We start from the raw sequence: 144179 nt of genomic DNA on the forward strand, positions 1-144179 counted from the left end.
GCTTCATTTAGCGTTGGGGGTAAGGCCGCGTCTTCCACAGCAGCGACGTACATTTTCAGGAGTTCCGGGACAAGGATGTCAGAGTTAGCCTTGCAGAATTCGTCCGGGAGCCCGTCCGGTCCCGGGGATTTGCCGTTGGACAAGTTAAATATAGCTTTTCGGATTTCGTCTGGGTCAAGCGTGGCTCCCAATTCGGTCTGCTGGGCAGGTGTGAGTTTTGGCATCGGCAGGGGGGAAAGGTAGCCACTAATGTCAGAGCAGGGGGTTGATAGTCGGGAGCGGTATAGTGCTTTATAGTGGGTGGTGAACGCATCGTGAATGTGTCGCTGAGTGTACAGTAAGCCCTTTCCTTCCACATGTATAGCTGTTACAGGGGTCGAGCGATTTTCCTGTGATATCAGCAAGGCCAGGAGTTTGCCGGGCCTGTCATTCAGGTGGTGTGTCCTTGCCGAGTGTGCTGCGTAATTAATGTTGCGCAGTCGTTCCAGTAGTCGCGCATGTTCCGCTTGCGCCTCCCGCAGCGAGTCAGCATTCCCCCCAACGGCCTCCTCCTCCCTGTCAAGCAAGTCAGATTCCAGTCTAGTTAGATCGCCTTCCAGTTGGTGCCCTATGTGTCCCTGTGTTCTCAAGCAGTGGCCTCGGATCACTACCTTGAAAGCGTCCCATTCTACCTGGCGGGAGGACGCTGTGTCTGCGTTTTCCTCCAAGTATTGGGCAGTACGTGTGAGGAGGGAATCGCGAAAAGTCGCATCAAACAGCAGCGCGGGTTGTAGTCGCCAGGTGGGTACAGGGGGGCGCGGGCGTTCCCAGGATAGAGATAGAAAGTGTGGGTTATGGTCCGAGTGTGTGCGGCCCATGTATCGCGCATCTGTTACTAGGGGTAGGAGTGTGGTGGATGCCATGAACTTGTCAAGGCGGACATGTAGATCGTGGGCGCCAGAGTAATAGGAGTAGACCCGCGCTCCGGGGTTGCGCGATCTCCAGACATCATGGAGGTCCCACTGCGCAGCCCACCCAAGCAATGCTTTTGTGGCGGCCCGTGTGGGCGCATTAAGTGTGGGTGGGGAGGAGCGGTCCAGTGTCGTGTCAAGAGTACAATTGTAGTCCCCGCCCAGTATCCATGGAATCGCGTGCCAGGTCGCCATTGCAGTGGAGAGGCGCGTCAGGAAAATTCCCTGATCTATATTAGGGGAGTATAGGGATACCAGAACCACCTGTTGCCCATCCAGTCTGACCTGCACAGCAACGAATCTACCCTCCTGGTCTATGGTGGTATCGGTGGCTGTCCAGGGGGTTCCAGGTCGAACCCATATAAGTGTGCCACGAGCATATGAGGAGTAGTCCGTGGCATAAAGTTGGCCACGCCATCTGCGGCGTAGTGGGTGTACCTCTGTCTTATTCAGGTGCGATTCTTGGAGCAGTGCTATGTTTATCTTGTGTCTTTTCAGGTATGAATAGATCTGGTAGCGCCTGGCCGGTGTGTGCATTCCCCTGACGTTCCAAGTGCATATTCGTATTTCAGCCATATCTACCAGTTGTGTGGTATCTCCCATCCCCCCGCATTTCAACGCTCCGCGTGCAGTTCCCCACCAAATCCAGTGTCCCAGCCTTAAACACATTGTGGAACAATCTCCAGTGGAAAAAGTTTAAGGAGGACCCCTCTTGGTAATCTCCAGTGGTACAGAGGGGTAAGGAAGGGAGGGAAAACATATGGCCTCAACATGGCAACAAAATCGAAAATACCCACAACATGTCGCCGTCCAAACGCTCTAATGAGCTCGTAAACTATACAGTTCTAGGGGGTATCATGTGACTTATTCGTGTGAGAGTAGTAGTTACAGTGTGGTTCGTGGGGAGTGTAGCATCCCTCCCGAGTGGGTAAAGAGGCCGTTGCTGTCTGGCGGGTGCCCAGGCCTCGCCGCTCGGCATAGTGTCAGTGGCTTGCCCCAAGTGTCAGTGGTGGGGGGTAGGGCCCCCGGGGGAGATCCCCTTTCTCCATTAGCTAGGGCAGTAGCGGCAAGTATATGCGTCACTGCAGTCTTGTCTCTGGTTCTTGCCAGTGAGTGGTCGGGTCGGGTGTAAAAAAGCAAAAGATTACTCACAGTGTCTGGTGCATTCCCGGTCCCTCAGGCTGGGGAGTCTGCGTCCATAGATAGGCGCACAGGTTACCTGTGAAGGGGTGGGCAGCTATACAGCTGCCCAGCTGCTTCCACGCTGCATTCCGGAGGCGTAGCGGTTGTTTGGCCCCCCTGGTTAGCCGAAAAGGTCTGCTGTCTGAGGCGTGACTTCTGGAAGCTCCTCGGAGCGCTGGGTGTCCGGTAGGCCGTACACCGCCTCGTCGTCCGTCAGGGATGCGGTCGGGCTGGCATTCGGGTGTGGCGAATGGGATGGTGAGCTGCTGATTTCCACCACTTTGCGTAGGGCGTCTCGTTGGCCCTGTAGAATTTGGTCCATGGGTGGGGAGTGTGTAGCTGCTTCTCGATTCCGTGGGGATGAGGGTGTCCTGCGACGGCGCCGTCTTTTCGGTCCTCGAGTCCGTTCCGTGTTGGTGGTTCCTTGTGCCTTCCTAGGTGCGTCCGGTTGTCCTTCATCTAGCCAGGCCTCCGCTTCCTCCGGGCGTGTGAAGAAGTGTGTCTTATCCTGTGCGACAACTCTAAGTTTGGCCGGGAAGAGCAGTGAGTACTTGAGATCCGCTTGGCGTAGGCCTCTCTTCACTGCCAGGAATGAGTGTCTCTGTCTTTGTACTTGCGCAGTGTAGTCGGGAAAGAACATCACTGTAGCATTGTCTATTTTGACTTCCCCCAGCTTCCTGGACTCGCGTAGTATCGCATCGCGGTCCCTGTAGTTGAGTACCCAGAGGAGGAATGGCCTGGGGTTCGAGCCAGGTGGTAGCGGTCTCGTGGGAACACGTTGGGCCCGTTCCACCACGAAATGGGGTGAGAGCGCGTCTTCCGGTAGCAGGTCACGTAGCCAGTCCTCTACGCGGCAAGCAGGATCTGTCCCTTCCCATTTCTCCGGAATGCCCACCAGGCGGATGTTGTTCCTTCGCGCCCGTTCTTCCGCAACCTCAGCGCGGTCTTCCAGAAACTCCACTCTGTTTAGGAGATCTTGTATGTGTTTATCTGCCTGGGTTATCTTCGGTTCGATGGTTGTCACCACACTCTCCAGCGTCGTGGTGCGGTCTTGGAGTTTTTTGTGGTCGGCTCTAAGGTGGGTCAGGTCAATGGCCACTCCATCGATCCTGGTCTCCAGGGAAGTGCGCATCTGTTGGAGGGATTCTTCCATCCTTTCCATCGCTGCCAGTACAGTGTCTAGTTTCGATGCCACTTGCTCTGCGTCCATCTTGGGTGCCGATTTCGTCTGCTTCCCCTTTGTCGATGCAGTCCCTAATCCAGAGCGTGATCTCACCCCTCCAGACATGGGCCAAGCAGGGCGTGCAAGCGATCCCCGCTATCAGGAGGAGGAGAGGCGGCAGCGTGGAGCGTGTAGTCGTTGAGGGAGGATAATCTATGCAGGCTCCAGGCTACCCCTGCGTGGAGGGGTGTAGTCTGTGCAGCCACGCAAGGGTCTTAGTCGCGGGCCTCCAGGTGGTGTGTAGTGGGCACCTTCCGTTGCGGCGGCAGCTGCCCCAGGTCTCAGGGGGTGAGTATCTTGCAGGTGGGTCGTGGGGCCTGCCCGCAGCTCGGCCCGCGCCCGCTAGGTAGGCGAGGCCTGGGGCGTCCAGGCGCGTAGGTCCAGCTCAGCAGCGGGCAGCAGGAGCGCGTCGGCGGCCTGCCTCAGGATAGGCGAGAGGGCTCTTCAGTCCGTCCCCTGCGTCTCATGAAGTCCATAGACTTTAAGTTTTCTGTTTTTTGGCGCCAGCGTGGGGGGGAGCGCGTGGGCGCCCCCAGCAACTACAGCGTCTCTCCAGTGTCCCCGCCCGTGTCCGGGCGTCGCCTGTAGCAGTCTGTGGCTCCTCAGTGGGTACTGCGTGCAGGGGGGGGGGCTCCCAGGTCCAGGGGGGGTGCGGGGGGGGTTGTGTGTCCAGCCCCAGGTGCCTCGCGGCTGTTGTGTCTCCCAGGTCCAGGGGGGTGCGGGGGGTTGCGTGTCCGGCCCCAGGTGCCTTGCGGCTAGTGTGTCTTCCAGCGCGGGTCCCTGCTCCTGGGTGTGTGCGGTGAGGACAGCCAAGGGCGTCGTCTTCTCCTCGGCGCTGCACCTCCGGTGTCAGTCCCCCGCTCACCCCCGCCCCCGTGGAGCTCCTCAGGTCTGCCGCCGGGCAGGGCCACCGCCTTCCACCGCTCTCCGTCGCCTCCTTCCGCTCCCTCAGGGGTCACAGGTGCCGCTGCCACGGGCGCGTTAAGGCGTAGGGTCAAGTCCAGCACCGACGGGGATCGCCCAGTCGTCCCTGCAGATCCGCGCCAGCTCCGGTGCAGGCCGCACTCCAGGGCCTAGCAGCCCGCCAAAAGCCTCAGCCTTGCCCAGCGAGGCCTCCCAGCCGGGTCGCGGGCAGGATGGCGTCAACGCTGTTGGCGTCCTCAGAGCGGAGTCCCGTCACCGATTCTCACCAAATTCAGGCTGCAGGCGGGGAATGAGTGCGGGTGGGTCCGCCAGCAGTTTCGGGCAAAAGGATAATTGTGAACAGAGAAAGGACCCGGGGTAGGGGAGCTTAAGCTGGAACTCTACCCGGGTGCGTCCATCTCCATTGCGTGCTAAGCCACGCCCCATGTTAATCTCATAGTTGATGTTATTTTATCTTTTTACTTGTGTCATCTTTGTTTCATTTCAAAAATTACTTATTCTAAACATCTGTATAAGTCTTCCGTATTATTGAGACCCTGCCGTTGTTTGGAGTCTAGTAGTAGGATGTATCTTGTTTCTAATTTGCGCAGTCTACTTTCTCTGTCCCCTCCCCGTCTATTTGGGGGTACAGAGTTGATCAGATAATAGGATAAACCTTTGTTGTTAGCTCCGTGGACCTCCTTAAAATGCCTGGCCACTGGATAGGTATTATCCATATTTGTTATCGCGCGCAAATGTTGCAGTATTCTTAAGTTGGCTTGTAATTGTGTGCTTCCAACATACATTCTACCACACGGGCACATTAAAATGTAAACCACATATTCAGATTTACAAGTCAGCATTTTGGTGATTTTGTAAGGTTTAACTCTAAAAGGACTTATATATGTAGTTGTATTAATGCCATGTGTACAGGCTTTGCATGTTATACATCTCTTAAAGCCTTTTAGGTTTTTATACCAAATAGGATTGGCTAGAATTTCTGGACTTGATATTACCAAATTGTCTCGCATGGAGGGAGCCCTGATGTAGGTAATGGACACCCTCTGCGGAAGCAGGGGTCCTAATACCTGGTCACTTAAAATAATTGGCCAGCTTTCTTGAATGATATTTCTTAGTTCTTTATGTTGTTTGCTGTAGCCTATGATTAAGCGAAAAGTAGTCATGTTGTCTTTAGATAAACTTTCTTCGCCAATTGTGACAAAAGTTTTATTACTGCTTTTGGACAGTAGGTCCTCCCTAACTAATGTCCCTGTTTTAGCCATAGCCTGGTTTATCACCTGTTCTGAATAGCCTCTTGCTAAAAATCTTATCTTACTTTCATGTTGAGCCTTTTCTAATTCATTTGCCGTGCTGCAAACCCTCTTGATTCTAAGCATCTCACCATAGGGAATGCTATTTATTAAATGGCGTGGGTGTGAACTTGTAGCATGTAGAACTGAATTCCCAGACGTCCTCTTTCTAAATAAGGTAGTTTCAAGTTTGTTATTCTGTATATATACCTTGGTGTCCAGGAAATTTACATTGTTTGCACTGATCTCTGCTGTAAATCTCAGATTTAGTTTGTTAACATTGATGTGTGCTACAAACTCCAGCGCTTCTGTTCTAGTGCCATGCCATATAATAAAAAGGTCATCTATAAACCAAAACCACACCTTAATCTTGGTAATCATAATTTCGGCAAATTCCCTCATGAGGACTCCCACATGCCCATAGGAAGGCAAGCGTAGCTCGGGTAGAAGCTAGCCCCCATTGCTACCCCTCGTACCTGGCAATATAACAAGTGGTTAAACATGAAGTAATTGTTATATAAGCAAAATTCTATCATAGATGTTACCATTTCGCTGTGTTGTTTATAAATAGGGTCCCTAGTGGATAGGTAATATTTGATCGCATTGATTCCATCCTCATGGGAGATACTGGTGTATAATGAGGACACATCTAAAGCCAATAATAAGTATTCCTCATGCCATGTAAAGTTCTTGATTTTGTTTATAAAGTCACTTGTGTCCCTGATGTACGAGGGTAAAGACTTGACATAGTCCTGTAAAAAGTAATCAACGTATACAGAAGTTTTTTCTAAAATGCTGTTTATTGCGCTTATGATCGGATGCCCCGGTGGCTTTTTTTCATCCTTGTGGATTTTTGGGATGAAGTACATCGTAGGTACAACTGGATTTTTATTGGTTAAATATTTCTGTTCATCCTCACTAATTAATTTCTTACTTCGCCATCCTGAGAGTTTTTTGTATTATATTTGATACATTTCCTTTAGTGATTTTGTGTCCGAGCGCTTGTAGCATTCTGTCATTCAGTTGACTCATGGCTTCAATTTTATATTCCTCCTGTCCCCAAAGTACAATATTTCCTCCCTTGTCACTATTCCTTATGATGACATCTCTGTGGTTTTTTAGTTTTTTCATTAGTTGGAAAAATTTGTGATCTTGGTTTCGATACTTTTGTGTGGTCAATCCAATTTTTTTATTTAATTTTTTAATTTTGGTAGTGATGATTTCATGGTAGGTATCAATGGCATCGTGAGTTTTGATAGGACAAAAAGTTGATTTCTGTTTAAATTTAGTCAGTCCTGCTCCTTTGGTGCCACATTCCATTATCTGTGTGTTAGACTCAATTTGTTCCTGGTTCCACATCTCATATAATTCCATTTCAGTGTTTGATCCTGGAGGTGTGGATTCAAGTTGTAGGTCCCCCTGTGCGCTGTCTTCAATTCGTTTATTTTTTATTGCAAAGATTTTTTTCAACTTGTGTTTTCTTATTCCTTTGTATATGTCTGTCCGGACTCTTGGATAGTCAAAATTTTGAGGCGGGCAGTATGATAATCCCAGACTCAATGTTGTTTCTTCATCCCTTGTCAATGATATTTTAGACAAGTTTACCACAGTTTTCTTTGTATCACTTATTTGTTTCTCCAGTATGCTTTTTTCTTTTTTTGCACATTTTGATTTCCGGTTTGCTGCTTTGCGCCTTTGTTTGCGCTTGTTGTTTGCACATTTGCGTTTGTCTGCGGCGGATTTCTGGATCTTAGTGATGCCAATCTTTGTGCTGCTAAAATATTCATCTCTTCCCCCGGCGATGGTTTTGTTCCATTGGTTTCCCCTGGGGGGTTTCTTAATTCAGATTCTTCCTCGCTGTTGGACGATATTTGTTCATTTGAACTACTGGTGGCTATTTCTTCCCCCACCTTCCTTTGGCGAGCATTAGTCCTCTTGGCTACCGATCCTTGTCTTTGTTGCGATTGTCTTGCCGCATCATACTTTTTGGCAAACAGAAATATCTGCCCTACCTCATAATCCATTTTATCTCGTTGGAACTTTTGCGATTTCTTTCTTTAATCTTTTCTTCTTCTTTTTTTATTCGTATTTCCATCTCCTTGCGTAATTTTTTGATCTCCTCTTCTTGCCCCATTTTTCCAAGTTCTTCATTTAGGGCATCTATCTCATTTAATAGCCTAGCTCGGTCTATATCGGCATATTTAATCAGTAACAATGTACGTCTTCTAGAGGAGTCTAAATTACATTCCGCCCACTCACGCATGAGTTCCAAGTTTGGCTCTTCATATGTGGGGGCAGTAAGGATTCTCAGACCACGGGGGATTCTTCCTACTTCGATATAGCTTTGGAGTGATCTTGATTCCCACCATTTACTCATTTCCATCCTCATCTTTTTTTCCAACTGTTTCATTTTAAATTGTATGGAATCCGGGTTTGCATTTTTGGCCGTATCATTAAGTCGTACATTCCGACTTACTTCGGGGGTATCTTTGAACATGCCAGTGGCAGCTGCCTCCCTTTCCTGGACAGTGTCGTTCGACATCTTGGGCAATTTGTGAATTGTTTAGTAGTTGTATTGCAGGAAAAACGCGGATTGTTTAAAATTTCGCCGATTCTTTTCCCCGCTCAAACTTAGTTACTCCTCCTCCCCACAATGTCAGTGTCTATGTTTCCGGTACCTGATAGTCAGATCGCCGAGGTCATTCAACTCCGTGGGCTCGCTCGTCCACTCGGTCGTTCGCCTCGTGTCGCTGCCGGTACGTTATTTTCAACCTTCCTTGCTGTGGGGGGGCTTGGCCGTTTTTCCGTCTTGGAATTGCGTATAATCCTCTTCGGTTGCCCTGGAGGAGGTTCCGTTTGTTGCCTTGCCCAAGTTGGAGGAGGGGTCCGTGGATGACCGGTCGGAACACCAGTCACTATATTACGAAATCCTGAGAAACTTAGCGCACACGCCTCAATTGCGCATGTAGCCAGAAGACAGGACACGGACCCAAATTCCTTTTTACGTTATTTTATTTGCCCAAAGTCAAAGACGCGTTTCGCGGCTCCCGCCGCTTGTTCACTCGACAATGCAATGGCCAATGGAAGGCATTTTTAAAGTGAAAGTGCACATTTCGAATCCCTCACGTGACATCAATCCCAATGGAGATAAAAAACATACTTCTTTATAACATATCGCTGTTGTTTACATTTCATTCTCAAAATTTACATATTAGTGCAAATACGTAAATGTGCAAATGTACAGTTGAGTTTAAAAAATGTCATAAAAAATATCGGTAAAATACCCATTTAGACATTTAAAATCAACGCGATATGAAATCAATTCCTTATGCATAAAATAGCATATGCTAGTACAACGAGGGAAGAAATTCATTAATTACTAAGTAAAAAACTTTTTGTATCCCTGACACCTCATGTACTACAGATTTCATATCCTAACTGTGCAAATATAAGCATAGACAAAGAAAGGTAAAATACCATTTGTCAAACTGAAAACTCGACTGTATGTGCAAATTCGCAAAAGAAGGGGGCGATTGTGGTAAAATACCATTTTAGTATGTTCTTAATTCTCCTGAGATAGTTAACAAAAATATATATATGTGTGATAAAATTAAATGCAGAAAAAATGATAAAAATAACCCCTAAAGTGCCAGTGTCCGAATCGTAAGATTCCTTTTGTGATAAAAAATGATAAAACACATTTGGTATATATACAGCACATTATTTCATCATAATTCTGTATGTTGCTGTATATTATATACGGTGATTAAAGGCTTCCTAGCCATATTTTGGATTCCATATATTCTATACTTGTCACACATTTTATACGTCTACCAGTCACTTAAATCCAACTTTTGTCACAGATTAATTATATACACAAAATTCATAATGAGATTCAATATGTCAATTAACATCAATATAATAAATAAATAATATATACAAGTTAATACCATGCTAGAATCATAAAACATTCTCCTTGTTGTATCTCTGCTGCCCAAATGTGGAATTATCCCAAAACTAAATGAATGCTTTATATGACTCAAAAAATAATACCATGGTATCTCTAACATGCACAGTGGCACAGATTTTCTCTCTCTCTCTCTCTCTCTCTCTCTCTCTCTCTCTCTCTCTCTCTCTCTCTCTCTCTCTCTCTCTCTCTCTCTCTCTCTCTCTATATATATATATATATATATATATATATATATATATATATATATATATATATATATATATATATATATGTATATATATATATATATATATATGTATATACATATATATATATATATATATATATATATATATATATATATATATATATATATATATATATATATATATATACATATTCCAAACACGAGTTGCCCACAAACGATGAAGCCACAACCCAGCGTGTTAATTCATTTAATCCAAGGAGTTCATCAGCCTGGTTTCAACACACCAATATTGCCAAACGCGTTTCGGGCGTCACAGCGCACTTGATCACTGGCATAGGAGACCCCACAGCTCGAGCAGGCCACCTGAGCACAAGAATGTCCCGCCCATGTGGGCGTGTGCCGTGAAGGTTTCTGGTAGATGTGGTCTGTTCTTCAATACAACCCCAGTGGGCGATGTGGGTCCCCTAAAAAAATAAACAAAAACAGTCTTACCACAGTGGGTATGTGTTGAGGCAAGGCTTGATATTATTTACATCTCCTCAGAATGAACACACTGTTCCGTATAGTCCCTCTTAGTATCCTGCACTACGGACCTGCATGTACGCAGTGGGGCCTCATCACGGCCGGGCTAGCCGTTGTAGATTCCAAACACGAGTTGCCCACAAAAGATGAAGCCACAACCCAGCGTGTTAATTCATTTAATCCAAGGAGTTCATCAGCCTGGTTTCAACACACCAATATTGCCAAACGCGTTTCGGGCGTCACAGCGCCCTTGATCACTGGCATAGGAGACCCCAAAGCTCGAGCAAGCCACCTGAGCACAAGAATGTCCCGCCCATGTGGGCGTGTGCTGTGAAGGTTTCAGGTAGATTTGGTCTGTTCTTCAATACCACCCCAGTGGGCGATGTGGGTCCCCTAAAAAAATAAACAAAAACAGTCTTACCACAGTGGGTATGTGTTGAGGCAAGGCTTGATATTATTTACATCTTCTCAGAACGAACACACTGTTCCATATAGTGCCTCTTAGTATCCTGCACTACGGACCTGCATGTACGCAGTGGGGCCTCATCACGGCCGGGCTAGCCGTTGTAGATCCCAAACACGAGTTGCCCACAAACGATGAAGCCACAACCCAGAGTGTTAATTCATTTAATCCAAGGAGTTCATCAGCCTGGTTTCAACACAGCAATATTGCCAAACGCGTTTCGGGCGTCACAGCGCCCTTGATCACTGGCATAGGAGACCCCACAGCTCGAGCAGGCCACCTGAGCACAAGAATGTCCCGCCCATGTGGGCGTGTGCCGTGAAGGTTTCTGGTAGATGTGGTCTGTTCTTCAATACAACCCCAGTGGGCGATGTGGGTCCCCTAAAAAAATAAACAAAAACAGTCTTACCACAGTGGGTATGTGTTGAGGCAAGGCTTGATATTATTTACATCTCCTCAGAACGAACACACTGTTCCATATAGTGCCTCTTAGTATCCTGCACTACGGACCTGCATGTACGCAGTGGGGCCTCATCACGGCCGGGCTAGCCGTTGTAGATTCCAAACACGAGTTGCCCACAAACGATGAAGCCACAACCCAGCGTGTTAATTCATTTAATCCAAGGAGTTCATCGGCCTGGTTTCAACACACCAATATTGCCAAACGCGTTTCGGGCGTCACAGCGCCCTTGATCACTGGCATAGGAGACCCCACAGCTCGAGCAGGCCACCTGAGCACAAGAATGTCCCGCCCATGTGGGCGTGTGCCGTGAAGGTTTCTGGTAGATGTGGTCTGTTCTTCAATACCACCCCAGTGGGCGATGTGGGTCCCCTAAAAAAATAAACAAAAACAGTCTTACCACAGTGGGTATGTGTTGAGGCAAGGCTTGATATTATTTACATCTTCTCAGAACGAACACACTGTTCCATATAGTGCCTCTTAGTATCCTGCACTACGGACCTGCATGTACGCAGTGGGGCCTCATCACGGCCGGGCTAGCCGTTGTAGATTCCAAACACGAGTTGCCCAGAAACGATGAAGCCACAACCCAGAGTGTTAATTCATTTAATCCAAGGAGTTCATCAGCCTGGTTTCAACACACCAATATTGCCAAACGCGTTTCGGGCGTCACAGCGCCCTTGATCACTGGCATAGGAGACCCCATAGCTCGAGCAGGCCACCTGAGCACAAGAATGTCCCGCCCATGTGGGCGTGTGCCGTGAAGGTTTCTGGTAGATGTGGTCTGTTCTTCAATTCAACCCCAGTGGGCGATGTGGGTCCCCTAAAAAAATAAACAAAAACAGTCTTACCACAGTGGGTTTGTGTTGAGGCAAGGCTTGATATTATTTACATCACCTCAGAACGAACACACTGTTCCATATAGGTCCTCTTAGTATCCTGCACTACGGACCTGCATGTACGCAGTGGGGCCTCATCACGGCCGGGCTAGCCGTTGTAGATTCCAAACACGAGTTGCCCACAAACGATGAAGCCACAACCCAGCGTGTTAATTCATTTAATCCAAGGAGTTCATCAGCCTGGTTTCAACACACCAATATTGCCAAACACGTTTCGGGCGTCACAGCGCCCTTGATCACTGGCATAGGAGACCCCACAGCTCGAGCAGGCCACCTGAGCACAAGAATGTCCCACCCATGTGGGCGTGTGCCGTGAAGGTTTCTGGTAGATGTGGTCTGTTCTTCAATACAACCCCAGTGGGCGATGTGGGTCCCCTAAAATAATAAACAGAAACAGTCTTACCACAGTGGGTATGTGTTGAGGCAAGGCTTGATATTATTTACATCTCCTCAGAACGAACACACTGTTCCATATAGTGCCTCTTAGTATCCTGCACTACGGACCTGCATGTACGCAGTGGGGCCTCATCACGGCCGGGCTAGCCGTTGTAGATTCCAAACACGAGTTGCCCACAAACGATGAAGCCACAACCCAGCGTGTTAATTCATTTAATCCAAGGAGTTCATCAGCCTGGTTTCAACACACCAATATTGCCAAACGCGTTTCGGGCGTCACAGCGCCCTTGATCACTGGCATAGGAGACCCCACAGCTCGAGCAGGCCACCTGAGCACAAGAATGTCCCGCCCATGTGGGCGTGTGCCGTGAAGGTTTCTGGTAGATGTGGTCTGTTCTTCAATACAACCCCAGTGGGCGATGTGGGTCCCCTAAAAAAATAAACAAAAACAGTCTTACCACAGTGGGTATGTGTTGAGGCAAGGCTTGATATTATTTACATCTCCTCAGAACGAACACACTGTTCCATATAGTGCCTCTTAGTATCCTGCACTATGGACCTGCATGTACGCAGTGGGGCCTCATCACGGCCGGGCTAGCCGTTGTAGATTCCAAACACGAGTTGCCCAAAAACGATGAAGCCACAACCCAGCGTGTTAATTCATTTAATCCAAGGAGTTCATCAGCCTGGTTTCAACACACCAATATTGCCAAACGCGTTTCGGGCGTCACAGCGCCCTTGATCACTGGCATAGGAGACCCCACAGCTCGAGCAGGCCACCTGAGCACAAGAATGTCCCGCCCATGTGGGCGTGTGCTGTGAAGGTTTCTGGTAGATGTGATCTGTTCTTCAGTACAACCCCAGTGGGCGATGTGGGTCCCCTAAAAAAATAAACAAAAACAGTCTTACCACAGTGGGTATGTGTTGAGGCAAGGCTTGATATTATTTACATCTCCTCAGAACGAACACACTGTTCCATATAGTGCCTCTTAGTATCCTGCACTACGGACCTGCATGTACGCAGTGGGGCCTCATCACGGCCGGGCTAGCCGTTGTAGATTCCAAACACGAGTTGCCCACAAACGATGAAGCCACAACCCAGCGTGTTAATTCATTTAATCCAAGGAGTTCATCAGCCTGGTTTCAACACACCAATATTGCCAAACGCGTTTCGGGCGTCACAGCGCCCTTGATCACTGGCATAGGAGACCCCACAGCTCGAGCAGACCACCTGAGCACAAGAATGTCCCGCCCATGTGGGCGTGTGCCGTGAAGGTTTCTGGTAGATATGGTCTGTTCTTCAATACAACCCCAGTGGGCGATGTGGGTCCCCTAAAAAAATAAACAAAAACAGTCTTACCACAGTGGGTATGTGTTGAGGCAAGGCTTGATAATATTTACATCTCCACAGAACGAACACACTGTTCCATATAGTGCCTCTTAGTATCCTGCACTACGGACCTGCATGTACGCATGTCAAGCCTTGCCTCAACACATACCCACTGTGGTAAGACTGTTTTTGTTTATTTTTTTAAGGGACCCACATCGCCCACTGGGGTTGTATTGAAGAACAGACCACATCTACCAGAAACCTTCACGGCACACGCCCACATGGGCGGGACATTCTTGTGCTCAGGTGGCCTGCTCGAGCTGTGGGGTCTCCTATGACAGTGATCAAGGGCGCTGTGACGCCCGAAACGCGTTTGGCAATATTGGTGTGTTGAAACCAGGCTTATGAACTCCTTGGATTAAATGAATTAACACGCTGGGTTGTGGCTTCATCGTTTGTGGGCAACTCGTGTTTGGAATCTACAACGGCTAGCCCGGCCGTGATGAGTCCCCACTGTGTACATGCAGGTCCGTAGTGCAGGATACTAAGAGGCACTATATGGAACAGTGTTTTCGTTCTGAGGAGATGTAAATAATATCAAGCCTTGCCTCAAAACATACCCACTGTGGTAAGACTGTTTTTGTTTATTTTTTTAGGGGACCCACATCGCCCACTGGGGTTGTATTGAAGAACAGACCACATCTACCAGAAACCTTCACGGCACACGCCAACATGGGCGGGACATTCTTGTGCTCAGGTGGCCTGCTCGAGCTGTGGGGTCTCCTATGCCAGTGATCAAGGGCGCTGTGACGCCCGAAACGCGTTTGGCAATATTGGTGTGTTGAAACCAGGCTGATGAACTCCTTGGATTAAATGAATTAACACGCTGGGTTGTGGCTTCATCTTTTGTGGGCAACTTGTGTTTGGAATCTACAATGGCTAGCCCGGCCGTGATGAGGCCCCACTGCTAAGCATGGGCGGAAAATCCGTTACGCTCGCGGATTTTGCGGATTTTCGGTAAATTCGCAATCCGCGAGATTCGGGAATTTCCCGCAAAATCCGCAAATCCGCGAGCAGCGGATTTTATGGCTTGCTCGCACTGTTCGCGTGAGTTCGCGGCTTCCCAGTTCAACTTCGCGCCCCGCGAATAAGCGCTAAATTGCAGAAATACGATCTTAGCAAAACTGAAACTACTTACCAAGTTCAAAAATTCAAGCTCATCATTAGTAGCCATTTCCTGTAGTGCTTCCTGAGGGGCCCCTCCAGAGTTCAGTTGCCTACTTGCAACTATTATGTGACCCTGCTCTGACCCTCAGAATAGTTACACAAAGGTCCTGAATTACAGCTAAGGCAGACAAGCAGGAGCCAGGCTGGAAGTTCAAATCCAGTGACACATTAATCAGCCCCTAATTCATTATTGTCAGTTGGGGCAGGGCAGGTGTTGTAACTAATTTTGCAACAATGAAAGCACTTAGCAAGTGCAAAAGATCACTAATCAGAAAGCACTAAGGAAGCAGGTGCCAGCTGAAAAAAAATATTCTGTGACACATTAATCAGCCCCAAATTAATTCAGGTCACTTGAGGCAGGGAAGGTGTGCTTTGCTTTGCCACAATAATGTACACTGGACAACCAGAGGGTGCTGTGATGAAACAGAGGGTGGCATGGGTGGGCCAGAGGGTGGCATGAGTAGTCAGAGAGTGGCAGTGGTGACAGAGAGTGGCAGTGATGAAGAAGAGTGTCCCAAACAGGCTGGACACGTAGAAACAACAAGTTCGCAAAACTTGTGACCCGACAGGTAAGTTCGCGTTTGCGAAATTGTACAAAACCCTCGCGAACTGGCAGAAACCCACGCGAACACAAAAAAAAAAAATCCGCAAATTTGCGAGAATTCGCGGATTTTGCGGATTGCGAGTTCGCAAATCCGCAAAATTCGCGAACGCGAGATTCGCAAAATTCGCCCATGCTTACCCACTGCGTACATGCAGGTCCGTAGTGCAGGATACTAAGAGGCACTATATGGAACAGTGTGTTCGTTCTGAGGAAATGTAAATAATATCAAGCCTTGCCTCAACACATACCCACTGTGGTAAGACTGTTTTTGTTTATTTTTTTAGGGGACCCACATCGCCCACTGGGGTTGTATTGAAGAACAGACCATATCTACCAGAAACCTTCACGGCACACGCCCACATGGGCGGGACATTCTTGTGCTCAGGTGGCCTGCTCGAGCTGTGGGGTCTCCTATGCCAGTGATCAAGGGCACTGTGACGCCCGAAACGCGTTTGGCAATATTGGTGTGTTGAAACCAGGCTGATGACCTCCTTGGATTAAATGAATTAACACGCTGGGTTGTGGCTTCATCGTCTGTGGGCAACTTGTGTTTGGAATCTACAACGGCTAGCCCGGCCGTGATGAGGCCCCACTGCGTACATGCAGGTCCGTAGTGCAGGATACTAAGAGGCACTATATGGAACAGTGTGTTCGTTCTGAGGAGATGTAAATAATATCAAGCCTTGCCTCAACAGATACCCACTGTGGTAAGACTGTTTTTTTTTTTTTTTTTAGGGGACCCACATCGCCCACTGGGGTTGTATTGAAGAACAGACCACATCTACCAGAAACCTTCACGGCACACACCCACATGGGCGGGACATTCTTGTGCTCAGGTGGCCTGCTCGAGCTGTGGGGTCTCCTATGCCAGTGATCAAGGGCGCTGTGACGCCCGAAACGCGTTTGGCAATATTGGTGTGTTGAAACCAGGCTGATGAACTCCTTGGATTAAATGAATTAACACGCTGGGTTGTGGCTTCATCGTTTGTGGGCAACTCGTGTTTGGAATCTACAACGGCTAGCCCGGCCGTGATGAGGCCCCACTGCGTACATGCAGGTCCGTAGTGCAGGATACTAAGAGGCACTATATGGAACAGTGTGTTCATTCTGAGGAGATGTAAATAATATCAAGCCTTGCCTCAACACATACCCACTGTGGTAAGACTGTTTTTGTTTATTTTTTTAGGGGACCCACATCGCCCACTGGGGTTGTATTGAAGAACAGACCACATCTACCAGAAACCTTCACGGCACACGCCCACATGGGCCCACATGGGCGGGACATTCTTGTGCTCAGGTGGCCTGCTCGAGCTGTGGGGTCTCCTATGCCAGTGATCAAGGGCGCTGTGACGCCCGAAACGCGTTTGGCAATATTGGTGTGTTGAAACCAGGCTGATGAACTCCTTGGATTAAATGAATTAACACGCTGGTTTGTGGCTTCATCGTTTGTGGGCAACTCGTGTTTGGAATATATATACATATATATATATTCACTGAAAAAAACATAGGTTTCACACCAGTTATAGTTAGGTGGAAATTTTACTCGCTTAAAACCATTGAAATTCCCACGTTATAGTTAGTTGGACTCACTATAACTTGCGCGTGCAATGCACTTCTGATGACGTCACATATTACATCACTCATGACATGGTCAGTGACATCACTCATGACATTACTGATGACATCTCAAATGACATCACTGATGACAACATCCTTGTGACAAAGTGGCAGACCTCCTATCAGCATAAAATAACCTTTGACACACACATTCAAAAATAGAAACTAACATTTTCTTAAAAAAGGAGAAACCAATACTAATTACAACAACTTATTAGGTAATTCCAACATCTACATACACATCCACTCATTCACCAACAGTTCTATATAGTCACTCATACTCCTATACATCCTGTTACACACTAATACTCATCCATATAGTTACTCACACACAAATTCTACAGAAACGGAAACATATTTACTCTCTTAAACAATCAATTATAAAAACACATACTCACTAACCCACACATACACACAATCATCCACCCATACAGTCTTGCACACATGCTGTCTTCAAAATACATACAAATAGTGAGTCAATCATTCATGCATCTGTGCTCTAAGTAATATCCCCCATCAAACCATACAGACACTGATACTGATACTCAAAAAAACAACTAATAACCCATATACACACTCATGTAGCTACTCACCAACCCATGCAGCCACTTAGTGGCACAAAGTGAGACACAGATACAGATATTTAAATATTTAAACATTACTCGCTAATATATGTATTCACTAAGATACATTTAATAAGTCAGTTAACCAATCAATTTTACACAAAAAAACATCCATTTAGACATTTATTTACCCATTTATTCTTCCATCAACCTTTAGATATACATATATAAAAAATATTTATTTTTCAGAAAGATACACATTCACTGGATGATGTCATCAGTGATGTCATTTGAGATGTCATCAGTGATGTCATGAGTGATGTCACTGACCATGTCATGAGTGATGTAATATGTGACGTCATCAGCAGTGCATTGAACGCGCAAGTTATAGTGAGTCCAACTAACTATAACGTGGAATTTCAATCGCGCGCCCCGGTGAGCGCCCCGGAAAGCGTAGTATTTTGAAGCGCCCGGTGCGCGACCTGGGAAGCGTCCCATTAGCGCCATTGTCGCGAACGAAAACATGATCGTGACGTATCGCGTAGCCGCGTCCGCGTGATACGCACGGCGTAAACATACCCGGAAGCATTCGACGCGCTTACCCGACGCGCCCCTGGGCGCGCCCCGGGACGCGCCCCAGGGCACGTAGCGTAAGCGCGTCGGGTCATGTGACCTGAAAATAACACTTTTCATTGGTTCATAGCAGTTTTGGTTTCATAATGATGAAACCCCATGTCATGTGACCTGAAAATAACACTTTTCATTGGTTCAGGATCTTTTTTTTTCTCCAAATGATGAAAGCCCCCACCTTTTTTCCTTATTCCACCTTTGTGCTTTGAGAGAGGTAGACCTGCACTTATATCAGTCAAAAATGGCTACATTAGCTGCAGCTGCTGGATCTTCTGGACCACCACCACCACAAGGACCTCCACAACTTCACAGTGGTGGAGATCAAGAACAGGAGGAGGATGAGGAGGAGGAGGAGGAGAGTAGATTCGTCCGAGAGGACAATATTACCTACAAACCTAAAGAGCACATCATCTGGCAATTTTTTTCAATCCCCAACGACAAAAAAAAGTAAATGCACCTAAGGCAACCTGCTTAATCTGTCATCAGGATCTGTCAAGGGGGAATCCCAACAAAAAATTCTCCTTCGGCAACCACACAATGATCAGACATATGCTTCGAAAGCATCCAAATAACTATGCTAGGGCAGAGGTCAGGGAACTGGCCAGAAACCCCGTCCAATCTTCTGCCAGCACCTCCCAAACTAATGTTTCCACCCCATCAGGACCAGAAGTTAGGGAGATATGCTCCACCATACAAACCACATTTTCCAATTTTAAAATGGTTTGTATTTTTTGTGGACAAACAATATGCTATGGAGAGCAATGCATCACACTTATTAATTGTGCTTGGGATAACCACAAGTGCCCAAGGAAACATTAATTTGTTCCGCATTTTTTTTTGCTCCTGTTGAGCCCTTTAGAATTCCCTGTTTTTTGTTTCTCTCCTTAAAAAATACAAAAAAAACAAAAAATGTTCTGAAAAGCCAAAAAAAGAAAAAAATGTTAAAAAACCAATAAGAAAATATAAAACAACAAAAAGAATAAAAAAAACAATTCTTTTTAGAACTACCTCCAATTTAAAAAAAAATGCTAAATTTTTTTAAAACTCTGTCATTCTTTTTTCCCCATGGTACGCTCCCCAGTGCGCTCGCCGGTGCGCGTACCGCGTTCCCCCGCGCAAATCGAAAAAAAAAATGTTTTTGCCCCGCGGGGCCCTTTTATGGCCCTCATATCAAACCTAGGGGGTCAGAGGGGGTCTACTCTGCCCCCTTATGGTCATTTGCCCCTTTATTTTTGCCACCTCTTGTGTCTCGATTTTACTGAGACACAAGATGGCGGCGGCTCCGGACTGTTTCGAATGTTTACAGACACCCGAGAGCCAATCAGCTTTCCGTGCGCAAGTCGCGTGGCGCGCCCGGTGCGCTCCCCGGAGCGTGTACCGGGGCGCTGCCATAGATATATATATTTGTTAGAACCTAAATTACTCAAAAACCACTGGAGCACATATCTTGAGACATAGCAAAGGCACATCGGGCTACCAGTCCCTACAATTTTGTCAAGTTTGGTGCAAATCCATTCAGCCGTACGGGCTAAAAGTGAGTTTGACCGCCCTATGGAAATTAACATGGGGAAAACACGTTTTGGGACCCCCCTTTTATCTCGACCCCCGCTTATCGAATCTCCCCGAAACTTTCAGGGAAGGACCGGAGCTCCGCGAGGCAAATTTGAGGAAATTTTCAGACAGATTCGTCAACCGATGCCAAAGGTATTCACAATAGAATTTTGAGATTTTGCATTGAAAAAAATCCTAACTATAACTACCTACTGGCGTCCGCCAGTAGGTAATATATATATATATGTATATATATATATATATATATATATATATATATATATATATATATATATATATATATATATATATATATATATATATATATATATATATATATATATATATATATGTGTGTGTGTGTGTGTGTGTGTGTGTGCGTGGGTGACATGCTGTTTGAGTGGCAGTATTGGTGAGTAAGTGGGTGTGTCAGTGGCCGTATTTGTGAGTGAGTGGGATGGTCGGACTGGCCTTAGCGGGCACTGGGTGTTTTCCTGGTGGGTCGGAAGGGTGAGTGCTGTTTTGTGAGTGATGGGGATGTTTTTCTTTACTGGGGACCACTTTTGCTGCAGTGCTGCAATATCGGCCCCCTGTAACAAAAGCAAGAGCAGTGCTTCTTACTAGCACCCTGCCCCCTGCATCCATCTGAATTGCCATTGCTGGTTTGTGTTCTCAGTCCGGCCCTGGTGAGTGGCGGTGTGTGTGGCTCAATGGGTGAGAATGTGGCAGTGTGTAGTGACTGTAAAGGTGAGTGAGTGGGTGTCGGAATAATTGTATGAATGAGTGACTCAGTGTGTAAGTGGCTTTGCGGGTGAGTGAGTGGCTGTTTGAGTGGGTGTTTGGTTAAGTAAGTTTGTGTGTGAGTGGCTGTATTGGAGAGTGTGTGTAAATGGTTGTATGGGTGAATGAGTGGATGTGTGAATACTTGTATGGATGTGTGAATGGGTAGGTAAGTGGTTTTGTGATTATGTGAGTGTTTAGGTGAGTGGTTGTGCTGAGAGGCTATATGGGTGAGTGAGTGGGAGTGTGAATAACTAGGTGAATAAGTGGGTATGTCAGTAGCTGTATGGGTGAGTGTGTAACTATGTGAGTGGCTGTAGGGATGAGTAACTGGTTATATGAGTGACTGTATGTGTGAGTGAATGGTTGTATTATTGGCTGCATAAGTGAGTGATTGGGTGTGTGGCTGCCTCTAAGGAGGAGTGAGTGGATATATGAGTAATGGAATGGTCTGTGGATGGGTATGTGAGTGATTGTGTGGGTGTACAAGAGGTTCTATGGATGTGTGTGTGTGGTTCTGTAGATGAGGTCATCAGTGATATAATTTGAGATGTCACCAGTGATGTAATATGTGAGGTCATAAGTAGTTCATTGTAGGGGCATATGTTATAGTTAGCTCAGGTAACTATAAATGCTTAATCCTAACTGGTTTTTATAAGTGAAATATCAGGGTAACTATAATGTCCCTGTTTTTTAGTGAACTTCTGAGGGTTTTTACATTCTATTTCCTAACTATAACGTTGCTGTAACCTTTGGCTGGTTCAGTGAATTTCTAAGGTTTTTAAATCCTATTTCCTGACTATAACGTCCCTGTAGCCTGTGGTTTTTTAAGTGAATATCTATGATTTTTTTACCAGTTTGCAGAGTGGTGGAGAAAGGGTCGATACCACCAAATAGCTCTCAGGGATCCCGCTGTAAGGGACTTACTGATGGTAACAGGAGGGCTTCCTGGCCCCTAAGGTCAAGGAGACTTCATCCTCCAAGCAGTAGTGTACCAGGAGGCATGTTTGCAGAGTGGTGGAGAAAGGGGGAATGGCCTCTGAAGTCCTTACAGCAATTGTGCTTTGTAGGACCTACTTGAGGTAACAGGATGGGCAGTTGGCCCCAAGTACCCTATGGAACTAAGGAGACTTCATCCCCCAACCAAAAGTGGGTAGGAGGCACATTTGCAGAGTGGTGGAGAAAGGGGGCGGGGCCTCGATAACCACTCAGCAATTCTGCTTTGTGGGACCTACTGGCAGTAACAGGATGAGTGGTTGGCCCCCAAGGACCCTCTTGAGCTGAGAGGACTTCATCCTCCAACCAGCAGTGTGCCAGTGTGTTGGCAAAGTGATGGAGAAAGGGGGTGTGGCCTCCGAAGTCCTCTCAGCAAGCAGTCTGGGTGGGACTTACTGGAAGTAACAGGAGGATTTGTTGGCCCCCAAGGTGCCTCAGTATCCAAGGTAACTTCATCCCCCAACTAGCAGTATGCCAGGAATGACCCTGGGCAGAGTACGCGGAGTTGCACTAAGAAGAACTCCGATAAGTGCAAAAAAAACTGAGCCGCACTACGCGGAGCTCCGCAAGCGGTGGAGTACAATAGAAAAATGCTGTCTGCGTTGATTGCACAGTGCTGGATGCTTGTCCACACTGTGCAATCATTGCGAATGGCACCATGCACAGCGCAAGCGGCTCCTGCTTTCTAATTCTGCAGCTCAAGTAGATTTTTACTCGAGCAGCAGCTTTCTCAATGCGATTGGGCAGTTTCTCAACGTGAGCTGTTGCGAGCATATGCAAACACTCGCAATGAGAAACCGACCCCCTCGCATTGAGAAATCTCGCCGGGATGTTGGGTTTTTCTTGCTCGCGTTCGCCAACTTGACGTTGATGAATGCAAGCGAGGAAAAAAATTCTGCGAGCTCTGTGTATCGCTGAGTGCGGAAAACTCTGCAAACTCGCCCAAGGTTAGCCAGGAGGCACATTTTCAGAGTGATGGAGAAAGGGAGCATGGTCTCCGAAGACCTCTGTGTGGGACTTACTGGAGGCAACAGGAGGGCTTGTTAGCCCCAGGAACACCCTGGACCCAAGGGTACTTCATCTCCCAACCAGAAGAATGCCAGGAGGTGTTTTTTTAGAGTGGTGAAGAAAGGGGGCAGGTGCTCTGGCATCTTGCCAGTCTTTTTATTTATTTTTTCCTTTATTCCCTTGGCCTTTTTTTCCGGGGGATCCCATCCACCTACCCTGGCCAATTTGAGCTTTGCTTTTACACATAGGGAGCTGATGACATACATACAAGCAAGCAAGAATAAAATGGCAAAACTAAGCATAGTTTGCTATAGCCTGGTCGGAGCAGTTTTGCTTACACCAAGCCATAGCAAACAGCTCAGTCCCAGGGATTGGCAGCCCAGCACATAGTAGGAGCCAGCCCTGGGGGTGGCTGTCCCCAGGTCCATATATGGCTCGAGGAATGGGGCCATGCACCCCCTTCCTTGATTAAGGGGCTGCCCCAGGGAGGTGATGTCACAGGGGCAGACTCTGGCCCAGGAGGTGGGTCATATGGCCCCATGCCCATTTCTTAAAAAAAAAAAACTTTGGCCATGGGGAAGTGGTGGTCCCCAGGGCCCAGAGGTCTGTAAGGCCCAAATATCAAAAATTAAAAGCCCCAGTGAGGTAATGGTCCCAGGGCAAGTGGGATCTGCGAGGCCCCCCATTACATTAGCCCTAGGGTGGTGGGGCTGCGGAGAGGCCATACGTCTCCCCTGCACAATGTAGTAAATAGCCATAGGGAGGAGGCAGTTCCTGGGGCTGTGGGGAGGTGTAGGCCCCCACATGTTTATAATTGTTTGCCCTAGGGAGATGGCTGTCCCCAGGGTACTGGGTGCTCCATGAGCACTTCCTACATATTTTGCCAGGAATTGGGCCCACACTGGGGCTTATTTTAAAAGAAGTGCAGAAGCCTCTATGTTTTTAAAAAAAACATTTATGGCAGATCCGCAGGTCCCCCCACAAATTTGCTGCAAAATAAAAAAAAAAAAAGCTTTTAACCCCCGGTGAGGTCCCTGTGGGACCCTCCCACCATATCTGGAGGGGTCAGGGTATTCCTACCCTGACCCTTTTTCTTTATTTTTTACTTTCTTTGTGGGGCTCAGCTTGAAGCCGAGTCCTAAGATGACTTGCTGGATGAAGTTTTGGCAGCCAATCAAATTTCAGTATGATTCATGGGTCCACTGCAAGGACTCGCGTCCCCAGATATCTACATTTGTTAAACTCTCTGAAACTACTGAATGGGTTTACAGCAAATCACAAAAAGCATGCTTTCTGGATCAACAGCTAGCTTTCAGTCAAATTTTGTGTAATTCCGTTCAGCGATCTGGGGTGTAGTCACGTCCAAAAAATGAAATATCCCTATAGACATAACATGGCCCCCTTTTTTCTCAGCCATTGTTTGATGAATCACCCCAAAGCTTTCAGCACAAGCTGAAGCATGGCCTCTGACTACCTCTCAGCAATCCCACTGTTTGGGGCTTACTGGAGGAAACAGGAGGTCCAGTTGGTCCCTAAGGACCCCCAGCAGCCAAGGAGACTTCTTCCCCAAATTAGGAACGCGCCAGGAGGCGCCTTTGCAGAGTAGTGGAGAAAGGGGGAATAGCCTTTGGCAAGTTGCCGCCTTTTTTAAATAATAAAATTTTTTTAGGAAGGTGGCCAGAGGCCCTTTTTTCCTGGAACATTTTGGGCCCCGGGGAGCCTGGGGCCTGTCCCATTTTTAACAAAAATAAAATAAAATGGGTGCCGGCCGCTTCTCTCCCGGGCCGATTTTGGCCCCGGAAACCCCACCCCTTGTGCCCCACCTTTACTAATTATTTTTAATAATCAAAGGGAGGGGGCTGAGAGGCCTCCCTCTGGGGCCATTTTCTGCCCTAGGGACCCCATCTCCTGGGGCCAGGCTGTAATATATATTTTTTTTAAATGGGGAAGGGGGCTCACGCAGCCCTCTTTCCTTGGCCAACTTCAGCCCTGGGTACCCTATCCCCTGGGACATGGATACCTCGTTGGGGACCACGGGGAGAGCCTGAAAGCCTCTGTGGTCCCGGCAGGCTCTCCACCTCCTGCAGTAGCTTGCATTGCTTTTTACACTCAGGGAGCTGTTGACATGCAGGTCTCTGTGCATCAAAAGCAAGTGTGCGCGACTTTGATCAGGCAAGAAAAAAATGCTCTCCCTGTCTCAAAGCAGAGCACACTGTTTGCTATGGCATGAGAGAAGCACTGCTCCTGCAATACCACAGCTAACTGCAATGTCCCATATAGGGCTCCTGGTGGGGGAACGGGCAGCCCACCTTTTTTTATAAAATATGCCCCAGGGAGGTGGTGGTCCCCAGGGCCGGGGTCTGCAACAGAACGCCTTCAATATTTGATTTGTGCCAGAACTCCCATGCCTTACTATTTCATCATAGCCCCAGGGAGGTGGCTGTGTCTGGGGCTGCAGGGAGGACTGTGGCCCCCTACATGTCTCATATTTAGCCCTAGGGAGAATGTGGTCCCCTGGGCTGCAGGGGATGCTGTAGGGCCCCCGCATAATATTTTTATATACTTGAGTACCCCTGGGAGGTGGTGGTTCACGGAGCAGCGGGAGAGCTGTGAGGCTCCCCCGTATATATATATTTGGATCACTGCCCAGGGGAGGTGGCGGCCCAGTGCAGTATATTCTGGGGAGGCAAACCCTGTGCGCCCCCTCCCTCATTTCCATAATGCCCCCGGGACCTGTACCCACAGGGGCCTATAGTAAACATAGCACAGTAGCCCATGCTTCCTTTTTTGAAACATTTTGCTGTGGATTCGCGGATCCACCAGAGAGTCTGTGGCAAAATGTAAAAATAAAACCCATTTTACCCCAAGCTTGGTCCCCGAACCATATCAGGGGAGCCAGGGTATTGCTACCTTGCCCCCTTTCTATTTTTGTTCCTCCAGTAAGCGCTACGGAGCTGTGTTGCAGAGTGTTGTGAAAAGGGGCTTGGCCTCATTACACCTCTCTCCCTGGCGCATACTGGAGGTTGCTGGTGGGCTAGTTGGCCCCCAGGGACCCCCAGTATGCAAGGGAAATTAGTTCCCCCCTTGCAAACGCCCCAAGGGACTGCGTTGCAGAGAGGTGTAAAAAGGGGCATGGCCTCATTGCACCTCTCTGCAACGCAGCCCCCTGGCGCATACTGGAGGTTTCTGGTGGGCTAGTTGGCCCCCAGGGACCCCCAGTATGCAAGGGGAATTAGTTCCCCCTCTGCAAACACGCCAGGGGGCTGCGTTGCAGAGAGGTGTAATGAGGCCACGCCACGTTTTACATCTCTCCGCAATGCAGCCCCCCTAGCGCATACTGGAGGTTCCTGGTGGGCTAGTTGGCCCCCATGGACCCCCAGTATGCAAGGGGACTTAATCCACCAATTTAGAACGTGCTACGGGGCGTGTTTGCACAGTTGTGAAGGTAGGGGGCGGGGCTTGAGGTGATATATGCGCAAACATGCCCTGTGACGTGTTTTAAGTTGGGGAATTAATTCCTCTTCAATTCAGATGTCCCCTAGGGGCCAACTAGCCCAACAGGTACCTCCAGTAAGCGCCACAGAGCTGCATTGCAGAGTGTTGTTAAAAGGGGACGTGCCCATTGAACACCTCTCTGCAACGCAGCTCCCTGGTGCATACTGGAGGTACCTGGTGGGCTAGTTGGCTCACAGGGGACCTCAGGATTGAAGAGGAATTAATTCTCCAAACTAAAATGCACCACAGGGCGTGTTTGCACACATGTCACCTCAGGCCCCACCCCCTTCCTTCACTATCGAGCGAAATATTCCTCTAAAACCAGCCAAACTACGAATTCCAATTTACTCACCTGTTATCAGGAGAGACCTCAGTGCTGCATCTTTCAGCCCACTACTGATCCTGAAAAGTAATTCTAATAGTAGTTACAGTAACTTGAATTTCCTTCCATAGGCTAACATTGACTGGTTTCACTTGGAAATTTTTCCAAGTGTGGAGTTTTGGAACTTAAAAAAATTCCTCAAAAATCAGCCGAACTACGAATTCCGATTTACTCACCTGTTATCTGGAGAAACCTCAGTGCTGCATCTTTCAGCTCACTACTATTCCTGAAAAGTAAATTTAATTGAACTTACCAGTAACTTGAGTTTTCTTCCATAGGATATTATTGCCTGCTATATAAAATATATATAAATAAAAAAAATATAAAATAAAAAATTAGTATTACAATTTCAATATTTTTAAAAACATTTTTTTCAATTGATATTAAAAATATTTAATGTAATTTAAAAAATAAAATATCTAAAAATAAATACTTCAAAACAATGTAGTAAATTAGTATAAAAAATATAACAATCAATACATTTAAAAATTATCATTTACAAAACCTTTGAAATTCACTGAAAAAGCCATAGGTTTCAGCCACGTTATAGTTAGGAATTAGCATTTAAAAAACCTTAGAAATTCACTGAAAAAAACATAGGTTTCACATATTTTATAGTTAGCTGGACATTTCACTCATACAAAACCATTGAAATTCCCGCGTTATAGTTAGTTCAGCTAACTATAACTCGGGCGCCGGCAATGCACTGCTGATGACGTCACATATTACATCACTCATGACATGGTCAGTACATCACTCATGACATCACTGATGACATCTCAAATGACATCACTGATGACATCATCCATTTGATTTTTTCGATTTTCTTTTGCCCTTGGGGGTCCTTTTGGGACCCCTGAGAAGGGCTAGAGGGTTGGGGGGTCTCTACCCTGCCCCCTTTTTGTGTTTTCCACTCTTGTTTTGGGCTCTCTTGTGCCTCAGTTCTCCTGAAAAACAAGATGGTGGCCAACACTTCCTGGTTGGGACAGTTTGGAATATTGACAGTCGACTGCCAGCCAATCAGAAACTCGCTCGCGCACGTAAGGGTACGCGCACTTACGAGTACGGTACGCATGCGGTGAGCGCATATAGATATATAATTTGTTCAAATTAAATTTTTTCAACAACTACTGGAGGGTTTTTCATCAAATATAGAAAAGGCACTACTGCATACCTGTCCCTACCATTTTGCCAAGTTTGGTGTAATTCCGTTCAGCCATTCGGGCTGTAGCCGTGTCTAAAGGTTCCATAGAAAATGCCATTTGAAAAATTTCAAATTCAATTTTCTCAAGAACTACTGGTGGGATTTTCACCAAACATAGCAAAGGCACATCTGCATACCAGGCCCTACCATTTTGCCAAGTTTGGTGTAATTCCATTTAGCCGTTCGGGCTGTAGCCGTGTCTAAAGGTCCCTATGAAAATTAACATGGGGAAAACACATTTTGGGACCCCCTTTTGGCCCCCGCTTGACGAATCCCCCCGAAACTTTCAGGGAAGGAGCGGAGCGGAGCTGGCCAAAATTCTGGAAAATTACACACAGATTCCTCAATCGGCGCCAAAGTTATTCCCAATAGAATGTTGAGCGCATATAGATATATAATTTGCTCAAATTAAACTTTCTCAACCACTACTGGAGGGATTTTTACCAAATATAAAAAAGGCATTACTGCATACCTGTCCCAACCATTTTGCCAAGTTTGGTGTAATTCCGTTCAGCCGTTCGGGTTGTAGCCGTGTCTAAAGGTCCCATAGAAAAATTTAAAATTCAAATTTCTCAAGAACTACTGGAGGTATTTTCACCAAACATAGCAAAGGCACATCTGCATACCAGGCCCTACCATTTTGCCAAGTTTGGTGTAATTCCATTCAGCCGTTCGGGCTGTAGCCGTGTCTAAAGGTCCCTACGGAAATTAACATGGGGAAAACACGTTTTGGGACCCCCCTTTTTTCTCGGCCCCCGCTTGACGAATCCCCCCAAAACTTTCAGGGAAGGAGCGGAGAGGAGCAAAGCAGTTTTAAGGAAAATTACACGCAGATTCCTCAATCGGCGCTAAAGTTATTCCTAATAGAATGTTGGGGATTTCCTATGGTAACTAGGTCCTAATTATATATACCTACTGGTGACCGCCAGTAGGTAATATGTATATGTATATATATATAAAACCAATACCTCCTCCTCACGGAAGAAGCACGGCATACTCCGGAGTTGAAGGGCAAGGGTTTTATTAAAATAATATGCACGTGGTGTTAGCAGTCCCTTGAAACGCTAAGGCAGACGCGTTTCAAGCCTTCTATCGGCTCTCATCAGTGCCTGTTCCTGGGTCTCCGCGCTCGTTGATGGTCCAGAGAGGTGCAGGTAAGCATGGGCGGAAAATCCGTTCCGCTCGCGGATTTTTGGTAAATTCACAATCCGCGAACGCTCGCGAATTTACCGAAAATCCGCAAATTCGCACGCAGCGGATTTTTTTTTCTTGGTGATACAATTTTGCGGCGTGCGGTGTAAGTTCGCAATTGCGAACATGTAGGTGCAGCAACAATTTTGCACTCGCGAAATTACAAAAATTGCAATTCTGCACAAGAAATCTACTAGCAAGCAGCATAGACCTTCTGAAAATGATGATTTTTATCAGAATAACTCCTCAGGTTGACATTTGCCTGCACTTTTTTGGATTTGAGGCCTTTTGATTTTCTTTGGATAACTTTTGGATTAGAAATCAACTTTCTCATATAAGCTTGTTTGGGGCATTACAGTTGCTGTAATGCTGTTCTGCAGAAAAACGAGTTTTGCAAAAGTGAAAGCATTCAGCAGGTTCAAAAGTTCAAACTCATCATTAGTAACCATTCCCTGTAGTGCTTCCTGACAAGGGCCCCTCCAGAGTTCAGTTGCTAGTTGCAACAATTGTATGACCCTGCTCTGACCCTCACAGCAGGCTCATAGAATAGCTACAAGTAGGCCACAAAGGTCCTGGAAAAAAAATTGCACTGCAACAGAAAGCAAATTACAGATAAGGAAGCAGGTGCCAGACTGGAATTTTAAAACAGGGACACATTAATAAATCAACCCCAAATTAATTCATGTCAGTTGAAGCAGGCAGGTGTGCTTGCTTTTCCCCCCCATAATCTACAGTGATGATGAACCAGAGGGTGGCATTGATGTACCAGAGGGTGGCATGGGTGAAACAGAGGGTGGCAGGGGTGAAACAGAGGGTGCTGGGAACCTGTGATGATGAACCAGACGTAGAAACAACATAATCTCGACCGTTGCGAGCCGACATGTAAGTTCGCAATTGCGAACTGGTACAAAACCCTCGCGAACTGGCAGAAATCCTTGCGAACTGGCAGAAATCCTTGCAAACACAACAACAAAAAAATCCGCAAATTCGCGAGAATTCTTGGATTTTGCGGATTGCGAGTTCGCAAATTCGCAAAATTCGCGACTGCCAGATTCGCAAAATTCGCCCATGCTTAGGTGCAGGTGAGTAGAAAACTGCCCATTTATGATGTATTCGCTCTCCTCCTCCAAAGGGGGATATGCTAATCACTCGCGCTTTCTCACTGCCAGGCAGATGCATGCTGGTAAATGCAGTCCATAAGGATGTTGGTTCAGTGGCTACCACTCTCCTCACATCAGGTGATGTCCCAAATTGCTGGATATGGGCCGTACTCCAGCTCAAGTGCCCAGCAGTTCGACCTAAAGCCTCTCACCCCAACTCCTTAGTCAGGCGAACAGCGTCGCCTCCTCTCTCCCCAATGCAGTGTATCACACCATGGTGGCCGTCTAAGCCGCTGGGGTGGCTCCGTGGTTTTGCAGTTTGTGCAACAGTCCAAGAAGAGATGCTGGTCTTAACACGGTGCACTGGACCGAGAGGGTGGGCCGTTTGTCAGTGACCCGCTTGCTGACAACACACAAAACCAATACCTCCTCCTCATTGGAAAAAGCACGGCATATATATATAAATATTACCTACTGGCGGTTGCCAGTAGGTAGTTATCGTTAGATCCTACTTTCCATAGGAAAAACATTTTTTTCTGATTTGCTAATAACTTTGGCGTGGTTTGACGAATCTTCGCGAAATTCTCCAAAAAAAAGGTCTATCCAGGTCAGCTCCTATCCTGAAAGTTTGGGGGTAATTTGTCAAGCGGGGGCTGAGAAAAAAAGGAAGGCCCCAAAAAGTGTTTTCTCCAAGTTAATATCCATAGGAAATATTATTACAGGCTACAGCACGAACTGCTGAACGGAATTACACCAAATTTGGCAAAAAGGTAGTGGTTGGTTCAGAAAGCGACTTTTTTAAAAATGGTGTAAATCCGTTCAGTAGTTGCTGAGGAATTCAAAAAATAAAAGTTTTGATATCTTGGGCAGCGGCGAGTTTGCGCACCCTCCCAACCACGCGCTTCACTTTGATTGGCTGGCATGACCACAAGCTTCACTGTGATTGGCTGCCAACACTCCAAACAAGGAAGTGTTGGCAGCCATATTGTGACTCGGTAAAACTGATTCACAAGAAAACAGTCGAAAAAAGATTAAAAGAGAAGAAAAGGGGGCAGGGTAGAAACACCCTGAACCTCTAGTTCTGCTCACGAGGGTCCCACCTAAAACGTCAGAATGTGCGCTGGGTGTGCGAATCCGGATGAACATTTTTTTTTAAATGAAGCTGGGGTTGCCCCACCAAATTTAAATGAACCACCAGGCGGGCCAGGTTCCAGGGGCAATCCTATAACTATACTGCAGGGGCCTGTGGGGCCTCCGCAGCCCCAGGGACCCCCACCTCCCAGGGGCTATGTAAATTAGGTGCAGGAGGGAACACGGCCCTCCCGCAGTCCCGGGGACCGCCACCTCCCTGGGGCTTGTTTTAAAAATTTTGGGGGACCTCCGAGGCCCACCCAAGCCCTGGGATCGCTTTAATTTAATATGCAGGTGTGGGCTCCCTGAAGGTCCGGGGAACACCACCTCTCCGGGGTTTTGAAAAACGCGCAGCTCCTCTGCTGGAGCCCTTGATGGCTCTGGGGGACCTCCACTCCCCAGGGCCGGCTCTTGCAATGTCCCTGGGAGCTCACCCCAGGGACATTGTTGTTTGCTATGAGAGGGTGGAAGCATGTCTTGCACACTGTCATAGCAAACCCTGGTTGCTTCGTTGAAGTGAAATGATGAAAACCTGCTCTCGGTTCAATGAAGCAAAGCAGAATTGCTTTTGGGCAAGGGAAGCTGCATGTTAGCCGGTCTCATTGCCCAAAAGGAATGCTGGCTGCCCCAGGAGGCAGGGAGCCAGCAGGACTGTGGGGGCATTAGGGCTGCCCCCATGGTCATCAACAGAGAGGCCAGGCCCCAGGGTATGGCGTCCCTGGAGCCAGAAGTTACCTGGGAGGGGGGCCACGCTGCACCCCTCCCCTTTGAAAAAAATAAAAATAAATATGTAGATGTGGGTATGCCTCTGGGGATGCGGTTCCCAAGGTGAATGTAAATTAAAGTAAACGCTTTTTATTTTTTTCAAAGTATGGAGTTGCGACCCTAGAGCGCCCCCCCTAGTATGAATACAAAGGGTGCGTGGTCCCCTAGTGTGAATACGAAGGGTGCACCGCTCTCAGCACGGCCCCCTGGTGTGAATACGAAGGGTGCACGGCTCTCAGCGCGGCCCCCTAGTGTGAATGCGCTGGGTGAGCGGGTCTCTGCGCTACACTCGAGTACTTCTCAAGTCTTTCAAACACCGAGGGGCATATTCTCAAGGGCACATCGCCGAGTTAACGGCACTTTATTGCAACCAAAATGGTGATAAATTTAAAGCATCATTCACAAGCTGGAGCAAACAGCCCATATCACCAGTTTACCAGCAATAGCAGCCTCAAAAAGCATTGTCACGGATGACCCTGGCAAACATTGCTAATGAGATGTAGAGTAGGCGTTCCCGTGCAAATATCAGCGATCACACCACTTCTCAACTTTCTCAACCACCAGCAAGATCAGCGAAGAGAGTACAAAACTGGCGATAAGGTGCGTTAGTACCATGAAGTTTACACCTGCTCTGACCTGGTTTAAAGTCGGACTACAACCTGCAACATGAAAGGGAGCCCAACCCATAGCCACACCTGAACGACAACAGATGCAATGGAGCCAACGATCATGCAGCTCAGATACCCAACACTGCCCCTACACTCCCCCACCACCAACCCCTTGTCTGCCACCCCCCCTCCTCCCTGACAAACAAATGGGACAGCAACCTTAGGAAATCTGGAAATTAACAAATCGTCTGATATCGCACAATTGTAATAAAAAGATGCATGTGAGGTTGGACAAATGAGAATCTCAGTCATATATGGATTTACTTATAAAAAACATTTGATTTAAACAAAACAACAAAATAAAAGTAGATATAGCCATGGCATGTCATCCTTCGACAATTTGTGAATCACAAAGAGAAAGAAAGAAAGATAAGATTGTGCGTCATGCACCCATCAAAGGAGAGAGAGAGAGAGAGAGAGAAAGAGAGAAAGAGTAAGAGAGAGGAACAGAGAGAGAAAGAAAGAAAGAGTTAGAGAGAGAGGAAGATAGAGAAAGAGTGAGAGAGAGGGAGGAAGAGAGAGTGGAAGAGTGAGAGACAGAGGAAGAGAGAGAAAGAGAGAAACAGTGTGAGAGAGAGGAAGAGAGAGAAAGAGTGAGAGAGAGAGGAAGAGAGAGAAAGAGAGAAAGAATGAGAGAGAGAGGAAGAGAGAGAGAAAAACAGAAACAGTATGAGAGAGAGAAAGGAAGAGATATAGAGTGAGAGCTAGAGGAAGAGAGAGAAAGAGTGTGAATAAGAGAAAGGAAGAGATGAGAGGGAGAGTGAGTGCCGACACTGTGGACAAAACCCTCACCGCTCACCTTTCTGGCACCGGTTTGTCTCCAACCACGTGCCAGGACATAGTGCAGCCCTCAAGCTTACTCATCTGAAACATAGTATAGAATCACTAATGGAAGAGTACATACAACTGCGCACACCTAAATCGCTGTCCCGCCCCTGCATACCCAGGCTGCTGCACCCCATACACTCCTGCCACCCAGAGGTATCTGTCTGCCCCTGTGCACCCAGGCTGCTGCACCCCATCCACTCCCACTTCCCAGATGTGCCTGTCCACCCATGCGCACCCTGGCTGCTGCATCCCATCCACTCCCACTGCCCAGAGGTGTCTGCCCGTTCCTGCGCACCCAGGTTGCTGCACCCCATCCACTCCCACTGCCCAGAGGTGTCTGCCCGTTCCTGTGCACCCAGGCTGCTGCACACCATCCGCTCCCACCGCTCAGAGGTAACTGCTCGCCCCTACGCTAACAAGCCTCTCTGCTTACCTTCCGCCACCAGCGTGTGTCTAAGAGGGCCCACCATGTGCCGAAGCAACCTCCTCAGCCGTTGCGTACACATGGTCGAGCCGAGCTCACAATTCAAATTGGGTCTTGATTGCCAGGATGGTGTATCAAGGCCACGCCTCATCGCAGGCTGCACACACGCTCATCTCCGGTGGCACTAACTCAGTGGAACTGAAGTCATCACCACGTGGCGGGAGGTTCGTTTCGGGGGGGAGTCGTCAATCTGTGAATCACAGCCTGCTAGACAAAAAGCAAGATAAGATTGTGCGACATGCATCCATCAAAGGAGAGAGAGAGAGAGAGAGAGAGAGAGAGAAAGAGTGAGAGAGAGGAAGACAGAGAGAAAGAAAGAAAGACTGAGAGAGAGAAAGAGTGAGAGAGTGAGTGAGAGAGAGGTAGAGAGAGAGAAATAGAGATACAGTGTGAGAAAGAGGAAGAGAGAAACAGAGAAAGAGTGAGTGAGAGAGAGAGCGAGAGAGAGAGAGAAAGAGAGGAAGAGTGAGAGAGAGAGAGGAAGAGAGAGAGAAACAGAGAAACAGTGTGAGAGAGAAGAGATAGAGAGTGAGATAGAGAGTGAGAGAGAGAGGAAGAAAGAGAGAATGAGTGTGAGGGAGAGGGAAGAGATGGAGACGGAGAGTGAGTGTCGACACTGTGGACAAAATCCTCACAGCTCACCTTTGCACCACCAGTGTGTCTCCAGCTACGTGCCTTGATATAGTGCAGTCCTCAAGCTTACTCATCTGAAACATTTAGTCTTCTTAACAGATTATAGTCTCTTACACAATTTGCATCGGTACTAATCTTGAATTGTGAGCCCTGCAGACAACAGTGTAGGCCAGAGGCAGCGGACAGGAAGGCCCACTACCACGTGGTGTTGACTTGAGCTGCACCGAGTTGGTGGCACCTGAAGCACTCAGCGTGTGCGCAGCCACCGATGATGCATGGTCCAGGCGGGCTGCACTGGTAGCAATGTCTGTTGCCTACTGGACTGCCTAAGGGGGGAGGTGTGGCACTCTGCGGGTAAATTGCGATTTGAAATGCTTCTAGTCACTTAGGTGCTGGCCGGTTAGATCCCTCTGACCTTAAGGGAGTTCTTAGTGATAACAAGTGAATGCTGCCATGCTTGACAGGTTAGCCAGTCGCACTCTTCTGGGGAAATCAATCCCTTGTCAACATAGTTCAACTGAAATAGGCAATAATAACCATATGCCAAGGTAAACTTTTAGTTGCACGTGTTTATTCACTTGTAGTTTGAATGTTCTATCCTTCTTTCAAGGTGAAGCTGTTACATCACAGCTATATATCATATCAATCTTTCTCAATACACGATTGTTCATCCACAAGATCAACCTTGGACCCAATGCATTTCGTGCTTTTCAGCACTTCATCAGGGGAAATACATTTCTGTGGGGTAAAGCCAAAGGTGAAGTGTAATCAATGATAGGAAAGCAGGCCACAATCATATTCGAAAAAAACATACGGATAGTATAAACAATAATTATCGGGAATATCTTTACAAGCATGCTATCTCATTAAAGTGTGGTGGAAACATGGTAAGAAATGAGTGCAAATTCCAGGTGTTTGACAGGAAAAAATAAAAAGTAAACAACAAGATGATAAACTCGTTTAGGGAATAGTCCAACCTCATGCAAATGTGAATAAAGTATTGAGGTGCTGGCTTCGTGTAACCCAGTACGGTAAAGTGCAACAAACGCGTGTTTCTCAAAGCTCGTGAAGCTATTAATAGAGTGCTCGGGTACGGATGGCCAGTGAACTATTGAACTAATCTGGTGCGGTTAAAACGCCATGGGGGCGTGTATCTCAAAACTCACGGGCATCAGATGACAGTGCGGGTATAAAGAACGCCTGTTTACATGCAATACGAGTCAAGGCTCGCTGTGTCTTACCGGTCTGGTGGACGCGTAAAGCGTATCTCTGCTCTACGTTCGGAATGGTGTTTGCTCGTGCATGCGTGCCGCGCGTGTTATGTGAAAGTAACCACGTGACCCGGAAGGAGGTGAAGTATAGAGAAAATAAAATAAAAGTGTATAAGCAGCTAGGTGTATTGAATAAATATACATGAAGAGTGGGGTAAACGATCTGTCTAATTGTTGCAATTATACGTGTTTAACCGGGACTAAGGGTACACATGAGGGGATGGTTCGAGTCGCGGCCATCTTGGAACGGTCAAAAAACTGTATACAAGTATACAAATACATTCTGAAAGGGAAAAACACTCGTAGTGGCAAATACTACTTTCAAACAAAAATGCAGGCCTCGAGCATTAAATCCTGTTGCTTGCAAAAAATCATATCACTAAAAAAAGAAAGTACAAGAAAACACATTGATGTGAATGTCTTTGGTCATAAAGTGACCTAAACAGTCTAGGGCAATAGCTCATTACAAGAAACTACTATATTCAAGACGTTCATTTAACCCCATAGGGTTGCAGGAATTCAGTTTTTTAATCCAAAACATTTCTCTTTGGAGTAATCTTTTTTTGTTGTCACAGCCTTGCCTTACAGGAACACACTCCAAAACCAGAAAACGGATCTGACTGATGTTGTGACCATTGGAAATGTAATGGGCAGCTACCGGAGCTTTAATAGATCTGTTTCTAATTGTACTTTTGTGCTCTGTTAAGCGGGTTTTAATTTTTCGCTCTGTCTTCCCCACATAAGGGAGTCCGCATGGGCACTTCCGCAGGTATACGACATTTTTGGTGTCACATGTAGCATTGGTAAAAAGGTTAATGAGTTTTCCTGTCGTTGGATGATTGATGCTGGTACCACGTATGATGTTGTTACAGTGGCCACAGTTTGCACATGGAATTGTTCCTGTGCATTTTTCCGATTTGTTGCGTGCCTCTTTTTCAATTAAATCCTTTAGGTTTTTGGATCTTTGATAAGCAAACAACAGTTTACTGAACAATCCTTTAAAGTCTGGTTCTTTCTCGATCATTTCCCAGTTTTTCAGGATGATTTTCTTCGGAGGCTCAAGGTGGAGTATTTGGATACAAAAACTGGTCTACTTTGAGTCATATCCTTTGTGCGTGTTTTTAGCAACTCTTCCCTGGAGATAGCTTGTGTTCTTGTCTTAGTTTCTTCCAAAATGTTATCCGGGTATTTCCGTTCTCGAAATTTCGTGATCATAAGGTTTGCGTTCTTTTCATAAATTTGATCACTGGATGAAATTCTTTTCATCCTCAATAGCTGTGAGTACGGTAAGTGACGCTTTAATGACATCGAGTGGCAACTGTCAAAGATTAACATGTTGTTCCTGTCAGTCTCTTTGGAGTATACGTCAGTTTGAAAATGGTTATTTTGCAAGGAAACTAACACATCCAAGTAAGGGATAGACCCGGTGTTAATGGAGTGAGTAAATTGAATGTGGTCATCGATGTCGTTGATGTCTTTAATTAATTCCTCAATATCAGTTGATGAGCCTTTCCATATAAGAAAGATGTCGTCAATGTAACGCCAAAATTTAAGGATCTTGTGTTGCCATCTGGGATTTTCAAGAATGTTCTCTAGTTCCAACTTGTGCATAAAGAGGTTCGCGTAGCTTGGAGCTGCACAATTCCCCATAGAGGTTCCTGCCAGCTGTTGGAAATGTTGATCATTCCAAGAAAAATAACTATGGTACAGTGTAAAGTGTAACAATTCCAACAGGAAAATCTTGAGATCTTGTTTGATGTCGTGGTTAATCAAAAATGACTCAATAGCTTCAAGGCCTCTGTTATGTGGAATAGACGTGTACAACAAGCATACATCAATAGTGCATAATGTTATTTCCGTTGTGTCGTCTAGTTCAATTTCTTTGAGTTTGGTAAGAAAGTCAGTGGTATCACGGAGATAAGTTGACATTTTCTGAACAAGAGGTTGTAGATGACGGTCCAAATACTTTCCTATGGGTTCGTGAATTGAACCTCTTGAAGATACTATAGGTCTAAAAGGTGGTTTCATCAAGTCCTTGTGTATCTTAGGTAACATGTGGATACTTGGGCATTTAGGATGATCTTGAGTCAGAAAACGTTTGTCTTTATCAGAGATGGTTCCCATCTCAACAGCTTGGTTGATGATAGTTGTCAAAACTCCTTTGAATGTATTAGTGGGGTCATTTGGCAATACCATGTATAGTTTGTCGTCGAACACATGATTGTTCACGCTCTCTGTGTAATACTCCATGTCCATTATGACGATGGCGCCTCCTTTGTCTGCCTTGCAACATTTAATTTTGTGATTTTCCGTAATTTGGTTGATCGCACGGATCTCGTGGACTGACAGGTTAGAGCGCTTAGAGCTTGGTTTCTTAAATAGTTCCTTTATTTCGTTTGATGTGATTGTTTCGTAAGAATCCAAGATTTTGTGGCTTACTGGGGCCAAAAAGGTGCTCTTAATCTTTAATCCCAACAATGTGTCTTCTGTTTGTGTTGAGGATGAGGGTTCAGTCACCACATTAGTGAAGAAATGTCTCAATCTAAGAGTCCTCATGAACTTGAAAAAGCTCACTTCCATTTCCAATTCATTAGGTCTTTAGGTTGATACAAATGTAAGGCCACGTTGTAGTACAGAAAGTTGACTCTTGGATAATTTCTCTTTGGATATGTTGATGACTAAGTTGTTTTGCTGCGTGTCGATTGAGCTATTGACGAGCTTGGCTCTCTTTGTGCTCTTGCTCCTCCTGGTTCGACGTGCTGGCTTTGGCCTCTCCCTAAAAAAGGCCTCTCTGATGTGGTAGAGCCAGAGGTACTGGTGGTGTCTGTCCTGTTATCTGTTTGTCTTCCTCGTCTGTCAGGTCTTTGGGAATCTTTCTGTGCGGAGTCAAAGGATGATGAACTGCCTTCATCAGAAGATGGATTTTGAAATGGCCTCTGTTGTCTTCGTTGGGCGTAAACCTCAGCCCAATTGTACACCTCCCCTAATTTATAATCGATAGTGTCGCGCTTGTATTTGCGGATTTTCCTATCGTTTATTTCTCTTGTGTATCTGTCAAGCTGAACGTTAATGTCTGTTAGTGCTCGATCTAAATCATCTTTAGAGAGGTTGCTTTCCAAGTTGGTTTTGAGTCTTTTAATGTCTTTGTCAAGATCTTCAATGACTCTGGATAATTCATCTACAATGAGTAGAATAAGATCTAATGAACATTTGTTCAGTATCTCGTACCACCGTTCTGTGAATTTAGGGTTATTCCTGCAAAGTGTCGGCTTAAGGGCAATTCGAAGCCCTCTTGGTATTCTTTGATCCTTATGGTATCTAATCAAGGTTCCTGCGTGGAGTTTTTGGTTAATGATCCGCTTTGAGGTATATAATAATTGTTTCAACAAGCTCTGTGATGAAAAGGTGCCCGCTGTTGTGGGATCTGCTTCCTGTATCAACGAGTAAATCCTGTTGGTTTCCTCAGTGGAAAAAGCGAAAATGTTAGCTCTGTTGTCTGTTAAGTTCGAGATGTCTTCGTACTCCATGTTAATGAATAGGTGCTCACACTAGTTGGGTCAGAAGCTTAGAATGTCTAAGGGGGGAGGTGTGGCACTCTGCGGGTAAATTGCGATTTGAAATGCTTCTAGTCACTTAGGTGCTGGCCGGTTAGATCCCTCTGACCTTAAGGGAGTTCTTAGTGATAACAAGTGAATGCTGCCATGCTTGACAGGTTAGCCAGTCGCACTCTTCTGGGGAAATCAATCCCTTGTCAACATAGTTCAACTGAAATAGGCAATAATAACCATATGCCAAGGTAAACTTTTAGTTGCACGTGTTTATTCACTTGTAGTTTGAATGTTCTATCCTTCTTTCAAGGTGAAGCTGTTACATCACAGCTATATATCATTTCAATCTTTCTCAATACACCATTGTTCATCGACAAGATCAACCTTGGACCCAATGCATTTCGTGCTTTTCAGCACTTCATCAGGGGAAATACATTTCTGTGGGGTAAAGCCAAAGGTGAAGTGTAATCAATGATAGGGAAGCAGGCCACAATCATATTCGAAAAAAAACATACGGATAGTATAAACAATAATTATCGGGAATATCTTTACAAGCATGCTATCTCATTAAAGTGTGGTGGAAACATGGTAAGAAATGAGTGCAAATTCCAGGTGTTTGATAGGAAAAAATAAAAAGTAAACAACAAGATGATAAACTCGTTTAGGGAATAGTCCAACCTCATGCAAATGTGAATAAAGTATTGAGGTGCTGGCTTCGTGTAACCCAGTACGGTAAAGTGCAACAAACGCGTGTTTCTCAAAGCTCGTGAAGCTATTAATAGAGTGCTCGGGTACGGATGGCCAGTGAACTATTGAACTAATCTGGTGCGGTTAAAACGCCACGGGGGCGTGTATCTCAAAACTCACGGGCATCAGATGACAGTGCGGGTATAAAGAACGCCTGTTTACATGCAATACGAGTCAAGGCTCGCTGTGTCTTACCGGTCTGGTGGACGCGTAAAGCGTATCTCTGCTCTACGTTCGGAATGGTGTTTGCTCGCGCATGCGTGCCGCGCGTGTTATGTGAAAGTAACCACGTGACCCGGAAGGAGGTGAAGTATAGAGAAAATAAAATAAAAGTGTATAAGCAGCTAGGTGTATTGAATAAATATACATGAAGAGTGGGGTAAACGATCTGTCTAATTGTTGCAATTATACGTGTTTAACCGAGACTAAGGGTACACATGAGGGGATGGTTCGAGTCGCGGCCATCTTGGAACGGTCAAAAAACTGTATACAAGTATACAAATACATTCTGAAAGGGAAAAACACTCGTAGTGGCAAATACTACTTTCAAACAAAAATGCAGGCCTCGAGCATTAAATCCTGTTGCTTGCAAAAAATCATATCACTAAAAAAAGAAAGTACAAGAAAACACATTGATGTGAATGTCTTTGGTCATAAAGTGACCTAAACAGTCTAGGGCAATAGCTCATTACAAGAAACTACTATATTCAAGACGTTCATTTAACCCCATAGGGTTGCAGGAATTCAGTTTTTTAATCCAAAACATTTCTCTTTGGAGTAATCTTTTTTTGTTGTCACAGCCTTGCCTTACAGGAACACACTCCAAAACCAGAAAACGGATCTGACTGATGTTGTGACCATTGGAAATGTAATGGGCAGCTACCGGAGCTTTAATAGATCTGTTTCTAATTGTACTTTTGTGCTCTGTTAAGCGGGTTTTAATTTTTCGCTCTGTCTTCCCCACATAAGGGAGTCCGCGGAAGAGAGAGAGAAACAGAGAAACAGTGTGAGAGAGAAGAGATAGAGAGTGAGATAGAGAGTGAGAGAGAGAGGAAGAAAGAGAGAATGAGTGTGAGGGAGAGGGAAGAGATGGAGACGGAGAGTGAGTGTCGACACTGTGGACAAAATCCTCACAGCTCACCTTTGCACCACCAGTGTGTCTCCAGCTACGTGCCTTGATATAGTGCAGTCCTCAAGCTTACTCATCTGAAACATTTAGTCTTCTTAACAGATTATAGTCTCTTACACAATTTGCATCGGTACTAATCTTGAACTGTGAGCCCTACAGACAACAGTGTAGGCCAGAGGCAGCGGACAGGAAGGCCCACTACCACGTGGTGTTGACTTGAGCTGCACCGAGTTGGTGGCACCTGAAGCACTCAGCGTGTGCGCAGCCACCGATGATGCATGGTCCAGGCGGGCTGCACTGGTAGCAATGTCTGTTGCCTACTGGACTGCGTCATCTACAATTGCGACTCAATCTGAATTGTGAGCCCTGCTGTCCGCAGTGTAGATCAAAGGCAGTAATCAGCATAGACATCAAGGAATGCTTTTTGTCACTTCCTCTTGATAAAATCTGAGGACATATAGTACAGTTCTCTCTGCAATTAATAAATCAAAACTGAATTCGAACTGTGAGCTCTGCTGTCCACAATGTATACTGCCATTCAGTGTTCCTTTGGACTTGCCAGATGAATTTGGTCATTTTACTAGAGCTATAACTGATATAAAACCAGTTCTTGAAGCAAGGATACTTAAAGGATATTATGTAGGTTTTAGGGACGTTATACTTAGTTGCCTACTGGACTCTGCAATTAATTAATCAAGAGTCAATTTTAATTGTGAGCCCTGATGTCCGCAGTAGGCTGGGGTCAGCGGTCAGCAAGGGCCCACAACTGTGTGGCGTTGAGTTGAGGTGCACAGTTAGCGGCAAATCAGCGTGTGCACAGCCAGAGATGATAAGTGGTGCTCTGGGGTAATGGCACCTGAAGCACTCAGCGTGTGCACAGCCAGCGATGATGCGTAGTCCGGGTGGGTCGCACTGGTAGAAATGTCTGTTGTCTACTGGACTGCGTCATCTGCAATCGCGACTTGATCTGAATTGTGAGCCCTGCTGTCTGCAGTGTATCCCAGAGACAGTGGTCAGCAAGGGCCCACAGCCACGTGGTGTTGAGTTGAGCTGTACAGATAATCGCACCAGAAGCACTCAGCGTGTGCACAGCCTGCGATGATGTATGGTGTGGGCGGGCCACACTGGTAGCAATGTCTTTTATCTAATGAATTCTGCCTTAATAAGCCTACATGGCGATGACTTGTGTTGCACTGAGTTAGTGGCACCTGAAGCACTCGGGGTGTGCACAACCTGCAATGATGCGTGGACTGGGCGGGCTGCACTGGTAGCAATGTCTCTTGCCTACTGGACTGCATGATCTGCAATTGCGACTCAATCTGAATTGTGAGCCCTGTTGTCCGCAATGCACATCGAAAGCAGTAGTCAGCATAGATGTAACTCTGCGGTACTGTGCTGCTGGGTTGGCAGGATGCCTGTGTCGAGGAGGCCGGTAGTCATAGTGGCGGCCTAGTGGCAGGGTGAGGGCCGCCCCTCTGGCAGACACGTTGGCCATCTCAGAAGTGAACCACACTCAGAGCCCTGGCCTATTTATTCACACTCCTACGCTGGAGTGGCATATGTTGGACCAGCCCACTCAGCTTCTGCTTTCGCTTACAGGGGGGACGACACTGCTACATGACAGAGATCTTCCCCACTGCCTGAGGTAACAGGGTTGCGTTCACTGTCCACAACACTACAAGCACCAGCAGTATATGTACACTTGGAGAGGTCTGTGTTCTGCATAGTGAGGTCTGTCCAGTATATCACAGCTACACTTGGCATTGTGTGCATTGTTGTTGATGGGTGACTTGCGTCCTTCACACATACTTGGTTGCCACATCTCCCAACATTCAGCTATTGTGTGGCTGAGGGGCCATGCCGTTTTGGGAAGCCCCACTGTCCTGTTCTGCACTGCCTCGTGGTAGAGTGGGGGGGGGGGGGGGTCCAGTGGGGAGGTCCTGGGGGTTGTGGCGGTGGGTGTTGTGCTCTATGACAAGTGTTGGTCTTCAGATGTGGCTCTGGGCTGTGCTTCCTTTTATACTGTAGGTAGTTGTCCTGCTTTACACCAGTAAAAGGCAGATGTTAAATTCTTACTGCTAACGCAGCTTTTCGCCTGTTTTGGATCACATCGAAGATTTGGATGGTCGTTGAAAATATCGGGAAGTGGTGTTTTTGTGTTATTTTTGCACAGGAACGCCTACTCTGCATATCATTAGCGTTAGTTGTTACTCTCATTTGTGCCAATTTTTTTTGCGGAATCTATTGCTGGAAAACTGACGATAATGGCAGTTTTCACCAGGTTGAGAATGGGATGATAATTTAAAATCACAGAAAAAACCATAGGTTTAATGAACATGTGAGAAAGTGCCATCTTTTTTGCACTGATATGCCCCCACTTTTTTCTGAACTGCTGATGTACCTTGACTGAGTGTGCCTTGGGTACCTGTCAAAAAGGTTCACAGGGTCTGTGTTCCTTCCCTAAAAGCTGTGTTGAAACTAAAACCCAATTGGCATCTCTGGCCACCTGTCAGCCCCTAGTAAATGGTACCCTAGGTACCCAGGGCATGGTGACCAGAGAAGACCCCCGAGTACTGCAGCACTTATTGTGCCTTCCTCAGGGGCCCTGTAACCTGACCCCCAAACACACTGCCCTTGCAGGCTGAGTGTCTAAGTACAGACCTAAACAAAGGGTCAACCTGGCACACATCCCTGTGTGCCATGATGCCCAAAGAACCCACTGCACTGGCATCCTTCAGTCACCCCTCTAGCTGGGTGCCCTATGCCAGAGGTGTGGGCACAGGTGCATGAGCCCTGTGACCCTACAGTACCCAGGGCCATTCCTAAGTAAGTATATGGTGCTGGGAGGTTGCCATTACGAACTTCACAGCACCATAATGGCTACACTGAAGACTGACAAGTTTGGTACCAAACTTCTCAGCACATTAAACCCGCACTGATAACAGTGGGATTTAATGCAAAATGCACCAGAGGGCATCTTAGAGATGCCCCTGAGAACCTAACCTACAATCCACGTCTGGGCTGAGTGGCTGCAGAGGCTGCCACATAGCAGACATGTTGCTGAACCGCTGGGTGGAGAGCTCCCACCCTCCTGGGCCTGCAACGCACATCCTGGGTGAGGTGCTAGGTCTCCTTCCCCAGGATGGGCAGGTGGAAGCTTCAAAGGCATGCCGCCTCTGTGAGCTTCTCCAGACCATTTGCTGTACCCAGCAACTGGCCCCACCAGTTCTGACCCCCACTCTGGTGGGAAGACTGGCGGGAAAAACTACGTCAGGAAGGGGGGTGTGCCAGCCTGTGCCAACCCCACCCCTCAGGTGGGGGAGACGAGGTACAGCACAACCCCGGGCTCCGGCCATATTGAAGATGGGGAGCACTGCCCAATCCCAGCTAGGCTCCAGCCCCCCTCCCACAGGAGAGGAGCAGGCTAGGGGGTGTACCCATCCCAGGACAGGGACCTATTGGTCCCTGCCCTTGCCCTACCTGTAACACCCCTAAATTCAGTATTTAGGGGGTCCCTGAACCTTCCTTCCTCAGATCCAGATACCAAAAGAAGAAAGAAGATCAAGAAGAAGAAGACCTGCCGCGCAGCTGCTAATAACAGGACGACAAAAATTGACTTTGCCTCAGCCCTACCGGCCTGTCAATACTGGAACCTGCTCCTGCCTAAATCCCGGTGACTCCTGCGGACAGCAACCTTGGGACACCCAGAAAACCTGCCTGTCTTGACCCTCTTAAAGACTGGGACTCCCATCAGCAGAGGCTCTGCTGCAACAACCCTCCTGGTGCCAACCAGGAAGCTCCGGACCAGCCCACTCTGCACCCGCCGAGCCCGGCCCGTGTCCGAGTGACCCAAGACCACGAGGATGATCCCCCGGCGACTGGGACCCGAAGTCCAGTGCCCAAAGACCTTCCCCAACGAACCAGACGACGCCTGCAGACTCAGAACCACGGCCCCCCTCCACCGCGACCAGCTGAGCGTAAGCTTTTCCGACACCAAAAGACACCCCTGCACCCAGTGCCCTACAGTCCCCTGTGCCTCCCTCTGGGGTGCCTACATGTGCTCCAAGATCCCAACTTACCTCTCGACGTGCTGTTCACCCCTGGAGAGTCTCCGCCCGAGCCTGCAGCCTTTGTTCCCTTTTGACCTTTTCCATTGGATAACATTGAGCGCCCGACGGCTCATAAGCACCCTGCACCCAGCCGCCCGAATACCGCTGGCTGTGCCACCTTTATCCTATCCTGTTTCCTCCTTTGACCAGGAGCCCAGCTCCCACAGCTGCGTGGCCTGCTAGCCAACAGCAACCAACCGGAGGCCCCCTGACCCCCATTGGATAACATTGGACCTAACTACCTCTGCACCCGGCCGCCCCTGCGCCGCTGAGGGTGAACCAACTGTACTTATCTGACCCTGGGGGACCCCTGAGTCTATGCCCAGAACCACAACTTCACCAGTCGAGTACTCACCAGGAAACCGGTAACCCACTTACCTGTCATTGAATAACATTGACTGGTTTTGACTCGAAAAATCTTCTGTCTACTTTTGAAAACTTAAAATATTCAAATAAAATCATCTGAATTCCGAACTCTAAAATACTCACCTGTGATCAGGATAGGAGCCAGTACTGTACCTGTAGCCCAGTACTGAACCGCAAAAGTAATTGCTAGCGGGTTTACTAGTAATTTGTATTTTCTCCATAGTAATCCATTGTCTGCTTTTCTATGAAATTTCTTCTGTCTACTTTTGAAAACTAGAAATATTCCTTAAAAATCATACGAAATACTGAAATATAATTAGTTACCTGTTTTAAGTTGAGACCCCAGTGCTGGCCCCAGGAGCCCAGTACTGGATTACAAAAGTAACGAGATCGTACTTTACCTGCAAACTGAATTTTCTCCCATTGGATAACATTGCCAGATTTCTGTTGAAAAGTTTCTAAGTGTGAACTTTTAAAGTAGCTTTTTATTCCTGAAAAATCACTGCAATGCCTAAAACGTGTTTGCTAAACTGTTTCCAGCTTAGACCCCAGGACTGAATCTAGCAGCCAGTCCTGGAGTTACCAAAGTAATCCACAAAGTAATCAACTGTGTTTATACAGGAAAATCCATTGTGCTCAATGCTAAATTGGGTGTAGAATTGTGTTGCCTACTGCAACCCCTGTACCTATTGTGTTTACCAAGTTTATTGCATTTCTGCAAAGGACTCACCAGAGACCTCTCATATTGTGAACAGTATATCTTGATGCCTGTTGGTTGTAGAAATAAAATAACTATATCTTTGATATAAAAACAATTGGCTTGGAGTCCAGCCTTTGAGTATGTGAAACCCTTTGCTGACTGAGTGTGTACAACAAATGCTTTACAATGTCCTCTTCTACTGCCTTACTGCTCGACCAAGCTACCACTTTAGAGAGTAAGGTCACACCTGGCTTTAACCTCTGGTATACCTCTGGGGTTGGTGGATCTATACATACAGGGGCAGATTTATGTTAATTGGCGCATCCCGAAGGATGCGCCAGTTAACATGCGCCCCAGTGCGCCACAGCTACGCCACCCATGGTGCGCCACATTTATGATGCGGCGCACCATGGGGCAAAAACGGCACAGATGCGTGACGCATCTGTGCCGGAAATGTGGCGCATTGCTAGAGTTGCGTCGCAAGCGCGACGCAGCTCCAGCAATGCTCTGGGGGGGCCTATTCTTTCAATGCTGCCTCAAGCCTTACGCCTGCTTCAAGCAGGCGCAGGGTTTTGACGCAGCATTGCCCTGAAAGTGACTGAGTGAAATCTCATAGATTCCACTCAGCCACTTTCAGGAGGCGTTCCTGCGCAGGAACGCCCCCCCTGCGCAGGAACGCCTCCTCATGGCGCAGTGCTGTACAACGTGACGCATCTCCTAGATGCGGTCACGTTGTAAATAGGGCGCAGGGATGCGTCACGTTTCCGTGCCGTTGCGTCACGCAACGGCGGCGTAAACGTGGCGCAAGCCCTTCATAAATCTGCCCCACTGTACCTTATTCTGGTCCAGTATATATAGAGCCACTTTCTCACATTGGTGGATCAGCAGTGGGATACAAACTTGCATTTGTTGGACAACTTGGTTACCATCTGATCACACGACAGAACTCGTAAATTGTCTTTAGAATTCTGAAATTGGGTTTTCCAAAATACTAAAAGTTTTGTCAGGGCCTTGCTTACGTCCCTTTAAAATGTTAGAAAAATAAAAGTCAATATAGTCAGGGTAGAGGGTTAGAACTATCATATTAGAATGTCCCAACAACCCCCAACTATTAGTGAGGATAATATTGCACAGGACATGGTGGAGGAGCTCCACCTCACACCTTACTTGCACTTAAATTTCAGAGAAGTAAGGTCCTTAAGCAAACTGAAAAATATACCAATGGGCCTTCATCCAACCAAAGTAGGGCTCCAGGAGCTCTTGGCTGAGTATGCTAAAGGCCACCCCTCTGAACAGGGTGATGACCAGTCAGAGGAAGAAGAGGTGCTAGAGTAGGAGGATACTTCCCCCCCAATCATCTCTAGGTAGAGGAGGGGTCCTGTACTCTTAACCCCAAGAATCACCCTCTGGAATCCTAGGACCTATACAGGTGGGACAGGGCCCAGAGAAAACATTGGGACTAGTCCCAGTGAAGAGGACAGCTTGTTAGCCAAGTTGGGCAAGAGATTAGATCTAGAGTCCAGGCTGCTGGCTCTAGAAAAAGAAAGGAAAGAGATGGGCTTAGCCCCCATCTCTGATGGCAGCAATACCAATAACAAGGATAGAGAGGAATCTTCTGATCCTAAAATCCCCAAAGGGATTGTCCCTAAATTTGAGGAAGGTGATGATGCCACCAAGTGGTTTACAGCCTTTGAGAGGGCTTGTGATGTGAGAAGAGTGAATAAACCTCTATGGGGGCCCTCCTGTGGGAACTGTTCTCTGGTAACTGCAGAGACAGGCTTCTGACCCTCTCTGGGCCAGATTCAGGATCTTATGACCTCATGAAGAAAACTCTGATTGAGGGATTTGGACTCACTACTGAGGAGTACAGAATTAGGTTCAAGGGGCTCACAAAACCCAGACCCAATCCTGGATAGATCTTTTAGACTACTCAGTAAAGACACTGGATGGTTGGTTAACTGGACACAATGTGCATGATTTTACTGGACTTTATAATTTGTTTATGAAGGAACACATTTTGAGTATTGCACAGATGAAAAGTTGCATCAGCATTTGGTAGACCTAGGTCTAATTTCTCCCCAAGAATTGGGAAGGAAGGCAGACCATTGGGTCAAGACACGGGTGATAAGGACAACCACTGGGGGTGACCAAAATAAGGTGGTTACAAAACATCCCCAGGGTAAAGGTGGTGAGAATCCCCAAGATAAAAAGTCTTCGTCTTCCAAAGGGCCCCAAATACCTGTCCAGGTGGGTGGGTCCCAAACTACTCCCTATGTGCCTCAGCCCTATAGGGGGAAGAACTTTGATCCTAACAAGGCCTATTGTAACAACTGTGAAAAGCTGGGACATTTAACTGTAGACAAAAACTGCCCCTACAATAAAGCCCCTAAGGCACCCAATACGGCTACTCCAGGGACAGTAAATTTACAGACTCAAGCTAGTCTAGTCTCCTTGGGGGAAATGGAGGTTGCCAATGTAGCTGGTTGGCCACCTAACTGTAACAAGTATCTGCAACACCCCTCCATTAATGGGACTAGAGTAGAAGCCCTGAATTTGAATTTGAATTTTAACATATTTATAGAGCGCGCTTATACCGGGACGGTTTCATGGCCCTGAGGGATACAGGTGCCAGCATCACTATGGTAAAGGAAAAGCTGGTTTCCCCAGAGCAATACTTGGTTGGTAAAACTTACCCAGTCACCAATGCTGACAGCATTACCACCCAGCGACCTCTGGCTATGGTGACATTAGGTTGGGGAGAGGTTACTGGCCTGAAACTGGTAGTGGTCTCTCCACAATTGCCAGCTGACTGTCTGCTTGGAAATGACCTGGAAACCTCGGCCTGGGCTGAGGTTGAGCAAGTAATCCATGCAGCCATGCTGGGTATCCCTAGTAAGCGTGAGCGCAAAATCCATTCCGCTCGCGGATTTCGCTGATTTTCGGTCAATCCGCGAACTCCCGCGAATTTACCGAAAATCCGCAAATCCGCGAGCAGCGGATTCGGGGGGCAAAAGTTCAAGCCTTCAAGCTTGAAGTTGTTGTTGTAACTATTTTAGGATGGCGCCGGCAAGCTGCCAGCGCCATCCTAAAATAGTTACTAAGTTAGCTTCAACAGGAAGCACCAATAGATAAAATAAAGCAGGTGCTCGAGCACCTGCTTTATTTTATCTATTAGTGCTTCCTGATAAAGCTAATTTAGTAACTATTTTAGGATGGTGCTGGCAGCTTGCCGGTGCCATCCTAAAATAGCTACAGCCCAGGATGATGGATGGACAGCTCACGCAAGGGACCCCTGCGCCCTTCGGGGCGATTGCATAGTAACACACACATGGTCGCTGGAACTAGTTGAAGTTCAAATTCAGTGACTCATTCATCAGCCCAAAAACAATCGTGAGCATCGTCGAGGCTGGGCAGGTGTGCCTTCTTCCCAAATCTACAGTCGAAAATCAGCTGTGATGCTGGATAGGGGCCTTTGTATCCTTGACTTTCACGAGCGCAATCCTCGTGCTGTTCCTGTGACCAGGAGCTTCTTTCTCTTCATCTGCTGCTCTGATCGGTCTCTGACCATTTATACACACAAGAGGCACTTGAACTCGCACAGAAGACCCCCCCTATTAAAAAAATCCGCAAATTCGCGGATCGTGGATACGCGAAATCCGCCCATGCTTAATCCCTAGACTGGTGTGTGTGCAAACCAGAGCACAGAGCAAAGCAAAGGGTGAACAAGTAGGGTTGGAGCCTGAAAGTATGTCCCAACCAGTGACCACTGCGCCTTTCACCAGGCCGGGTCGCCCCCTTGCTCCTCCTGCCGCCTCCTGCTCCAGCCTGCTCCTGCCTGCATTCCCTGCCGCATTCTTCCTCCCAGAGGCCCCCCGAGCGGACCAGCCTCTGCAGTGCCGCCTGCTAGCCCGTTCCCGCCGCAGCTCGCCACAGGCCCCGCCCACCACCGGCCCATTGGCCGAGCCGAGACCGACGCCCAGCTGACCCGCCCATCGTCCCCCTTCTTAAGGAGACAGCAGGGAGAACTCGGGAGTGACCACTGCGCCTTCACCAGGCCGGGTCGCCCCCTTGCTCCTCCTGCCGCCTCCTGCTCCAGCCTGCTCCTGCCTGCATTCCCTGCCGCATTCTTCCTCCCAGAGGCCCCCCGAGCGGACCAGCCTCTGCAGTGCCGCCCGCTAGCCCGCTAGCCCGTTCTCGCCGCAGCTCGCCACAGGCCCCGCCCACCACCGGCCCATTGGCTGAGCCGAGACCGACGCCCAGCTGACCCGCCCATCGTCCCCTTCTTAAGGAGACAGCAGGGAGAACTCGGGAGTGACCACTGCGCCTTCACCAGGCCGGGTCGCCCCCTTGCTCCTCCTGCTCCAGCCTGCACCTGCCTGCATTCCCTGCCGCATTCTTCCTCCCAGAGGCCCCCCGAGCGGACCAGCCTCTGCAGTGCCGCCCGCTAGCCCGCTAGCCCATTCCCGCCGCAGCTCACCACAGGCCCCGCCCACCACCGGCCCATTGGCCGAGCCGAGACCGACGCCCAGCTGACCCGCCCATCGTCCCCCTTCTTAAGGAGACAGCAGGGAGAACTCGGGAGTGACCACTGCGCCTTCACCAGGCCGGGTCGCCCCCTTGCTCCTCCTGCCGCCTCCTGCTCCAGCCTGCTCCTGCCTGCATTCCCTGCCGCATTCTTCCTCCCAGAGGCCCCCCGAGCGGACCAGCCTCTGCAGTGCCGCCCGCTAGCCCGCTAGCCCGCTAGCCCGTTCCCGCCGCAGCTCGCCACAGGCCCCACCCACCACCGGCCCATTGGCCGAGCCGAGACCGACGCCCAGCTGACCCGCCCATCGTCCCCCTTCTTAAGGAGACAGCAGGGAGAACTCGGGAGTGACCACTGCACCTTCACCAGGCCGGATCGCCCCCTTGCTCCTCCTGCCGCCTCCTGCTCCAGCCTGCTCCTGCCTGCATTCCCTGCCGCATTCTTCCTCCCAGAGGCCCCCCGAGCGGACCAGCCTCTGCAGTGCCGCCCGCTAGCCCGCTAGCCCGTTCCCGCCGCAGCTCGCCACAGGCCCCGCCCACCACCAGCCCATTGGCCGAGCCGAGACCGACGCCCAGCTGACCCACCCATTGTCCCCCTTCTTAAGGAGACAGCAGGGAGAACTCGGGAGTGACCACTGCGCCTTCACCAGGCCGGGTCGCCCCCTTGCTCCTCCTGCCGCCTCCTGCTCCAGCCTGCTCCTGCCTGCATTCCCTGCCGCATTCTTGCTCCCAGAGGCCCCCCGAGTGGACCAGCCTCTGCAGTGCCGCCCGCTAGCCCGCTAGCCCGCTAGCCCGTTCCTGCCGCAGCTCGCAACAGGCCCCGCCCACCACCGGCCCATTGGCCGAGCCGAGACCGACGCCCAGCTGACCCGCCCATCGTCCCCCTGCTTATGACGCCCCTGGAGCGACTGCGCCTGGACCGCGCCCAGCGCCAGGACCCCTGGCCCCCACCGACGGAAGACGACCCGACTGTCCTACAACGCCACCAAACTCATCGCACTCAACCCCGGGAGGATCCCTGGATGCTACCGAGCCACCCCGAGGCGCACCCACGGACCCTTCAGCTGCCACGCCTGCAAGTTCACCTGCATCCGGACCTGCCCCACACCAGCACCCGCCAAGCCGAACACCAGCAGCAACCACCTCAAGTGCATCCTGCTCAACACCCGCTCCGTCCACAGGCACGCCATCGGACTCTGGAACCTCCTCGACACCACAGCTCCTGACATCGCCTTCCTCACAGAAACCTGGATGAACGACTCCTCAGCGCCCGACATCGCCATCGCCATCCCAGAGGGCTACAAGATCACCCGAAGAGACCGCGTCAAACAGACTGGAGGAGGCATCGCCATCATCCACAGGGACACCATCCACATCACGACCAACACCGACGACACCCTGAAAACCGCCGAACACCTACACTTCCAGATCCGCACCGACCCGAAGACCACCCTCAGAGGCACCCTGATCTACCGACCCCCGGGACCACGCACACAATTCAGCGAGGACATCGCCGACTTCGTCAGCCCGCATTCCCTCCCCTCCGCTGACTACATCCTCCTGGGGGACCTCAACTTCCACCTGGAGAATAACAACGACCGCAACACCACCACCCTGCTTGACAACCTCGCCAACCTCGGACTCAAGCAGCTGGTATCCACCCCCACCCACCTCGCCGGACACACACTCGACGCCGTCTTCTCATCCAGCAAAGACATCGCCTTCAGCCACGCCACTGGACTCCACTGGACGGACCACAGCTGCGTCCACTTCACCTTCAGAAGAACGACGATCCACCACCACCAGCAACCGGTTGCTCGAAGAAGCTGGAACAAGATCACAGCCGACCAGCTCGCCGCTTCCCTGAGCCAACACCCCCCGCCAGCTCAGCGAACCCCAGCCAGGCCGCCGACAACCTCACGAAGTGGATCAACAACTGCGCGGACGAACTCGCCCCACTGAGGACCCCGCCTAGCAGACCCGGCAGCAAGAAGGCCCCATGGTTCACCGACGAACTCAAGAGCTCCAAGAAGAACTGCCGAGCCCTCGAGAAAACCTGGAGAAGGGAACCAACACCTGACAACATGACCGCCCTCAAGCTTGCCACCCGGAAGCACCACCAACTGATCCGCGCCACTAAGAAAACTGCATTCAAGGACCGGCTAGACAACAACGCACACAATTGCAAGGAACTCTTCAACATCGTGAAAGAGCTCTCCAACCCCAACGCCGGAAACAACGACATCACCCCATCGCAAGACCTCTGCAACTCCCTCGCCTCCTACTTCCACAACAAGATCGCGGACACACACAACAGCTTCAGCACTCAACCGACGCACGCCACAACCGAACCTCCGCCCCCCACCACCACCCTCCGCACCTGGATTCCGATCAGCACCGAAGACACCATCCGCTTGATGAACTCCATCCACTCCGAATCTCCGACCGACCCCTGCCCTCACCACGTCTTCAACAAGGCCGACGCGGTCATCGCACCCCACCTGCGGGACATCATCAACACCTCCTTCGACACCGCCACCTTCCCGGAGAGCTGGAAGCACGCCGAACTCAGCGCCCTACTCAAGAAACCTACAGCGGACCCCACCGAACTCAAGAATTACCGCCCCATCTCGCTCCTTTCGTTCCCAGCCAAAGTCATCGAGAAGACCGTCAACAAGCAGCTGGCCGCCTTCCTCGAGACAAATGGATCCCTCGACCCCTCACAGTCTGGCTTCCGAGCCAACCACAGCACCGAGACCGCCCTCATCGCTGCCACCGATGACATCCGAGCCCTGATGGACAACGGAGAAACAGCGGCCCTCATCCTCCTAGACCTCTCCGCTGCATTCGACACTGTCTGCCACCGCACCCTAGTGCAGCGCCTCAGCAACGTCGGAATCCAGGAGAAGGCACTGGAATGGATCATCTCCTTCCTCGACGGAAGAACACAGAGAGTCCGTCTACCACCGTACAAGTCAGAGGCCACCAAAGTCATCTGCGGCGTCCCTCAAGGATACTCGCTGAGCCCCACCCTCTTCAACGTCTGCATGAGCCCCCTCGCGGCCATCGCACGCCAACACAACCTCAACATCATCTCCTACGCTGACGACACCCAGCTGATCCTCTCCCTGACCAACGACCCCGCCGCCGCCAGAGCCAACCTTCACGAAGGGATGAAAGACGTAGCCGAGTGGATGACGACCAGCCGCCTGAAACTGAACTCAGACAAGACGGAAGTCCTCATCCTGGGTTCCTCGCCCTCCGCCTGGGACGACTCCTGGTGGCCCCCCGCCTGGGCAGCGCACCCAAACCGACAGACCACGCACGCAACCTGGGCTTCATCTTGGACTCCTCCCTCACCATGACCAGACAAGTCAACGCCGTCTCCTCGTCATGCTTCAACATCCTGCGCATGCTATGGAAGATCTTCCGGTGGATCCCCACCGCGACCAGGAAGACGGTCACCCAGGCCCTCGTCACCAGCCAACTGGACTACGGCAACGCCCTCTACGCCGGAACCACCGCCAAGCTCCAGAAGAGACTCCAGCGGATCCAGAACGCCTCAGCCAGACTCATCCTCGACATCCCACGACACAGCCACATCTCCGGACATCTGAGAGACCTGCATTGGCTCCCCGTCAACAAAAGAATCACCTTCCGCCTCCTCACCCACGCACACAAAGCCCTACACGATCAAGGCTGTAGCTACCTCAACAACCGCATCAACTTCTACGCTCCCAAACGACATCACCGATCAGCCAGCCACGCCCTCGCCGCCGTCCCCTGCATCCGAAGAACGACAACAGGAGGAAGGTCCTTCTCCTACCTGGCCGCCAAGACCTGGAACTCCCTACCGACCGACCTGCGCCTGACCCAAGACCACCTCTCCTTCAGGAAGAAGCTCAAGACCTGGCTATTCGAGCAGTAGCCGCACTCCCCCCCTCCCCTAGCGCCTTGAGACCCTCCGGGTAAGTAGTGCGCTATATAAATGCCTGTGATTGATTGATTGATTGAACCAACCAAGAGAAAAAGCAAGAAGACTGGGGAACCAGCTTCTACACAGCAAGCCTCTCAGGACCCCTCTCCTCAGGGAGAGGACTTGGAAACCCTAGAGGTAACTGAGCCCATGGAGCTTGAGCCTTACCAGGCTGGACTCCTGGGCCCAGGGGGACCCACTAGGGAAGAGCTGTGCCAGGGTCAGCAAGACTGCCCCACTCTTGAAAGCCTGAGGCAGCAAGCTGCTGCAGAAGCAAAGGGAGATGTCAGTGGTACCCACAGAGCTTATTGGGAAGAGGATTGCTCTATGCTGAGGCAAGAAACCCCAATCCTGGAGCTACCAGGAGGGTGGTAGTGTCACAGAAGTACAGGGAGTTCCTCCTAACTTTAGCTCATGATATCCCCCTAGCTGGACATCTGGAGCAAACCAAAACTTGGGAAAGGCTAGTTAGCCACTTCTACTGGCCCCAGATGAACCTAAAGGTGAAGGAGTTTATGAGCTCCTGTGTTACCTGTCAGGCCAGTGGCAAGACAGGTGGCAAACCAAAGGCCCCCCCTGATACCACTGCCAGTGGTAGGGGTACCCTTTGAATGGGTAGGTGTAGACATTGTGGGTCCACTTGAGCCTTCCACAGCCTCAGGGAACGAATTCATTCTAGTAGTAGTGGATCATGCTACTAAGTACCCTTAAACAATTCCCCTTAGGGTTACTACAGCTCCTGCAGTAGCCAAGGCCCTCCTGGGTGTCTTCACCAGGGTAGGGTTTCCTAAGGAGGTGGTTTCAGACAGAGGTACCAACTTCATGTCTGCTTACCTGAAACACATGTGGAAGGAGTGTGAGGTGCAGCACAAGTTTACTACCCCATACCACCCACAAACCAATGGTCTTGTGGAAAGGTTCAACAAGACCTTGAAAGGTATGATCATGGGACTCCCTGAAAAACTCAAAAGGAAATGGGATGTCCTGTTGCCATGCCTGCTTTTCGCTTATAGGGACGTACCACAGAAGGGAGTGGTGTTTTCACCCTTTGAACTTCTGTTTGGTCATCCAGTAAGGGGACTACTTTGTCTGGTGAAAGAGGGTTGGTAGCGGCCTCTCCAAGAACCCAAGCAAGACATTGTGGACTATATGCTTGGCCTAAGGTCCAGAATGACTGAGTACACGGACAAGGCATCCAAGAATCTTGAGGCCAGCCAGGAGCTGCAGAAGCACTGGTATGACCAAAAAGCTGTCATGGTTGAATTTCAACCTGGACAACAGGTCTAGGTTTTGGAGCCAGTGGCACCAAGGGCTCTCCAAGACAGATGGAGTGGCCCTTACCCTATCCTGGAGAAAAAGAATGAGGTCACTTACTTAGTGGACCTAGGTACCAGCAGGGCACCCAAAATGGTTATCCATGTGAACCGCCTTAAACTCTACAATGACAGGGCTGACCTCACCATGCTGATGGTGACTGATGAGGAACAGGAAGTATAGAGAGAACCTCTTCCTGACCTCCTCTCTTCCAGCCCAAAAGATGGATCAGTGGATGGAGGGGTCTTTTCAGACACCCTCTCTCCCCAACAGCAGACTGACTGCAAGCAAGTCTTGCAACAGTTTGCTAGTATCTTTTCCTTGACCCCATGTCTGACCAGCAGGTATACCCATGAGGTGGACACTTGTGACAGTAACCCTGTCAAAAATAAAATCTATCGACAATCAGACCAAGTCAAGTAAGGCATCAAAGCTGAAGTCAGCAAGATGCTGGAGCTAGGGGTGATTGAACCCTCTGAGAGCCCCTGGGCTAGCCCAGGGGTTCTGGTCCCCAACCCTCATCAATAGGGTGGAAAGAGAGAGATGAGGTTCTGTGTGGACTATAGAGGGCTCAACTCTGTCACCAAGACAGATGCTCACCCAATTCCAAGAGCAGATGAGTTGATAGACAAGATAGGGGCAGCCAAATTTCTCAGCACCTTTGACTTAACTGCAGGGTACTGGCAGATTGGCATGGCCACAGGAGCCAAAGAAAAGGCAGCATTCTCCAACCCTGATGGGCACTATCAGTTCACTGTTATGCCTTTTGAGTTAAAGAATGCCCCTGCCACCTTCCAGGGGTTGGTAAACCAAGTAAGTCCACACTGGATTGGAGTCCTTTAGTGCAGCTTATCTTGATGACATTGCTGTCTTTAGCTCCACATGGCAGGATCACCTGATCCACCTTGGGAAGGTTCTACTAGCCCTGCAATCTTCAGGACTGACTATCAAGTCATCCAAATGCCATATAGTGCAGGGCACTGTGGTGTACTTGGGCCACCTTGTTGGTGGAGGCCAGGTCCAACCCTTACAGCCCAAGATCCAGAGCATCCTGGATGGGCAGCTCCAACCACCCAGACCCAAGTCAGGGCATTCCCTGGCTTGACTGGATACTACTGGAAGTTTGTGAAGGGGTATGGGTCCATTGTGACTCCCCTCACAGAACTCACATCCAATAAAATGCCGAAGAAAGTAAACTGGACTGTTAGCTGCTAAAAGGCTTTTCACGCCCTGAAAGAAGTAATGTGCTCAGCACCCATTCTAAAAGCACCAGACTACTCCAAGCAGTTCATAGTGCAGACTGATGCCTCAGAGCTGGGGATAGGAGCAGTCCTCTCCCAGATCAATGAGGAAGGCCAATACCAACCTGTTGCTTTTATAAGCATGAGGCTACTCCCCAGAGAGCAGAGTTGGAGTGCCATTGAGAGGGAGGCCTTTGCTGTGGTTTGGTCCCTGAAGAAGCTGAGGCCCTACTTGTTTGGAACTCACTTCCTGGTTCAAACTGACCACAGAACTCTCATATGGCTAATGCAGATGAAAGGGGAAAATCCCAAACTATTGTGATGGTCCATCTCCCTACAGGGTATGGACTTTGAAGTGGAACACCGACCAGGGACTGCCCATGCCAATGCAGATGGACTTTCTAGGTTCTTCCACTTAGACAATGAAGACTGCCTAGTGCACGGTTAGTCTCATCACCTTTCATTTGGAAGGGGGGGTTGTGAGAAAGTACTATCTTTGTTGCACTGGTATGCCCCCACTTTTTTTTGAACTACTGATGTACTTTGACTGAGTGTGCCCTGGCTTCCTGCCAACCAGGTACCCAGGGCCTGCGTTCCTTCCCTAAAAGCTGTGTTGAAACTAAAACCCAATTGGCATCACTGGCCACCTGTCAGTTCCTAGTAAATGGTACCCTAGGTACCCAGGGCATGGTGACCAGAGAAGAACCCAGAGTATTGCAGCACTTATTGTGCCTTCCTCAGGGGCCCTGTACCCTGACACCCACATACTGCCTTTGCAGGCTGAGTGTCTAAGTACAGACCTAAACAAAGAGTCAACTTGGCACACATCCCTGTGTGCCATGCCCAAAGAACCCACTGCCCTGGCATCCTTCAGTCACCCCTCTAGCTGGGTGCCCTATGCCAGAGGTGTGGGCACAGGTGCATGAGCCCTGTGCCCCTACAGTACCCAGGGCCATTCCTGGGCACTGTAAGTGCAGTGATGCCATTAAGAGTATATGGTGCTGGGAGGTTGTCATTACGAACTCCACAGCACCATAATGGCTACACTGAAGACTGACAAGTTTGGTACCAAACTTCTCAGCACATTAAACCCGCACTGATACCAGTGTGGGATTTAATTCAAAATGCACCAGCGGGCATCTTAGAGATGCCCCTGAGAACCTAGGTCTACACATACATCCACTGATTCATCCATACAATCACACATACATGCAGACAGTCATCAATACAACACTATCATAAGCACTCATACACCTATACATGCACTCACACACCACCACTCATCCAGAGTTACTCACACACGTAGTCAGTCATGCAAAGAATCAATTACACTTCCATTTACTGACCTATACATAGGCTGTGGGGTTTTAGGTTTAAACCTATAATACCTGATAAACCCCACTGAAAGAGAAATAGCCCTCACCAGTGAAAACATATAAACACTGAAAAAAACACCTGCACAACGACAAACAAAATGCCATTCAAAGAAAGGAAAAAGAGAGTGAAAGAGTCATTTATTTACTTCCTGATGAGGCCAATACAATGTAATGTTGTTATACAAGCTAGCAGTAACAAAGCCTGGGCTAACATTATTCTGCTTGAGTTTTGTTGTTTAGGGTTACCCTAGAATATTGTTTCTTCTTTCTTTTGCTTTTTTCAGTTTTGTGGTCTTTGGACTAAAGATGCAGGGTTTAGAAACATGGTTTAGGTCTCGTTTAATTATTTTATAAACTGTAGAGATCAGGAAATATCAAAATCATATTTTATATTTTGGCTGCGTTTCATTCTTTCACTGTTAGGTAAAATGGCTTGTTTCATAAGAAGCTTTCCTGATATGTGTAATCACATTTGCCCACCGAAAATGGGTAAAAACCCTTAATACATCAGCCCACAGTTTCTAGTGGGTCAGTATTGACAGTAGGTGAATTGCCAACGCCTCAGGATTTAAACACTTGATGCCAGGTATAGTGACAAGTATATGTATAAAGAGAGCAATCACCAAGAATCAAAGATATTAATGAAAATGTGACAACAGACTTTTGGAAAACACGGAACGCAGTGTCACTTGGAATGCACAGCAAAAAATGTTCTTTCCAAGTTCAACAAAGATTGGAGTGATATTGTTTGTATTTGGAGTGATTCAGCTACATATATGAAAAAGTTGTGTGATGACCTTTCAAAATTGATACCTGAGCTGAAGTGATTCCCTGTAGGAGATCCTTGCCACTTGTTAGATGGTATGCTGAAAGCATCTTGGCAATCTTCAGAGTTAATGAGGGATGCTATTGACTTAGTCCATTCTGGTGCACTGTTTCCTTATACACAGGAACTAAAACGCAAATATTTATAATTTTGTGCTTTATGTGGCATCAAAGAAAGATCCATCTCAACTGTGTCCCTTAGCTGATGGTTCTCACTCCAAGGGGCTATGAATGCTATATTATCCAAGTGGCCACCCTTTACAGAATGTTTGCTGAGTGATGGTGCCAAAGGCAAGAAATGTGAGGATCTTTGGTCGCATAAACATAGTGATGTGAAAAAAGTGCACTCTACTGCATTATTAGATTTTTACAGGATAACATAACTTCTGTAGTGCATATAATAAAAAAAACTAGAGCGTGAAAAAAGCCTTGTCTGCTAAGTGTTCAGCATGATTGGTGTAGATGTGAAACCTCTCCTTGAGAGTAGGCTAGACGACACCTTTAGTGACTTTGGCAGGAAAGCTGTGTCAGTGGCCAGAGTTAACAAATTGTGTACTGGCTGTTTTGGAGTTGACCGTCTCAAGTGCCAATGTAGAGAGGGTCTTTTCACAGAAATTTACATAGGAAGGAAAGGGCGAGCACACATGACCAAATAATCACTGAAGAAGTATTGTATGGTGTATTACAATAAGTTTATTTGCAAAACTCTATTTGGACCTCATATACACTATACATTCATTGTCTATACATAATGTTCTATAAGTGCAGAAAGCAAGCAATAATAAAAGCAAAACGCCCCATAAACACCGGAAAAACACTTTTTCTGTTGTTTTTTGTGGTGCAAAAATGTGTAACCACTGATAACTACAGTTTTTTAAGGTATTGAAAACACTGAAAACCCCCCACCAGAATTTACCAAAAATAGAAACTGAAAACAGGAAAGCCTACCTATACACTTATACACACACCACATCACTCATTCAAACAGAAACAAATGCATACTTACTCTTTTATACAATCACTGATACAAGTGCACACTCATCCATACAGCCAGTCTCACAATCACTGACTCTCACATATAGTCATTTATATACTTCAACTCTCACATACACTGCCTTTTACATATGTAGTTACTTGGATATGTACCATTGAGACATCCACACACTTACCCACCTATACAGCTGTTTCCACATGCACTCTTGAACCCATACACACAGTGAACCAACCACATAAACATCTATGCACAGAGTCACACACCTCCCACCAACCCACACACACACCCAGGCACCCATACAAATAGTCAGGCAACCAATCGATAACCTATATAGACACTCATATAGCTACTGACCAACCCATGCAGCAGCTTATACAACAACAGACAGACTGATACAGACATTCACACAGTTTAGTCAGTAACCCATGCAATCAGTAGGACACATGTAATCACTCACTTAAACCGTCAGTCACGCACCTACTAAATCCTCCATCCAGACAATTACACTCCCTCTCATTCTTCAATACAGCTTGGAATATATATAATACATATTTACACTTTTACTGGATGATGTCATCAGTGATTTCATAAGTGATGTCATTTGAGATTTCATCAGTGATGTCATCAGGGATGTCACTGACCATGTCATGAATGATGTTATATGTGACGTCATCAGCAGGGCATTGCGGGTGTGCGAGTTATAGTTAGCTGAACTAACTATAACAGGGAAATTTCTATGGTTTTGTATGAGAAGAATGGCCAACTAACTATAATGTCCCTGAAACATATGTTTTTTATTGATTATATATATATATATATATATATATATATATATATATATATATATATATATATATATATATATATACATACATACATACATACATACATATATATATATGTATATATATATATATATATATTCACTGAAAAAACCATAGGTTTTATGAATGTTATAGTTAGCTGGACATTTCACTCGTACAAAACCATTGAAATTCCTCCATTATAGTTGTACTAGCTATAACTTGCGCGCCCGCAATCCACTGCTGATGATGTCACATATTACATCATCCATGATATGGTCAGTGACATCACTGATGGCATTTCAAATGACATCACTGATGACATCATCCAGTGAATGTGGTTTGGTTTGTTATTTAAATATGTACTATATACATAGCAATCTGCGTTGAAGAATGAGTGGATATAAAAATATAAATATGTGGATGGAGGATTTAGTAGCAGTGTCATTGACTGTTCACTTGACTAATTTATAATGTCTCACTGAATATATTGTACAGTGAGTAAAGTGTGTGAATATCTGTATCACTTTGTCAGTTGTTGTGTAAACTGCTGCACCAGTTGGTTACTAGCTATGTAAACGTCTATATTAGTTATTGATTAGTTAATTGAGTATTTGTATGGGAGAATGAATCTGTGTGTGGTTTGGTGGGGGGTGTGACTGTTCAAAGATGTGTGAATAATTGATTGAATAGGTATATGAGGTTAAGACTACATGTTACAACAGTTATTTGAGTGAGTGAATATATTTATGGGTGTGGTGATGAGGAAATATATCTCTCAATGGTACATGTCCAAAAAAGTAGAAAAATAAAAGGCATTGTATGTGACAGTTGTATTAAAATAAGTAAATCAATGGAGAAAACTACCTAGGCAGTAATTCTGAATATGAGCATACAATACAAAAGGACCAACAATGAGAAAGAACAGCTTCCAATTAAAAACATAAGTTTATTACAGTCAAATACACAATTGCTAAAAATTACATTTCATAAAAAATAACATTTCCTTGAATCAGAACATAAAAATTCTTGAACATAGAAAAGTGAGTTGTTTTGTCGACGCGTTTCGGCGGCCAGCGCCTTTCTCAAGACAATGTTACAACTATCTGTAATTGAAATGATATATAGTATTAATTAAATCATTCTCAATAATTACATTCATATATTATTCTTTGCATTTTATATAAAAAATATAACGGAAGTACTGTTCATAATTTCTCAGGTCCTTAATATTTCCTAAACACAGTTGATAATTTAGAAAAATTGTTAAACATAAAAACATATATTATAACCTCTTTTATAGCCTGCTCCTGTTTTGTATAGTTAATAACCATAGTCTATTGATGTGATGACTTGTGGATTAATAGTCTCTATTTCGTTCTTCAGGGTTTAATTATCATTATTATATAATAAATCATGTCTGACAATAGGAAGAGTATTCATCACTAACATACACAGACGATCTTATTTGATTTGTAGAACATAATGCATAGTCTGACAGATGCAAATAAATATCTAATAGAAAAAATAGGAACAAGTCTAATAACGTTATGATTTTATATGATGCTAAATCCAGTCAGCATTGTGTAGCAGTAGTTAAAAAGCGATGCTAACAGTTAACATTCATTCTCGATAGTGGTCCTAAATGGTAGAGTAACAATATAGTTCAGGAAAAGCAGATACAGAATTGAAAGGAGATAAGCAAAGGAAAAATAGAATCTCATAGTCTTTATTCTGATTAGAAAACTATGTATTGTCTGCTAATTATTATTGGAGTCTAAATCAGTACTTTCATTTGGAAATTGGTATTCTTACTGAAGTCTCCAACACGTGGAATGGTTTTCCTATTTATGATTATCTGTATAAATATCTAGATAGTCTATTATAGCTATGATGGGGTTGTCGCTCACAGATATTATTCAAAACATGCATCTATTTTACACTTACCACAGGTAAGGAAGAACTTCAAAACTGAGAGATGATTTAGATATTGGGTAGGTCTCATCTATTATTCTAAGCCGGAACACGTGTGTTTCCACACTAATTCTGTAATGTAGATTACTACAAATAGAAAACACAGTTGATGTTGCAAGTATATATAAATCAAACCAATGCAGTATTTGCTGTAGATTGGTAATTCAGTTATGCAGAGGGCAACTAACCTATTTTGTCGAATTGTCAGTTCTTGGGATCTGCTTCTAAAAGATGTTTCAGTCTGTTTTACTTAGATCAAAAATCTGCCTAAATGATGAGAGATACATTTCTTAGGAACTGCATAGATGAAGGTTAATTCTTACAGTTATGAGGACTATGCTAAGAAAGAGTATACTTAATTGCTCTTCTTACCTAATTAGGAGCTTTAAAATGTCTCGCCTCCACACTATGAATATATATTAATTAAGTGTCGATGCCATAGTTGCCAGTGATATTTGGTAACTGAAACAAGTAAATAACGGAAATATCAGTACTGAGAATTTCTTAGCTTGGCTACAAACAATAAGTGTTATTTAAGTTGCCCTATTATATGCTTACCGGGCTTATGGACAATGGGTGACCTTCACTGATATGGGGTCAGAAGCTGATTGTTACCTGCTGTGTATATGCTGGTAATACATACAGATACACCTGATTCCTTTAAAGACAGGAAAAATGCTTGTATTAGTCTGGGACAGGGGTAAATCTTAGACGGATGCTGATTTAGCTGTGAGGCTTGTAAGTACGCTGTACTTACCGATGTAGATGGCCTGTATTCTTCTAACTTCTCTACAATTTGGCAAGAGGGAATTCGAGCGGGCAGATGAATTTGATGCAGCTTTGATTATTCCTGCAAAGCAGAATCAGGACCTCAATTATAGTGAGGCTGAAAAATATCTATTGCTATCGCCTACTGTTCCCTGATTCCTAGTGACATACCTGTTGATTCTGCAATGGAAGCAACGTGGAGGCGAACGTCTGCTTCGGGCGTAGTCCCGGGATGCAATGAACGAGTGGTTCGGTGCGCGCGTTTTTATGTGATCCCTGCTGCCGCTAATTAGGCTACTCCTGACGTAATGAGGTCATGGCCAGAGAAGACAGACTATGATCTACTAGAAATGGACAGATGCGTGCACGTTGTGGCTGTTAAAAGGAACTCCACTCTTAGTATGGCTTATGTTCATAGAAAAAGATGACTATTCCGAACTGTTGCTGTTTAGACATGCTGACAGTCTAAACTGCTGTATAATACATTAATATATATCTAAGATAAAAAGTAAATGAACTATAATGGAAAACAATAAAACATATTTTCTTAAAAAACCCTAAACGAAAAATAAATTCCTAGGTGATTTGAATGGAGCTCTGTAGGAAATTGGTCCTCTGTTTTCTTATGGTTTTAAGTTTAAAAAATAGCGTTCTCCCACGGGATTTCACTGTTCAATCCCTCACGGAATGTATTGAGAGAAAAAATCCAGAAGACTTCGCGTTTTTTGCGTATTGCCTCGCCTCCTTTGTGATCAGCCGTATTAATTTTTTCTAATATGCGCCAAGTAAAATCATTCGGACCATGGCCATGATCCACGAAGTGTTTCACAATAGGTGCATTCATTTTTTTAGTTTTGACTGCAGAACGATGTTCTGTCAGTCTTGTCTGTATGGCACGTGATGTTTCTCCTACATATCCCTGAGAGCAAGGGCATTTCAGGAGATAAATAACGTTGGAGGTTCTGCAATTGTACATCTCTTTGGCATCGGCTGTATACCCAATATGTGTAAAGGTAATACCTGTGTCTATGTTTGCACAGGATTTGCAACTTGAACAGGGAAAGGTACCTTTAACAGGGTTTTCTCCAGTAAGAGATTTCTGCGCCATGTGATGGGAATCTGTAGGTCTTTTGATTCTGGAGTGAACAATATGATCTTTAATGTTTTTGTTACGCTTATGGGCGAAAAGAGGTTTTTCAAGTTTGATAGCTCCATTGCTATTCAAGATGTGCCATGAGGAGTTGATGACCTGTTTAACTTTTGCATTAACTGTAGAATGACGTGTAATGCAGACTAATTTGTTTGCTTCTTTCTTAGATTTAGTTCTTAGCAGACAATCTCTGTCATAATACCGTGCTCTTTTGTACGAGTCTCGCACTAGTCTATGCGGGTAGCCACGGTCTAGGAATTTTTGTCTCATCCCTGCTGCCTGTCTGTCAAAATCTACGAGACTGGTGCAATTTCTCCTTACTCTCAAAAATTGAGAGAACGGGATACTTTGTCTTTGGTTCCTGGGATGGAAACTTCGAAAGTGTAAGAGAGTATTCCTGGCTGTTGGTTTTATAAAAAGATCTACTTTCAATTTTCCTTCTTCATGGAAAATCCAGATATCCAAAAATTCTAATCTCTCCGAACTTATGTGAGAGGTAAATTTAAGATTGGGGTCACATGTATTCAACCATGCCAGGAAATCATCTAAAGTCTCTCTCCCATCGGTCCAGACAAAGAAGATATCGTCTATGTATCTGGACCAATGGGAGACGGACTCGAAAAAGGGCGCTACTTCATTGTAAATATGGCGAGCCTCAAATTCAGCCATATAAATATTTGCTACTGACGGTGCCACTGAGGCCCCCATGCTGACTCCTTTTGTTTGTCTAAACAGTTTGTGTCCGAATTCAAATATGTTCTCAGTTAAGACCATGCGAAGACATTGCAGCAAAAAGGTTTTGGGGCAAGATACAGAGTAGAGGTTAATGAACCATTCTACTGCTGTGAGAGCCTCTCTAATGGGAATATTACTATAGAGAGACTCTATATCAAGAGTGACGAGGAGATCTTGTAATGGATTAAAACTTATACTTTCCACCTTATTAATCATCGCACTGGTATCTTTAATGTAGGATGGAACATTCGGTATGTGGGGACACAAATAGCTATCCACATATTTAGATAGTGCCTCTATGGGTGTGCCTATTGTGGAGACGATAGGTCTGTAAGGGGGATTTTTTTCATCTTTGTGAATTTTTGGTTGTCCATATATGCAGGCAGTCTTGCCCGCATTAGTGTTTAGATAGTCAAACTCTTGGGCATTGATGTCACCATTTTCTAAGGCTCTGGTAGTTATTTGACGAATGTCTCTAGTTATTTTGTTAATGGGGTTGTGTCTTTCAGGCTGGTAAAAGGTTTGATCTTCTAACATTTTGAGCATATTGCTCTCATAAATTTTGGAGTCAAGTACTGCTATTCCTCCGCCTTTATCGCAGCTCTTAATTGTGATAGATGGATCCGAGGCAAGTGCGTGTAGGGCATCATGTTCTAATTTATCCATATTGTAGATGGGTTTCGGAATAAAACGAATAGTTTTTTCCAGTTTCTTGAGAACAACCAGCTCAAATGCTGCTACCTCTGGTCCAATCTGATCAAGAGAAGGACTGAATGTGGATGGAAGTCTAAGGGTGGGGAGTTCTGATGGTAACTGGTCAGCTGCTTCATTTTGGAAGAACTTTTTTAATCGGATCTTCCGAAAGAAAGATATTATGTCACTATATAGTTCAAATACATTCGTGTTACAATGGGGAACAAACGATAATCCTCTCGAAAGAACGTTGACACTAGATTCATTTAGAGAGGTACTAGAAAGGTTAAATATGGGAATTACATCCCTGGTTTCCAGTACTGTCTGCTTCTTGTCTCTCTCACAAACTGAGGCTCCTGTTGTTGGTAGTGGTTCTGAGGATCTTGTTGGTAATTGGGGTCTTGTTGATAATGATGCTGGGGTTTGTATCCCCCCCTGGTCTGGGTTTGAAACCTCACTCTGGGTCGTCCACGGCGACCACCGCGGTTCCCTAAAAAAGGAGTCTGATTTTGGTTTCGTTTGGCTTGAGCAGAGTTGTAGTTGCTGTCTGATTCATAGAAGGCATCTTCTCCTTCCCCTCCTGATTCAGATGAGACAGAGAAATTGTTAACTCTCTGTTGTTGATTCCTATTTGTGTCTAAATAATGGTTTTGCTTATAAAAATCTGATCTGAGATAGGGGTAAGCTAGTTCAACTGAATAGAATCGTTTCTCTTTTGTAATTTTGTCATTCTTACGTTTTTCTAGGTAGTTTACAAACGATTCGACTTCTTTATTAAGATCTTCTAATTTTTTCATCGTCTCTTCTAGGTTCCCTATTTGTTTGATGGCCTCTTCCAGGGTCTCTATTTCTTTTTGAATATCTAAGGCTAGTTCTTTAGCTGTCGCTACTATGAGCATCATTAAGTCTCGCGAGCAACGGCTCGCGATCATGCTCCATTTTTCTATAAAGCTGCGATGATGTACAAATAGCCCTGGGATATTTCTTACTCGTAAGCCCATGGGGATGATGCCTGATTTCAGATAAGCTAACATGAATTCCCCATGGGCTTCCATTCGTCTCAATTTCTTTTTAAGGTCAAATAATTTATTGTAATCATCTTGTCCTCTCTGGGTATTAGAAGACGAGGCAGTGGCTTCTGTTGGGGTATTGGATGTACCTATCAATAATGCAAATTCTGCATCAGAGAAGCCAAAAGTTTGAATTTGTGCCATTCCCAAATATGAATCTCAGGTAGATATTTATTAGTATTATCAAATGAAAGAAAAGAGTTGTAGTTAGAGATGATAGATGAAAAAGGTAAATGGATACTAGATCAGGCTATTATTACATAAAGAGGTTATGCACACATTATTAGGACTAGGATAAATTATGCCAACCCTGCACAGACAAGCTGTGGGTAAACTCTTTGAAGACAACAAGGGTTCCCTGAATGAAAGTAAACATAAGACTCAGTGATTGTAAGAGTCACTGTATGGATAACTGTATACTTGTAATAGTGATTTTATAACAAACTTGTATTGGTGTGTCAATGGTTTCAAATATGGTACTCCATATTTTATAATGAGTGTTTAAAGGTTATACTACTGTATGATGAGGTGTATCTGATGGTCATGTTGATGATGTCATCAGTGATGTCATTTGAGATGTCATCAGTGATGTCACTGACCATGTCATGAATTATGTAATATGTGACATCATCAGCAGTGGATTGCGGGCACGTGAGTTATAGTTATTACAACTAACTATAACAGAGGACATCCCTAAAACCTATGTTTTTTTCAGTGAATTTTTAAGGTTTATTAAATGCTAATCCCTAACTATAAATGGCCTGAAACCTATGGTTTTTCAGTGAATTTCAAAGGTTTTCTAAAAGCTAATTCCGAAGTATAACATGTCTGAAACCTATGGTTTTTTCAGTGAATTTCAAAGGTTTTTTCAATAACAATTTTCAAATGTATTCATTGTATTCATTGTTATATTTTTTTCATATTGTTTTACTACATTTTTTAAATCTAATTATTTTTAGATATCTTACTTTTTAAATTAAATTACACATATTTAATAAAAATATATATTTTTAAAAATTGTAAAATATTTTTTTCCATTAGTTTATATTGTTTTAAAGATATTTATATTATTTTCTTTATTTTTTCTTTCATTTTTTTTGGAGTCGTGCACCCAAAGTGCACCTATCTTGTTCACTGCGCAGAACCTAGCCACCATTTTAGGATTGTTATGTAGGATCTGTGTACGGTGTGCGATGGGTATGAATTTTCCTATGCGATTGGTACGTGACTCGTGGTGCATACGCGACATATGCGTATTACGCAAAAAAAATTAATGTCCAAAACATATATATATATATTTAATATAAATATTAAGACAAGACATTATCTGAGCTAATCATAAAAATAATATTCTTTTACTTTTAATAAAGTTACATTACTTTTTTTAATGCAATTTCGCGAAGTCGCGTTAGGTGCGTGCTGCCTGTGCGCACGGTGCGCGGACCCCATTTGACTTCTAAAAAAGACATTTGATTGGTTCATAACACTTCCTATCCTAACTATGGAAGGACCCCACTCATTTCAATCATTCTTCTTAGACTTTCTTGGGAGGAACATGTCTCTGCTGAGAAGAACCTTTTTGGGCAAATTGGACAACTATTACTAGGTACAATGGCTTCAGGACAGCAGGCACCACTTGATTTGGACAACCCTTCAGATGAGGAATTTGTTTATGAACCTCCACCTCCTGAGAGGTACACCTCAGTGGTGTGGAAGTTTTTTTCTATACCGGGGGGACAGAAGAAAGTCAATGCTGTGAAGGTCACATGCAAAATCTGCAAAAGGGTGTTGTCAAGAGGTGACCCCATGAAGAAATACTCTTGCGGGACGCAAGTATGCTGAAACATCTAAAAACTCAGCATCCTGTGAACTTGGCAAGGGAGGAATGTAGAAGATTATCTCAAACCCCTCCGTCTGCAGTTCCTAGCACCTCTGCTGCTGCTATGTCTTCTGAACGCCTGGACATTTATCCTCAATTTGACAATGCAAAAATACACTGTATTAAGTGTAATAGATTGCTCTGCTATGGAGAGCAGTCTGTTGATTTAGTTTGTCGAGCACTAGAGAATCTTCGATGCTAGATTTTTTTATTTTTATTTTTCCCTGAAGCTCATTGTTTTGTTCCTCCAGTTGTCTTTTATCCCTTTTAAAAAAAACACAAAACCCAAAAAATCGTTCAAAACAAGTACAAAAAAATATATAAAAAAACAAAGTTATTTTCAGAACTAACTTCTCTGGTTATAAAAAGAGCTATATTTGTATGATTGTGTGTGAAAGTTTAGACAAATATATGTGTAGTGCATAATTGACTGAAAGAATGCATTTGTGGTGTATGGTGAATGTACTATAAGGAAGTGCTGCAACAGGACACTGTAAGCTCTTTAGCTGCAGTGTGCTGTAGTACTTCCGAAGCACAGGGATGCAACATATGTACATAAATATGTTCCAAGCCTATGCTTCTCTCTGCACTACTGCTTAAACTGCAGCCATGTGGTGACACAGGCACCCTTGCACCATGGTGCAAGGATATCTGTGTCGTGTACAGTTTGTTTTTGTGCAAGAAGACACACCTTCCTGCACAAAAACAATCAGTAAAGGCATTTTTTCTCCTTCAGTGTATGCTGTTCAATGTAGCATAAATTGGAAGAGAAAAAATGAGGAGAAATGAAAACAATTCTCCTTGTTGTGCCTTGCTATACCAATTGGAGGATGGTGCAGCATTCACAAACATGTCCAGATTTATGATTTCTGATAAATCTGGACATGTTTCTTGTTCTATGAGTGTTCTGTGCAAACACGCACAGCAACACCCATAGAATGCCCTTTCAACGCAAAGTGGTATGTATGATGAGGTTGTATTTACATGGAGAAGAAAAGGTGTAAATAAGAAAGAGTGTCTTTTTTTTGTATTCCTCATATACCAAAGATGGGCATTCTAGGCAGGGAATCCCCCCTCTCTCCTATGTTTAAGATGTTCCGCCTTCGATACCCAGTTCAAAGGAGAGAGAGAAAGGGGAAACCCCTCTAGCTTATACTGTTTGCTTAATCCACTCCAATCCTCTTTAACTGGGAAGCCCTTTATTGGATTGGAGAAAAAGACCCAACAGTACTCAGGTGAAATCATCGGAATATCCTCATCTGTTCCACCATGCCACAAGGGCCGCCCAGATCTTATCATAGCTAGTGCTATCGCAGGCCATACCCGATTCTCTGATATAGATTACATATTTTAGGCAGTCTGTAAAAATTGGGGGATTTACGTCCTTCCAGGATCTACATATTTCCCGTCTTGCTAATATCATCACATAAAAAATAAATGTAGCCGCCATGTCATTCGGATGGTATTCTGCGGCCAGCCCAAACAGAATTGTCCTCGGGGTAACCACAATTTGTATTCCCAGTACCACAACCTTTGAATTTCTAACTCTGTCACTCCCTCTGCCTCCAACATAGCCCAGTACCAATAAGATAACTCTATCTTCCATCCCCCTTTCTATTTACTAGTTCGAACTTTGGATTGGAAGTATTGAAATCCCATGGTATAGTGGCCCACCAGGCTGAAAGCTGATAATATTTAAATCTAGTAAGTGTTCCCCCTGTTAATCTAGAGAGGGATTCCCAATCCATAAGCTGTAAGTTGTTTTGTAGATCCCGCCAATACATTATACCTGCTAATCTGAGGGGATGTGATAACTGATCTTTAAAGCACTCGGTTTTTCCCGGAGAATCCCATATCGGAGCCTGGGGCGCATAGTAAGGAATTCCCAGCTTTTTTCTAAGGAATATCCAGTTTTTCAGAGCTGTACCCAAGATCTTTAATCTCACTTTCTTGAAGAACCTAGCCAAACTTAAATAAAAAGTATTCATGCCCCTGCGGTATGCCATGCAATAATGCCTGAAACAGTCGACCTAAAGATGATGTGTCAGCCCTATCTGCCAATATTCTAAAGTTTTTAAAATGAAAGGAATGGCAATAGATAAGTATATCAGGCAAAGCTAAGCCTCCTGATTTTAATTTTCTTTTCAGCTTTTTACAGGAGATTCTTGCTGACTTCGAGTTCCAGATGAAGGAACCAATTTTCCCCTGTATTTTCGCTATGTCTTTTGGACTAAACATTAGAGGAATTGAGTTGAACAAAAAGGTGATTTTAGGCAAGATGACGATCTTAATTAAATTTACTCTCCCAAAGATATTCAACTGGAGTCCTGGCCAACGTTGTAAAAGGCCACATATCTCCTTATAGATTTTATCTAGGTTTATTTTAGATAACTCTGTGATGTCTTGGGCCAGATAAATCCTGAGATATCTCATGCGTGATTTTACCTCCGGAAGCACTGCCTCCTGATTCCACTGCATGATCTCAGTCTTTTCTTTATTTATTTTATAGCCGAAATAACCCCAAAAGCTTCTGCCTGGTCAAAAAGTCAGGGGATTGCCTCTTCTGGGTTAGAAGTAAACATTAAAAGATCATCTGCATATTAAGCAAACTTTAAAGACAATTCTACAATGTTAAAGGGTTTAATCAAACGGTCCGATCTTAGCCGAATAACAAAGGGTTCAATGTACAAATTAAACAATAACGGAGAGAGGGGACACCCCTGCCTGGTACCATGTGATATTCTCACCCAATCTGTATGGAGACCATTAACAAGAATTTTTGCCTTGGGATAAGAGTAGAGTGCTCTAATTGATGTTATAAAATTTATCGGGATACCAAATCCGGATAGTGTCTCCCATAGATAAGACCAATTAACTTGGTCAAATGCCTTAGCGGCATCGATGGCCACAATAGTCAAGGGGATTTTCTTGTCAGTGGCAACATCTATAGCATCAATAGCCTGGAAGGTCAGTTCATTCAATTGCCTACCTGGCATAAAGCCCCTTTGATCCTCGTGCACCACAGTTTTAATAACTCTGGCCAATCTCGCTTCCAAAACCCCGCAAAGATTTTATAGTCTGTATTTAGCAGCAAAATCGGCCTATAAGATTCAATGTCCAGAGGGTCTTCATTAGGCTTCAAAATCAGGGTGACTGTAGCTTCTGACCAGGTGTGTGGAGTAATCTCTCCTGTCAGGTGTACCTTATTGAATAGAGTCGTAAGAATAGGAACGACTATGTTGGCGCATAGTTGATATATTTCGACCGGGAGCCTTTCTCTTGGCCATCTTTTTTATATGGTTGTATACCTCTCCCTCTTTAATAGCTGAACTCAAAAAGGCACTATCTGCCTCCGATAGCTGAGGTACCTCCAGCTGCTTAAGCCAGTCTTCTGCTTCTTGATTTGAGGAATCAGTATTCTCTGTATAGAGATCTTGCATAAAAAGTTTAGCTTCCTCCGAGATCTGAGTGTTATCATACGATAGGGCCCCCGTAGCGTGCAGATTTAATCCTTTTATTTGATTTCTAACCCTATCTGACCTAGTCTTCCAAGCAAGAAAGCGTCCACATTTTTCTCCGTAAGAGAAGTTTTGTAATTTACTAGCGTTCCACCTGTCTTTGATTATTTTATCTAAATTCGCCTGGTACTCGGCTTTTAAGCCATTTAGCTCCCTCAGTATAGTAGCCAAGTTAGTCTGCTGATTTAATGAGGCTGTCTGTAGCTGCTGTTTTTTTGTTTTATTATAAGGAGAGAATCTTCATCGGCTTTTCTGCTGGCCTTATTTCTCTTTATCATAAAGGTGGTTGAAAGTCCCCTCAGATAGGACTTAAAGGCCTCCAGACAATCTGGTCTGGTGCAGTACCGCTATTGAACCTAAAGTATTCGACTACCAGCTTCACTAGATCATCTTTTACATCATCTCTTTGGAGTATTGATCTATCAAGGGTCCATCTTCTTCCTTGCTCCCCCTGTGTAAGCTTAATCGTTATTTCTACCATTGAGTGGTCTGATAACAGAGCTGGGATGTATAAAATGGAATCGACCGCTGAAAGTAAATTCAGCTCTACTAAAAAGAAATCTATTCGCGAGTGGTGCCTGTATCTATGACTATAAAAAGATTAGTCCCTTCTTTTGCCATTTTTAATCCTCCACACATCTAATAGATTATGGTCTTTCATGATATTTTTGAGCTCCGTTTTTGATTTATGTGGAGGGGTACACGTGGTCCTAGAAGTGCGATCTAAGGTACCATCAAAGACCAAATTGAAATCACCCCCCAGGATAGTTGGCATGTTCAGGTCTGAGATGCTAGATTTGAGGCTTATCAGAAATTCTGGGGAGTCTTGATTGGGCCCGTAATATACTGCGCAGGCCAGCCGAGATCGATCTACGACTAGGGATGCGGTCAACCATCTACCCGAACAGTCAGTCTCATACTTCTCTACTCTAATCCCACTATTGGCTCGGATTATCATCACCACTCCTCTAATATTTCCCTTTTAGTTGGAGCAGAGAAGATCTTGAATCCAACTTTGATTTTTAAAAGCTAACTAACATTCTTGCTGCTCAAGATGAGTTTCTTCCAATAGACAGATATTGGCCTTGATTTTACTCGGGAATTCACAGATTCTATTAAGTTTCCTTCTCTCCCTCAACCCATTGACGTTCCAACTTACTATTTTTATTTTTTAAATGTATCTATCATGAGAATGGATATCCACTGAGAAACTTAGGGCTAACCCCATTGACCTCACAAAAAAATGTTTCATAATCTTATTGACCTTCATGGCTGTATGAGGAATAATTTTTTCTTTTATCACCCTCACCCTCACCCCCTTCCACCCCCCACCACCCCCCATAAGGAACCCCCCTTATAGGCTTTGGCGATCTTATCGCCATTTGAGAGCCCTATCCCTAACTTGGATTCTGCCACCGTATATTGTGTAACACTATGTGGTTCCTGTGCCTCCTACTACCCAAAGAACATATAAACACGGAGTGCCTCTAATTCTATTTCTATCCTCTTTTTTTTAATTTACTCCAATGTGTACTAAAATTAATATTTCTATCTGTGAAGCCCCCCTATATATTCCCCACCACTGTCAGTCTCTAGTCTACTCTATTCTATTTTTCTATTATTCTCTACTGCCCTAATCTTAACCTAATCCTTTGCAAAGATTCTCCTATATATACCTGGTTTTCACCAGAGGGAGGAGCGTATGTGTAGACATGACATGGAGTCGTATCTTTTCTAACCCTATTAAAGGCATAAAGTGCCTAACGCTGAGCGCCTTTCATATTGGTTAGAAAAGTATCGATTTCCTGAGTGGAGGAGAAGTTGTAGGTTTTATTTCTCCACACCACCCTCAGTGCTGCCAGGAATTTCATAATCACCTGAGCTCCTTGACTTCTCAGATCTGACATACGAGACCCCAACTCCCATTGTCTTTGTCCAGTTACTCTGCCTACATCAGAGCAAATAAGATATTTTGTGGAGTTTATCTGGAGAGATAGATCAACAAGGGCCCTGCCTAGAATCAGCTCCTTTACTGTAAACGTATGAAAGTTGACCAGAATTTTCCTCTGGCATGACATTTGTTCCAGGACGGAGGCGCTGGAAGGAGAAGTTGCCACTCTCTCCAAGGTCTCTCAGGCCCACTCAAGAACAGTATCTGAGTTGAAAGCTCAGAATAGGACATTGCAACTCGATATGGAGCGACTGGAGATCCACGCCAGAAGGAACAATTTAAAATTCCTCAAGATTCCCGAAGGGGCAGAAAATGGAGACGTGAAATCTCTGATATGTAAACTATTGAGAGAGGGTGTGCTAAAGGACAGACCAGATATTGATCTCCAAAGCGAGATCCAGTGGGCTCACAGAGACCCATTCAGGCAGCATCTAGAATATGAAAGAGTGTCCTGTGCTATAAGTATAATATACATGCATAGCATATAAAGAAATTAATTTATACTAGGTTTAATGGCTAGTCTAATCGTTAACTATATGAGTAATTAGTAGAATAGTTTTCAGTACCGCAAACAGAGAACAAGATAAAAAGCTCAAGATAAATTTATAAGTACATATGTTTTGGCAAACTGATAGGACATGTTTATAGATTAGTGAAGGGAAGGGATGGGGCCTGATGTGACATGTGCAAACACACTCTGTAATGTGTTTTAAGTTAAGGAATTTTGTCTGTTTTAATCTTCAATTTCCCTGGGCCTTACTAGTTGACCATATCTCTTTATTGAGTACCATACAGATTTGTTGCAGAGAGATGCTCTGAAGCTGTGTCCTATTTTATATATGTCTGCAATGCACTCCTCTGGCACTTTTTGCACATAAGTGGTGGGTTAGTTGGCCCCTACTAACAGTCAGTTTTCATGTTAACTTTATCCTGTAACTGAAAACGCCCACAGAGTATCTTACCACACATATCTACTCCATCCATCTCCCCTTTCTTCACCTGTGTGCAAACACAGGCCATTGTGCATTTTAATACTTAGTTAAACTAACCTTCACAGTAATATACATAAAAAACGCTGCACATTTTATTCAGTTGTTTTTTATAACCCAAATTGTGGTAAATTGCATATTTTTGAATTAGGATCTGTGAAAGAAAAGAAAAAATTGTTATATTTTATAATAATATATTTTAAACAGGACAGCATAATTTTAACATTTTACAAACTATTTTCTTTGCCTTTTTTGCTGTTCTCAGAATATATTGAATTTCACTAGAAACAGTGATTTCAATTGTACTCATCACATAACAGCGGGCAAAAAAACAATCAATAAGATTGTTTAAAAACCCATAAATCCATCCTCAATAAAATACCATATAATACAAATCACACATATATAAAGGTACTGAAAGAGTCACTGTGGGAGTGCAAGAGCAGTCAAAGTGTGTTTGCTACAGTGTAAGGATACTAACTAGGGAATTGTAGGCCTGAAACACAAGTGTAAAGGTGGTTAGACTACTACATGCATAGTGCATAGGAGTTTGAAGCACACCATGCCCTAAAGCCTGGCTCACTGCATGAGTGCATGCATACTGACTGAATGATTACAGTACTATAAGAAGAGACACTGGGTGAATTCATAACTGATTGAGTTTTACTTTAATGAATGGATTAGTACATGATACTGAAAGAGTCACTATGGGACCGTATGAGCACTCACAGGGTGTTTGCTGGAGTGTATGAATACTCTCTGGGGAATTGTAGGCCTGAAATACAAGTGTGATGGTGGTTAACTCACTACATGCATAGTCCATAGGAATTTGAAGCCGTACATGTGCTAAGGCTCTGAATCGCTCCATAAGTACTTGGATAATGACTGAATGAATATAGTAGTACAGCCACACATACCAAATGCTTATCTCACAATGCTTTACAAATGAACACACACTCACAGTGTGATTCTAGAGAACGAACACTATTCACTAGTCTAGAAGAGTTAAGATGACTGCACACATTTCAGATATTTCATTTCTACATTTGAGAGTACAAGCCTGTCACACTTTAAAATATATAAGCAATGATTTCTTTAAAATTCTACTAAAACTTGGCAACAGCATACGTTTTTAACCAGTTATATATCTGCAAGCACATGAAGTACCCACAGGCTTCTCCCACAACAGTTCCCAAATGTACACAGACTCACAGTGTGATTCTACACAACCAAGACAATCCCTTAGACTTTATCAAAACACGTTGACTGATCTACAAAAACTAAGGTGACTGCATACATTCCACATATTTCATTACTGCATTTTAGTGTTAAAGTCTAACTCATTTTGCAAATACATAAGCAATGACTATTTTCTAATACTAAAAAACACATTTGCAGAGGGTCAAGGGGAAATAGTTTACCGACCTGTCTACTCGCGCCCCTACTGTCAAGGTACAAACAACAAAATAGAGAAGACCAGGTCCATGACGGTCAGGGCGACAAATGGAGCAACCACTTACTCCCATATGATGTAATTCCGCCACGAGGGTGGTCTGATGGGAATTTCATAGCCCAGTGTGACTCAATACACCTTTTCACACACGTACCTGTATAATCCCAGTTACCGCCTATGGCAGCACACCACCATGGACCTGGTCTTCTCTATTTTGTTGTTTGTATTTTCTAATACTACCAAAACTTAACAACAAGAAAGGTTTTTAAGCACTTATTTGTCTGGAAAAACACCAAGCAACCAAATGCTTCTCTCACAATTTTCCCAAATGCACACTGACTCACAGTGTGATTCTAGACAAATAACAGTATCACTTGGACTTTAGCAAAAAACATTTAGTAGTCTGGAACAGGTGACATGACTGCACACATTCCACATATTTTAGAACACAGTCTCACAAAGTGAATCTAGACAAGCAAGACTACTCCCTGGAATTTACCAAGAGAAACACATTAATCGTATTAAAAACAAACACACCACATACAACCTCTCACAAAAGAATAAGTTACCTTTCAAATTGATTTGTAGATTAAGAAGTATGTCAGTCACACACCAGATTTTCTTATACAGAATCTCTGTACTGTGCAGCTCTTAGCAAAACTAAAAAAAATGGCACGCTTTCCCTCTCATTCTGTACACATATACATGTAAATATCAAATCACATTGCTTCCCACATTAATTCAAAAGCTAACACACATTTCTATTGGTTACACATTTCAGCCCTTTCCAAATTACATACATTTCAAACCTACCCCTAATCTGCTCACTGCCTGCTACCATAGAAACAGTTCATGGAACACTCAACTAAACTCATAGGTCACAAGTTCAGCACACAATGTTGCTAATCCAAACAGCAAGTGTGCTTGACTTTTCAAAATATCAGCTTATCCTATGTAATGTTCCTTTCAAACACGTTTTCTTAACCAATAAGAAACATGCTTTTAAAAAACAAAAACATGCAACCTACCTTTCAGACTAGAATGATCTCAAACAGCCAATCATTTATTTTCTTTTTTCGAAACTGCATCTTATCCACCATTTTAGAAAAATGTCACTGCTCAAACAGCCATTTCACATTCAGCGACCATCTGAGGGCATCCAGACCTCTCTTCAAGATGCTTAGAGTGTGGATTGTGGGACACAGCTTTATTTTCTGGAGCCTAAGGTATGCAGAAAAGAGAGGCATGGACAAAGACCTAGCTTTGCCAAATGTAGACATTGAATGAATTGGACAGAGAGGGTTAAAGAGTTAAATCCTTTTTGCATCTCCAACACCCTGACCTCATAATTATGCACAGTGGTGGCAATGACCTAGGCACTTTGACTGGGGTAGGTCTGGAAATGCTTATAAAGGACACCTTTACAGAACTGATTTCACTTTTGCCCTAAACTGCCTTTGTCTATTCTAACATATGCCAAAGGCAGAAATGGAACTGGTCAAATCAATTTTGTACACAGATTGAGAAAGCTAGGAAACATGTCAATAAATCTGTTTCTGCTTTTTAACAAGATTATAAGATAGGGTCCATTTACCACACCAATCTGCATTTCAATATGGATGGCATAGATAGGAGAGATGGCGTACATTTTACAGATGAACTTTAGACTGCATAGGTACTTACTTGTAGGTACCAAAATCTCTCAGGAGTCGCGCACTCTACACGTTAGGAGTCGTGCATCCAACGCGTGCACAACAGGGGGCCGCGCTGAGCACCGCGCTGGGTGCGCGACTCCTAATTTTACAGTTAAAAAGAAAATAGCCCCTATCACTAATTTCTATTATCCCCAGGGACCCCATCCCCTGGGGCTTATATAAAACATTGGGGGCTGTGGGGGGAGCCCCAATGCCCCCACAGTTTCAGCCAGCTCCCCGCATCCTTCGGGAGCCAGAATTGTTTTTCCACATGGGGAGCAGCTAACATGTAGCTCCCCATGTGGAAATGCAATCTGGTTTGGATTTTGAAAGAGAGAGCAGGTTTATCTGCTCTCTCTTTCAACATCCGAACCAAGTTTGCTATGGGAGGCAGAAGCCTCGGCTCCCGCCCTCCCATAGCAAACAGCAGTGTACCGGGGGTGGGCACCCCGGGACACTGCAGGAGCTGGCCCTGGGGGGGGGTGGTCCCCAGGGCCACAACAAGGCTCCAGGAGGGGTCACAACGGGCCACCTCCAACAATACACAAAGCCCCGGGGGTGGTGGTCCCCGGGTCTTGGGGGGGCCCTTGAGCCCCCCAACCACTTATTTTGCTGGGGGGCCTTGGAGCCCCCAACCATTTATTTTGTAGCCCCGGAGGATGGCGGTCCCTGGGGCTGATGGGCCCCTCTGGGCCCCCCATACATTTTTATACCGGGGGCTAATTATGAAAGAACCTCCGTTATATATATATTTTTTATGGCAGGATCCGTGCACCCTGCACGTACTTTGCCATTTAAAAAAAATAATAATAATTTTGGGACCCTGGGAGTCCTTATGGAACCCCCTAAGCAGGTCTAGAGGGTCAGGGTATTTCTACCCTGCGCCCTTTATACATTTTGCACACTTATTCCACTAACTGCTTCAGCCTCGCATCTACCGAGGCACAAAATGGCTGCCAACACTTCCTGGTTTCGAATGTTGACAACCACTTCACAGCCAATTAGCATTCAGCATGCGATCGGGACGGTGCTCTCAGGGTGCCCTCAGGATCTGCGGATCCTGCGTGGCCATAGATATATATGTACTTTTAAATGTTATTTTCTCAGGAACTACTGAACAGATTTACACCATTTGAGCAAAAGGCACAAGTCTGAACTTAGGACTAACTCTTTGCCAAATGTGCTGTAATTCTATTTAGCAGTTTGGGCTGTAGCCGCGATGAACGGTTCCTATGGAAAATTGCATGGGGAAAACATGTTTTGGGACCCCCTTTTTTCTTGGCCCGCTGTTGACGAATCACCCCGAGACTTTCAGGATAGGAGCGGACCGGAGCTGGCCATTAGTTTTGAAAATTCCGCGAAGATTCGTCAACCGGGGCCAAAGTTATTCCAAATAGAATGTTGTGGATTTCCTATGCAAAATAGGTGCTAACTATAACTACCTACTGGCGACCGCCAGTATATATCCTTACGTCTGGGAATCTTTTTTGAAACACTCATACTAACTGGATGATATCATGAGTGATGTAATTTGAGATGTCATCATTGATGTCATCAGTGCCATCATCAGTGATGTCACTGATCATGTCATGCAGTGCATTGTAGGGGTGTACGTTATAGTTAGTTCAGGTAACGATAACTCCTGATTTTCTGTAGTTTCGTGTGTGTAATATCAGAGTCTAACTATAGTCCCTGTAACCTTTGTTTTTTTCAGTGAATTTTTGAGGTTTTTACATGCTATTTTCTATTTAAAACTTTACTGTAGTTTTTGATTTTTTAGTGAGTTTCACCCTTTTTTAATATGAAATTGTACTACAATTTCACCTATAAGTTTAATTTAGTAATATAAATTTTTAGACATTTATAAAGACATTTCATTCACACATTTATTATTATAAATTTTAAAAGTAAAAAATTAACAAATCAAAATAAGGTAATGTTACGTTCTCCTCTCAAAGACCACCATACGAAAGAGAGATATTTTAAGGTAAGTTTATTCTACTTAATGAAGTATGACGATCCTTAATGAAAGCCTGGGCCAACTGTCGTTGTGTGGAATCTGAAACACAAGCCGACACCAGATTCCACACAGCCTCATTGGCCAGGGTGCTACAGGTAACTTATGTAGTCTACCTATTAATGCAATTGGACAAGTCTTTCTCTTTTTTTGTATTCACTTTCTGGTTCCACAGATCTGCTACGATGCCACCGGAAATTTGCCACGATTCCATGAGCACACCCAAGCCTCCAAAGAAGGGGAAGAGCAGGATGAAGAAGAAGAAAACTTACCACCTCCAAAGAATTCCCTTGAAGTTTGCAAACATTTCTGTATCCCTTCAGGAGAAAAAGTTGTCCCAAAAATTGTGCAATGCAATATATGCAGCAAAAAACTGTCAAGAGGTACGGGGAAGAAGTATTCACATTGCACATCCTCAATGCGGAAACACCTAAATAAAATATAAACAATGGCGTATAATAGGATGATGAGAGAGAGGGAAGGTGGTGCATCTTCATTATCATCGGCATCTGGGCTATCTGTGTGACCCTTACCACCTGACCAGATGTCTACCATCCCAGCTGTTTCACCAAAATTGCAAGACATGGTGACTCATTGTGGCAAATGCCATATGCCAGTTGCACCAAAATGTCATCTGTGGCCCAGTTTATGGATCCTGTCAACAAGCATAATTGTTGATTTTTGTTTACCTCACCGCACCACAAGTAGATATCTGAAAAGCAAATATGGAATTTAACTTTACATCAAAACTATTAGATTACATGCAAAGAGCAAGTGAGCAGCTGCATAAGAGGTTATGCCAGTGTGAAAGAGGAGGTGTAAGTGTCTGACAATGGATGTAGAAATGGGTAAATGAGTGAATGACTGGGTGTGTGAGTGGATATGTGAGTGTATAAGTGCCCCTGTGGGTGTGTCACTGGATGTTTAAGTAGCTGTGTGGGTATGTGACTGGGTGTGTTTGCGAATGTATGGGTGTCTAAAGGGGTATGTAAATGGCAGCATTGATTGGTAACTGGCAGTTTTAGTGGGAGTTTAGGTGTGTCACTGTGTGTAGAAGTGGCTCTGTTAGTGGTGGATACATAACTGCTGTATGGGTGTGTGAATGGATGTGTAAGTGCCTCTGCTGCTGTCTGGCTGGGTGTGTGAGTGGCCTTATGGTTTAGTAAATAGGTATGCAGGTGGCTGTATGGGTGGCTGACTGGGTGTATAACTGGGTATAAGGGTGTGTAACTATGTGTGTAACTGACTGAGTGCTGGGTACATGAATGGCTGTATAGGCATGTGAGTGGGTGCGACTGTGCCTGCATGCATGTGTGAATGACTATGTAAGTGGATGTGTAGCTGAATAAATGGGTGTGTGAATGGTTTTATAGTTGTGTGTCTGAGTGTGTCACTCACTGTCTGGCTATATGAGTGGTGGGTACATAAGTGCTTTTGTGGGAGTGTAACAAGGTGTGTAAGCACCTGTCTGACTGTGTGTGTGGGTGTTAATGACATACTATTAAATTACATACTATAAGCAAAAACACACATCTAATTTCAAACACATTCATTCACACTGGCTTAATAAAATAACTATTTTTTCAGTTTAGCAAGGTCTCTTCCTCCTTTGCTGCTCTCTATATTTGTAAGTAATGTTTTCATCTAAGCTTCCTTCTAATTTGCCTTTCACTGTAGTTTCTAGAAGCTACAAATTTATTTCAGCTTATATACACACCCGTTTTTTATGAAGTATACTTTTCTGTAGTACAACCTAATTAACATAATTATAACATTTATTTGCCGTTTTCCAGGTTTTATTAGTTAAATCTGTTTTCTACTGCAAATCCCAAGTCAGAAATATGGTAATCCTTCTCCACTCTCAGTACAAAAGTATCAATAATGGCTATCCTTCCCACTGTGTTCTCACTCATACTCCTGTACTTGAAAATTCACAGACTTCCATTCAGCTTTTATTATTGTTGTGCCACTTTCAAATGGTCACTATAGGCCACATGTCTGAAAATATCATTTTGCGATTACCAAATAGCGATTTTTAAGAAATCGCTATTTGGTAATCGCACAATACGATGTAACAAAACAGACAGGAAATAGCAATTCCCTTATTGCGATTTCTTAAAAAACGCAAACTCAATTGGGGAACTGCTATTTGTAATTGCGACTCCATTCGTTCCTATGGGGCACATGCATCAATCTAGGATTTTGCATTTCCTAAATAGCGATTCCTTAATTTGCAAAATCCTATGCATCAAGAAATCCTAAATTTTTTTAGGATTTCTTACATTTCGGAATTTGCGATTCCTTAATTGCGAATTAAGGAATGGCATTACATTGATTCCTATGGGCCTAGAGGCCCATAGGAATCAATGCCGTTTTGCATTTCTTTTTTTTAGGAAATCGCAATTTGTTGATGCATTGCAAAGGTGCAGAGGGGGGTCCAAAGGACCCCCCCCCTGCACCCCTGAAATGTATTTTAAAGTGCATGTTTCATTTATTTATTTATTTATTTACGTAATTTTTATAGCGCAACAAATACCCTGGGGTGTCTCGGCGCTGTGGAGCTACTGGGGTCAGTCATCCTCTCACTGGTTAAATAACCACGTTTTTAAGAGCCTGCGGAAGCTCATCAGATTCGGGGCAGTTTTGATGGAATGTGGCAGAAGATTCCAGAGTTTTGGGATGGCCACCAAGAAACGTCTATCTCCCCAGGTGGCCGTTCTTGTGCGTGGCACAGTGAGGAGGTTGGTATTGGCCGATCTTAATTGCCGTCTAGGAGTGTATGGCTGAAAGGCTTCCGTCAGGAACCTGGGTCCTATGACGTGTACTGCCTTATATGCAATGCAGAGGGCCTTGAATTTAATGCGGCTCTCTACTCTCAGCCAGTGGAGTTGACGAATGCCAAGAGTGGTGGAGTTGCGGCGAGGAATGCTCAGGAGAATCCTGGCTGCCGCATTCTGGATGGATTGCAGCTTTGTTATGACACGCTTCTGGGTATGGAGAAAGAGAGCGTTTCCATAATCCATTTTGGAGAAGACTAAGGTAGAGACCAGAGTCTTCCCAGCTGAGGGAGGGAGATAAGGCAGCAGCTTCTTAATCTTTTTCAGAATAAAGAAAGAAGACGACACAACCTTGTTTGTATGAAGGTCAAATACCAACTTGCTGTCAAAAATGATTCCCAGGTTTCTGGCTTTTTCCACTGGGACAGGTGGATAGCCGAGCTTTTCCGGCCACCAGTTAGAAGACCATTCTGGAGAGAGTTTTCCAAAGGTCATAACCTCGGTCTTGTCCGAGTTGAGCCTAAGACAATTAGAGGCCATCCAGGTACTGACCTCAAGCATAGCTCTCTGGAAGTTGGCTGCCACAGCGCAGCCGTCCTTATGGATGCCCAGGACCAGCTGGGTATCATCTGCATAAGATGTTAACCGTACTCCATGTGCCTTTATTACCCTCGCTAAGTCTGCTACATAAATGTTAAATAGCATGGGACTTAGCGAGGAACCTTGTGGGACTCCACAGGGGAGTGCAGAGGTGGGTGAGTAGAAATCTCCCAGCCTTACAGTCTGGGTACGGTCTGCCAGGAAAGATGAAATGAGATCCTTGGCCAGACCGCTTATGAGCCCAGAGCTGTGACACGGTCGACTAGGGTGACATGGTCGACCGTGTCAAAGGCCGCTGACAAATCCAAAAGGATGAGGACAGCCGCCCCCCCCTGATCCATGATCGCCCTGATCTCGTCAGAGGCCTTAATCAGGGCGGTCTCTGTCCCATGCCCTTTCCTAAAGCCAAACTGCGATTCATCGAGAAGTTGGTGGGTCTCAACGAACTCTGAAAGCTGTCTATTCATCAAGGATTCGCATACTTTGGCGGCAAAGGGTAGACACGCAATGGGTCTATAGCTGGCAACGGCTGTAGGGTCTAGGGAGGGTTTTTTCAGAAGGGGTTTTATAACAGCCTTCTTCCATATACTAGGAAATTGGCCTGTCTGAAATGCAGTGTTGCAGATCTCCATAAGGGGGCGTGCGATCACCTCTGTGAGTTTTTGCATCACAGAAGGAGGGCAAGGGTCCAAAGGGGAACCCGATTTAGTGGATGAAATGAGAGTGATAACGTCATCAAGTGAGGCAGGTGAAAAACATAAGAAAGGGTCATAGTTATGATGAGAAGGTACCTCTTTCACACTACCGCCTCTGTGTTCAGTTTTAATATCCCCTTCAAATAAAGCATATATATCTGCAACCTTTGTGGTGAAGAAGGTGGATAAATCATTACAAAAGGTCTGTGAGGGCTCTTCCCCAGGGCCAGAGGGGGGGGGGGGGGGTGGACAGAGTCGTAACAACGGAGAACAGCTCTCTGGCAGAGTTGGCGGCGGTTTCAATTTGTGCCGAAATAAAGACCGTTTTTCGGGCCACAATTGCCTTTTTGTAAGTCATAAGGGCATCTTTATAAATTTGTCTGGCTATGGGGCAGTAAGCTTTTCTCCATCGCCTTTCTAGGTTCCTACAGTGTTGGCGATGGAGTCTTAAATCTTCATTATACCAGGCAGCGGAAGGAGATGCTCTGTTAGGTCTCGTAAGTTTTTCTGGGGCCACTAGATCGGCGGCACTTCGGATCCAATCTTGGAAATCTGTAGCTGATAGTGCTGAAGAATTTCCTCCCTGAGGATGGGAGGAGGCAAGGGACTCTAGCATCTGAGGAATGTCAGCGTTTTTCCAAGCACGTGTCCCCACCCTAATTCGGGGTCTCGGAAGTGAAGGATGTAATACCCGTATATTTTGCTGAAATATAATAGCCCTGTGGTCTGACCACGTGATGGGACTAATGTCCAGCACAGAGATGTCAGGATCATTAGTGAACAGACCATCAAGGGTATGTCCAGCTTGATGTGTAATGCCCTTAACTAATTGGTGAAGTCCTAAATTAGCGAGGTCAGTCGTTAGTTGAATTGTATCAGAATTATCCTTCTCTTCCAAATGAAAATTAAAATCTCCAAGTATCGTGTAATTTTCTGAGCCGACAACATTGTCATTTAGGTCAGAGAGAGTGGAGAGAAAGGCGCTACGAGGGCCAGGGGGTCGGTATAATATGATACCCTTTAGGGCTTGCTTGGGGTTAATGCTAATCGCAAAGGCAGCTGACTCACACTTAGCAGAGTTTATAGGATCGAGTGTGGTCCGGTATTTGTCCTTGTAGATAATTGGATGGCCACCACCTCTTCCTATGGGCCTATCATGTCTAGCAACGCTATATCCATCTGGGATAGCGTCGCAAAAATCCGGACCAGAGCCGGCATCTGCCCATGTCTCAGTAGCGAACAGTAAATCTAGGTTATGAGCGATGATAAACTCCTTGATGTGAAAACTGTGGCAAGGAAGTGAGCGCGTGTTGATAAGCGCGGCTCGGCAGCCATGGGGAGCAGCATTGTCTGGAACGTGTAACGAGACATGATTAGGATCTAGATGGGCTAGGGGGTGGGAATGAGGAAGTTGGTAGCAACAGCCTGGACAGGGGGGGGGGGGCTAGTGTCCCTCCCAACAGTGAGAGAGACGGGGGTACAATCCTGATGAGTTTTACCAGGATTCAGCTCTCTTAAGAACAGGGATGGGTACAGCAGTCGGGGACCAGGGGTTAAGGCCCTGGGCCGTGTCCGGCCGCGGACGGGCGCAGACGGGCTTGGCTTTGGCGCGGCTTCGGCGCGCGCCCGCTGCGCCAGCCCGCTGCGCCGTCTGTTATTAGTGCTCATTTATAGGCTGTGAGGAGGGTGGGAGGCCAGCGCGACTAGAGCGCAGCCCCAGCCCACACCCAAGATGGCGCCCGCCGCATTCTGCAATCAATGAGAGCAGCTGGCTAGCGAAGGAAAGGTAAGATAGCGTGGAGAGGGGTGTTAGAGTGCCTCTGACTAATTCCCCATTAATCTAATACAATAAAAATGCCCCCAGAAAGATTTTCAGCACGATTTAAAAATAATGTTAGAAACGAGTGCAGTCACGTTTAAAAGCAGCAATAACAGGTACTGGTCTCAGATAGCTCGCAGCCCTAGTGCTCACCCAGGGAGAGCTCAAAAAGGCAGCGAACGACTGAAAAACGGCCAGCTAAGTAGTCCGGGAGGGCGGGAGGCCAGCGCGACTAGAGCGCAGCCCCAGCCCACACCCAAGATGGCGCCCGCCGCAGCCTGCAATCAATGAGAGCAGCTGGCTAGCGAAGGAAAGGTAAGATAGCGTGGAGAGGGGTGTTAGAGTGCCTCTGACTAATTCCCCATTAATCTAATACAATAAAAATGCCCCCAGAAAGATTTTCAGCACGATTTAAAAATAATGTTAAAAACGAGTGCAGTCACGTTTAAAAGCAGCAATAACAGGTACTGGTCTCAGATAGCTCGCAGCCCTAGTGCTCACCCAGGGAGAGCTCAAAAAGGCCTAAGGACATGTGTGTCTGTAACATGACACTGTTCAAAATGCATTTTTGTGCTTTTTGAAACAATTTCGCAAATTAACACGAGGGTCAACCTCGTGTTAATTTGCACTTCCTATTTCAAAATTCACATTTTTGATGTGATTCCTTAAATGCATTCGCATTTTTAGGAAATGCAAAAAAAAACGAATTTTGGAAAAATGTTTCATGCATCCCAAAAATGTATTTAGGAAGCGCAAACGGCCGAATTTACCGAATCGCACCGTTTGCACTTCCTAAAAAGGTTGATGCATGTGCCCCAATGGGTCTCCAGGGCCACAGGTGAGAATGGTTTTGCATCACCTAAAGTGCGATTACCTAATTGGTAATCACAAATTCGGTAATGCAAAGGAAGGGCGCCCGGGGGCCTAAGGCCCCCTGAAGTGCCCCTTAAAAAATGCACATGTAAGGCACACACATGCCCTTTTGATTTGCACCATTTCAAAGTTCTCACTCAGATCTGTGGATTCACCAGGGATTCTTGGCCAAATATGGGGTCTCAAAAACCTGGTCTCCTCTTTTTAGGCCATGTATATGGTAGAGGTAGTACGAGGACACAGGATAATGCGAGAAGTTTTATCCTGACCAACGGGGGCACGATGCAATTGTACATTACATGTTTGTTGGCCTTTTCTAAAAACAGTTAAAAGTACCGTATTTTCCGGCGTATAAGACGACTTTTTAACCCCTTAAAATGTTCTGGAAAGTCAGGGGTCGTCTTATACGCCGGATACTAAATTTGAAGTAATGTTTTCATGCGTTTTTACATAGCGCGGACTACACCCGAAGGTGTCAGACTGCTTCTGCATTATATAAAAATGGGCTGATGTGAGCAACAATAACAATGGACAAATTACAAAAGCAAACATTAAGTTACATGGATCAAAAGTGACAATAGCGAGCAACCAAAATACATGAGGTAGCAATCGGTACATTCCTGGAGAAAAAGTGATAAGTGTGCAGGTTACAAAAGCATACAAAGCATACAAAGTACGAGCCAAAATAAAATACATTCTGAAAATGGCTATGCAGGACTGCGTTGGACTGCACTGGAAGTGGGGGTAGTCTTATACGGCGAGTATAGCATGAAACCTACATTTTATTAAGCAAAGTAGGGGGTCGTCTTATACGCCGGGTCGTCTTATACGCCGGAAAATACGGTAATGACGAGAGATGAATGCAAGAGGCTTGACCCTGCGAATTGGTTGCACGCTGAAAATGTGCTTTGTTCTAAAAGTAATAACGAACACGAGAGGTTTTATTTTGACAATTGAGAAGCGGTGACACGCTGAAAACGTGCTTTATTCTAAAAGTAATGACGAACGAAAGAGGTTTTATCTTAACAATTGATGGCAGGCTATAAATGTGCATTTTTGTAAAAAGTAATGACAGTTTGTTGGCATTGTGTGATGGTTTCATGTTAAACAAACACCTAGGGGGGTTTCCCTCGTGGACTTGCGTGGATGAAAGGGACCTCTGTGTATAAAGGGAATCCTTGGGCCAGGTTGTGGGGTTGCTCTTTGTTTATAAAAAATATGGTGAAAACCTTTTTTAACATCATACCACTTCTTTTAACAACATATCCATCGCTTTACAGATTGACATTACAGCTGAATGTTGAATCCACTGAGAGGACTCACAGATGGAGCCTCTTCTGTGACCTAAAAAGATAGAGCTGGTACGCAGAACAGTGGCTCACTTAGGGTAAATACAAACTCCAGATTTGAGATAAATGTGTCATAAGGTTCCTTTGCACGAAGGGAGGATTTGAGAGTAATGGGGTGTGTCCTTTCTCTGTTTTTACATTTGGCAGTTCCCGGAAAAAGTGACTTGAATGTCCAGTACTGGTGCCAGGCGACTTTGTGTACCCTGAAGAATTTGCCCTAAAATTATTGTGGCAATGAAACATGTCAGCGCAGTATGAAACGGTATGCATGAAAAGCAACCGCTTTTAATTTGAATGAGTGCACATCTATATAATAATGTTGGTTTCGGAGAAAGTGCAATTTTTTTCAATTTTAACTTCACAGGGTTGCATCGTGGGATGTGATCTTTTCACTTCACAGCACCTAACTTTTCTTGACTTGGATACTACATTTATTATTATTTTTCAAGACAAGATGACTACCGATGATGATAAAAGTGGGCACAACTGGTGAGTACCAACCAGTGAGCTCGTTTGGTGGTGCGTACGTGAGGGGTCATCTTGTCTTTTCACATTTTTTTCAGAATTTTTTTCTGAATTTATTCTGAGTCCCTTTCTTGCATCTTTCACAAATTCCTTTGTAGGGTGATGTAAAAAAATGTGGTGACTGCCATTTGTCAAAACGGGTTTTATTTCAAATTTAAGACAAAAGAACAGTTGGTTACTACCTCTTTATGGAAAAGAGAGGCATGTATGACATTTACATTTTATGAATCCCTACCTCCGTTCTAAATTGTTTGGCCTAAAAAGAGGTGCCTTATAGACCAGGTCTTTGTGTTTTTTGATTGATTGTTGAGTGGAAGGCGACCTGGTTTTTCTTCCCTCTAGAGCTCCTATTTGTGCGCAAATAAGGGGTCTGCCAGCTATGTTGCAGGTGGAGAAGTGACCGATCAGCAGATCTGTTCAAAAGCATACATTCAATGCAAAACAACCCATATAATACAGACATATCCTACTATAATTTACATAACTCTATCACTGCCTGTGTGTGGGTGTATGAGTAGCTGTGTAAGTAACTGTGTGTGAGGGGTTGTGTTAGTGGCTGTGTGGGTGTGTAAGTGAGTGTAAGAGTGGCTGTGTGGCTGTTTGAGTAGCTGCCTAATATCTGTGTGTCAGTGGTTTTCTAGATCTGTGAGTGGGTGTATGAGTGGCTGTATAGGTGTGTGAGTAGGTGTTCTTGTGGATGAGTGGGTGTGTAAGTGGGTGTCTGAGTGGGTGTATAAGTGGCTGTGTGGGTCTAAGAGTGGGTGTGCTAGTGGTTCTCTTAGCCTGTGAGTGGGTGTGTGAGTGGTTGTATGCACGAGTGAATGGGTGTATGAGTGCTGATCTGGGCATCTGAGTTGGTGTGTGAGTGGCTATATGGGTGTTTTCAAGCGGGTGTGTAAGTGGGTGTATGGATGTGTGAGTGGATATGCGAGTAGGTGTGTGAGTGGGTTGTGGTTTTCTGCATCTGTGAGTGGGTCTTTGAGTGGATTAATGGGTGTATGAGGGTGTGTGTGCAAGTGGGTGGGTGAGTGTGTGAATAGGTGTGTGAGTGGGTATACAAGTGGGTGTGTGAGTGGCTGTGTGGGTCTGTGAGTAGGTGTATGTGTTTATTTCACACGGGTCACGCTGAGTATTGTGGTAAATCCACAGATCCTCGCACATGCAATACAAAGCAATTTTCCACTATTTCCTCCCTGTGATGGGTCTCTTACAGACTCCTCAATCAGTCCCATGGGGTCAGGAAACCTCTGTTCTGACTCCTTATACTCGATTTCTATTTTAGTTCACCCTCACCCAGTAAAGGAGGTCATGGAAAACAGTTTGGGCAGGGAAAAGGGTATGGGCAGACACTACATCATAACCCAAAAACGTTTGCTCCTTTGTATCATGGTGCAATTTTTCAACACTACAGACAACACTAAGGGCGCTCCCATTAGTGTTGACTGTAGTGTTGACACCAGAGTCAACACTGAGGGGAGCGCAAATTGTGCACTGCATGTACCATGATGTAAAGGAGAAAACTTTTCTGGTATATAATGTAGTGTCCGGCCACACCCTTTTTCCTCACCAAACTGATTTTCATGACCTTCTCTACTACTTATTACACCCACGTTCCTAATGTTCCTCTTTGTAAAACTTGCTTTCCAGCCCATTGATTGCACTTTATCCGGCCCAAGCTGGAGATTACGGTAATGGGGTTGGCTTGAACCTAGGTGGATTATTGGCTCTACAACTACACACATGCTAGATACACTTAGATACATCTAGTTAGGGTTGGATCACGGTTCGATCCCCAGGGCCGGCGGCAGTTTAGCCCAGCACCATGTGACTCTGGGCAATAGCTTGCTTAATCTTCCCGACGGCCCCCAGCGCCTAGAGACCCTTACGGGTGATTGTGCGCTTTACAAATGTGGATTATTATTATTATTATCGTAGCAGTACACTTTTATTACTGTCATGTATTTATATACCTGACTGTATTCATTGTTTTAGCACTATGGTAGTAATCTACCATCTTTTTTCTCTATTGTTGCTTATAATCATGTATATCTGTTTCTGTCCAGTGGTTGTTTCAGCGCACCTATTTTACAGTAGAATGACGATAGTTCAATAAGTGCTTATTGAAAACGTCCACACTGCTTATTATGTGCATCTCTCGGAGACAAAAGTGAGTACAAGTGACTGAGTGAAAAGTACTGTACTGTTTCCACAATCTCTGATGGGACAGAGTTGTCATGTTCTACAGAAGAACTGCTCTCTCATTGGTAAGAGGAGTTTACAGTGGCACTGCGAGCTAGCTGGTATACTGTGAGCTAGCTGGTATATAGGCGGGTGTCTGGAATCAGTCTGTACACCAATCCAACAGTCTATGTTGTCTTAACACGCAGATCCTTTATAGGTTTATAGGAACTACACACGACTCTACCACAAGCATTGACTATCATTAGCAATTCGTGTTTCTTGGCTCTATTTCTAATTAAAACTTTAAAAGTTCATATCTCCAGTTCCGTTCCCCTTAGTATATTTTTTGTAAATGTTACTCTATTTTTCAAATTTGGTTTGGCATTTTTATTGTTTTGCATTTTGACTTAATTATTGTGTTGGTACTGCATACATATTTTACCCCTTACCCTCAGTTAAGCTTGTCTGCTCTGTGCCATTATTGCCAGGGTTTTGAGCTCCGGTTAATTGTCAGCGGTTGTGATTATTCCTTGAGGTGGGTAGTAACCGCCCCCCCCTCAAAATATAATTTGATTTCTTACAAGTATGACCTGCGCATTGATTTTAAGCATTCAGTTGGTAACACAGATATTGGTCTTTGTTCATTCACAGAGACTAGCAAATCACATTATAAAAACTATCTGTGCAGTTGTGCATGTGAACTACACAGGGCAGACTAAAAATGTTGATGTGAAGGCCTAACATTCATGATTCGGGAATACTGACTCATGAATGTGCAGCTGCAGTAGCATCAGCAGTGTCCACTTGGCGTTATTTTTATCTCAAGAACAAAACTACCCTTTCAGCAGCACAATACATGAAGAAAGCAATTCAAAACGTGTTTTTATAGCCACCTAAACAGTTGTGAATGAGAATTAAACAGAATAGAATTGCCACACTGAAAAGAATAGAGAGAATATTACACAAAATATTTTCAGAGCTTTATAGTTTTAGATGTCTGGCTGTATATGCTATGACTGCAGAGGAGGGGACATTATAATGTTGAGCTTGAATAACTCCAGGGTGCTCTGATGTGGTAGCACTATCTTATGTCCCAGTACTTTCATACACACTAGCACTGCTCACAGTGGTAACAGTCCTATTTACACAACGAATGTTTGAAAAGTACTTATACACTGTACACAAATTTTCACAGGAATACTACTTTGCAGTATGAAAACAAGTCTTTGTCCTTTCCACTCCGCTTCCTCGCATCTCACTTAGCAGCAGGCAGTAAACATACTGGGCTCATTTATGAGCCCTTGCGTCACTTTTACGCCGCCGGTGCGTCACTTTTTGTGACGCACCAGTGGCGTACAAAAATGCGCCTTGTTGCCCCATATTTACAAAGTGACGCATCTAGGTAGATGCGTCACTTTGTAAACCCCTGCGCCACGTAATACCTGCACCAGTTATAATGTTTGCAAGGGGGGCGTATTGACGCAAGAAAGCGTCGTAGAAGTGACGCAGTGAAATCTATGAGATTTCACTGCGTCACTTCTAGGACGCCGTTGCATCAAAATCTTGTGCCTGCCTCACTGCAGGCGTAAGACTGACGCAGGCCCTTTCACATGGGGCTTGCCCCATGTGAAAGGACGCATTGCTGGAGTTGCGTCACTTTTGTGACACACCCCAGTAATGCGTCACTTTTGCGCTTAGAGATACGTCAGAAATACTGACGTATCTGTAACTCCTTGCGCAATGGTGAGTCATAATGTAAATATGACGCATCATTGGTGTAGCAAGGAGGGCGCAATGAAAAGTGACGCATCGCTGTTTTCACGCAGCGATGCATCACTTTTCATAAATGAGGCCCACTGTGCTTAACCACTGGAAACTGCATGCCATTCACAAGCAGTTTCCAGTAAGCAGAAATGGTGCTTTCATTCTATGCTGCCAAGTTCAAGTTTGTGCAAGCAGCCTGAAGTTGCTGGAGCTTCAGATTGAGGAAGTGAAAGATGTGAGAAGTGGTTAGAAGTGGGCAAATATAAGCCATCAGCTTGCCCCTTTGAAAAGTAGACAACCCACTTGTATGGTTTTGCTTCTCTTGAGTTGTAATACTTGTGTACTGTACTGTTGCACTGGTGAGGAGAAGGATTTCCATGCACAAAGCGGACTACAATGTAAAATGGCTTTAAATGGGAACACAGAGAATCGTGCAAAATCAGCAGTCCAGGGCCTCGTGTGAGATTTTAATCAGAGAGTGGGAGGGAAAGTGAGGGTATTATTTGCTCAGGATCAGACAGTTTGTTAAAATGGAAGACCTGAGGTTGCAGCACAATACAACTTGTATCAGAGGCTATACATTTAACAACATATTTCATTTTGGTGAATATGCCTAAAAACTGGGCACTTTCTGCCAACCCAGGTAAAAATACAGTCTATCTTCATAACCACACACTTACTAGCAGTTTTTACATTTGATACTAGATACTCCCAATTTTGCCAAAAAGCAGCAGAGGAATAAGTTAAAAAGTGATTGATCAAGAACACACAATTTGGCCAAATGGGAGCCTGGGATTAAAAACCACAGAGCATATTTACAAAAAAAATTTGGAGCGCGAAGCTGCGGCTAATTTGGCATTGCAACGCTCTAAAATTTTGAATACACAGGGATATACTGTATTTCCAAGAATACGGTGCACCCCTGTGATTTCCCAGTGCTGGTGCAAAAAAAGCTGCCTAGCACAGCGCAGGCCCCCTTCCACCATGTTGCCAGGGTGCATGCACTGCAGGGGCGATTGTTTATGTGAAGGAAAATGGCACCTTCCGGCACATTAACCATTCATAATGGTGATTTGCTCTTTCTATGTGTACTGCAGAATGCAGCACACATGGAAAGAGCAAAAAACGAAGAGTAATTAATAATTTCTCCTCGTATCGCCATTCTAATGCCTGGTATTCCATGGCATTTGTTGTTTGGCACTGTGTCAGCCTTGTAAATCTGGGGCAGCATCAATATTCAATTGGTGTTGTGGTGGAATGCTCACAGCAATACCCTTTACACGCTCCTTTGTCACAGAGGACATCAGTGTAAAGGGGCATATATATACTGTGGCGTTAAGCCACACTAAGTGGCTTAGCTCCACCTTGTACATATGGAAAATGGTGATATGCCACCGAAGCATCAAAAACAGTGATGCTTTTATAGATAGAAGCTTGTAAATATGCCCCATGTCTTCTTATTCCAAAGTTTCCCTAGCCTAGCAGTCCACAAATTCGGTGGCAGTGATTCTGGTGACAAGCTCAATGGACTGTTCTGCCCAGGGAAAGATCAGTGTTTTAGGTCCGGGCCAGCTTTACAATGTATTATCAATTTCTGAACTATTTAGGAGAAGTGGCTAAGCAGAGATTAAATGTCAGGTATGTTTGTTCCATGGAAAAAAGGTACCCACTTGACCATATCTAGGTTGTTGTCTGCCCACCCCAATGGTTTGCCCACCTTATTAGGGATCGTATGAAGGAATTTATTGTAGCACTCACTGCCTTTTCTTTGGGTGCTTTGGCAGTTGATGGTTACTGGGCAATATGTGAAGAGACTGATATTTGCCATTATTGTACCAATGTCTAAGGCTATTTCATTCCATTTGTATACCAGAGTTGCAAATTGTTTCTTAAATTGCAATAGAGAGCAGCCAAGGCACACTTGAGTATGTGGGAAAGAGATTATGATTCAAATACAGCATGGTTAATAATCTTACTGGAGAAGAACACTATCCAGCAGAATTACAGTTAAGATGCCCTGATGCAGACGATGCAGAGAAAGGGGATTTAGATTGAAACACAAAGATGGTCCTCTGCTCCTAATCAAACACCTTCTGATGATAGACAGAGTATCCTTGTGTACAATGAAATCCATATATTTAGAAGGGCCTGTGAAGTGATAATGGAAACCTGGCCACCCTAGTTACAACAAATACTGAGCATTTTCACACAAATCCTTTTTCACTCACTAGAACATCGGTCTTGCAGAATTAGAAAACATGACCAGAAAGCCAGAATTTATTTAAGATATAGGTGCAAGCACTTTGGCTTGGTGTGCTTTTCTAGGTCTGCTCAGCTTTTATATGTGAATGCAGGGCTGCCTTGCTGATAGTACAAGTTGAACTGCCTACTAAAGCTCAGCACCATAAAACATAACTAAGCAACATCATTGTTTTCTTTTTCTGACTATGGGCTTCGATTTCACAGTAAGGTGGGGATTTGTGTACCCCAGTCCTGAAGAAGATGTTTTTACATCGAAACATGTTGACACACACAGGAGGTGGCGCACATTACTAACGCCAACACCTCCAACTCCTCTTTTTATTAGTACCAGCCCGGGGGCCAAATAAAGTTTTTTGCTACCCCACGAGCCAGGCACTTTTTAATCCCACTCACTATTTAAACCCCACCACTACACTCACTTAAACTCCCCCTCACCAACACCACACATAGTCAAATCAGTGCTCCCACGTAACCGTTGGTCGCAGCACGCCGCATCCCGTAGAGGGATGCGAGGACCCCGATGATGAAGCATGACACCAATGGGCCTTTTGGTGTGTGAGGGGTACCCAAAAACAACAAGTGTGTTCCCAACCACAGTAGGGACACTCTCTTCCCACTTCCCAATGGTAGCCTCAGACAGCCTAGTGAACAACCTCTGTGCAGTGCTGTTTACAAGGGCCCCTCGAAAAAGGTCTTTGGGCTGCATAGCAAGGTCCGCTGGGCAGTTCACCAAATACCACTGTGCTAAGGCCTTAGAAGAATGACCCTTTAGTGGTTGACACTACTCAGAATTAAATAGAACTCTTGTAGCCATCCAGTCTATGCTAGGTTTATGCAATGTCATTTATGGTGCACCTAGAAAGACTTTAAAGTGATGTGCATCTATTAGAGAAGAACAAAGTCTTTCATGATGTTTCCCAAAAACAAAATATATCATATATCTGTATAAAATAGAAATCATATGTGGATGATAACGTACAGCCATAAGACAAAAAAGATTCTTACAAAAAACAAGAGCGACCGTTTTGTCCTTGAGAACCGGATGTTGCTAGTAGCAGAGACAGTGTTCACAAGGAACTCATTTACTTAAAGAGTAATTCATTTTAGCAGCTATTAATATATCCTGCTGAACCCAATTAGAACAACAAATCAAGACTGGAACCTTAACTCAATAAGACATACAATTATTATCACAGGGATTTAAGTCAAAGGCCCACAGAACAAGATTTATTGTAGTCCTCTCCTCAGCCGAGGTGAGTGTTATTTATTTTGCAAAACAGAATCTAACATACAACAAGGCATAAAATATTCGCTGTCTGTGTATATACGTTATATACATTTAGCACATTTGAAAGTAATTTGTGTACCCCAGTGTAGTGACCATAACCAAGTCAGTGACATTTAAATAGTGATAGTGCAAAAGTTATGATGGTGATTATTAGTAAATCAAAGAGGAGCCAATATTAGAGATGAAATACAATCAATTTTTCATGAACAACTATGGTTAGTTGGAAGCTAAACTAATTTGAGCTGTAGATTTTCTACTCTACCAGCAACAAAATCATCTTGACTAGGTGCCCTTTTGCGATCCACATGCTGCAGTTTGCATTGATTTTTAAGTGCTACTCACACTGCAGGCGCTAAATAATTTCTGACCATTTGGTGGAACTCCACAAAATTTCGCAGAGTTTTTATGTAGCTCCATAGAATAGCTCCGCCCACCCATCCAAATATATAGCAATTTGTTGTGAACAAATAAACCTTTATTTTTATTTAGACATAAAATATACAACTTTTCGTTACTATCATTTTATTTGTTCCTGCTGCTTGGCAGCTTTACTGGTAGGGTGGGGCTGCTCTGCTCTCAGAGCAGGGAGGGCAGTGGTGGGCACTCTGAAAGGTGCGCAATGACTAGTTCACTTGTCTTTTGCCTGGTGCCTGTTGTGTGAGGGAGCTGCAGTATTGCCGTCGGGAAGACTCCATCTCCCATCAGCCACTGCTGGTCAACAGTGCATTTAAGCCCATTAAGGTCCCAGGCCAGTGTTGCCGCTAGTTCACTTGTCTTTTGCCTGGTGCCTGCTGTGTGGGGGAGCCTCAGTATTGCCGCTGGGAGACTCCATCTTGCATCAGCCCCTGCTGATCAACAGCGCATTTAAGTGCGTCAAGATCCCACGGCCAAAGGCGGGCTTGTCCACGCCTGTCATCGCCCAGAAGAGGTTGGGTCATCGTCACCCCCCTAATGTCCCCTACCTGGTAATTTCTCTTTTTTGGGACAGAGAATGGTTAAGGGCAAGGCATAGACTCCTGAACCAGGAGCTGAAATTATTAACACCCCGGACTCCTTTTTGTTAAGAGCGGAAAATGTCCTTTCCAAGGAGATCGAATTAAAGGAGCGCCTTCTATTGTTGGAAGAGGTAAGACCGATTATTGTTGAGCCTGTCCCTATTGACCCCAGTGGACTGGGTTTTCCTAGCAATCTACCCCCCTACTAAGAAGCTTAAGGCTACAGAAGTACCTAAAAGTCCTGTAGACAAACCACCAACCAAGAATAGAAGAGGGAAGGCAAAGAGAACAATGCTGTCTAAAACACCCAAATCAATCATTACTTCCACCACTACCCCCCTAGAGGTACCTTCAGTTCCAATTCAAAGTGCACACTCTGACACTGTACCTAGCAAACAATTGATACCCCAACAAGACGATTTATGCCAGAAAATGGAATAAACCCTTAAGTTGCCTTTCCAGCTGCTCTTGAGCAAACTAGATAAAATAGAGAAGAGACAATCATTTTCAAATTCCATCCCTGCGCCACATTTAAGGGGCAATTCCAACTTATTGCATTTTTACTTCAAATGAAAGTTTGGAGAATTTGTCTGTCGATCATAGACAATCTGTCAGTGCCACTCTTTGAGGAAATCTTCTAAAGACTAATTGTGCTTCACACCTCTTGACTCCTCCTGATTCTGGACTGCCAAATGTTGTTCAATTGGGGCGACCTACCGTTCTTGACACTGTGGAGAGAAATACTGGGCGGGCAGCAAAGGGAGTGGATACTTATAATACCTGCAGAGCTTTGATTGTTGATAATGCTGAAATCTTAGGCGATAGACTGGAATTACCTTCGGCGACGTGTCCTCTTGTAATCATTCTAGCCAATGTCCCTATGTTGCGACCAGATCAACAAGAATCGGCATTCCAATTAATGGACAAATCTTTATACTGGTTATCCAAGTTTGATTGGGGCAGAGTTAAACTCTACTACCATATTATTATGGCTAGACGAGTAAAGTGGGTAGGTAAGAGTCCAAAGTCCATAGGGGAATTGCATGGTCATTCATTTTAACAATCAAAGGGTGGTTGAGCATTTATTGGGCATACTCCCTATCTCATTCAATTCTGACAACCAGATTTCTGCACTACCACTGGGTTTTTTTTTTATAAACCATTTATCACAAATTTAAGGTTGTAGCCCAGGGTTAATCCCCCTTACTGCAACTCTTGAGGTGATGCAACTCTCCCATCACTCCCTATTAGAAACAAATGTGCACCCCGGAGAGACCTCGAAGTATGCGATTGACTACCATCTTCCTCTGACCTTCCTACTGCATCCCTGGCCCCATTCAAAGTGTCTCCTAGTCAAGACACCACTGTTAGTTTACCAGTCCTCCGGACATTTCTAACAGTAATATCATGGAACATAGTGGGATATAATTAGAAAAAGAATAATCCCCATTGGTTGTCTCTTGTGGAAAATTTAGATGTCCTATGTTTCCAAGAAACATGGGAATCAAATCAGATTGCAATCAATGGGTTCCGCACTTTTCAGACTAATGCGATCCCCTCTAGAACAGGGCGCTCAAGTGGAGGAATTGCCACTTTAATAGCCAATACAGCTAAGATTAGGAAAATTTCCTTTCTAAATACCTCCCCAAATTATCATATACTAGTATGTGAGGGCTGTAAAGAGAGGGACTGGGTTTTGTATAATTTCTATAATAATGCTTTTGATGGTAGAATGGAATCAGTACTAAATCTAATTGAAAAGGATATTGGCGAGCTGACCAATTTGCATCACAAATACTTTGACATGATATGGTTGGGTAGTTTTAATGCCTACAACTGTAGCAGGACTTATTCCCAGTTTTTGGCCTGAATGAGGATTTTGGGAATTCTCATTACCATTTTAGGCACACTGATTATGGTAATGCTCTAAACAGTCAACCCTTAATTAACAATCTCAAGATAACCTCAGTGGATGCCAAATCAGGTCAATTAGACATTACGTTTCAATCAGTCGTTACAGTTCAATGATTGATTATGTCCTTGTTTCTGAATCCATAAAAGCTAAGTTCTCTTTTGTCAATATCAGCTTTCTGCCTGTTAGTGACCATGCAGCAATTACATTTCAGATGGAATGGACTCACCGTAGAAACTGTAACAGAAGCAGAATGACAAAACCTATATTTGAAAGGAAAAAAGGCATGGAACTGAAATGGGGCAAGATTGATATCTCTCTATTTATCCACACAGTTGTCACTAAGATGCACCATGAAATCTTTATTTGTTTAGATATGAATCCCTCAAATATGTTAATCCCATTAGCTTTTCAAAAGATTTTAGATGAAATCTATAGCAACCTTTCTCGCCCAAATACTCAGAAGTCCATTAGAGAGGCAGGCTGGTTTGATGATGACTGTACTAAGGCCCTGAAGAACCTAAACTCTGCTCTGAGAGAGTAACCAAGGGATGTGGCACTAGTGAATATTTTACGTTTTTCATACAAAGAAGCTAGGGCCAATAGCCTGAGGATTCTTAAGCAAGAAGCCTGGGACAGCTATATCAAAAAACAGCAGGGATTTCTGGATCATAGTTAATGCGCCGTTCCTGAAGGAGGAAGTTGAGATTATTCTGAATCTCCAAGTAAGTAGGGACACATGCGTGGCATATTATAAAGGGGTATTTGGGAATATTTGGGAATTCAGAGAGTTAACTTTATGAGCCACCTGTTCTTCTATTACCTACTACTGATGTCCCATTATAATTTAGCTTGTCAGAAATTAGATTTGCCCTAAACCAGTGTCACACACTGAAGGCATTTGGCCCCAATGGGGTTCCTATTGATTTCTTTTCATCCGATCAGGACTTATGGGTCCCACTACTCACCAATTTTATCAACATCCAAACCCAGACAGGAGTTCTCCCTTCTTGAAAGAAGACTATCATCGTTCCAATATATGAAAAGAGGGAAATGGCTACCTCTAAGAACTACAGAGCCATATCTCTTGTGGATAGCACAGCAAAACTAATGGGTCAGATACTCCTGAATAGGCTAGAAACCTTGGCCTAAGAAAGAAAATGTGTATTGTGTGCCCAATATGGTTTTAGAAAGGGAAAGGGCACAATTGATCAATGTTTAAATTTAAATCTGTTGATTGCCAAGTACGGTGCGGCAGGTGAAGGTCATCTTTATGTGGCTTTGTGGACTTATCAGCTGCCTTTTATTGCATAGTTCATGGAAAACTTTGGTCATTAATGGAAGCTATGTGTATTGATAAGTCCATAATTAATGTTATTTGTGAAATGCATTCTGCCACCTCAGCCTGTGTTCACTATGGGAGACAGGGCTAATGCACAAGTCATTTTAGGATTACCCACGGTGTTAGGAAGGGGAGTGTGCTCGCCCCCTTTTTATTTTCCGTATATACCAATGCCGTGGAAGCTGAGCTGATTGGCTCTACACAAGATGTCCCTTTTGTTGGCTCAAACCCCGTCCCAATGCTCCTCTCTGCGGACCATGCGGTTTTACTAGCCCGGACTGGTAATGCTTTATCGTGTTGTATAATAGGATCCTATTGCAAATGTATGCATAATCTGGGCCTTAGGGTTAATTAATCCAATTCTTCTGTGCTGGTGACAGGAGCTAGAGTTAAAAGAATTCACAGATTGACCATTGAGGGGAGAAAGCTGGAGGTGGGGGACACCTTTTCCTATTTGGGAATACTTTTCGATTAAAAAAATATGTGGCTAAATATGGTATCAAACAGAGCTCTTCTTATGGAAAGAAGCATAGGAGCCCTGTTTAGTTTCATAAATAAGGTTGGCCCTAGACCCATAGAACAGTAAAAAAGGTCTACAAGGCCAAATCGATTTCTGTTGCCACCTATGGGGCAGCTGTATGGGGAATAGCCAATACATCCATTGTCAACGAGTTGAGGACAGTTTCCTAAAGAGGTTATTCGGTGTTCCTCAATCTTGTTACACTTTCATTTGTCACTCTGAACTGAATGTACCCTACATTTTCAATAACATATGTTCTGCCCCGATTCTTTTTTTGCATTCACTCTCGAAAAGAGAATCATAAAAGGTAACTCATTGAAATTGTACAAGACTGCTTAACCCTAGATGGTATAAGTACGAATAAATGGTTTCAATATGTAAAGATCATCTTATACGCAATGTGAATGGGTGAACTGTTTTATAGACCAGGCACATATTTTGTTGTGCCTAAGGCAAAATTTAAAGAACTAATATTAGGGAAATGTATGAAAGATAGATGGGAACTTAATTGCACTAAGACTAGGGTCATACAATACAACTTAACACCCACTCTTAATAACACTGATATCAACTAGTTATCTTTTGTCACATCGGCACAACATAGATATGTTTTGCTGAGGTTACGTTTGAAATGCATTCCTTTTATGTAGGGTTTTCCAGCTAAGGTTTATTCACTGGATACCCTCTCAGCATGCCCCTGTGATGGAAGCCCCTGTCAAGGGGAACTCCATCTATTATTCTTTTGAAGGTTTTATGTTGAGAAAAGGAAAAATTCTATTTTTCCACTCATGTGCACCCTCAATGTTAGACAATGTCGCCCTGCTCTTTATTATTTACAATCATTACCCATTCCGCTAACTTGTTATTGTATAGCCTTGTTTTTAATTTGTGCTCCTAATACAAGAAAATACCTTCAGTAATTTATCATATCATCTTTTTTTAATGAATTTCATACTCTTTTTAACCATGTTGTATTTAATTACATATTTTTGAGGAATGTCTTATGAAATTGTACATAATTTTGTATTTTAATCATTTTTTGATTGTGTATTGTAAGTAGAATACATTTTATGCAGTTCTTTTGTACTGGCGAAATAAAGTGATTGAATGATTGATTGATTGACTGTTTGGCAGGCCCTCACAGACCAGCCAAACAGACATGCACACTTTGCATGTTCTCCAACCAGGCTGCATTAAAGCCTGGGTGGACACATGCCCAGGCCTCCATTCCCTGGCTGAGCACCTAACCACGCCATGCCAACAAATCACAAAACTGCATTGCAGCGTTGTGATTGGCTATGGGGAGCTTGGAAGCCTGAGTGCTTCCTTTTTGCACAGAAGCCGGGAAGAAGATGGAGGAGACCCGGTGGCAGCCGGCCGGCCAGTTGGCTGGCAGGTACATTTTTATTTGATAACCAATTTTATTGGGTTTTGGTGAAGAGTGAAAAACAGCACTGCAAATCGTCTCAGGCATGATACATTTACTTTGTCGCTTTAGTTGTTTACAATACACACTGTGGCTTGCACCAGACCGATATGTCTCGCACAATAGTAATATTTCTCTACACAACCTGACTTATCCATTTGCCCCAATCCGACCATGCTTGGCTGAACATGATTTGGCCTCTTACAGTGGCTTCTCTTGTGCCGCACACCAGTCGTCTCCCCTGCGCCATTTGGCTATACTTTTTGGGGTGGGGTTTTACCATGCAGAGGCTATATTCCATTTGGCCACCATGAGGGCTGTTCCCAAGAAGGTTTTGTCCACTCAGGACCCGTCTAGACCATCCATGACTCCCAAGAGTAAGTTCAAGGTATTACGTGACACATTCAGCCCAGGATGTCTGTCGGCAGGTAAGTTAATATATATATTTTTGTAAACCCTACTTCCCTTCTTCCCTCGCTTCCTGCCTCACTGTTGCTTCCCGGGAGCAGCTGCCACTGTTTGAGTGTAATAGCTCTGTACTGTCACATCCGATGACATTAGGTCAAAAGGAGTTGTAGTAAGATGATGCTGCATTACAATTTGTATTCTGATTTGGTTTGAAACCTACATAACAATTTGATCACCCTCTGCTGAACTGCGTATTTCCTTGTGAATGTTATCATGAGAAGGTTCCATCCGGGAGGTGAGCCGTTTTTGGTTTGCACAGGCCCTTTGAGAGCAGGCCCTTGTCAGTTTGTTTCTTGTTTTGGACTTGGAATATTTTTACTCTGAGACTAATCATCATGTGAGTCTTTGCTGCCTTTTATTGCACCTTATGCTAATTTCTCATATTGATTTATCTTGCATTTTATCTAACCTTTATTCTTGCCTTCTCTACTGCACTTGCATTTTTTAATAAACATTCATGGATTCAAACTTTTCAGGTCTTAAGTCTGTTTGAGTTTTGATACTTGCTTAATTGATTATGCCGATTATTTTACTATAACTCTAAACTTTGTAAGCATACATTGCTTCATATGTTCTTGATGACAACACTGTCCCAGATCCTGCATGGGTGCTTTATCTTAGATTATTTGATAAGATAGTGCCATGTAGAGAAGAGTAAACTCTTGACTACTCTTCAGAAGCTGAGATGGTTGTCAGCGGATCATGTTTGAGGGTAATGAATTGCAATGTTTTTCTGCATGGGCAGAGAAAGATGTTCCACACATTTTTTTTTCTTGTATGCTGGGATTTTAAGTTGGGGCCAGCCCACAGTGGATGTTCCATTGTTATATGTGAAAAGTGATTTGCCTCCTCATGAAAAGTGTTCCTTTTCCATTTTTTGCTATTTTGAGCGATAAAAAGCAGCTTGAAGGTGGATCCTCTGGCAACTGGCAACCAACATAGGGCCCTCAAGGCAGGGTAGATATGTGCTTGTTGGTTTACACGTAGGGGAAATCTAGCACCAGAGTTCTAAATTCTCAGTAATCTTTAAGAGTGGGCAGAATTTGCATCATTTTACTCTGTGGAATTCCGTGGAGTTATATTAAAACTCCACGAGATTCTGTGGAGTTCCACTAATGGTTGGGGATTAAGCATTTCATGCTGCTCGCACTGCAATTTAGCACAGTTAGTGCAAGCTGTGCTGAAAAATCACTGCCAACAGAACCACGCAGTGCCCAAGTGTGCTGTTGTAATTTACATAAATGTCATTGTTGGTACATTCCATTTCCCCCTCCTTGGCTGCCCCTGTTGGGCTGACCCTCTGGTTGTCAACTTTCCAAGGAGCACTCCGGATTAGTATTGGACTGGCAGGGCTATGGATGTCGTTGTTTATGTTCTTACTCAATAAAGAACTTCAACTGACTGGTGTTGTTGTTACTTACAATACTGGCGACGATTGTTGGGAGGAGGCCAACGTACGACATTCCCTCCATTTGTTACCCAGGACCAGTGAAGTGAAGAAAGGAAGGAAAGTAAACAATACGAAATTTGAGGAGAGCTACATGAGGTAGATTTACGTACCCTACTAAGTGAGCCTGCAAGTAAGACAGAAGTGAAATATACAAAGGACACATGATAATAAGCAGACGGAGGAAGAGAGAAGTGCGTGGAAATCGGCAAGCTGGGAGAAAGAGAACAGCTGCCAGGAAACTGATCTGCTGGCGGTAATGGGCAGTGACTGAGAGGAAAAAAAATAAGAATAGAAGAGGTACTTACAGTGTGACGGTGCCAGCGGGAGTTGTCTTGAGGCGACTGTGTGGCGGCACAATTCTGTAGAGAGCAGAGCCATACTGGTGACTGGAGCATCCGCGGGGGCCGACAAGGCGAAGGAGAAGGAAATCCGCGGTGAGTGGAATCATCGTGGTGACAGGAGCAGGCGGCGGCGTGTCAGTGAAAAGAGAGTGAGGAGGAAATCCTGTGAGGAACCGAGCCTTCGTGAATCGGAGCAAGCTGCGGTTGTTCAGGAAAGGACGGTGAGGCGGCACTTCGTGCGGCGGCGGAGGACAGAGGGAAGAGAGCAAGTAGAAAATCCTGTGAGGAAGTGAGCCTTCGTGGGATCGGAGTAAGCTGTGGCCGGTCAGGAGGTGATGGAGTGAGGCACCTCGTGCGTTTGAAGACCCTTCAAGAGAAAAGGAACATTCTTGGGAGAGTGGAGGTAACCGTGTGCAACTGCGTGAGGGCGAGAGAGGCGCATCGGAAAGTAAAGATAATTCGTCAGCGGCAGATTCTCCAAGAGATCCCGTTGAACCACATCAGCAGATTCCTCATAATAACTGATTAAAGAGCAGAACGAGTTGTTGGAGGAATTTATTAACTGAGCCACTCATATTTCACCTAGGTCATTCTGAGGGTGTGGGGGCACAGTAGTATAGGTTTTGGGGATATTGGTTAAATATTGTGAAGTAAGAGGCCTACTCGTAAAGCAGCTGGTGATTAACAGATTCTCAAGGGAAAAAAGAAGTAGAAGAAATACGTGAGAGAACAAAGGAACTTTATTTGGGGGGGTCACTCAAGCTAGGGGAGCACCATTTTAAGTTGTGACAGGAAATAATCTAGCACATGAGCAGATGTTGAGGAAATGTAATAGTAAAAGGATGTGAATTGAAATAGAAAATTATAGCAACTGGAGGCAAAGGAAAGTGATGAGTAACTGTGAAATTATAGGTGTAATTTTCTGCTAATTTGTGAATGTTCATAAGAAGTTAGTAAAACAGTGAGTAAACAAGTGTAGAGTGTACGTAGCAAATCTAAGGGTAGAGGCAATACTCTGAGGTAGAAGCTGGTACAGGGCACTGCGCTATATAAAACTAGTAGGTAGTGCACTAGTGGTGTAGTACAATAGGAAGTGAGAAGTTCCATCTCCGTAGTCATCCTAGAAATGGTGGCAGCAAGCATGAATCAACCGCCACCTTTCCTAATAAAGGAGGGGGAGCCAGTGCTGCCATGGAAAGATCGGAGGAAGGGTTTTGAATCTTACGTGGTTGCAATAGGTGCAAGTGGATTTTCAGCTATTAGAAAGCAGAATATACTCCTGAAAAATCTAGGAACTGAGGGAAGGAAAGTTTTTGACAGCCTACCAGATTTGGAAGGAGGGGTAGGTGGAGAAGAGGACATGGATATCTACGATAAAAGCTTAAAGAAACTAGAATTGCAATATGCTGATAAGATAAATGTGGTGTTAGAAAGACACAAGTTTTATGGAAGAGTACAAGGGAAAAATGAGAAGGTAGGGAACTACATAGCATGCCTGAGAGGATTAGCGAACACATGTGAATTTAATGATTTAACAGAATCACTTATAAGAGATCAGCTGGTGAGGTGCACCAACAGTAAGAAAATCCAGGAGAAATTGTTGGTAGGTAATCCAGATTTGAGAAATGCCATAGAGGTAGCCAAGAGCGTAGAACACACAGCAGAATGCGTGAAAGAAATTAATATACTCGAGGGGAGCAAGGTAAATGAAATTTGCGACAGTAGGGAGGACAACAGAGAAGTGTGTGCTGTAAAGAAAATAAAGTGGAAAGAATCTTATAGAGAACAAAACGAAGAGAGGTACAAGGAGGAAGACAGACTGAAATGTTTTAGATGCGGCAGTACAAGACATTTAGCGAATAGTACCAGATGCTTGGCAAGAACTGCTACTTGCAGGAAATGTAACAGGAAAGGGCATTTCGAAAGAGCATACAAAGATATTTCAAAAAAATCTGTGAATTTAGTGAGCAACAGTGGCGCAAGTGAAGAAGGTTATGTGCTATGCATAGACAAAAAAGATGAAGACCCTGTCAGAATGGTAGCATTACCAACATGTGTGATTGATTTAAATGGTGATGCAATTGAAGTATATGTAGATTCTTGTTCGCAATTTACTTTTATTAATTTTAAGATATACAAGGAAAAACCTGGGAAAAGAGGTATAAAGCTGGAAAAACCAGATGCATGCCCGTTTGGCTACAACAGTGAAAGAATACCGCTAGAAGGTATGATCATTAGTAAAATATTGTTTAAGGGAAGAAGCACTGTAGGCAAAATCTTTGTGGCAACGGTCGGGCTAAACTTACTGGGATGGGCTCATCAAAAAGACCTATGGATGATATTAGATCCTAGAGCCGAAGAGCCAGTTAAGCTAGTAGGAAGAAGTGTGAGGGGTGTAGAGGTGGAAAAAGGAAAAAAAGAATTACCAATGAGAATCAAGTTTTAGCGAGGCAACCTCCTAAAGAAGAACTAGAAAAGCAATTAAGGAAGGAGGTGACGGAGCCTGCGGATAACTTGAAATGGATTTCACCCATAACAATAAAAGTGGAAGGGTGCACCATCAAAAAAAGACTATGCTTTGAGGAGATGAAATGCGAGAAAAAGAATGTACCTTTTCTTGGCCGGTTAGAAACAGGAATGGACACTGGAAAAACTATGAATAAAAGCACTAAAGTAACAGGAGTCACCTTTAGTCAAGGTGTAGAAGAGGAAGAAAAGATAATTTCCGTTGTTCCAAGGTCCCTCATTGTAACTGGAACACGGATTTCTGCTGAGGAGAGGAAGGTTTGGGTGTGCCATTGGGCAGATAGACACTTCCGTGCTAAGGAGGAAGAAGAAGTCACACTTAAACTGGAAGCATTAGTGGCCAAGGGTGGGCCTGAGAGAAGAGAAGGACTAGGAGAACAAGAGAAGGAGTTTTGGCAGGTCAGACACAAATCAATCTTCCAAGGAAGGAATTTGTACAAAAGGAGAAAAATAGTGTTACTTGTGAACTGGAGAGGAAGTATGGTAACAGTGACTCATGAGGGACATTTAAGTTGCAGTAAAACGGAATACAAAGTCAGAATTCACTATTGGTGGTCAACAGTGGAAACCATGGTAGGGAGTTACATCAGACGGTATAGTAGATGGGAGAGGAGTGATGAGACTAAAAGGAGTAGGGAAGATCTCATATCGGTAATTGTAGTACTAAATTCCCCAGGGGAGAAATTGGAAATGGACATTGTGGGACCCCGGGAGGTAAAAGGAGGGGAAGGCAGATGCACCATTTCCCAGGTCGACTATCACTACATGGGTGTGATAACAAAGATTGTGGAAAATGTGATTACTAGCTCAGTAACAGTGTCCTTACAAGAAATTTTCAGGAAGGAAGAAGTTCCTCAAACATGGGGTATGGACGATGGGGTTCAAATTGTTCAGTCTAAAATAAGTGAGTCCTCACATAGTTTTGCAATAACTCATCAAGGAACTGCATTGTACTGTCCTAGTGTGAATGGAAAGATCGAGAGAGAAAATTGTGTTAACAAAGAGAGTATACAGTTGTATAGCAACAGTAAGGCTAATGTGAGAAAAGCTCTATATGAAATGATTTGGTCGTACTTAGTCATGCCAATCAGTGTAACAGTGTTATCTCCATTTAAATCGGAAAAAAGTAGAGAACCAGGGATGAATGTAAGTCCTTTATGGTTGAAGGGGAAGGAGGAAGAGAAGGATGACAAAGGACAGATGGCAAGTAGAATAAAGAAACATCAGGATTGATATGGAAAGATTTACTAGGTATACCTAGGAAACTGGACAGGACATGTAGGTGGGAGGCTAGGTAAAAGTCATGTTCTCCATACCTGCCCACCCGAGATTTTCTAGTTTCCTGAGAGGCTGAAATTCTACCCCTTAGGGGTTTACCTTGGGTGTGCTGTTGGGTATAGGGTAGGAGATGTGTTGTAATTTACATAAATGTCATTGTTGGTACATTCCATTCCCCCCTCCTTGTCTGCCCCTTTTGGGCTGACCCTCTGGTTGTCAACATTCCAAGGCGCACTCCGGATTAGTATTGGACTGGCAGGGCTATGGATGTCGTTGTTTATGTTCTTATTCAATAAAGAACTTCAACTTACTGGTGTTGTTGTTACTTACAATAAGTGCACAGCCATTTGAGCTGATTTTGCTTCTGTTTGAGTATAAATCTACTCAAGCGGTAGCAAGTCTACTAAGAAAGCAGTCCTCTGACTATAACAGCTCGCAAGCACCTCCATTTGAAAATCACGCTAGGGGATGCCAAATCTCGCTCCGCTCTGCAGCTTACATTAAACTTGAGCCTCCCGGGAAAGAAATTCCAATAAACGGAGATTGCCAAAATCTGCCAATTCCGCTGGCAGAATGAAACATCCCACCCACCCCTAGTAATATACTCCAAGATGTTAGAGGTGAGCCATGCTATAGACCATTAGAGTAATTAAGTTTTGAAAGGAGAAGGGAGACACTTGCTTGGACTTTGTTGGGGAATCCTAGGTTCTGGAAGATGCATCTCAGGGTTTTCAGTGTAAGAAAGCTGGATCTGGATATGCTATACACTTGGGCATTCATTGACATCTTGCAGTCCATGGTAATTCTGAAGTTTCTTACCTACTTGGATGTTTTCAGTGGTGGTCCCACATCATCAGGCCAGGCGCAGAGAGGGTCATATGTTGTTCAGTCGTTAGTATTACATTTTTGTATGCATTTAATTTAAGATGGCTCCATGTCATTCACCGGTCAATGGCCTAAAGTCAACTGAGGAAATGTATTTTGGAGACACAGAAAGCAATTTTGCAAAGGACAGTTACTAAGGCATGTTGCTAAAATACAAGAACTTTCACAAATCGTAATATGGTGCAGACATCTAATAAAAGTTACATTTACTGGTGAAAGAAAATTACATGTGGGAATTTCCTTGGCTGAAATGGAGAGATCTATTGTTCGCTCTTCTAGCATGACTGGTTTGACACATCATTCATTCCCTTTGAAAAATGTAGACTGAGATTACTAATTTTTTATGCAACACACGTTAATGAAAAGTAATGCAAAGTCTTATAAGGGATTTATTATTCCAGGTAAAAGCTGTTTTGCACTGTAAAGGTGCCTTTTCTCAATGTATAAAGCCGTCTACTTTGCTTCGAGTCAAAAGGGTCGTTACCTGGTCAAATCAGTGCCAACACCAATTAAATTTGATGCAAAGCTCCATCTACCAAGCAGTACACAGCACACATTCAATGCACTGGATGCTTCCGAGCATATCTAGTCATATGAATTTGACCTGGAAGTGTAGGCCTCTAATCCAGGTATATATCTCCTCCTTGCCTGCTCACAAGCCTCCTTTTGAAAAATGGTATACTAACATAGGTTGTTTAAAGGGTGGGAGCATTGTCATGATTATTGTGGAGTAATTTGAGGTAAATATTTGCATACATAGGGATAAGGAGTACTGTACAATTAATGTAAAACCGCATGAAAGTCAACTACGAGGAAGGTCACCCATAGATCACTTTGTAAAAATATTGTTTTTGCAAATGTCAAAGTAAGGGCAAGAGATGGGAGAACTATGCATCTATTCACTGATAGCTCAGTAGGGTAACACTTTTATAGCTAGGCTTTTGTACCTAGGTTAGTTTCAATCAAATGAGTTACGTAGTAACTAGATTTAGCATGGCATTTGTTGAATACATTCCGCTTGTATGAATTTTAATTATACTGTATACAGAAAATGTAAAAAAAACCTATCTATGTATGTACCTACATATGACTACTTTTGTACCACTAACACAAAAGTTACTTCTGATTTGAGTAATCAAAGTCTGTTTGAAACACAAATGTTAGGCTACTTAGGCAAAGCATCTTCAGAAGCATGTTTAAACTTCCTATGGACTTGTATCACATATGGTCAAAATAGATTTTGACATTTGAATATTGTTATGTAACCTGGCTAATACAATGGTTGACCTGAATACAATTAAATCAAAGAATCGGCATTTGTAGGTGGCATTTTGATTGCTGTGAAGGAAAGTTCTATGGGAACCTTACCAGACTGAAATCATGTCACAATCGGCAGATGCTGATCAAGCTATAGAGACTATGTTCCTATTTAAAATACCTGAAATACAACTTGATCCACAGTCTCTTTACATGCATAGCAAGCTCCCTAAAAAGTTGGAATAATATTAATGCTGAGTATTCATGAGAAGAACCAGAATTAGCTTGAATATTGTGATACAGTTGGGCCAAGATTTAAAAGTATATACAATTCCTGTTTCTTTCAAATCATGGAAACAGGTGGTGATTCTCGACAACCAAGAGTTAAAAATATCAAAAAAGTTTCTTGGTAGCATGATTAGAGATTGCACCTTACACCACAATTTGAGATAACAGAACTCGTAAGACATTTTGGGTGGAAACATAGGATGAATGGATTCTTAAATTACTTGGTGTTGAAGTAAGGTGTCCCCCATCTTATCCATAACAAAGTCCAGTACAGCTTTGGTAGTTCTCATAAGTAATGACTGGGACAAGATCCCAGGACGTAGAGTTAATGCCCATGATTGCTTACTTGTAATCTTCATTACTGTTAGTCTTAGCCTCCTCATACCAGTCATTGTGACCTACCCAGCCCCATCTGGTCTTTGTGATGCTGGGTATTTTATCATCCTGTCTGGTGGTAAATACTTTCCTCATGAGTAATGTCAGGTTAAAGGATGCATGATATAGAGATAATGAGAGATTATTGATGAGAGTGCAAAATTGATTGAAAAATTTAATGGGAGCGAAGGAGATGTATGGGCAGTTGCGGTAAGACAGCAGTTTGAAAGGAGTTAGACAGAGGGCAGTCTGCGAGGAGCCGCAAGAGAAAGTGAAATAAAGAGAAAGAAATAGAGAGACACAGAGAAGAGCGCTCTGGAGAGAGTAGGCTAGAGATGAGTCAAGCTGCTCAATGAGAGAGTGACATTTAATTTAAGAAACAGACAACAGCAGAAGACAAATGCTGGAGAGAAAGCGGATCTTTAGAAGAGTTTTAATCTTAGATGCAATTTCGCACATCTTCATGTCTGAGTTCCCAACAATATTTTACCCAGAGCCACATTTCCATAGTAAATGAATTTCTTGATTTTTTCGGTTTGCTGATAACTTTGGTGCCATTTGCTGAATCTACACAAAACATTCCCAAAAAGTGTCACTCCCCTCATACTAACTAAAAGAATTTAAAACATGTTGAGATAACATTTTCAAAATGTTGGGAGATATTTGGTGATAAAATCACCATAGGAGGGAGTTGATAGAGCAAGGTGGAAACAAAAATGTTGTATACCCCTTGTAAAGTCAATTTTCCATAACAGTAACATCTATTAATCGTGTGGTTTTGAAATTAACCAACATAGAATAGAATACACCTACACAAATAAACCTGGGATACTAAATTGCATGTAATTGCCGAACATAATTTACTAATCTGTTATGCATTTTGTCATAAAAAGTATGCATTCGTCATAATCTAATTGACAATTGAATGGATGTGCTTTCTGTCTATTTGTGGCATAAATTATGAAGATTGGTAAGTAAAATCACGCATATATGTTGCTTAAAGCTAGGTAATTACTAACTGGAATACTATTAGAAAAGGGGAGGTAAACAGAAGGGCTTTATTACTCAAATTTACGTTTATTTGTGTTTGTTTCTATAATAGTTCCTAAATTGTGGCGTATGTGTCCTAAAAGAAAATGGAGGCTGACTGCGACTCCAAGTTTGTGAGGAAGTGAGCATGCGCGGGGAGAAGTGCAAGCTGCCTGTGCCTGTACAGAATGGGTCAAGGACAGTGTGGCCTGCCACTTGGAAAAGATGCCAACTTTTTTGAATGTCAGCATCTTGAACGTGGGAATAAGGCATTGAATAACAAATTAAAGGACACAACGGAAGAAGCATGCCATGAACAATGGGCTTACTATTTTTTCAATTATAACGATGACTCTGCGGAAATTGAACAGTAATGCGATGAGGTGATGCTCATCCACCCCTTAAGTAACCAATCACGGACAGTCTAGAACCCTAAAGTTTCAACTTTTCGATAGATAAGTTAGTACAAAATGGTATAAAAGAGGACATTTGGGACGATGAAAGAAGCTTGCTTTTCGATCTAATCTTTGCATCCCGATATGCTGTTGGATTGCTCAATTTCCCTGCGCGCAGGGACTCTGAAGTTTTTCCGAATTTTAACTTTTGAATGAGTGCGGAGTCCTATGAGAGGGGAACATCAAGAGAGATAGAGAGGTGTTCTTTGGGAACTATTCTGTCTTATGCTGATGTCTGCTTTTCTACATTTTGGTAATATTGACCTTATCTTATTTTCTAAACTGTCATGCTAATAAATGAATGTTTGAATTTTAAACTTTTCCTTTAATGTATAATTAAATTTTCTTTGAAATAAAAAATAGATGTCATACTAGGATATTTAATCTCTAAATAAAAATTAAATAAATGGAGAATTAAGCAGGTCTTGTTATCCTTTATTTAACTTTTACTAGCTGATCCGTTGACAAAAAATGGTGGGGTGTTTTAATATCTTCTCAAATCAAAACCATGGTATTACAAATTAAACTGCAGATGTAAATAATGTATACAATTTTAGTTTTAGACACTCCGTTATAATCTAGCAGCTCTCCTTTGGTCTTCACCGAATCCTCGGAGCAGGGTAAATGTGTATATGAATGATTTACAGTGTTATGGGCCCACTGATGAGTAATTTGTGAATAGCTCCTTGGGTTAAGGTGATGTTTACAGAAAATTTCTGGAGACGCGCTGCATCACTAGCAATACAGTAATGGGCTGGTAACATGGTAAGAACCCTAGGTTAGAGATGCCAGCTGTATGAATCGTTTGGCCTGAGAGAGGAAGGGAAAATAAATCAGAAATATCCACGGCACAGCAGTTGGCATCAGTATTAATAATACAAGGAATGGACCTCCATTGATAACAGTGGATGTTTGAACCTGTTTTAGTTTACTGGGCTTCAGATGTTAATGCAGCAGTCAGCTTCACTCAGCCTGTCACACAAATTGAGTTAATCACTGTGGAGAGGGAGGAAGAAGAGAAGAGGAAAAACTTGGCTTTTCAAGCTGTTTATGTACGCTTTAGCCTGGCATTGTACCTTCTCCAGTGAATTTTTGTTCAAAACTGACACAGGACAAATGCTTGCTGGGGTAAGCCCATCCTCTCCCTCTCTTATCCCCTACTCCTACCTTCTCGCATTCCAATTCAACCCTGCGCATGGTGCAATGATTGAACCTGAAGGAGCATTATTTGTTTGTACTGCAACTAATTCTGCTAAGCCATAGGTTTGCAAAACCACACAGATGAGGCGCACCTTGTCCTGAGTTTTAAGGAGCAGCATTTGAATTCAAGCAGCCCCTTCAGGTTCAGAAGCATTTTCAGTGCCATAATGTTGATCAAAGATATCTTACAATCTGCCTAAGTAGTCAGTGGGCTCTTGCCCTTTATTATGTTTACAATTATTTATTATTGTACTTTTCATTGTTGTTGGACATATTATCCTTACTGAGTTGATAAGTGTGTCTCTGATTGGCACTACAGCAACAGTGTCCTTAAGGGACTGTTAGGGAAATTTGGCTTTCAATATCAATTGGTCCCTAACTTGCCAAACCATTTGGGACATTCAGGGATAGTCAAAAGTTTTTTACTTAAAAGATGAGGGATCTTCATTAATCTTGGTAATCTTAAGGAGATCAGACAGTGACAACAAGGTGTGGACGATGCCATTTACCCAGCCCCCTACACCCAGGTAGTTATGTAAGGGTAAGAAAGGAGGGACGTAATCTGCGGAATCCTGGCCCAGTTCTCCATGCTTTTACCTGTGGAAAGTTGCCACCTGCTAGAACTATCTCCCCATACCCTGCTTCTTACCCTCCTGTTTGCCAGTTTTTGACTCTATCATAAGTAACAGTGAAGCGACGCACTTCTCTGCACCAATCACAATTTGCAGGGTTGGAGGTGCTACCCAGCCCCTAACAGGAGGAGATTAATAAGGTATCCTAGTGACAGTTTCTCATTGTGTCCTCACGCTCGCTGCGCTGCTCCACATACCTGCCTGCTTCCTGGTGCACCCCACAGGACACCATCTAAGATTGCTCCTGGTGATAGTGATGAGGATTTCCTTGATACCCTACCCGAATCTTACTTTACTTCCTCCTTCGAAACATGGGTAAAAAGGAATAGAGGAGACAGGGCTTTGGGAGTGCAGATTCTGAATCTATTCTTTAAACTGCTGACATGGCATTTTAGCTTTCCTTCAGTACCTTTAAGGCCCATTTTTGGGGATTCTTTTTTTGTTTGAGGGCTTTCTAATACCAATCCAGAAATGCCTCACTTTGGTCAGCTGAAATTTCGCTTTTTCATTTATCTAGTTTTTGATTTGAGATTGACAATGTTATCCATGTCGAATGTCCCTTCTATAGAAAATCGTTTGCCCCTTGCTTACTTACCACACTTTTCTTAATCGTTCAGGAATTTGCATGTGCTTTTACTATAATGGTAGCATCTGATACATGTGGTTTGCCCCTAGCTACTCATAGAACCACCCTTGTAACTCCTGGCCTCAGAGACTGCAGAGCAGGGCTAGGAATAAAGGGGAAACATCTCTGTTTATGATTTACAGTACTCACAAAGTCCCTCCTCGTGGCTTTCAGAATAACGAGACATGAATTTTCTGATTGTGAGAGCCCTCAACTCCAGTGCCTGGCTTCCTATTTACAAGGACCCACGTGTGCCTCCACACAGCTGGGCAGTAGAAGACAAATGTGTTCAAAAAAGAAACATATAAAAAGGCCGCTGTAGCCCTGACCTTTTTGTTTCAGATTTTAATATGAAAAGAAAACAGGTGCTTGCCTGGCACTAGTCAAATGAGTTTTAGTGCCCTGTGGGTTACCATATAACATTTCTAATGTGAAAGGCATAAGCGTGCAAAGCCTTAATGCACTTACACCTGCAGCTCAGCGTGAAAGGACATCATTATCCTTTTTCTGAGCTGCTGGGAAAGCTAAGTGCTGCAGGCGATGCGTGCAGAGAACATGTGAAAGTATTGGCACAAAGACGCATGTTTTGTTGGATCTTTACTAAAAACTCTTATAATTGATTTCTCTGTGTGAATACAAATCAGCTCTAAATTGAAGTGCATCGGCAGAGGTATGGTTGGCCCTCTGTTCTGCAATATGTGTGAGTGCCACGGATCAAGATTGAAGTGTTCCTCTGCCTTAAATTATTGATGGGATAGCATTGGGGTGTTGCAGGTCAGAAAGATGGTGCACAGAGTAACCATGTGCACCAAGGTAGAAATACTTAACTTTTTGCTGGAACTAGCACAGTTAGATTACAAAAATGCGCAATGTCTTAGTGCATCTGGTACATTTCTGCTCTCTACCTGGCATGCAATGCAGCACAGCATGGTTCCTTTTTGTGTTGTGTGTTACTTTATTGTAAATCTAGGCCCTGGTGTCCTCATGACATAGAATCATAATATAAACTCAGAAGTGCATTTGTGGAGATACAGGCTCTCGGTGCTGAAAAATGAGTGATATTACAGGAGCAGTACAGGTGCATTGAAGAGCAGCATGGTCAGTGTTGTGTGGGTCCCAGTACTGATGCAGAAGGAGCATTAGAATGCACTGCCATAGCTGTGTGGAACAGGTTAGAGCGTTTAATTTTGGGGCAGTCATTGATGACTGGGCAGTTACTTGGTAATCATTTATTATCACTAGTATTTAAGGGCCTTGTTTAATACTTACTGCTCTGAGTGTAAAGTATTCATATTTGGCTCACAGAATGGTGGTGCTGTTCAGCATTCAATTGTTAATCTTGGGGGTGAAGAGATCTTGGAACCCTGATCGTATAAAACTACAAGAAATAACCTTTGATTAAAAGCTATGTAGTTGAGATATTTGTAAGGCAGCACGTAGAGCAGAAAAAATAAATATCGACACAGAAGCAAAAGGTCCATGACCTTATAAGGTAGGGATATAACCGCAATGAGTTATGTTGTGTTTACGCATTAATGCATTACAGTTCTGAGTAACATGGGTAAATATGCACAATGTTATTATGTGGAGGAAACATTTTGGGCCTCATCTTTAAATACATTTGCACTAGTGAGTCAGACTTAGGAGTTGATTTAATATTTAACTGACATCCTGTTCTTTTTGAAAATAGTAAAATAGTAACCTCCTTGCCATAGGAAATTCTTCCTATGGAAAGGGTGCCAATGAACACTTTTCAGTATGCCTTACCATCAGGTGTTTCCTGGCAGTGATAGGCAATGACCAATGACTATATGTCTGCCCATCTAAATTAAGTGGGCAGACATACAACCAATCAGCCTTTCGTCTGTCAGTCCGTCAATGGAGTTACACCACAATGGAGACGGATTAGTCTCCACCGTCGTCAAACTATGGTCTGACTGAATTTAAATCTGGCGGGCGGACTATTGTGTTGGTGGGGAGGGAGCTCTGTTGCCATTGCAATGGAGTTCCCTCTTTGTCAACATTTAAATCGGGCATTTAGAGAGGTCAATAACCCAAGTACTACTTATTTGGTTGGGAAAGATAGAGGCTTTGAAATATTTAATAAATATTTTTTGTGCAGTGTTGACAGTGTATTATCTTATGAATATGCCAAAAGTCTTTGAAAAGTTATAGCATTTATGCTCCATATGTCAAAAGATTTACTGGCTACCATTGGGAAATGGCCGAACCAAGTCTTATCGAGGAAGCTTCCTAGCTAATATATGGGTGCTGACTAAATTAGATGTTGTATGCTTTTGTAGTTTACTTGCACTTATATTAATCTTGTGCAAATTGTATTTTTCTTTATTTAAAAAAAACCTTAACTGGCTTCCCGTCCTGTGATGTAATCTGCATCAAAGGTCATGTGACATCACTTCCTGTGATGCAATTATGTGTGTGTGGGATGGAGGGTTGACTGGTGTAGGATTTCACTTCTGCTTCCCCAGACCTGCCATTTTGGTGTGGAAATAGCGTCTATGATTAAAAAGTCCCCTTGTTTGGAGCAGTGGTTCAAAATCATTTTAGAACCATGACCCACTTTTTAGAAGAACAGACTGTTGCAAAACACCTACCTTTAACGGACATGAGGGAGGGTGTTTTTTTAATGCAATTAAATCTTTATGTGGTGGAGCATTGTCATTTACACACAGCACATTTTCCATTGAAATGGACACAAATTTTGCAGACATACATTTGTATTGATAAAATTTAAAACACACACATGATAATGTGTAGAAATCATGGTTCAGTAAATATTTAGCATTTATACATCACCAAGTAAAGTGCCTTTATTTAATTTGATCTCATTAACATCTCTGTTTCCAGCACAATTCAGAATGATAAAGAAATCTATTCCCTTTTCATTTTCCTAACTATTGAATGCATTTCATTTACAGGTACTTAAAACTCTTCTCACGTTGCAGCCAGAGACAGAAAGTAAACACGAATCCCCATGTTAAATGAATAAGCAGCATTTTGTCAGAAGACAGAGCTTGACATTTCACTTCTGTCTTTGAAGCACTGGCAGATGTGATTATATAAACACAGACTTTAAAGGCATCTCTATTTATTGCTCGGGATTTTCCGACATACCAAAAATCGGCTTCCAACCCACCAGTGGGACATAACCCTGTCGCTTGCCCCCCAAATGATTACAGAAGTCAGGAGTGTAGAAACAGGCACGTCTTTATTTTACCAGTGCCATCTCCTTACTGAACTCTCGTACCCCTCTCTTCCGCTTCCGCCAACGCCCCTTCCTCCTTGCCTGCCCTGTCCCTAGACAGAGGTCAGCCACAACGATACAACACCTCCCCCTTTTGTATAAAGTCTTACTGTCTCTCAGACCTCTTCAATGAGGCGCGTTGGTCGTCTGACCTGCCTTCTGGGGCGACCGAGTTGCTCCGGCGTCTTGGCGGGAGGTCCCTGATGTCGGCAGGTCTCACTGGGCAACAGTGATCTCGGTCACTGTTTTCACTTTGGCTCATTAAGTCAGTGGAAACTTCACGTGGCTGGACTTCATCGTGGCTGTTGGAATTGCACTTTTTGAAATGTGAGATATTTCGGGTAATCCGTTTATGGTCAGCCTCGGCTGTGATCATAGTTCCTTTCCAGCTGCTGACTATGAGGGGATGTGCAAAGTAGCGACTGTCCACCTTCGTTCTTCGGTCATGCCGGACCATCACCCAGTCTCCTTCTTGGATGTCGGTGTGTTTGGCCCGTCTGCGCCGGTCAGCATAAGTCTTCATTTGTAGTTTTTTCTCATAGTCTATCTTGACTAGTGTGTCATGGTCGACATTTACAGTCTGTGGTTGGAGTGTACTGTCCAGTGTGGGCAGTCGAGTGCGGGGAATTCTTCCTAGCATCAAGGTGGCTGGACATTGATTGGTGGTGTTGTGAGGCGTGGTGCGATAAGCCCGCAGTACTTCGGTCAGAGCTTGCTGGATGTCTCGATGAGCTAGTTCCGCTTGTTGGACCTCCTTTTTCAGAGTTCCCATAAAGCGCTCCACCATGCCATTGGCTTGGGGCCACAATGGTGTGATCTTCTGGTGCTTGAAATTGAGGTGGTTTGCGAACTCTGCAAATTCATGGCCATTGAACGGCGGCACGTTATCGGATTTGACTCGCAACGGGATGCCCCATGCTGCAAAGATCTCGTAGAGAACTGGGATCACTGTGGTCACTCTGGTAGATGACACTAAGTGTGCGAATGGAAATCGGGAGTATTCGTCCATGACGACGACAATGTACTGGCCTGATTTTAGAGGGCCAAAGAAATCAATGGCGACCTGCTGCCATACCCCTTCTGGCAGCTCTGACATTTGGAGAGGAGCGGGTGGTTCTTCCTGACTCACTAATTGGCACGGGACACAGTCTTTGAGGGTGGTCTCCACCATTTGGTCAAGTGTCGGGAACCAGACGCGTTCCCGTAACGCCTGCTTCGTGGCACTTATGCCTCTGTGGCCTTCATGAGCGAGGTTGATCACTCCTTGTTGTAGTCCTTGAGGAATCACAATCCTCCCCCCTCTCAGGAGCAGACCGTCTTCACTGATGGACAGCTCTTCCTGGACGTGTTTGAACGCTACTAGGTCACGGACACTCTGACTGGAGTTCTGGGAAGTGTCTCTCACAGGTCGCCAGGAGTTGCTGCGTATGCGACCCATGACATCCTGCAGGACTGAATCTTGGGTGGATGCTTCCCGGATTGCCTCTAGTGGGACTGTCGGTGGGCAGGCGGTATCGATGACGAAATGGATGTACTCTTCTGCCAGTGAGTGCTCCACCCCAGTGAGTGTATGAGGGTGCCAGGACATATAGTCAGCCGGGTTTTCTGCTTTCCCCAGTTTATGGATGATAGTGTAAATGTAGTCCTGGAGACGCAGTCTCCATGGTTCAATGCGCGGAGGCATCTTAGCTTTGGGATTGCCGAAGATGATGACAAGGGCTTGGTGGTCCGTGATGATGGTAAAATGTTTGCCGTATACGAAAAGATGAAAATGTTCGCATGCCCACACCACCGCCAAGCTCTCTTTTTCTGGTTGGGAGTATGCTTTCTCTGTGTCAGTGAGACTGCGGCTGGCATAGGCAATGATGTGGTGTTGGTCTGAGTCCTCCTGATATTGCGCCAGAATGGCGCCTAGGGCCACGGGGCTGGCATCGACAGTAATTTCCGTTTCTCTTCCTGGTGTCAAAGTAGGCAAGGGTGATGGCTGAACTGACTGCATGTTTGATTTTGGTGAAAGCATGTTCACACGCTGTTGTCCATGTGAATGGCTGACCTTGCCGGGTGAGCTCCCTGAGGGGATGGCTGATAGTAGCATAGTCCCGAGTGTAGCGTGCACAGTAGCTTGCCATTCCGAGAAATGAGCGGAGATCACTGACATCCTGTGGCGTTGGGGTGTCCACCAAGGCAGACACCTTCGCCGGGTCCGGTTTCATGCCGTCTCTGGAAAAAATGTGACCGTAGAATTTTAAGGTTGTCCTATTAAATTCACAATTGTCTGCGTTCAGCGTTAAGTTGGCGTTCAGCAACGCATGGCATACTCTGTCCAGAGCAGTATCATGCTCAGTCTGGTCCTTTCCAAATACTAGTAGGTTGTCGCTGTAATTGAAAGCGTTGGGAATTCCTTGGATGACTCGCCGAATGGCCTCTTGGAAGATCTCAGCGGCCGAAGAGATGCCAACGTTCAACCGCTTATAGCGAAAAAGGCCTTGGTGCGTTGTAAAAGTCGTGATGTACTGTGACTTGTCGTGTAACTCCGGCTGGTGGTAACCTTTGTTAAAATCCAGTTTTGAGAATACTGTAGCTCCATTAAGACGAGCGATCATATCGCTGATGTGTGGTCCCGGGTGACGTTCTCACTCGATGGCCGTGTTGGGCGCACGCATGTCCACACATAGACCCACTTTATTGCCTTGTCCTTTCTTGGGCACTACCACTACCGGTGATACCCACGGGGTCGGTCCCGACGTGCGCTCGATGATGTCCGCCTTTAAGAGGTCTTGAAGTTCATCGTCTACAGCTTGTTGTAGGTGAAAAGGTACCTTTCTGTGGTGTTGGGTCACTGGAGTCACACGTTCGTCAATATGTAGTTTTACTTTGAATTGGTTGAGCTTCCCTAGCCCTTTGAAGAGGTTCGGAAATTTTGCAACGAGGTCAGGGGCATCTTCAGTCATGTAGAGAAGTTCCACAAGCTTCAGTCTTTCAGCCGTTGGCAAACTGAGCAAGCAGTCGGCTAGGTCTGGGCCTTCGACGACATGAACATAAGCTGGGATTCGTCGGTCTTTGTATGATAGGGTTGTGCTGAAACGGCCTAGGCATGGCAGTGGCTTTCTGGACATCCACGTAAATATTCGGATGGCTGCCGGTTCTAGTTTGGGTTGTGGCTTCATGCTCTGATACTCGAGTGCACAGATGTAGTTTAGAGATGCTCCAGAGTCTAAAACAAACTTTGCCGGGTGGTCTCCTATCCGGATGTCTAGCTTCGGGTACTTCTTTAATCGGTCCGGGTCTGACACCATACAGATGTATTCATCACTGTCTTGTGACACAGGTGTGTGTGACAATGACTCGCTGGAGGTCGATCTCTGTGATCGATATGAGCATCTCTGTGATCGATATGAGCTTGCCGACCGGACACTTGATCGGGAAGAGCAAGAGGAGCGTTCTTCTCTTCCTTTTACTGCACGAACATGGTGTCGTGTGGCAGATTGGGGTTTGGATGGTCTTTGCCCTGAACGGTGAGTCTGACAGACCGTTTCGAAGTGATTTTCCCTGCCACAGCGATGGCATTGCTGACCGATAGCTGGGCATTGTCCTGAATGAGGGTAATCCTGACCACATCTGTAGCACGCTGGTGTGGTTTTACTGGGTTTGGTGTGTCTCGACTCATGTCACGATGATGTTCTCCGGGAAGTCATGAAGTGTCTTGGTTTACTTGACCGGTGATGATCTGTCCTGTGTTTCATTTCTTTGTGTGTTTGCATTCTGAATGCTTGTTCCTTCCTCTCGGTCTTATGGGTCTTCATCTTCTTTGCGTGGTCTTCTGCTTGGTCATTGATTTGCGTCATTTCTTCAATTTCCTCAAGAGTGTAATGTTTCTTCAGCAGTCGCCGGCGTAGTGATTCGGATTGGTAGCCTTCAATTATGCGGAGCCGCAGCGCGTCTTCAGTGTTGAAATTGTCAAATTCACAGTGACCCGCTAGTTCTGATGCGCACGATAAAATCACACATGCGCTCATCTTTCTCTTGGGTGGTGAGATTAAACGTGTAACATTCGTTATCCAGGTTGCGTTTATGCAGAAACCTTCTATCAAGGGTTCCCTTCACGTCGTCATAGGGAGCAGTAGCTGCGTTCGGCAGCTCCTTGATGATCTGCACAATATCTTTCCCCACCAGGTTTCGTAGGGCTATTAATTTCGGCTTGGGGTCCTGTACTTGAGACCCGGTCATGTAGTCTTCAAAATCCTCGGCCTAGCTCTTCCATTTGGGCCCCATGCTGTTGCCGGACGTCAGTTCTAGAGGTTCTGGTGGCCGTAGGTAGGGCACTCCCATGTGCGTCTGGGGAATCTGTGCCAGCAGTGGTGGGTTGTCTGGGCCTGCTGGGCCTGGTAGGTTGCCTGAAGCCGCCGCTCCACCCCCTGAGGCACCTGTCGAGCTGGTGACGGACATTTTGGGTCAATGATGTCACTCAGTAGGCTGCTGCTGCTTAGTTTGATGTGATTTGTGTTTCCTTAGTGTCCTCTCAGTGGCTTAAATGTATCAACTTTGGTGGTGCCTGACCTTAAAATGGCTGACCTTCAAAGTCACAGAGCATCTAAGGCCAGTCAAACAAAAAGGTTTCTGTTTCCAGATACCCAAGAGCCTAGCTCAAAGAAGTAGTACAGTCAGCACACACTGGGGTTGACCGTGAGACATATGTTAATGTGTGTAAAAAGGGAGAATTGCTCCTTTTTTAGGTGTCCCCTCACTCACCGGGGTTGCCCCACGGTGACATGCTTCATCATTGGGGCCATCCCAGTCCTCTACGGGCTGGGGCGTGCTACGACTTGCGGAGTTACGTAGGAGCACTTTTAAGGACTATGTGTGGTGCATGTGTAATTGTGGGGAGTGGACTATGTGTTGTAAGATAAAAATACCTGCCCAGTAGGTTTTCAATAAACTTTATTCTGGCCTCTAGGTGGTAATATTAAAAACGGGGTGGGGAGACAGGCTACCCTAAACTCAATGTGTTCAGATGTTCCTATCAACTCCTATAGTCGACATGTTTCGTGCATACCCCAAGCACTTCTTCGGGACTACACAGGGACCAGCCCTGTGTTCGCCACTCCTTAACTCTCCAATTAGGATTTATCAAAATTACTTTTTAAATGCAGCAAACTATATTAAGTGCATGCAAACAATACCTACGTATTTTGTTCCAAAAAACACGTGGTTCTTTTCAAGAGACCTAACTAGGCCCCATGGAGTCGGAGGGGTATCGATATCCTAGCAACTTTGTGCACCGGATACCGCCCGCATTCAGGCACCTACTTGTGTCCCTCCGGTCCGGAGGTCCGGAGGTATCGATACCCCTCCGACTCCATGGGGCCTAGTTAGGTCTCTTGAAAAGAACCACGTGTTTTTTGGAACAAAATACGTAGGTATTGTTTGCATGCACTTAATATAGTTTGCTGCATGGAGAGTTAAGGAGTGGCGAACACAGGGCTGGTCCCTGTGTAGTCCCGAAGAAGTGCTTGGGGTATGCACGAAACATGTCGACTATAGGAGTTGATAGGAACATCTGAACACATTGAGTTTAGGGTAGCCTGTCTCCCCACCCCGTTTTTAATATTACCACCTAGAGGCCAGAATAAAGTTTATTGAAAACCTACTGGGCAGGTATTTTTATCTTACAACACATAGTCCACTCCCCACAAGTACACATGCACCCCACATAGTCCTTAAAAGTGCTCCTACGTAACTCCGCAAGTCGTAGCACGCCCCAGCCCGTAGAGGACTGGGATGGCCCCAATGATGAAGCATGTCACCGTGGGGCAACCCCGGTGAGTGAGGGGACACCTAAAAAAGGAGCAATTCTCCCTTTTTACACACATTAACATATGTCTCACGGTCAACCCCAGTGTGTGCTGACTGTACTACTTCTTTGAGCTAGGCTCTTGGGTATCTGGAAACAGAAACCTTTTTGTTTGACTTATATTTTGGAGGACGAGCCTAGCTGACTATCCTCTAACTCCCTTTTCTATATGTTGGCATCTAAGGCCAGTGCCTGACCTCAAAATGGCCGCCTCTCGGGACACACTGCACTGTCTTTGAATTTGGTTTTCTTTTCTACACGCTTTAATGCCCCTCCATCCACAGGATATATATTTGCTGGGTGCTCCAGCACTCAGGACTCACCCCTATGCCTTTGGGTTCACTCGGCAGAGTTAGGGTCGTCACCGGCGCTGTCAGCCATTTTTGCGCTATTTCCGTGGCCCAGGGTTGCCAAAATTGCGGTCTGTTGGGCTGATGGGTCTTTAGCAGTCTCGGCCATCACCGCCGCTGCAGAATCCACTGTGTCGGAGCTTTCGCGCTCCTGGCAGCACCCGACACGACGTGCGGAGCATTTTTCCGTTTTCGCACCCTTTTGCGTTGTCAGGTAACAGGCTGCAGACTCTCTGTGAAAGGGCCGTGCACGGACGGCTGGGGCTGTTTCAGGGTGCAGTGGGTGTCAGGATATCCCACCCTCGTTGCCAGTGTCGCTTGCCCCCCAAATGATTACAGAAGTCAGGAGTGTAGAAACAGGCACGTCTTTATTTTACCAGTGCCTTCTCCTTACTGAACTCTCGTACCCCTCTCTTCCGCTTCCGCCCACGCCTCTTCCTCCTTGCCTGCCCTGTCCCTAGACAGAGGTCAGGCACAATGATACGACAGACCCGCAGGTTTGGAATACGCTGCACTACAACATTGGAGCTTCTAGTTCCCATTTTAACCTGTCTTACCTTCAATCCCACTGTTCTCAAGTCTTGCGTTCGGGAAACTTAGAGCTATTGGCGTTGTTAATACATAATGTGCTATAAAACGTTATTGAAACATTATTTTTAACGACCCAAAATTGCCTCTGCCTATTTTTGCACACTATAAGATTTATGAAGCTCAAATTGATGCAGTCTGGGCTGGTACAGAGGAAGAGGAAAGAAGTACACAAGGGAGGTAGCTGGGGACCACATGCACCCTCATGGAGTGGATAAAAAAGGCAAGTGTAATTTCCCAAAAAATGTGAGTAATGCAATGGCACAGGTAAATAGGCTATGCGCCTGAGGAGGAACACACCCATAAGAAGAAGGGAAACCCAAACAAGCCAACAAATAATAACAAGTTAATGAGAGTGACAATAAAGCCAAAGAATGGCAAGGGGTCTAAGCCCATTGTAAATTCAAAATAGGTCTTTTATAAGCAGACAGCTTGCACTATCATATACTGGAGACCTGCAAACTACTAAAAACCTGTAGCAGTGTTGTGCCTGAGAGTACCTTGTGCTTGAGAATTTTATGGAAGTGGACATGTGCTTTGACAGTGTTTATCTGATAATTGTATCTGACATAAGTAGTTTATATTTAGCTTCCAGGATCATTTGATGGTCATGCACTGTGCAGTACAGTATGTATTGTGGAACCATTGATTTGTTTAAGCAAGCAGTTTCGATTTAGATTTGGGAATAAAAAGAGCTGCTTCAATGTAGTGCGCAGTAGACATCGGTAATATAAAACGAGAACAAAACTCAATTGACACAGGGAGATGGCGTCAGTGAAAATATTTCCTTACGCACAGTGATCTGATTAGTCTTTGTTACTGTTGCTGAAATCAACAGAGCTCAGTAGGATAAAAACATGCCATGTGCTTGGGCAGAGAGAGGTAGGAAGGTGTCTCTAGCAGCTCACACAATCCTAAATAAAAACTTGACAAGGAGCACCAATACAGACTCTTTTGGTTCCCCCACTGTGCACAAGTTAATCCAATGCTGAAGTGGACAGAGAACATGAGAAGTAAACCCGTCTCCCACTGGTAACTCCTAGTGTTTGAATGCACAGTAATGAGATGAGATAAGAAGGGCAAAAAATGCGTTGGCAGTGTTTATATGCTAGTTATTTCTGTCATAAGCAGTTTATTTTTAGCTCCATGAAAAAATTGCATGGTTGTGCATTGTACAATACACTTTGTACTGCGGATCCTTTGATATGTTTGAGCGAGCAGTTGAGACTGAGATCTGCCAAAAAGAAGAGCCGCTTTAATGCAGCGTGCATATGACATCGGAAATTCAAATCAAATATAAATAATTTAATGAGCTGCTGGAACTGTTTTACTTTTGGGGGAAGATTAGGAGTATCAGTGCCAAAGCGAAACAAGCCCATTCCCCATTTGAAAGACACCCAGAACCAAACCAGTATCCTACCAAAAAAGCTCAGGAAGGCATTTTGCTCTCCAATACCTTTGGCGTGCACAACGCAAGTAAAAAAAAAACATTCAGTTGCCAAACACACAAATGGAAAGGACAAATGCTGCTTTAACATGCGAGCACAGGCACACAGTAACAAAGCAGGAAACCAAGAAAAAAATGGTCTCCAAAAGAGTAGATCAACAACCATAGTATAATGATACTGTACTTAGTCTCTGTTGTGTGGGTGGAATGGAAGAGAAAAAGGAGGTAAAGGAGGGACAAGGGGGCATATTACCAACAATTAGCGATAATTATCGCTATGTTGGCTTAGCGGCAATATTTTTATCGCCGAGCTGCGGCGATTTTTATCGCTTCAGAACCTTGCTATTATCAAGGTTTATCTCCTAAGCGATAAAAATCAGCCGAAATGCATGAATATCGCTGAAAAGATAGCGATATTCATGCATTACCGAGCTAAAGCTCTTAGCCATGTTATCCACCTACCACTGGATAACATGGCTAAGAACTGCTCAGGGGCAGGTGTTAGCTTTTGAAGATAATCGCGCTTAGCGCGAATATCTCCAAAAGTTGGTAATAGGAGATAGCGATGTTAGCGACTGTTTCTAGTCGCTAATATCTTGGCACACCCACTTTGCATGTCATAGTGATAAATATCACTCACATGCAAGGCGGGGCCCAAGATGGTCACTATCTCCTACTAGCTGTCGCTAACTGGCGTTAGCGACAGCTAGGTAATAGGGAGATAATTTTATCTCCGCTTTCTTGGCTTTTAAAGCCAAAAAAGTGGAGATAAACCCCCTTGATAATATGCCCCAAAGAGACAGGACTGATCAATAGCAAGCAAGGATATTTGAAGGACACTGGCAGAGACAAATGAAGCAAAGGCAAGCAATGGGTGGAGTTGGAACTCCACTAAGCATATACAACCAGTCACTAAGCGACCGTTCGACCTAAAATGAGATTACGTTGCCTGTCAACTAAGGACAGTCAATACCCTGAGAAGGAGGATGGCAGTACGCAACCACAGGTGTTGAGCCACTATGTTCCGTTTTCACCCTTGCATTAAAAAAATCTCTTGTTAAAATCTGAGAGTGGTCACAGACCCCTTGGGTGGGTAAAGCCAGCAATCAGAGCCAATAGGATGATTATGGTTACATAGACATATACAATGTCCCTCCAAGTCGACTGCATTATCCTTGGGTTTACTTCACAGTTTACTTCATAGTATAACTCCTAACAGACTGGACTCCCTCCTTTCCTACCCATTCTTTATCCTGTTCATCCCTTTGACTTCCTATAAATAAGCATTTTAAATAGACAAATGATTATGTTACACAAACAAATACACCAATAAATACAAACAGAGACTCTCCTTTAACAGTTCAAATACAATGAAACCTATCTGACCTGCTTGAGTGCTAGAACAACCTCTGTACAAGTACCCCAATGAGAAATCTCTGTTGTACCTTTGGTGCAGCTTATTTCTTAAAATAGAGGCCTGGTTCTATCGTAGCTTCAATCTTGATGAAGTAATTGTGAACCCGCGGCAAAGCATCAATATTTTTATTATTCAGTGTTTTTAAGGAGTCAATAAATTGTACTTCGGGCATGTGTTACCTTGAAGGTGGCCAAGATGAAAGAATCGGCAATGATAGGCAACTCAATCCTTTATAGGCATTATTGGAAGCTTTTAGAATCAGGGCATATGATCAATAAGTTATTAATTCAAGAGGCATGTTAAGAAATGAGATCACGCGAAGCAGCAAAACTGGGTGTAATTATCCTTTGTAAGGAAACAGGCTTTTGTGCAGGATTCCACCACTTTTTGCCCCATTTGGACTGTTTTGCTAATGGATTTTTGACTTTGAAAATGCACTAAGGCCTGCTGTTCAAATCTCAGCACCAGTGTTCTGACCCATTACAAAACATATGTTTAATTGCATACACCCAATTGTCAAGGACTTAATTATATATCCCTAGTATATGGTACCCAGGGTATCAAGGGCATGTAAGGCAAAGTGTTGAGACAGGGCTGCATCACTGTTTGTGCCACCCTGCATGTGACAGAGGGAAAATAGACCCAGCCTGCCACTGCAGGCTGATAGGGCAGTATCTGACATTGCTAGTTCGACCTTGACATTATACATAATCGCAAGTGCACCACTTCCCCTATGGATATATGTAAATCTTCCCTAAGGAAGGCCAATGAAGCTCTATTGCAGAGAGCTATATACATTTAAGTAAGACAGATAATTTCTAAAATGTCTTAGGAGCAACACTTCTAAATTGTTGTTTTTCTATGGAAAGGTTAAGAGCCCCTTTGGCTAACACAGGGTTAAACGGTTGGCACCCAAATCCATCTAACTCCTGAATAGGACCACCTAATAGGGTCAATTAAGGTATTAAATTAAATGGGACATTAAATTTGACCTGATACCCCGGGCAGATTTAAAGTCACTATTAAAGATAAGCAACTTTTAAAAAGTTGCCACTCTGCACTTCAGCTAACACAGTGACCTCATAAAGGCACTGACACATAGACAGGTTTCTGACCACCTGGGGAGACATTCCCGGGAACAAAGGCAGTTGCCACAGAGCGAAGTGTCACCTCATCTCATCTCTCAGGATGGCCACTCAAATTGTTAGCCCAAAAATGAAGGTTTCAAAAGGGACATCGCATTTGAAGGGCTGCTTTGTTATGTTTATGAACATGTACTTTCCTCTAATGCATTGCTCGTGTGCTATGTCTCTGCACGAGCGACCTGCCAGTGCATTGTGACGTCAGGGGTTCTACCTGACCACCGGCAGGTTGACAGTTTGAAGTGTGAGTTACGATTTGTGGTGACAGCTAATAGATGTACCTTGGTGTCAGGTTCTTATATAATAAAGACCTTTACACTTACCTGCTGCATTGGTCATCATTACAAGTTGGCGACGAGGCGAAGACCCCTGACACCAAGAAGAACCCACTGGGAGGCCATCTTACTGGTTATTGGGTACGTCTGGAACAGCTGTGTTCACCATGTCATCGTTTTCCACAAACAAGAGGTAGAAGTTGCGCGGTATATCCAGGACACAGCCTTTCCTTACATGCTCGTTGGGCATGTGGTAGTGAGTCGAGGATCGACAAGCGGTGTTGCTGTTTTGTGTTCGAGTCGGGAACACACCTGGAGGAAAAGAGTCTGGAGGTCTAACTGTACACCATTGTCAAAGGGTGAGTCAGTGTTTCCCAGGCTTCAGAGCCAGCGCAGGCAGCGTAGAAAGATTGAAGGAGGTTCCACTCAAGCGGTCGCATATGGGAATGAAAAGAGCGTGTGACTCGGGTTAGGCGCAAGGGGGGGGGTCCAGTGTTTGGATCCATCTTCAGCGCAGCTCTGTATCGTCCACCTCCCACATCCCTGGGCCATTTGTTTATCCGTGGAGCGGTAGAGAACACTTGCGGGGGAGGATCCCTTAAGCAGCGACGTGTGGGACTGTGAGGAGAGCGAGTCAAGCTTCCGGCGCAAGAAAAGCGACGAAGGAATTTTTGCCTCAGTGTGTATGTTCTGCGCAGACAAAATATCCTGAAGAGAAAATTCCTGTCAGGCAGAAGAGTGACGTCAGTGGAAGGCAGCGTAGGACAACGTTGGGCGGCCATTTTGTGAATGTCAATCACACGGTGATACGCACACCCGGCAGAGGAAATAAATAGTCAGTTTCAGAAAAAAAAAGAGGTATTTTGAAGCACTAAATACACCGTTTTGCTTGAAAAATTGTTTTGCGTGTTGCTGACAACGGTGACACGCACACCATTGAAGGTTGTCCTTGGTAAAAAGCAAAATAGAAGGTTTCTGTGAAAAGGGAACACATAAATTTCACAGTTAAACAAGAACTTATGTAATAATAAGGACAACAAACTACTAGTAAATCTCTTTTAATAGGGTTTATTATTCTCCAGCACGGAATAAATACATAGGAAAAGAAAGATTATATATATACCGTTTGGTTTTAGGTATTGACCATGGCTTCAGGAAATATTTGGAATCTATCTCCACCTTTACCTTTCATACCAACTACTGGGGATGATGCCCTTAAATGGGAAGAATGGAGAGAGTATTTTGAAAACTATTTATCCACCTTTGAGGGAGAGGAAGAATTGACTCCTGAAAAGAAAAAGAAGATTCTTCTTCATTGTTTGGGTGCTAAGGCTCTGAAAATCTACAATCGAATAAACAAAAAAACAAGACCAGGAGATGTTTATACTATTGCTCTAGAAGATTTAACAATGTATTTTAAACCTACTATTTCCATTTCTGTGAATAGATTCAAATTTTTTCAACGCAAGCAAGCACAGGAAGAGTCTGTTGAAGATTATGTTGCTGCGTTGAAAAGTTTGGCACTGACGTGTAGATTTGGGGCTTTGCATAACGAGCTGATTTGCGACCAGGTCGTTATGAGATCCTCGAATAAACATGTCCAGGAGAAACTATGGGCAAAGGGAGAATTACCATTGGAGGAGGTAGTGGAAATAGTTAAATGTACAGAATTAACTGGAAGGTGTGCCAAAGCGGTTTTACAAGAAGAAAAATCCTCTACTGAGGATAAATCTATGGTAGCAAAAGTGATTAGTTCTAAAAAGTCTAATAGCAAGCCTAGTTCAGGGTATGTACAGAGAAGAGATTCAAGCCATAAGGGTAAACTTTCAGATGACAGGAGGTGTTACAGATGTGGCAGTAGATACCATTTGGCAAATGACAGATCGTGTCCAGCAGTGAGACAAAAATGTTCAAATTGTAGTATGATGGGACATTTCAGTGCAATGTGTCCTAAGAAAGAAAAAGGGGGAAGGAATGTAAAAGCTGTAATTTATGAAGAAGAAGAAGATTGTACATCCTCAGATGAAGATGACATGAATTTGTTTGTGTTAAATGTGGAAGACGGTGTAAACAAAAAGAAAAAACCTATTTGTCACATTAACATTGGCGGGGTAGACATGTCAATTGTGGCGGATTCGGGCTCGCCGTATACTATTGTTAATGAAAAGGTGTGGTTAGAGAAATTTGTTCCAACCATTGGAACAAAATTGAAGAAGCCTGATGTTTTCCGTAAGTCATTTAATTACGAACCAATTGAAATGCTAGGTTACAAAGAACTAGAGTTCAAATTTAAGTCCCGTCTAACAATGGGCAAACTGTATGTATCTAAGGTCGGTCCATCAGTGTTGGGGTGGATGGACCAAGGAAAACTGGGTATAATACTTGATCCAAACAGTCCTGACCCAGTTCTCATCTTGCAAACAGAAGAAGAATGTAACAACTTCTTTAGAAAAAGGTATCCTAAGGTGTTTTCAGAAAGCATAGGAAAGCTTAAAAGTTTTGTACATGAAATCAAACTAAAGAAAAATGCTATACCTTGCATACACAAGTCAAGGAACATACCGTTTTCAATCATTAGTGAGGTGGAAGATGAGTTGAAAAAATTACAAAGGGAGGGCATCATTGAGCCTGTTGAATTGGCTGAGTGGGTTTCACCTTTGGTTATCGCGAAGAAACCCAACGGCAAGCTTAGGTTATGCATTGATCTTCGTGATCTAAATAAGAACATTCTGGTGGATCAATTCCCCTTGCAAAAAATGAATGAGATGCTGTCCCTTACTAATGGTGCAAAATGGTTTTCAACAATCGATCTTAGCTCTGCTTACCACCAGGTGGCTTTGCATCCCAAGACAGAAGCCTGACTACATTTGTAACCCGCTGGGGTGTTTTAGGTTTAAAAGAGTACCCTTTGGACTGGCCTCTGCTGCAGCCATGTTTCAGAGGTTAATGAGTGAAATTTTCAAGAAGGAAAAAAATCTACTGATTTTCCAGGACGACATCATGATAACAGGCAAAAGTAGAGGTGAACATGATGCTAAACTAAACAGAGTCCTAGGGTTGCTAGAACATCATGGACTTACAGCTGACCTGCGTAAGTGCAGGTTTGCGACTAATAAAGTCACATATTTAGGACATGAGATTGATGGTAATGGCATAAAACCAAAAAAAGAACTGCTATTAGCCATCAGGGTAGCCCCCTCACCTAAGAAAAAGGAGGAGGTTAGAGCATTCCTAGGCCTATCAGAGTTTTATGCCAAATTTGTAAAGAATTTCTCATCAAAAACCTTACACCTCAGAGAACTCATAAACAGAAAAACAAATTTGAGTGGAATGTTGCTTGCGAAGAAGCCTTCAAAAGAATAAAAGAGGACATTTGTGATGCTCCACAACTGATGCAAGCAACAAGGGTTTGGGAGCAGTCCTATCACAAATTGATGAAGGAGGAAAAGAGGTTACCGTTGCTTTTGCCTCTCGCTCTATCACTACCACTGAGGAAAAATATTCTGTGATTGAGAGGGAGGCACTAGCGTGTGCATGGGCCTTGAACCATTTCAGGCAATACATTTGGGGGTACAAAATCACCCTTAGAAGTGATCATAAACCTTTGGTGAAAGTGCTTTCTACCAAGGGTCTTCAGGTTGCTTCTCCTCGTTTGTCCCAGATTTCAATGAAATTGTTAGAATATAACTACGAAGTTGAATACCTTCCGGGAGTGAGAAACAAAGTGGCGGACTGTCTAAGCTGTTTACCTCTACCAATCAATGATGACCAGATTCAGGACATTGACACCTTCTGTGTAGCTAATGTCACGGAAGAAGTACCATGTATCTCGGGGGCAGAGTGGAGTGAACATATGGGAAAAGATATGATTCTAGTGGAAGTGAAGGAGAAAATAAGAACAGGTTGGCCAGAAAAAAAAAATTGTCCCCTCTTTTGCGTCCATTTTGGGAACTAACAGATGAGTTATCTGTAGAAGGGGATCTTATCTTGAGAAATGGGAAAGTTGTTCCACCTAAGAGTTTACGTAATAAACTGTTGGTATTGGCAAAACTAAGAGTAGGGTCAGGAATTCTTACTGGTGGCCTGGTTATGACCTGGAAATTGAAAGGAGTGTCAGGGATTGTACAGCCTGTGAAAACTCGGACAAGACTAAACATACGTTGAGACCACCCCTTCAACCCCTGTCTTGTCCTAATATGCCTTGGATCAGATTGGGAATTGACATGTGTGGGCCTATTCGTGAACAAGGAGAAATGTTATACCTAATAGTACTAGTAGACCATTTCTCGAAGTGGCCAGAAGTTGAGGTGGTGCAAGAGGCAGATGCGAAAAGTGTTGTAGGGTTTTTGCAAAAGCTATTCCTGAGAGAGGGCCTTCCTAATTGCATGGTGTCAGATAATGGTCCACAGTTCAAATCTAAAATATTCAAAGAGTTTCTGAAAGACCGTGGAATAGAACACAAAACTACATCGGTTTATCATCCGGCTGGGAATGGAGCAGTAGAAAGGTTTAATCGGGTGATTAAAGGCATAATTCAATTGGCAAATCAGAATGACATGTCATGGAGGAAACAACTTATAAAAAACCTTTGGTCATTCCGAGTTACGCCATGTGTATCCACAGGTACCAGTCCTTTTGTAATTCTGAGAGGGAGGACCCCCATTACAAAAGATAAAGTAGGTTGGGCTACTCCTAAAGGAGAAATGTGGTCTCCAGAGGAGATAAAGGAGAATGTAAGAAAATATCAAACCATAGGAAAAATATACCATGACAAAAAGCATTCATGTAAAGAGGTTAAAATAAAAGCAGGAGATTATGTGAGAGTGAGGAATAACAGAAGTACCATCAATGGGAAAAATCACTACTCACAACCATTGGAGGTTGTGAAAGTGTTTTGTAATTCCGCTCTTTTGAGCGATGGAAAATCTTGGCATTTTTCTGCTTTGTCATTATGCAAGGAGGGGAAAGGGATGATTAACTTTCAATCCATTTCTGATGACAATGGGGTTTCCTGTTCTCAAGACTATGATTGGATTCTAGACCGGGAGGATAGGGAGAGTTCTCAACCGAGTGGTACCAATATTGTATCTCTGGGTATGAATGAAGTACCTTCGGGTAGTGAGAATTATTCGGATGCCTCTCGGGTAGAAGACAGTGGTAGCAGTCAGAGCAAGGAGACATGGGAAGAGTATAGGCATCAGACCAACAGCGATACAGATTCTGATTCTGATGACTTAATTTATGAAGATGTTACGTCGCAGGACGTCAGGTGTCAGGATGAACCTTCTGTGAGCAGATTTGGAAGAGTGGTCAAACCACCAGCTAAGTTACAAGATTACATTTGTGATTAGCTGCGGGTTATCCTCCTCATCCTCTTGCTTCAGCCGGACATCCTCTTTCTCTCTGTTTGTTTTGGGAAGGGAGATGTGTTATGTTTATGAACATGTACTTTCCTCTAATGCATTGCTCGCGTGCTATGTCTCTGCACGAGCGACCTGCTGGTGCATTGTGACGTCAGGGGTTCTACCTGACCACCGGCAGGTTGACAGTTTGAAGTGTGAGTTACGATTTGTGGTGACAGTTAATAGATGTACCTTGGTGTCAGGTTCTTATATAATAAAGACCTTTACACTTACCTGCTGCATTGGTCATCATTACATGCTTGTGACAGCATCCCTGAGTAGGATGCCTTTTGTTACTGCAGACAATTTGGAGACAGAGCTAAGGGAGGAAAATATATGCCCAACCCGTTTTTGCCATGGGCATGAAGCCTACTGGTAGCCAGGGGGCAAGAAGAAGGCAATCTGGGATAGCTAGATACCAAACAATCCGGAGAAGAAGGGTCAGAGGGAAAATATTTACAGACCTACCCAGGGTGAAGTCCCCCACTCAATCAATTCAAAAGCAAAAAACACACACTGGGGTCTATAACTGGGCCTAACGTGCTCCAGACGTCAAAACACACTGCTAACCAAGTCAGTGGGCATTGCTGAGGCTATAAAACAATTAGCTTGCTCATAAAGTGCCAACATGAGCAGCCCGTATATTGGGATTCACTTCAAATCTAGAATAGACCCATACAGAGAAAGACTGGATGTCCATCAACGTCAGATGTAGATCATGTATTCTCATTTGGTCATCCAAATAGGAATGGTGTGTCCCATGATCATTGAGACTAATCCATAACCTATGTTCATCTGGGTCACATCTCCAAATGTAGTGCAGACCATGCGAGCCAAGATCGTGATGGAGTCTGGTGCAGTGCAAAAAAATTAATAAAGTGTAGTGAGATTAAAAAAGGATAGTAGATCAATACAAAACTTTAATATAACTTGATCACTCCCTTACTAAAAACAGGAACAGTGCAAAGATGCAGTCTAACCATATAACTGCATGTATTAGGCCAACATGTTTCAGCCTCAAGGGAACCAAATCCCACTGCTTTCTTCAGGGCCACAGTCCTTAACGTTTGCTACTGCATATCAATAACGTGAAAAAATGACTAAAACAATCAAAGGATACAACTGTGTTGTGATAAGTTTCTCTTAATCCTCTGTATCAACCAGTGTCGATTTCATCTGTTCATAAAGAAATAGAAGTATATTACATGAGTCCCAAAATAAGAATGCTCATTGGTCACCGTCCCTCACAGAGGTGACTACAACTGTCCAAGTGAAGTCTGTTTCATGGTGATTACACTCCAGGAAATGTTTTGACAGTTTTGATACAGTTTTTTTACACCTGAACACACTTTTGTGCTCGAGTTTTCTGGTGCGTACCTTACTGGTGGTCATCCCAACATAGTTCTTGTTGCAGGGGCATGTGAGTAGATAAATTAAGTTTGAGCTATTACAGTTGGTAAACAGTTTTTTCACCCAGAGATGGTTCTTTTGGACTGTTTTAGGGATAGGGCCTGTTTTCTTTCAGTTAGAGACCTAGTTATTGCTCAAAATGGTTGAAAGGTCACAAGGGTATCAGTGAAGGCAGTCAGGAGGTAAACTAGGTTACTTTAGCCTATAGCTTCTCCTTCATCCCTTTCTTTACCTTTTCTAGAGCGGGACCTCATATTATCCTGAGCAAGCTTCCAGGAGAGGTGAGATTTGCTCCCTGTACAATGCAGGTTAGTACACAATAAGTTAATAAATTGTAGTCACCTCTGTGAGGGACGGTGACCAATGAGCATTCTTATTTTGGGATTCATGTAATATACTTCTATTTCTTTATGAACAGATAAAATCGACACTGGTTGATACAGAGGAATAAGAGAAACTTATCACGACACAGTTGTATCCTTTGATTGTTTTAGTCATTTTTTCACGTTATTGATATGCAGTAGCAAACGTTAAGGACTGTGGCCCTGAAGAAAGCTGCGGTATTTGGTTCCCTTGAGGCTGAAACATGTTGGCCTAATACATGCAGTTATATGGTTAGACTGCATCTTTGCACTGTTCCTGTTTTTAGTAAGGGAGTGATCAAGTTATATTAAAGTTTTGTATTGATCTACTATCCTTTTTTAATCTCACTACACTTTATTAATTTTTTTGCACTGCACCGGACTCCATCACGATCTTGGCTCGCATGGTCTTCACTACATTTGGAGATGTGACCCAGATGAACATAGGTAATGGATTAGTCTCAATGATCATGGGACACACCATTCCTATTTGGATGACCAAATGAGAATACATGATCTACATCTGACGTTGATGGACATCCAGTCTTTCTCTGTATGGGTTTGTTCTAGATTTGAAGTGAATCCCAATATACGGGCTGCTCATGTTGGCACTTTATGAGCAAGCTAATTGTTTTATAGCCTCAGCAATGCCCACTGACTTGGTTAGCAGTGTGTTTCGACGTCTGGAGCACGTTAGGCCCAGTTATAGACCCCAATGTGTGTTTTTTGTTTTTGAATAGCTAGATACCACACATCACAGGAACGTGGTTACTGGATAGGAGGGGACCCAGTAGCCCATTGGTTAGTGACAATGCGGTCCCCTTGGGGCACATCCTGGGATATGTAGGGCACCCTGGTACCCTTTCCCTCAGTACTCACTGGATTTGGAAAAAGGACAAGAAGAAGACCACTTTGCACTCATTGGAGGTGCACAAAGAGAGGAGCAACTGCAACTGCTACACTTTGGGCTAGGGAAGTTTGGACCCTGTTCTGCATGCCTGACTAAGGCAAAAGTTTATTCCTGGCCCCAGTCCAAAGCAGAGACTCCAAGTGTCATTGGCTGACATCCTAGAATGGCACTGAGGACATTAAGGCTGACAGAGCCCGAGTCACATCTCTGGTAGCCACAGCAGACATTTTGCTGCTACCGAACAATTTGGAAATTGTCAAAAGGTGCACCCATGCCTGCTGGACTCGTGAGTGTTGGTTATGACGGGATTTCTCACCCAAGAGGAACAATAGCCTCAACCAAAGATTTGCACTGTGACTGTTGTGTTGCAGAAGAGCAAGGTCTGCATTAAAGGCCCTTGGACCCTGGACAGAGGCCTTGGTGGTGGCCAGGTAACTGTACAAAGTATTAGTTCGGGCACCCAGACCTTATCCCTGCTGGATTTGGTCCCCCAAGCCGGGTGGAGTACTTGCACAAACTTTGCAAAAGTTTTCAAACTTTACGTTTACTAATGCTTGACAGTGGTTGCATTTAAAAGTGATTAAAAAGTCGTTAGATCTGTATCTCCAGAACCCTTGATAATCAAGGCCTCTAAATTTCATAAAATATGCTATATTTTTATAAATAGGGGATGTGTCTTTTTATTGGTGTCTGATTTTCTTATGTTGTTTGGTTGTTAAATGATTCATACTAAGTTCCTTTGCTAAGCCCTACTGCTCGCAACCACAGCTCCTCAGGGTTGAGCTAAAGGTTAAGTAAACAATACTGACAGGAGCCAAGAGGGTATCTGTGTACTCCACGATAATGCCCCACAGCCGTATAATATAGTACACCCAGATCCTCACATCCTTCAATTGAACTAAATATGCAGTTCAGTGCTCCACTATTCTACATACACAGCACATTTTCAAAAAGCACATCTTAGGGCTCAACTATGGAAGCCGAGGCAAGGATATCCTGTTCACACATTACTATGGCTTAAATAAAGGTGGCTATAATCAGTTACATTGTTAAACATTAGCAGTAGCTTAACTACACTTGATGGCTGAATTTCCTTAGAGATTACTGTAGACAAAAGACTCAAAAACAGTCAGACATTAATATTATGGCTGAAAAGCATGTTTCCAACTGTAATGGGGGTCAGAGAGTCCATCCCAGAACAGGCTCTAATGATTCCAGTACAATTCCTTGGACTCTCAAAACGAGACTATGTTCACTTCCTCCTAATTGGCCTTTCAAAAGTGCAACTGGCTCCTCTAAAAACATCTCTAAGTGCAGGAGCTTGATTTGTCACCAGAAGCATAACATATGACCACATCACCCCAATACTACTAATGCTCCAATGGCTTCCCATGGTAAAGAGAAGTGTGGGTATGTATGGTTTTGTGTGACTGAAACATTGAGTCCCTTGTCAGTTGCCAAGAAGAAGGAATCTCTGATGGTAGGGAACACAATCATTTATAGATATTATCAGAAGGTTTTAGAATTTGCTTAATCTATATTATGATTTTTGGCATTTTTGTAAAAAGTGTGCCTTTGCGTAACTAATGCCTCTTTCCTGAATGTAACCCCCAATCTCTCCCCCTCTACCTATCTATTCCACCTCCTACATTCAATTGCCTCTCTTCTCCCCAAAGTGGGGGTATTGCTAACTATCCTAGACTCATGGTAGGCAATTAGATCCTTGCCACTGGACAGTTCTAGGGCCCAAAGCTTCTCTCAAATTATCTCTAGGAATCCTTGCCAGCTATGTAAGAAGTGACGAAAAAGTCAGCAAGCCATGTTTACACCCAGGTACATCCATATTCCCTCTTCTGCCATATATACACCAAATCTCATGCACTAATAATGGTAGTGTCCTAGATTTTTGTTTGCTCCAACAGATACAGAAAGTAGTCCACTGGCTTGCTTACCTTTTTTATTGAGGCACCCATTTTTGGCGTGGTATTGTTTTGACATGTACTTCTCATTTTTGGTTAGTACATGGCTCACTGCTTCCTTGGAACCTCTACAGTCCTGATCATGACCAATTACATGGTTGGGATCGAAAGGCTGTGAACATAAATGGCATGTGACTGTATTCATTTGTTGACCTATAATTGAATGTACAAAGAGCATCATTGGTTCCTTTGTAATATATATACAATATTGTATTTATTTGTTATTTATCACTGTGTGAGCACTTGCGAGCAATGAACACTTTTTGTACAGCAGTAAAGCATTCAATACTTGCAAATTTAATGTCTTTTTTCATCAATTGAATTTTTTTCTCACCAACTGAATTATTTGATTTAATCTTACTTTGTTAAAAAAACATGGAACTATGTTGTATGTTGATTGCGTGACCTAGGTTCAGGTGTTCTCATTTTATGGCAGCCCCTGTTTTCTAAACATACAATAGGTTGAGAGGACTTGAGTCTCATATTACAAACTGATCGTCTTTTTCAAGGGAACCTATCTTTATGGGAACTTTAGTTGAAACTAAGTTTGTACTGAGTCTTCTTTACAAGTTCCTTGAATTCTCCTCATAACTTTACCAAATGTATCTCTATGGAGGGAGTCTCAGTTACTTGAGATTGTGATTCCGAAGTTAAATCTGTAGTGATGACAGATGCACCAGGGGCTTCCAGAGATTGTGATCCTGCAACTAAAGCTGGTGTGACAACAAATCTACTAGGGACTTCCAGAGATGGACCTTAAGTGGCAGGGTATAAACCTCTCTCTGATGGACTCTCCTCAACAGGTGTAAACAAACTTCCTACAAATGCTGTCCCCATCCAAGGCCCCCAACTGAGACTGAGGTTGCATTACAGATAGAGGGACAACATAGTACGGATGTGACTTAGAATCCAACAAATCATACAATACATAATCAATTATATTGCTGTCCCTCTCAGACTATTTCTTGTCCTCTCCACCCTTCTTTCAGGACTTTTTTTTCAGTCTCACCTCTTACAATTAATTGGAGGATAAACACCTACACACTCCAGCACTTTCTCACCACCCCTGTTGTCTCACACCCCATCTTGACTCCATCAGATTATGAATTTTATTTCTCATCTTCTGCTTTTCCATTTTGTGCATACCATGTTGCCATGTATTCAATGATTCAAACTGTACAGGCCTTGGCTGGGGGTTCATGTCATAAAGCGCTGTTCTCAAATTTTCCATTGGTCTCACATAGAACGTGTCATACAAGGTCACAATGGCTAAGAGTACTGGGGTGACTTCAAAAAAGACTCCAATACCTTTGAATACCAATCCAGGCTGACCGAATTTCCTGAAACCAGTCAAACAGAAATCCTGTCCCTGATAAATAACATCAAAACTGGCTTTCCATTAGATCTAATCCCAGCAAAAACAACGGCTTCAATAAGCAACTTACTGTGCCCCATGATACAGACGGTCATCAATCTGTCTCTTAAAGAGGGACAAATTCCTCTGGATTGGAAAATGCGGTGGTAAACCCTATTCGCAAAAACACGGCCCTGCCGTGGACAGAAGTATCCAACTTATGCCCCATTTCCCTACTACCATTCTTGAGCAAACTGGCCGAAAAGCATGTGAACACCCATGTGTCTAAATTCATCGAGGCTACAGTGGGTCTGGACCATTCACAATCTGGGTTCAGACCGAACTACAGCACCAAATCTGCGCTCCTCTCCGTGACAGATCACATCAAGAGGACACAGGATAGAGGAGGATCCATGATTCTGGTGCTGTTAGACCTGTCTGCAGCCTTCGACACTGTGTCACATGAGATTCTTCTCGGCCGGCTGCTGAAAGTGGGGATTGGAGGTGTAGCTCTGTCCTGGCTGGAGAGTTTCCTTACTGGCCGCTCACAAACTGTCAACTTAGGTTCCTATCGTTCCATCTCCAGGGAACTCACCAAGGGATTTCCACAGGGCTCATGTTTAAGCCACACATTATTCAATGTGTATGTGGCCCCCCTTGCTGACATTGTGAGAACATATGGGTTTACCCCGGTGTCGTATGCTGACGACACCCAACTCCTTTTTCCTTTCCAGACTCTTACCCCAGAAACTAAGAACCTTTTTTCTGAGGGTATGAGAGCGGTATCCAACTGGATGACTTCCAACTGTCTCCAGTGTAATGGGGGCAAGACAGAAGTTATGCTTTTTGGAAAAGCCAATCTCATTTGGTCTCCGGATTGGTGGCCTCTGGAGTTAGGACCTATTCCCTGTCCAAAACAATCAGTCAAGAACCTGGGAGTTCGACTGGACAAAACCTCGTTTTAAACGAGCATGTGCATCTGGCGACTGGATCCTGTTTTCGAACAATTGGGCTCCTAAGAAGGGTATTTCCCTTCTTATCAGACGGTTATAGAAAGACCTTAGTCCAAGCACTCGTAATAAGTCAGTTGGATTATTGTAACGGCCTTCTTATTTCTGCGAATGAAAATGTACTTAACCGACTGCAGGTGGCCCAAAACACCGCGGCCAGATTGGTTCTCAATGCCCCCCCCGAGAACACCTTCCAGGCCGCTCCTGAAAGAACTCCATTGGCTGCCTGTGCGTCAGAGGATCGAGTCCAAGATCTGTTGCATCATACACAAGAGTCTCTTTGGATCTGGTCCCTTTTATCCAACTCAGAAATTTCAAATATATGCACCAGAACTCGTTTTGCGCTCCGGCAGTCAATTCCTTTTAAAAATACCTCTCATCAAGAAAGCCAGGAAGGGTGGCCGAGCACTCTCCTATGTAGGACCCTCCCTCTGGAACAAACTCCCTATTGACATGCGACATAACACCAACCTTCTTTCCTTTAGGAAAGCACTCAAAACACATCTTTTTCGGGAGGTTTAGACTCTCACCTGCATGTTCTAAAAGTACTGTCTGACACTTACAGCGAGCAAAGCGCGGAGATACCACTTCGGGGGTCGAATCCTGCACTATAGAAGAAATTAAATAAAAAATAAATAAATAGCAAACATACATCTTTCGCTGTGATCTTATTCCACTGCTTGACCCAAGTATGCCTGAAGTCCATCATTTGTGGCCATATAGTATGTGGGTCTGCCCTCAAGAGGAACCTCCTCAGTCTCACAAACAGGTGCATCATTGTTTTTTTTCAAAGCCTTTATTTTCTTAAAGAAATTCAT

The sequence above is a fragment of the Lissotriton vulgaris genome, chromosome 8 (genome assembly GCF_964263255.1).
Source record: "Lissotriton vulgaris chromosome 8, aLisVul1.2, whole genome shotgun sequence".
Taxonomy (NCBI): Eukaryota; Metazoa; Chordata; class Amphibia; order Caudata; family Salamandridae; genus Lissotriton; species Lissotriton vulgaris.